Source organism: Protomyctophum bolini (genome assembly GCF_963924005.1).
Source record: "Protomyctophum bolini genome assembly, chromosome: 4".
Taxonomy (NCBI): Eukaryota; Metazoa; Chordata; class Actinopteri; order Myctophiformes; family Myctophidae; genus Protomyctophum; species Protomyctophum bolini.
In genome coordinates this window covers 45,438,161-45,582,339 of record NC_137865.1, presented here as the reverse complement: position 1 = coordinate 45,582,339, position 144,179 = coordinate 45,438,161, and the positions used below count along the sequence as shown (strand labels likewise).

The 144,179-nt window shown below is 40.6% G+C and overlaps 2 protein-coding genes across 2 annotated transcripts; both read right to left on the bottom strand.

Annotated features, from left to right (window-relative positions):
* Positions 1 to 74,697: 74,697 nt before the first annotated feature.
* On the bottom strand, positions 74,698 to 127,301 carry LOC308314626 (uncharacterized protein; the record flags this gene model as incomplete). The annotated part of the gene is made up of 18 exons (XM_080762258.1): positions 74,698 to 74,933; positions 76,008 to 76,047; positions 76,375 to 76,433; positions 78,513 to 78,637; positions 79,007 to 79,051; positions 79,700 to 79,827; positions 83,627 to 83,811; positions 86,594 to 86,701; positions 110,232 to 110,344; positions 117,291 to 117,408; positions 117,725 to 117,839; positions 119,553 to 119,616; positions 121,065 to 121,188; positions 122,737 to 122,862; positions 123,379 to 123,571; positions 124,092 to 124,199; positions 125,795 to 125,882; positions 127,156 to 127,301. 18 exons carry the CDS (start codon positions 127,299 to 127,301, stop codon positions 74,698 to 74,700), a joined length of 2,121 nt encoding a protein of 706 aa, XP_080618384.1.
* Positions 127,302 to 128,505: 1,204 nt separating this feature from the next.
* Positions 128,506 to 132,725, bottom strand: olfml1 (olfactomedin-like 1). Its single transcript, XM_080761039.1, has 8 exons — positions 132,100 to 132,725; positions 131,402 to 131,505; positions 131,026 to 131,216; positions 130,633 to 130,736; positions 130,322 to 130,507; positions 129,631 to 129,811; positions 129,153 to 129,312; positions 128,506 to 128,756 (listed from the first exon to the last, which is right to left on the bottom strand). Exons 1-8 carry the CDS (start codon positions 132,226 to 132,228, stop codon positions 128,594 to 128,596), a joined length of 1,218 nt encoding a protein of 405 aa, XP_080617165.1. The 5' UTR covers positions 132,229 to 132,725; the 3' UTR covers positions 128,506 to 128,593.
* Between the last annotated feature and the right edge of the window lie 11,454 nt (positions 132,726 to 144,179).

Sequence of the window (144,179 nt, the reverse complement as noted above, 5' to 3'; positions counted from 1 at the left end):
CATGGGCTATAGCCCATATCGTACGGCATACTATAGCGCGCCGTTTTTCATCATTTTTAAAGATTTGAAAAAAATTACGAAATGACAAAAACGATGGGTTATAGCCCATGTTTTTTGAAATTTTGAAAAAAAAAGTTAGCCTCGTTTCTCATCATTTTGGACCATGGGCTATAGCCCATATCGTACGGCATACTATAGCGCGCCGTTTTTCATCATTTTTGAAGATTTGAAAAAAATGACGAAATGACAAAAACGAAAGGTTATAGCCCATGTTTTTTGAAATTTTGAAAAAAAAAGTTAGCCTCGTTTCTCATCATTTTGGACCGTGGGCTATAGCCCATATCGTACGGCATACTATAGCGTGCCGTTTTTCATCATTTTTGAAGATTTGAAAAAAATGACGAAATGACAAAAACGATGGGTTATAGCCCATGTTTTTTGAAATTTTGAAAAAAAAGGTTAGCCTCGTTTCTCATCATTTTGGACCGTGGGCTATAGCCCATATCGTACGGCATACTATAGCGCGCAGTTTTTCATCATTTTTGAAGATTTGAAAAAAATGACGAAATGACAAAAACGATGGGTTATAGCCCATGTTTTTTGAAATTTTGGAAAAAAAAGTTAGCCTCGTTTCTCATCATTTTGGACCGTGGGCTATAGCCCATATCGTACGGCATACTATAGCGCGCAGTTTTTCATCATTTTTGAAGATTTGAAAAAAATGACGAAATGACAAAAACGATGGGTTATAGCCCATGTTTTTTGAAATTTCGAAAAAAAAAGTTAGCCTCGTTTCTCATCATTTTGGACCGTGGGCTATAGCCCATATCGTACGGCATACTATAGCGCGCAGTTTTTCATCATTTTTGAAGATTTGAAAAAAATGACGAAAACGATGGGTTATAGCCCATGTTTTTTGAAATTTTGGGAAAAAAAGTTAGCCTCGTTTCTCATCATTTTGGACCGTGGGCTATAGCCCATATCGTACGGCATACTATAGCGCGCAGTTTTTCATCATTTTTGAAGATTTGAAAAAAATGACGAAATGACAAAAACGATGGGTTATAGCCCATGTTTTTTTTTATTTTGAAAAAAAATGTTAGCCTCGTTTCTCATCATTTTGGACCATGGGCTATAGCCCATATCGTACGGCATACTATAGCGCACAGTTTTTCATCATTTTTGAAGATTTGAAAAAAATGACGAAATGACAAAAACGATGGGTTATAGCCCATGTTTTTTGAAAAAAAAAGTTAGCCTCGTTTCTCATCATTTTGGACCGTGGGCTATAGCCCATATCGTACGGCATTCTATAGCGCGCCGTTTTCATCATTTTTAAAGATTTGAAAAAAATTACGAAATGACAAAAACGAAAGGTTATAGCCCATGTTTTTTGAAATTTTGAAAAAAAAAGTTAGCCTCGTTTCTCATCATTTTGGACCATGGGCTATAGCCCATATCGTACGGCATACTATAGCGCGCCGTTTTTCATCATTTTTAAAGATTTGAAAAAAATTACGAAATGACAAAAACGATGGGTTATAGCCCATGTTTTTTGAAATTTTGAAAAAAAAAGTTAGCCTCGTTTCTCATCATTTTGGACCATGGGCTATAGCCCATATCGTACGGCATACTATAGCGCGCCGTTTTTCATCATTTTTGAAGATTTGAAAAAAATGACGAAATGACAAAAACGATGGGTTATAGCCCATGTTTTTTGAAATTTTGAAAAAAAAAGTTAGCCTCGTTTCTCATCATTTTGGACCATGGGCTATAGCCCATATCGTACGGCATACTATAGCGCGCCGTTTTTCATCATTTTTGAAGATTTGAAAAAAATGACGAAATGACAAAAACGAAAGGTTATAGCCCATGTTTTTTGAAATTTTGAAAAAAAAAGTTAGCCTCGTTTCTCATCATTTTGGACCATGGGCTATAGCCCATATCGTACGGCATACTATAGCGCGCCGTTTTTCATCATTTTTAAAGATTTGAAAAAAATTACGAAATGACAAAAACGATGGGTTATAGCCCATGTTTTTTTTAATTTTGAAAAAAAAAGTTAGCCTCGTTTCTCATCATTTTGGACCATGGGCTATAGCCCATATCGTACGGCATACTATAGCGCGCCGTTTTTCATCATTTTTGAAGATTTGAAAAAAATGACGAAATGACAAAAACGAAAGGTTATAGCCCATGTTTTTTGAAATTTTGAAAAAAAAAGTTAGCCTCGTTTCTCATCATTTTGGAAAAAAGATTTGAAAAAAATGACGAAATGACAAAAACGAAAGGTTATAGCCCATGTTTTTTGAAATTTTGAAAAAAAAAGTTAGCCTCGTTTCTCATCATTTTGGACCATGGGCTATAGCCCATATCGTACGGCATACTATAGCGCGCCGTTTTTCATCATTTTTAAAGATTTGAAAAAAATGACGAAATGACAAAAACGATGGGTTATAGCCCATGTTTTTTGAAATTTTGAAAAAAAAAGTTAGCCTCGTTTCTCATCATTTTGGACCATGGGCTATAGCCCATATCGTACGGCATACTATAGCGCGCCGTTTTTCATCATTTTTGAAGATTTGAAAAAAATGACAAAATGACAAAAACGAAAGGTTATAGCCCATGTTTTTTGAAATTTTGAAAAAAAAAGTTAGCCTCGTTTCTCATCATTTTGGACCATGGGCTATAGCCCATATCGTACGGCATACTATAGCGCGCCGTTTTTCATCATTTTTGAAGATTTGAAAAAAATGACGAAATGACAAAAACGAAAGGTTATAGCCCATGTTTTTTGAAATTTTGAAAAAAAAAGTTAGCCTCGTTTCTCATCATTTTGGACCATGGGCTATAGCCCATTATCGTACGGCATACTATAGCGCGCCGTTTTTCATCATTTGTAAAGATTTGAAAAAAATTACGAAATGACAAAAACGATGGGTTATAGCCCATGTTTTTTGAAATTTTGAAAAAAAAAGTTAGCCTCGTTTCTCATCATTTTGGACCATGGGCTATAGCCCATATCGTACGGCATACTATAGCGCGCCGTTTTTCATCATTTTTGAAGATTTGAAAAAAATGACAAAATGACAAAAACGATGGGTTATAGCCCATGTTTTTTGAAATTTTGAAAAAAAAAGTTAGCCTCGTTTCTCATCATTTTGGACGATGGGCTATAGCCCATATCGTACGTCATACTATAGCGCGCCGTTTTTCATCATTTTTGAAGATTTGAAAAAAATGACGAAATGACAAAAACGATGGGTTATAGCCCATGTTTTTTGAAATTTTGAAAAAAAAAGTTAGCCTCGTTTCTCATCATTTTGGACCATGGGCTATAGCCCATATCGTACGGCATACTATAGCGCGCAGTTTTTCATCATTTTTGAAGATTTGAAAAAAATGACAAAATGACAAAAACGAAAGGTTATAGCCCATGTTTTTTGAAATTTTGAAAAAAAAAGTTAGCCTCGTTTCTCATCATTTTGGACCATGGGCTATAGCCCATTATCGTACGGCATACTATAGCGCGCCGTTTTTCATCATTTGTAAAGATTTGAAAAAAATTACGAAATGACAAAAACGATGGGTTATAGCCCATGTTTTTTGAAATTTTGAAAAAAAAAGTTAGCCTCGTTTCTCATCATTTTGGACCATGGGCTATAGCCCATATCGTACGGCATACTATAGCGCGCCGTTTTTCATCATTTTTGAAGATTTGAAAAAAATGACGAAATGACAAAAACGATGGGTTATAGCCCATGTTTTTTGAAATTTTGAAAAAAAAAGTTAGCCTCGTTTCTCATCATTTTGGACCATGGGCTATAGCCCATATCGTACGGCATACTATAGCGCGACGTTTTTCATCATTTTTAAAGATTTGAAAAAAATGACGAAATGACAAAAACGATGGGTTATAGCCCATGTTTTTTGAAATTTTGAAAAAAAAAGTTAGCCTCGTTTCTCATCATTTTGGACCATGGGCTATAGCCCATATCGTACGGCATACTATAGCGCGCCGTTTTTCATCATTTTTAAAGATTTGAAAAAAATTACGAAATGACAAAAACGATGGGTTATAGCCCATGTTTTTTGAAATTTTGAAAAAAAAAGTTAGCCTCGTTTCTCATCATTTTGGACCATGGGCTATAGCCCATATCGTACGGCATACTATAGCGCGCCGTTTTTCATCATTTTTGAAGATTTGAAAAAAATGACGAAATGACAAAAACGAAAGGTTATAGCCCATGTTTTTTGAAATTTTGAAAAAAAAAGTTAGCCTCGTTTCTCATCATTTTGGACCGTGGGCTATAGCCCATATCGTACGGCATACTATAGCGTGCCGTTTTTCATCATTTTTGAAGATTTGAAAAAAATGACGAAATGACAAAAACGATGGGTTATAGCCCATGTTTTTTGAAATTTTGAAAAAAAAGGTTAGCCTCGTTTCTCATCATTTTGGACCGTGGGCTATAGCCCATATCGTACGGCATACTATAGCGCGCAGTTTTTCATCATTTTTGAAGATTTGAAAAAAATGACGAAATGACAAAAACGATGGGTTATAGCCCATGTTTTTTGAAATTTTGGAAAAAAAAGTTAGCCTCGTTTCTCATCATTTTGGACCGTGGGCTATAGCCCATATCGTACGGCATACTATAGCGCGCAGTTTTTCATCATTTTTGAAGATTTGAAAAAAATGACGAAATGACAAAAACGATGGGTTATAGCCCATGTTTTTTGAAATTTCGAAAAAAAAAGTTAGCCTCGTTTCTCATCATTTTGGACCGTGGGCTATAGCCCATATCGTACGGCATACTATAGCGCGCAGTTTTTCATCATTTTTGAAGATTTGAAAAAAATGACGAAAACGATGGGTTATAGCCCATGTTTTTTGAAATTTTGGGAAAAAAAGTTAGCCTCGTTTCTCATCATTTTGGACCGTGGGCTATAGCCCATATCGTACGGCATACTATAGCGCGCAGTTTTTCATCATTTTTGAAGATTTGAAAAAAATGACGAAATGACAAAAACGATGGGTTATAGCCCATGTTTTTTTTTATTTTGAAAAAAAATGTTAGCCTCGTTTCTCATCATTTTGGACCATGGGCTATAGCCCATATCGTACGGCATACTATAGCGCACAGTTTTTCATCATTTTTGAAGATTTGAAAAAAATGACGAAATGACAAAAACGATGGGTTATAGCCCATGTTTTTTGAAAAAAAAAGTTAGCCTCGTTTCTCATCATTTTGGACCGTGGGCTATAGCCCATATCGTACGGCATTCTATAGCGCGCCGTTTTCATCATTTTTAAAGATTTGAAAAAAATTACGAAATGACAAAAACGAAAGGTTATAGCCCATGTTTTTTGAAATTTTGAAAAAAAAAGTTAGCCTCGTTTCTCATCATTTTGGACCATGGGCTATAGCCCATATCGTACGGCATACTATAGCGCGCCGTTTTTCATCATTTTTAAAGATTTGAAAAAAATTACGAAATGACAAAAACGATGGGTTATAGCCCATGTTTTTTGAAATTTTGAAAAAAAAAGTTAGCCTCGTTTCTCATCATTTTGGACCATGGGCTATAGCCCATATCGTACGGCATACTATAGCGCGCCGTTTTTCATCATTTTTGAAGATTTGAAAAAAATGACGAAATGACAAAAACGATGGGTTATAGCCCATGTTTTTTGAAATTTTGAAAAAAAAAGTTAGCCTCGTTTCTCATCATTTTGGACCATGGGCTATAGCCCATATCGTACGGCATACTATAGCGCGCCGTTTTTCATCATTTTTGAAGATTTGAAAAAAATGACGAAATGACAAAAACGAAAGGTTATAGCCCATGTTTTTTGAAATTTTGAAAAAAAAAGTTAGCCTCGTTTCTCATCATTTTGGACCATGGGCTATAGCCCATATCGTACGGCATACTATAGCGCGCCGTTTTTCATCATTTTTAAAGATTTGAAAAAAATTACGAAATGACAAAAACGATGGGTTATAGCCCATGTTTTTTTTAATTTTGAAAAAAAAAGTTAGCCTCGTTTCTCATCATTTTGGACCATGGGCTATAGCCCATATCGTACGGCATACTATAGCGCGCCGTTTTTCATCATTTTTGAAGATTTGAAAAAAATGACGAAATGACAAAAACGAAAGGTTATAGCCCATGTTTTTTGAAATTTTGAAAAAAAAAGTTAGCCTCGTTTCTCATCATTTTGGAAAAAAGATTTGAAAAAAATGACGAAATGACAAAAACGAAAGGTTATAGCCCATGTTTTTTGAAATTTTGAAAAAAAAAGTTAGCCTCGTTTCTCATCATTTTGGACCATGGGCTATAGCCCATATCGTACGGCATACTATAGCGCGCCGTTTTTCATCATTTTTAAAGATTTGAAAAAAATGACGAAATGACAAAAACGATGGGTTATAGCCCATGTTTTTTGAAATTTTGAAAAAAAAAGTTAGCCTCGTTTCTCATCATTTTGGACCATGGGCTATAGCCCATATCGTACGGCATACTATAGCGCGCCGTTTTTCATCATTTTTGAAGATTTGAAAAAAATGACAAAATGACAAAAACGAAAGGTTATAGCCCATGTTTTTTGAAATTTTGAAAAAAAAAGTTAGCCTCGTTTCTCATCATTTTGGACCATGGGCTATAGCCCATATCGTACGGCATACTATAGCGCGCCGTTTTTCATCATTTTTGAAGATTTGAAAAAAATGACGAAATGACAAAAACGAAAGGTTATAGCCCATGTTTTTTGAAATTTTGAAAAAAAAAGTTAGCCTCGTTTCTCATCATTTTGGACCATGGGCTATAGCCCATTATCGTACGGCATACTATAGCGCGCCGTTTTTCATCATTTGTAAAGATTTGAAAAAAATTACGAAATGACAAAAACGATGGGTTATAGCCCATGTTTTTTGAAATTTTGAAAAAAAAAGTTAGCCTCGTTTCTCATCATTTTGGACCATGGGCTATAGCCCATATCGTACGGCATACTATAGCGCGCCGTTTTTCATCATTTTTGAAGATTTGAAAAAAATGACGAAATGACAAAAACGAAAGGTTATAGCCCATGTTTTTTGAAATTTTGAAAAAAAAAGTTAGACTCGTTTCTCATCATTTTGGACCATGGGCTATAGCCCATATCGTACGGCATACTATAGCGCGCCGTTTTTCATCATTTTTAAAGATTTGAAAAAAATGACGAAATGACAAAAACGATGGGTTATAGCCCATGTTTTTTGAAATTTTGGAAAAAAAAGTTAGCCTCGTTTCTCATCATTTTGGACCATGGGCTATAGCCCATATCGTACGGCATACTATAGCGCGCCGTTTTTCATCATTTTTGAACATTTGAAAAAAATGACGAAATGACAAAAACGAAAGGTTATAGCCCATGTTTTTTGAAATTTTGAAAAAAAAAGTTAGCCTCGTTTCTCATCATTTTGGACCATGGGCTATAGCCCATATCGTACGGCATACTATAGCGCGCCGTTTTTCATAATTTTAAAAGATTTGAAAAAAATGACGAAATGACAAAAACGAAAGGTTATATCCCATGTTTTTTGAAATTTTGAAAAAAAAAGTTAGCCTCGTTTCTCATCATTTTGGACCATGGGCTATAGCCCATATCGTACGGCATACTATAGCGCGCCGTTTTTCATCATTTTTGAAGATTTGAAAAAAATGACAAAATGACAAAAACGAAAGGTTATAGCCCATGTTTTTTGAAATTTTGAAAAAAAAAGTTAGCCTCGTTTCTCATCATTTTGGACCATGGGCTATAGCCCATATCGTACGGCATACTATAGCGCGCCGTTTTTCATCATTTTTGAAGATTTGAAAAAAATGACGAAATGACAAAAACGAAAGGTTATAGCCCATGTTTTTTGAAATTTTGAAAAAAAAAGTTAGCCTCGTTTCTCATCATTTTGGACCATGGGCTATAGCCCATATCGTACGGCATACTATAGCGCGCCGTTTTTCATCATTTGTAAAGATTTGAAAAAAATTACGAAATGACAAAAACGATGGGTTATAGCCCATGTTTTTTGAAATTTTGAAAAAAAAAGTTAGCCTCGTTTCTCATCATTTTGGACCATGGGCTATAGCCCATATCGTACGGCATACTATAGCGCGCCGTTTTTCATCATTTTTGAAGATTTGAAAAAAATGACGAAATGACAAAAACGATGGGTTATAGCCCATGTTTTTTGAAATTTTGAAAAAAAAAGTTAGCCTCGTTTCTCATCATTTTGGACCATGGGCTATAGCCCATTATCGTACGGCATACTATAGCGCGCCGTTTTTCATCATTTTTGAAGATTTGAAAAAAATGACGAAATGACAAAAACGAAAGGTTATAGCCCATGTTTTTTGAAATTTTGAAAAAAAAAGTTAGCCTCGTTTCTCATCATTTTGGACCATGGGCTATAGCCCATATCGTACGGCATACTATAGCGCGCCGTTTTTCATCATTTTTGAAGATTTGAAAAAAATGACGAAATGACAAAAACGATGGGTTATAGCCCATGTTTTTTGAAATTTTGAAAAAAAAAGTTAGCCTCGTTTCTCATCATTTTGGACCATGGGCTATAGCCCATATCGTACGGCATTCTATAGCGCGCCGTTTTTCATCATTTTTGAAGATTTGAAAAAAATGACGAAATGACAAAAACGAAAGGTTATAGCCCATGTTTTTTGAAATTTTGAAAAAAAAAGTTAGCCTCGTTTCTCATCATTTTGGACCATGGGCTATAGCCCATATCGTACGGCATACTATAGCGCGCCGTTTTTCATCATTTTTGAAGATTTTAAAAAAATGACGAAATGACAAAAACGAAAGGTTATAGCCCATGTTTTTTGAAATTTTGAAAAAAAAAGTTAGCCTCGTTTCTCATCATTTTGGACCATGGGCTATAGCCCATATCGTACGGCATACTATAGCGCGCCGTTTTTCATCATTTTTAAAGATTTGAAAAAAATTACGAAATGACAAAAACGATGGGTTATAGCCCATGTTTTTTGAAATTTTGAAAAAAAAAGTTAGCCTCGTTTCTCATCATTTTGGACCATGGGCTATAGCCCATATCGTACGGCATACTATAGCGCGCCGTTTTTCATCATTTTTGAAGATTTGAAAAAAATGACGAAATGACAAAAACGAAAGGTTATAGCCCATGTTTTTTGAAATTTTGAAAAAAAAAGTTAGACTCGTTTCTCATCATTTTGGACCATGGGCTATAGCCCATATCGTACGGCATACTATAGCGGGACGTTTTTCATCATTTTTAAAGATTTGAAAAAAATGACGAAATGACAAAAACGATGGGTTATAGCCCATGTTTTTTGAAATTTTGAAAAAAAAAGTTAGCCTCGTTTCTCATCATTTTGGACCATGGGCTATAGCCCATATCGTACGGCATACTATAGCGCGCCGTTTTTCATCATTTTTGAAGATTTGAAAAAAATGACGAAATGACAAAAACGATGGGTTATAGCCCATGTTTTTTGAAATTTTGAAAAAAAAAGTTAGCCTCGTTTCTCATCATTTTGGACCATGGGCTATAGCCCATATCGTACGGCATACTATAGCGCGCCGTTTTTCATCATTTTTGAAGATTTGAAAAAAATGACAAAATGACAAAAACGATGGGTTATAGCCCATGTTTTTTTAAATTTTGAAAAAAAAAGTTAGCCTCGTTTCTCATCATTTTGGACCATGGGCTATAGCCCATATCGTACGGCATACTATAGCGCACCGTTTTTCATCATTTTTGAAGATTTGAAAAAAATGACAAAATGACAAAAACGAAAGGTTATAGCCCATGTTTTTTGAAATTTTGAAAAAAAAAGTTAGCCTCGTTTCTCATCATTTTGGACGATGGGCTATAGCCCATATCGTACGGCATACTATAGCGCGCCGTTTTTCATCATTTTTGAAGATTTGAAAAAAATGACGAAATGACAAAAACGAAAGGTTATAGCCCATGTTTTTTTAATTTAAAAAAAAAAAAGTTAGCCTCGTTTCTCATCATTTTGGACCATGGGCTATAGCCCATATCGTACGGCATACTATAGCGCGCCGTTTTTCATCATTTTTAAAGATTTGAAAAAAATGACGAAATGACAAAAACGATGGGTTATAGCCCATGTTTTTTGAAATTTTGAAAAAAAAAGTTAGCCTCGTTTCTCATCATTTTGGACCATGGGCTATAGCCCATATCGTACGGCATACTATAGCGCGCCGTTTTTCATCATTTTTGAAGATTTGAAAAAAATGACGAAATGACAAAAACGAAAGGTTATAGCCCATGTTTTTTGAAATTTTGAAAAAAAAAGTTAGCCTCGTTTCTCATCATTTTGGACCATGGGCTATAGCCCATATCGTACGGCATACTATAGCGCGCCGTTTTTCATCATTTTTGAAGATTTGAAAAAAATGACGAAATGACAAAAACGAAAGGTTATAGCCCATGTTTTTTGAAATTTTGAAAAAAAAAGTTAGCCTCGTTTCTCATCATTTTGGACGATGGGCTATAGCCCATATCGTACGGCATACTATAGCGCGCCGTTTTTCATCATTTTTGAAGATTTGAAAAAAATGACGAAATGACAAAAACGAAAGGTTATAGCCCATGTTTTTTGAATTAAAAAAAAAAAAAGTTAGCCTCGTTTCTCATCATTTTGGACCATGGGTTATAGTCCATATCGTACGGCATACTATAGCGCGCCGTTTTTCATCATTTTTAAAGATTTGAAAAAAATGACGAAATGACAAAAACGATGGGTTATAGCCCATGTTTTTTGAAATTTTGAAAAAAAAAGTTAGCCTCGTTTCTCATCATTTTGGACCATGGGCTATAGCCCATATCGTACGGCATACTATAGCGCGCCGTTTTTCATCTTTTTTGAAGATTTGAAAAAAATGACGAAATGACAAAAACGAAAGGTTATAGCCCATGTTTTTTGAAATTTTGAAAAAAAAAGTTAGCCTCGTTTCTCATCATTTTGGACCATGGGCTATAGCCCATATCGTACGGCATACTATAGCGCGCCGTTTTTCATCATTTTTGAAGATTTGAAAAAAATGACGAAATGACAAAAACGAAAGGTTATAGCCCATGTTTTTTGAAATTTTGAAAAAAAAAGTTAGCCTCGTTTCTCATCATTTTGGACCATGGGCTATAGCCCATATCGTACGGCATACTATAGCGCGCCGTTTTTCATCATTTTTGAAGAATTGAAAAAAATGACGAAATGACAAAAACGATGGGTTATAGCCCATGTTTTTTGAAATTTTGAAAAAAAAAGTTAGCCTCGTTTCTCATCATTTTGGACCATGGGCTATAGCCCATATCGTACGGCATACTATAGCGCGCCGTTTTTCATCATTTTTGAAGATTTGAAAAAAATGACGAAATGACAAAAACGATGGGTTATAGCCCATGTTTTTTGAAATTTTGAAAAAAAAACTTAGCCTCGTTTCTCATCATTTTGGACCATGGGCTATAGCCCATATCGTACGGCATACTATAGCGCGCCGTTTTTCATCATTTTTGAAGATTTGAAAAAAATGACAAAATGACAAAAACGAAAGGTTATAGCCCATGTTTTTTGAAATTTTGAAAAAAAAAGTTAGCCTCGTTTCTCATCATTTTGGACCATGGGCTATAGCCCATATCGTACGGCATACTATAGCGCGCCGTTTTTCATCATTTTTGAAGATTTGAAAAAAATGACGAAATGACAAAAACGAAAGGTTATAGCCCATGTTTTTTGAAATTTTGAAAAAAAAAGTTAGCCTCGTTTCTCATCATTTTGGACCATGGGCTATAGCCCATATCGTACGGCATACTATAGCGCGCCGTTTTTCATCATTTTTGAAGATTTGAAAAAAATGACGAAATGACAAAAACGAAAGGTTATAGCCCATGTTTTTTGAAATTTTGAAAAAAAAAGTTAGACTCGTTTCTCATCATTTTGGACCATGGGCTATAGCCCATATCGTACGGCATACTATAGCGCGACGTTTTTCATCATTTTTAAAGATTTGAAAAAAATGACGAAATGACAAAAACGATGGGTTATAGCCCATGTTTTTTGAAATTTTGAAAAAAAAAGTTAGCCTCGTTTCTCATCATTTTGGACCATGGGCTATAGCCCATATCGTACGGCATACTATAGCGCGCCGTTTTTCATCATTTTTGAAGATTTGAAAAAAATGACGAAATGACAAAAACGATGGGTTATAGCCCATGTTTTTTGAAATTTTGAAAAAAAAAGTTAGCCTCGTTTCTCATCATTTTGGACCATGGGCTATAGCCCATATCGTACGGCATACTATAGCGCGCCGTTTTTCATCATTTTTGAAGATTTGAAAAAAATGACAAAATGACAAAAACGATGGGTTATAGCCCATGTTTTTTTAAATTTTGAAAAAAAAAGTTAGCCTCGTTTCTCATCATTTTGGACCATGGGCTATAGCCCATATCGTACGGCATACTATAGCGCGCCGTTTTTCATCATTTTTGAAGATTTGAAAAAAATGACAAAATGACAAAAACGAAAGGTTATAGCCCATGTTTTTTGAAATTTTGAAAAAAAAAGTTAGCCTCGTTTCTCATCATTTTGGACGATGGGCTATAGCCCATATCGTACGGCATACTATAGCGCGCCGTTTTTCATCATTTTTGAAGATTTGAAAAAAATGACGAAATGACAAAAACGAAAGGTTATAGCCCATGTTTTTTTAATTTAAAAAAAAAAAAGTTAGCCTCGTTTCTCATCATTTTGGACCATGGGCTATAGCCCATATCGTACGGCATACTATAGCGCGCCGTTTTTCGTCATTTTTAAAGATTTGAAAAAAATGACGAAATGACAAAAACGATGGGTTATAGCCCATGTTTTTTGAAATTTTGAAAAAAAAAGTTAGCCTCGTTTCTCATCATTTTGGACCATGGGCTATAGCCCATATCGTACGGCATACTATAGCGCGCCGTTTTTCATCATTTTTGAAGATTTGAAAAAAATGACGAAATGACAAAAACGAAAGGTTATAGCCCATGTTTTTTGAAATTTTGAAAAAAAAGTTAGCCTCGTTTCTCATCATTTTGGACCATGGGCTATAGCCCATATCGTACGGCATACTATAGCGCGCCGTTTTTCATCATTTTTGAAGATTTGAAAAAAATGACGAAATGACAAAAACGAAAGGTTATAGCCCATGTTTTTTGAAATTTTGAAAAAAAAAGTTAGCCTCGTTTCTCATCATTTTGGACGATGGGCTATAGCCCATATCGTACGGCATACTATAGCGCGCCGTTTTTCATCATTTTTGAAGATTTGAAAAAAATGACGAAATGACAAAAACGAAAGGTTATAGCCCATGTTTTTTGAATTAAAAAAAAAAAAAGTTAGCCTCGTTTCTCATCATTTTGGACCATGGGTTATAGTCCATATCGTACGGCATACTATAGCGCGCCGTTTTTCATCATTTTTAAAGATTTGAAAAAAATGACGAAATGACAAAAACGATGGGTTATAGCCCATGTTTTTTGAAATTTTGAAAAAAAAAGTTAGCCTCGTTTCTCATCATTTTGGACCATGGGCTATAGCCCATATCGTACGGCATACTATAGCGTGCCGTTTTTCATCTTTTTTGAAGATTTGAAAAAAATGACGAAATGACAAAAAAGAAAGGTTATAGCCCATGTTTTTTTAATTTAAAAAAAAAAAAGTTAGCCTCGTTTCTCATCATTTTGGACCATGGGCTATAGCCCATATCGTACGGCATACTATAGCGCGCCGTTTTTCGTCATTTTTAAAGATTTGAAAAAAATGACGAAATGACAAAAACGATGGGTTATAGCCCATGTTTTTTGAAATTTTGAAAAAAAAAGTTAGCCTCGTTTCTCATCATTTTGGACCATGGGCTATAGCCCATATCGTACGGCATACTATAGCGCGCCGTTTTTCATCATTTTTGAAGATTTGAAAAAAATGACGAAATGACAAAAACGAAAGGTTATAGCCCATGTTTTTTGAAATTTTGAAAAAAAAAGTTAGCCTCGTTTCTCATCATTTTGGACCATGGGCTATAGCCCATATCATACGGCATACTATAGCGCGCCGTTTTTCATCATTTTTGAAGATTTGAAAAAAATGACGAAATGACAAAAACGAAAGGTTATAGCCCATGTTTTTTGAAATTTTGAAAAAAAAAGTTAGCCTCGTTTCTCATCATTTTGGACGATGGGCTATAGCCCATATCGTACGGCATACTATAGCGCGCCGTTTTTCATCATTTTTGAAGATTTGAAAAAAATGACGAAATGACAAAAACGAAAGGTTATAGCCCATGTTTTTTGAATTAAAAAAAAAAAAAGTTAGCCTCGTTTCTCATCATTTTGGACCATGGGTTATAGTCCATATCGTACGGCATACTATAGCGCGCCGTTTTTCATCATTTTTAAAGATTTGAAAAAAATGACGAAATGACAAAAACGATGGGTTATAGCCCATGTTTTTTGAAATTTTGAAAAAAAAAGTTAGCCTCGTTTCTCATCATTTTGGACCATGGGCTATAGCCCATATCGTACGGCATACTATAGCGCGCCGTTTTTCATAATTTTAAAAGATTTGAAAAAAATGACGAAATGACAAAAACGAAAGGTTATAGCCCATGTTTTTTGAAATTTTGAAAAAAAAAGTTAGCCTCGTTTCTCATCATTTTGGACCATGGGCTATAGCCCATATCGTACGGCATACTATAGCGCGCCGTTTTTCATCATTTTTGAAGATTTGAAAAAAATGACAAAATGACAAAAACGAAAGGTTATAGCCCATGTTTTTTGAAATTTTGAAAAAAAAAGTTAGCCTCGTTTCTCATCATTTTGGACCATGGGCTATAGCCCATATCGTACGGCATACTATAGCGCGCCGTTTTTCATCATTTTTGAAGATTTGAAAAAAATGACGAAATGACAAAAACGAAAGGTTATAGCCCATGTTTTTTGAAATTTTGAAAAAAAAAGTTAGCCTCGTTTCTCATCATTTTGGACCATGGGCTATAGCCCATTATCGTACGGCATACTATAGCGCGCCGTTTTTCATCATTTGTAAAGATTTGAAAAAAATTACGAAATGACAAAAACGATGGGTAATAGCCCATGTTTTTTGAAATTTTGAAAAAAAAAGTTAGCCTCGTTTCTCATCATTTTGGACCATGGGCTATAGCCCATTATCGTACGGCATACTATAGCGCGCCGTTTTTCATCATTTTTGAAGATTTGAAAAAAATGACGAAATGACAAAAACGAAAGGTTATAGCCCATGTTTTTTGAAATTTTGAAAAAAAAAGTTAGCCTCGTTTCTCATCATTTTGGACCATGGGCTATAGCCCATATCGTACGGCATACTATAGCGCGCCGTTTTTCATCATTTTTGAAGATTTGAAAAAAATGACGAAATGACAAAAACGATGGGTTATAGCCCATGTTTTTTGAAATTTTGAAAAAAAAAGTTAGCCTCGTTTCTCATCATTTTGGACCATGGGCTATAGCCCATATCGTACGGCATTCTATAGCGCGCCGTTTTTCATCATTTTTGAAGATTTGAAAAAAATGACGAAATGACAAAAACGAAAGGTTATAGCCCATGTTTTTTGAAATTTTGAAAAAAAAAGTTAGCCTCGTTTCTCATCATTTTGGACCATGGGCTATAGCCCATATCGTACGGCATACTATAGCGCGCCGTTTTTCATCATTTTTGAAGATTTTAAAAAAATGACGAAATGACAAAAACGAAAGGTTATAGCCCATGTTTTTTGAAATTTTGAAAAAAAAAGTTAGCCTCGTTTCTCATCATTTTGGACCATGGGCTATAGCCCATATCGTACGGCATACTATAGCGCGCCGTTTTTCATCATTTTTAAAGATTTGAAAAAAATTACGAAATGACAAAAACGATGGGTTATAGCCCATGTTTTTTGAAATTTTGAAAAAAAAAGTTAGCCTCGTTTCTCATCATTTTGGACCATGGGCTATAGCCCATATCGTACGGCATACTATAGCGCGCCGTTTTTCATCATTTTTGAAGATTTGAAAAAAATGACGAAATGACAAAAACGAAAGGTTATAGCCCATGTTTTTTGAAATTTTGAAAAAAAAAGTTAGACTCGTTTCTCATCATTTTGGACCATGGGCTATAGCCCATATCGTACGGCATACTATAGCGCGCCGTTTTTCATCATTTTTGAAGATTTGAAAAAAATGACGAAATGACAAAAACGAAAGGTTATAGCCCATGTTTTTTGAAATTTTGAAAAAAAAAGTTAGACTCGTTTCTCATCATTTTGGACCATGGGCTATAGCCCATATCGTACGGCATACTATAGCGCGCCGTTTTTCATCATTTTTGAAGATTTGAAAAAAATTACGAAATGACAAAAACGATGGGTTATAGCCCATGTTTTTTGAAATTTTGAAAAAAAAAGTTAGCCTCGTTTCTCATCATTTTGGACCATGGGCTATAGCCCATATCGTACGGCATACTATAGCGCGCCGTTTTTCATCATTTTTGAAGATTTGAAAAAAATGACGAAATGACAAAAACGAAAGGTTATAGCCCATGTTTTTTTAATTTAAAAAAAAAAAGTTAGCCTCGTTTCTCATCATTTTGGACCATGGGCTATAGCCCATATCGTACGGCATACTATAGCGCGCCGTTTTTCATCATTTTTAAAGATTTGAAAAAAATGACGAAATGACAAAAACGATGGGTTATAGCCCATGTTTTTTGAAATTTTGAAAAAAAAAGTTAGCCTCGTTTCTCATCATTTTGGACCATGGGCTATAGCCCATATCGTACGGCATACTATAGCGCGCCGTTTTTCATCATTTTTGAAGATTTGAAAAAAATGACGAAATGACAAAAACGAAAGGTTATAGCCCATGTTTTTTGAAATTTTGAAAAAAAAAGTTAGCCTCGTTTCTCATCATTTTGGACCATGGGCTATAGCCCATATCGTACGGCATACTATAGCGCGCCGTTTTTCATCATTTTTGAAGATTTGAAAAAAATGACGAAATGACAAAAACGAAAGGTTATAGCCCATGTTTTTTGAAATTTTGAAAAAAAAAGTTAGCCTCGTTTCTCATCATTTTGGACGATGGGCTATAGCCCATATCGTACGGCATACTATAGCGCGCCGTTTTTCATCATTTTTGAAGATTTGAAAAAAATGACGAAATGACAAAAACGAAAGGTTATAGCCCATGTTTTTTGAATTAAAAAAAAAAAAAGTTAGCCTCGTTTCTCATCATTTTGGACCATGGGTTATAGTCCATATCGTACGGCATACTATAGCGCGCCGTTTTTCATCATTTTTAAAGATTTGAAAAAAATGACGAAATGACAAAAACGATGGGTTATAGCCCATGTTTTTTGAAATTTTGAAAAAAAAAGTTAGCCTCGTTTCTCATCATTTTGGACCATGGGCTATAGCCCATATCGTACGGCATACTATAGCGCGCCGTTTTTCATCTTTTTTGAAGATTTGAAAAAAATGACGAAATGACAAAAACGAAAGGTTATAGCCCATGTTTTTTGAAATTTTGAAAAAAAAAGTTAGCCTCGTTTCTCATCATTTTGGACCATGGGCTATAGCCCATATCGTACGGCATACTATAGCGCGCCGTTTTTCATCATTTTTGAAGATTTGAAAAAAATGACGAAATGACAAAAACGAAAGGTTATAGCCCATGTTTTTTGAAATTTTGAAAAAAAAAGTTAGCCTCGTTTCTCATCATTTTGGACCATGGGCTATAGCCCATATCGTACGGCATACTATAGCGCGCCGTTTTTCATCATTTTTGAAGAATTGAAAAAAATGACGAAATGACAAAAACGATGGGTTATAGCCCATGTTTTTTGAAATTTTGAAAAAAAAAGTTAGCCTCGTTTCTCATCATTTTGGACCATGGGCTATAGCCCATATCGTACGGCATACTATAGCGCGCCGTTTTTCATCATTTTTGAAGATTTGAAAAAAATGACGAAATGACAAAAACGATGGGTTATAGCCCATGTTTTTTGAAATTTTGAAAAAAAAACTTAGCCTCGTTTCTCATCATTTTGGACCATGGGCTATAGCCCATATCGTACGGCATACTATAGCGCGCCGTTTTTCATCATTTTTGAAGATTTGAAAAAAATGACAAAATGACAAAAACGAAAGGTTATAGCCCATGTTTTTTGAAATTTTGAAAAAAAAAGTTAGCCTCGTTTCTCATCATTTTGGACCATGGGCTATAGCCCATATCGTACGGCATACTATAGCGCGCCGTTTTTCATCATTTTTGAAGATTTGAAAAAAATGACGAAATGACAAAAACGAAAGGTTATAGCCCATGTTTTTTGAAATTTTGAAAAAAAAAGTTAGCCTCGTTTCTCATCATTTTGGACCATGGGCTATAGCCCATATCGTACGGCATACTATAGCGCGCCGTTTTTCATCATTTTTGAAGATTTGAAAAAAATGACGAAATGACAAAAACGAAAGGTTATAGCCCATGTTTTTTGAAATTTTGAAAAAAAAAGTTAGACTCGTTTCTCATCATTTTGGACCATGGGCTATAGCCCATATCGTACGGCATACTATAGCGCGACGTTTTTCATCATTTTTAAAGATTTGAAAAAAATGACGAAATGACAAAAACGATGGGTTATAGCCCATGTTTTTTGAAATTTTGAAAAAAAAAGTTAGCCTCGTTTCTCATCATTTTGGACCATGGGCTATAGCCCATATCGTACGGCATACTATAGCGCGCCGTTTTTCATCATTTTTGAAGATTTGAAAAAAATGACGAAATGACAAAAACGATGGGTTATAGCCCATGTTTTTTGAAATTTTGAAAAAAAAAGTTAGCCTCGTTTCTCATCATTTTGGACCATGGGCTATAGCCCATATCGTACGGCATACTATAGCGCGCCGTTTTTCATCATTTTTGAAGATTTGAAAAAAATGACAAAATGACAAAAACGATGGGTTATAGCCCATGTTTTTTTAAATTTTGAAAAAAAAGTTAGCCTCGTTTCTCATCATTTTGGACCATGGGCTATAGCCCATATCGTACGGCATACTATAGCGCGCCGTTTTTCATCATTTTTGAAGATTTGAAAAAAATGACAAAATGACAAAAACGAAAGGTTATAGCCCATGTTTTTTGAAATTTTGAAAAAAAAAGTTAGCCTCGTTTCTCATCATTTTGGACGATGGGCTATAGCCCATATCGTACGGCATACTATAGCGCGCCGTTTTTCATCATTTTTGAAGATTTGAAAAAAATGACGAAATGACAAAAACGAAAGGTTATAGCCCATGTTTTTTTAATTTAAAAAAAAAAAAGTTAGCCTCGTTTCTCATCATTTTGGACCATGGGCTATAGCCCATATCGTACGGCATACTATAGCGCGCCGTTTTTCGTCATTTTTAAAGATTTGAAAAAAATGACGAAATGACAAAAACGATGGGTTATAGCCCATGTTTTTTGAAATTTTGAAAAAAAAAGTTAGCCTCGTTTCTCATCATTTTGGACCATGGGCTATAGCCCATATCGTACGGCATACTATAGCGCGCCGTTTTTCATCATTTTTGAAGATTTGAAAAAAATGACGAAATGACAAAAACGAAAGGTTATAGCCCATGTTTTTTGAAATTTTGAAAAAAAAGTTAGCCTCGTTTCTCATCATTTTGGACCATGGGCTATAGCCCATATCGTACGGCATACTATAGCGCGCCGTTTTTCATCATTTTTGAAGATTTGAAAAAAATGACGAAATGACAAAAACGAAAGGTTATAGCCCATGTTTTTTGAAATTTTGAAAAAAAAAGTTAGCCTCGTTTCTCATCATTTTGGACGATGGGCTATAGCCCATATCGTACGGCATACTATAGCGCGCCGTTTTTCATCATTTTTGAAGATTTGAAAAAAATGACGAAATGACAAAAACGAAAGGTTATAGCCCATGTTTTTTGAATTAAAAAAAAAAAAAGTTAGCCTCGTTTCTCATCATTTTGGACCATGGGTTATAGTCCATATCGTACGGCATACTATAGCGCGCCGTTTTTCATCATTTTTAAAGATTTGAAAAAAATGACGAAATGACAAAAACGATGGGTTATAGCCCATGTTTTTTGAAATTTTGAAAAAAAAAGTTAGCCTCGTTTCTCATCATTTTGGACCATGGGCTATAGCCCATATCGTACGGCATACTATAGCGTGCCGTTTTTCATCTTTTTTGAAGATTTGAAAAAAATGACGAAATGACAAAAAAGAAAGGTTATAGCCCATGTTTTTTTAATTAAAAAAAAAAAAAGTTAGCCTCGTTTCTCATCATTTTGGACCATGGGCTATAGCCCATATCGTACGGCATACTATAGCGCGCCGTTTTTCGTCATTTTTAAAGATTTGAAAAAAATGACGAAATGACAAAAACGATGGGTTATAGCCCATGTTTTTTGAAATTTTGAAAAAAAAAGTTAGCCTCGTTTCTCATCATTTTGGACCATGGGCTATAGCCCATATCGTACGGCATACTATAGCGCGCCGTTTTTCATCATTTTTGAAGATTTGAAAAAAATGACGAAATGACAAAAACGAAAGGTTATAGCCCATGTTTTTTGAAATTTTGAAAAAAAAAGTTAGCCTCGTTTCTCATCATTTTGGACCATGGGCTATAGCCCATATCGTACGGCATACTATAGCGCGCCGTTTTTCATCATTTTTGAAGATTTGAAAAAAATGACGAAATGACAAAAACGAAAGGTTATAGCCCATGTTTTTTGAAATTTTGAAAAAAAAAGTTAGCCTCGTTTCTCATCATTTTGGACGATGGGCTATAGCCCATATCGTACGGCATACTATAGCGCGCCGTTTTTCATCATTTTTGAAGATTTGAAAAAAATGACGAAATGACAAAAACGAAAGGTTATAGCCCATGTTTTTTGAATTAAAAAAAAAAAAAGTTAGCCTCGTTTCTCATCATTTTGGACCATGGGTTATAGTCCATATCGTACGGCATACTATAGCGCGCCGTTTTTCATCATTTTTAAAGATTTGAAAAAAATGACGAAATGACAAAAACGATGGGTTATAGCCCATGTTTTTTGAAATTTTGAAAAAAAAAGTTAGCCTCGTTTCTCATCATTTTGGACCATGGGCTATAGCCCATATCGTACGGCATACTATAGCGCGCCGTTTTTCATAATTTTAAAAGATTTGAAAAAAATGACGAAATGACAAAAACGAAAGGTTATAGCCCATGTTTTTTGAAATTTTGAAAAAAAAAGTTAGCCTCGTTTCTCATCATTTTGGACCATGGGCTATAGCCCATATCGTACGGCATACTATAGCGCGCCGTTTTTCATCATTTTTGAAGATTTGAAAAAAATGACAAAATGACAAAAACGAAAGGTTATAGCCCATGTTTTTTGAAATTTTGAAAAAAAAAGTTAGCCTCGTTTCTCATCATTTTGGACCATGGGCTATAGCCCATATCGTACGGCATACTATAGCGCGCCGTTTTTCATCATTTTTGAAGATTTGAAAAAAATGACGAAATGACAAAAACGAAAGGTTATAGCCCATGTTTTTTGAAATTTTGAAAAAAAAAGTTAGCCTCGTTTCTCATCATTTTGGACCATGGGCTATAGCCCATTATCGTACGGCATACTATAGCGCGCCGTTTTTCATCATTTGTAAAGATTTGAAAAAAATTACGAAATGACAAAAACGATGGGTTATAGCCCATGTTTTTTGAAATTTTGAAAAAAAAAGTTAGCCTCGTTTCTCATCATTTTGGACCATGGGCTATAGCCCATTATCGTACGGCATACTATAGCGCGCCGTTTTTCATCATTTTTGAAGATTTGAAAAAAATGACGAAATGACAAAAACGAAAGGTTATAGCCCATGTTTTTTGAAATTTTGAAAAAAAAAGTTAGCCTCGTTTCTCATCATTTTGGACCATGGGCTATAGCCCATATCGTACGGCATACTATAGCGCGCCGTTTTTCATCATTTTTGAAGATTTGAAAAAAATGACGAAATGACAAAAACGATGGGTTATAGCCCATGTTTTTTGAAATTTTGAAAAAAAAAGTTAGCCTCGTTTCTCATCATTTTGGACCATGGGCTATAGCCCATATCGTACGGCATTCTATAGCGCGCCGTTTTTCATCATTTTTGAAGATTTGAAAAAAATGACGAAATGACAAAAACGAAAGGTTATAGCCCATGTTTTTTGAAATTTTGAAAAAAAAAGTTAGCCTCGTTTCTCATCATTTTGGACCATGGGCTATAGCCCATATCGTACGGCATACTATAGCGCGCCGTTTTTCATCATTTTTGAAGATTTTAAAAAAATGACGAAATGACAAAAACGAAAGGTTATAGCCCATGTTTTTTGAAATTTTGAAAAAAAAAGTTAGCCTCGTTTCTCATCATTTTGGACCATGGGCTATAGCCCATATCGTACGGCATACTATAGCGCGCCGTTTTTCATCATTTTTAAAGATTTGAAAAAAATTACGAAATGACAAAAACGATGGGTTATAGCCCATGTTTTTTGAAATTTTGAAAAAAAAAGTTAGCCTCGTTTCTCATCATTTTGGACCATGGGCTATAGCCCATATCGTACGGCATACTATAGCGCGCCGTTTTTCATCATTTTTGAAGATTTGAAAAAAATGACGAAATGACAAAAACGAAAGGTTATAGCCCATGTTTTTTGAAATTTTGAAAAAAAAAGTTAGACTCGTTTCTCATCATTTTGGACCATGGGCTATAGCCCATATCGTACGGCATACTATAGCGGGACGTTTTTCATCATTTTTAAAGATTTGAAAAAAATGACGAAATGACAAAAACGATGGGTTATAGCCCATGTTTTTTGAAATTTTGAAAAAAAAAGTTAGCCTCGTTTCTCATCATTTTGGACCATGGGCTATAGCCCATATCGTACGGCATACTATAGCGCGCCGTTTTTCATCATTTTTGAAGATTTGAAAAAAATGACGAAATGACAAAAACGATGGGTTATAGCCCATGTTTTTTGAAATTTTGAAAAAAAAAGTTAGCCTCGTTTCTCATCATTTTGGACCATGGGCTATAGCCCATATCGTACGGCATACTATAGTGCGCCGTTTTTCATCATTTTTGAAGATTTGAAAAAAATGACAAAATGACAAAAACGATGGGTTATAGCCCATGTTTTTTTAAATTTTGAAAAAAAAAGTTAGCCTCGTTTCTCATCATTTTGGACCATGGGCTATAGCCCATATCGTACGGCATACTATAGCGCACCGTTTTTCATCATTTTTGAAGATTTGAAAAAAATGACAAAATGACAAAAACGAAAGGTTATAGCCCATGTTTTTTGAAATTTTGAAAAAAAAAGTTAGCCTCGTTTCTCATCATTTTGGACGATGGGCTATAGCCCATATCGTACGGCATACTATAGCGCGCCGTTTTTCATCATTTTTGAAGATTTGAAAAAAATGACGAAATGACAAAAACGAAAGGTTATAGCCCATGTTTTTTTAATTTAAAAAAAAAAAGTTAGCCTCGTTTCTCATCATTTTGGACCATGGGCTATAGCCCATATCGTACGGCATACTATAGCGCGCCGTTTTTCATCATTTTTAAAGATTTGAAAAAAATGACGAAATGACAAAAACGATGGGTTATAGCCCATGTTTTTTGAAATTTTGAAAAAAAAAGTTAGCCTCGTTTCTCATCATTTTGGACCATGGGCTATAGCCCATATCGTACGGCATACTATAGCGCGCCGTTTTTCATCATTTTTGAAGATTTGAAAAAAATGACGAAATGACAAAAACGAAAGGTTATAGCCCATGTTTTTTGAAATTTTGAAAAAAAAAGTTAGCCTCGTTTCTCATCATTTTGGACCATGGGCTATAGCCCATATCGTACGGCATACTATAGCGCGCCGTTTTTCATCATTTTTGAAGATTTGAAAAAAATGACGAAATGACAAAAACGAAAGGTTATAGCCCATGTTTTTTGAAATTTTGAAAAAAAAAGTTAGCCTCGTTTCTCATCATTTTGGACGATGGGCTATAGCCCATATCGTACGGCATACTATAGCGCGCCGTTTTTCATCATTTTTGAAGATTTGAAAAAAATGACGAAATGACAAAAACGAAAGGTTATAGCCCATGTTTTTTTAATTAAAAAAAAAAAAGTTAGCCTCGTTTCTCATCATTTTGGACCATGGGTTATAGTCCATATCGTACGGCATACTATAGCGCGCCGTTTTTCATCATTTTTAAAGATTTGAAAAAAATGACGAAATGACAAAAACGATGGGTTATAGCCCATGTTTTTTGAAATTTTGGAAAAAAAAGTTAGCCTCGTTTCTCATCATTTTGGACCATGGGCTATAGCCCATATCGTACGGCATACTATAGCGCGCCGTTTTTCATCATTTTTGAAGATTTGAAAAAAATGACGAAATGACAAAAACGAAAGGTTATAGCCCATGTTTTTTGAAATTTTGAAAAAATAAGTTAGCCTCGTTTCTCATCATTTTGGACCATGGGCTATAGCCCATATCGTACGGCATACTATAGCGCGCCGTTTTTCATCATTTTTGAAGAATTGAAAAAAATGACGAAATGACAAAAACGATGGGTTATAGCCCATGTTTTTTGAAATTTTGAAAAAAAAAGTTAGCCTCGTTTCTCATCATTTTGGACCATGGGCTATAGCCCATATCGTACGGCATACTATAGCGCGCCGTTTTTCATCATTTTTGAAGATTTGAAAAAAATGACGAAATGACAAAAACGATGGGTTATAGCCCATGTTTTTTGAAATTTTGAAAAAAAAACTTAGCCTCGTTTCTCATCATTTTGGACCATGGGCTATAGCCCATATCGTACGGCATACTATAGCGCGCCGTTTTTCATCATTTTTGAAGATTTGAAAAAAATGACAAAATGACAAAAACGAAAGGTTATAGCCCATGTTTTTTGAAATTTTGAAAAAAAAAGTTAGCCTCGTTTCTCATCATTTTGGACCATGGGCTATAGCCCATATCGTACGGCATACTATAGCGCGCCGTTTTTCATCATTTTTGAAGATTTGAAAAAAATGACGAAATGACAAAAACGAAAGGTTATAGCCCATGTTTTTTGAAATTTTGAAAAAAAAAGTTAGCCTCGTTTCTCATCATTTTGGACCATGGGCTATAGCCCATATCGTACGGCATACTATAGCGCGCCGTTTTTCATCATTTTTGAAGATTTGAAAAAAATGACGAAATGACAAAAACGAAAGGTTATAGCCCATGTTTTTTGAAATTTTGAAAAAAAAAGTTAGACTCGTTTCTCATCATTTTGGACCATGGGCTATAGCCCATATCGTACGGCATACTATAGCGCGACGTTTTTCATCATTTTTAAAGATTTGAAAAAAATGACGAAATGACAAAAACGATGGGTTATAGCCCATGTTTTTTGAAATTTTGAAAAAAAAAGTTAGCCTCGTTTCTCATCATTTTGGACCATGGGCTATAGCCCATATCGTACGGCATACTATAGCGCGCCGTTTTTCATCATTTTTGAAGATTTGAAAAAAATGACGAAATGACAAAAACGATGGGTTATAGCCCATGTTTTTTGAAATTTTGAAAAAAAAAGTTAGCCTCGTTTCTCATCATTTTGGACCATGGGCTATAGCCCATATCGTACGGCATACTATAGCGCGCCGTTTTTCATCATTTTTGAAGATTTGAAAAAAATGACAAAATGACAAAAACGATGGGTTATAGCCCATGTTTTTTTAAATTTTGAAAAAAAAAGTTAGCCTCGTTTCTCATCATTTTGGACCATGGGCTATAGCCCATATCGTACGGCATACTATAGCGCGCCGTTTTTCATCATTTTTGAAGATTTGAAAAAAATGACAAAATGACAAAAACGAAAGGTTATAGCCCATGTTTTTTGAAATTTTGAAAAAAAAAGTTAGCCTCGTTTCTCATCATTTTGGACGATGGGCTATAGCCCATATCGTACGGCATACTATAGCGCGCCGTTTTTCATCATTTTTGAAGATTTGAAAAAAATGACGAAATGACAAAAACGAAAGGTTATAGCCCATGTTTTTTTAATTTAAAAAAAAAAAAGTTAGCCTCGTTTCTCATCATTTTGGACCATGGGCTATAGCCCATATCGTACGGCATACTATAGCGCGCCGTTTTTCGTCATTTTTAAAGATTTGAAAAAAATGACGAAATGACAAAAACGATGGGTTATAGCCCATGTTTTTTGAAATTTTGAAAAAAAAAGTTAGCCTCGTTTCTCATCATTTTGGACCATGGGCTATAGCCCATATCGTACGGCATACTATAGCGCGCCGTTTTTCATCATTTTTGAAGATTTGAAAAAAATGACGAAATGACAAAAACGAAAGGTTATAGCCCATGTTTTTTGAAATTTTGAAAAAAAAGTTAGCCTCGTTTCTCATCATTTTGGACCATGGGCTATAGCCCATATCGTACGGCATACTATAGCGCGCCGTTTTTCATCATTTTTGAAGATTTGAAAAAAATGACGAAATGACAAAAACGAAAGGTTATAGCCCATGTTTTTTGAAATTTTGAAAAAAAAAGTTAGCCTCGTTTCTCATCATTTTGGACGATGGGCTATAGCCCATATCGTACGGCATACTATAGCGCGCCGTTTTTCATCATTTTTGAAGATTTGAAAAAAATGACGAAATGACAAAAACGAAAGGTTATAGCCCATGTTTTTTGAATTAAAAAAAAAAAAGTTAGCCTCGTTTCTCATCATTTTGGACCATGGGTTATAGTCCATATCGTACGGCATACTATAGCGCGCCGTTTTTCATCATTTTTAAAGATTTGAAAAAAATGACGAAATGACAAAAACGATGGGTTATAGCCCATGTTTTTTGAAATTTTGAAAAAAAAAGTTAGCCTCGTTTCTCATCATTTTGGACCATGGGCTATAGCCCATATCGTACGGCATACTATAGCGTGCCGTTTTTCATCTTTTTTGAAGATTTGAAAAAAATGACGAAATGACAAAAAAGAAAGGTTATAGCCCATGTTTTTTTAATTTAAAAAAAAAAAAGTTAGCCTCGTTTCTCATCATTTTGGACCATGGGCTATAGCCCATATCGTACGGCATACTATAGCGCGCCGTTTTTCGTCATTTTTAAAGATTTGAAAAAAATGACGAAATGACAAAAACGATGGGTTATAGCCCATGTTTTTTGAAATTTTGAAAAAAAAAGTTAGCCTCGTTTCTCATCATTTTGGACCATGGGCTATAGCCCATATCGTACGGCATACTATAGCGCGCCGTTTTTCATCATTTTTGAAGATTTGAAAAAAATGACGAAATGACAAAAACGAAAGGTTATAGCCCATGTTTTTTGAAATTTTGAAAAAAAAAGTTAGCCTCGTTTCTCATCATTTTGGACCATGGGCTATAGCCCATATCGTACGGCATACTATAGCGCGCCGTTTTTCATCATTTTTGAAGATTTGAAAAAAATGACGAAATGACAAAAACGAAAGGTTATAGCCCATGTTTTTTGAAATTTTGAAAAAAAAAGTTAGCCTCGTTTCTCATCATTTTGGACGATGGGCTATAGCCCATATCGTACGGCATACTATAGCGCGCCGTTTTTCATCATTTTTGAAGATTTGAAAAAAATGACGAAATGACAAAAACGAAAGGTTATAGCCCATGTTTTTTGAATTAAAAAAAAAAAAAGTTAGCCTCGTTTCTCATCATTTTGGACCATGGGTTATAGTCCATATCGTACGGCATACTATAGCGCGCCGTTTTTCATCATTTTTAAAGATTTGAAAAAAATTACGAAATGACAAAAACGATGGGTTATAGCCCATGTTTTTTGAAATTTTGAAAAAAAAAGTTAGCCTCGTTTCTCATCATTTTGGACCATGGGCTATAGCCCATATCGTACGGCATACTATAGCGCGCCGTTTTTCATCTTTTTTGAAGATTTGAAAAAAATGACGAAATGACAAAAACGAAAGGTTATAGCCCATGTTTTTTGAAATTTTGAAAAAAAAAGTTAGCCTCGTTTCTCATCATTTTGGACCATGGGCTATAGCCCATATCGTACGGCATACTATAGCGCGCCGTTTTTCATCATTTTTGAAGATTTGAAAAAAATGACGAAATGACAAAAACGAAAGGTTATAGCCCATGTTTTTTGAAATTTTGAAAAAAAAAGTTAGACTCGTTTCTCATCATTTTGGACCATGGGCTATAGCCCATATCGTACGGCATACTATAGCGCGACGTTTTTCATCATTTTTAAAGATTTGAAAAAAATGACGAAATGACAAAAACGATGGGTTATAGCCCATGTTTTTTGAAATTTTGAAAAAAAAAGTTAGCCTCGTTTCTCATCATTTTGGACCATGGGCTATAGCCCATATCGTACGGCATACTATAGCGCGCCGTTTTTCATCATTTTTGAAGATTTGAAAAAAATGACGAAATGACAAAAACGATGGGTTATAGCCCATGTTTTTTGAAATTTTGAAAAAAAAAGTTAGCCTCGTTTCTCATCATTTTGGACCATGGGCTATAGCCCATATCGTACGGCATACTATAGCGCGCCGTTTTTCATCATTTTTGAAGATTTGAAAAAAATGACAAAATGACAAAAACGATGGGTTATAGCCCATGTTTTTTTAAATTTTGAAAAAAAAAGTTAGCCTCGTTTCTCATCATTTTGGACCATGGGCTATAGCCCATATCGTACGGCATACTATAGCGCGCCGTTTTTCATCATTTTTGAAGATTTGAAAAAAATGACAAAATGACAAAAACGAAAGGTTATAGCCCATGTTTTTTGAAATTTTGAAAAAAAAAGTTAGCCTCGTTTCTCATCATTTTGGACGATGGGCTATAGCCCATATCGTACGGCATACTATAGCGCGCCGTTTTTCATCATTTTTGAAGATTTGAAAAAAATGACGAAATGACAAAAACGAAAGGTTATAGCCCATGTTTTTTTAATTTAAAAAAAAAAAAGTTAGCCTCGTTTCTCATCATTTTGGACCATGGGCTATAGCCCATATCGTACGGCATACTATAGCGCGCCGTTTTTCGTCATTTTTAAAGATTTGAAAAAAATGACGAAATGACAAAAACGATGGGTTATAGCCCATGTTTTTTGAAATTTTGAAAAAAAAAGTTAGCCTCGTTTCTCATCATTTTGGACCATGGGCTATAGCCCATATCGTACGGCATACTATAGCGCGCCGTTTTTCATCATTTTTGAAGATTTGAAAAAAATGACGAAATGACAAAAACGAAAGGTTATAGCCCATGTTTTTTGAAATTTTGAAAAAAAAGTTAGCCTCGTTTCTCATCATTTTGGACCATGGGCTATAGCCCATATCGTACGGCATACTATAGCGCGCCGTTTTTCATCATTTTTGAAGATTTGAAAAAAATGACGAAATGACAAAAACGAAAGGTTATAGCCCATGTTTTTTGAAATTTTGAAAAAAAAAGTTAGCCTCGTTTCTCATCATTTTGGACGATGGGCTATAGCCCATATCGTACGGCATACTATAGCGCGCCGTTTTTCATCATTTTTGAAGATTTGAAAAAAATGACGAAATGACAAAAACGAAAGGTTATAGCCCATGTTTTTTGAAAAAAAAAAAAAAAAGTTAGCCTCGTTTCTCATCATTTTGGACCATGGGTTATAGTCCATATCGTACGGCATACTATAGCGCGCCGTTTTTCATCATTTTTAAAGATTTGAAAAAAATGACGAAATGACAAAAACGATGGGTTATAGCCCATGTTTTTTGAAATTTTGAAAAAAAAAGTTAGCCTCGTTTCTCATCATTTTGGACCATGGGCTATAGCCCATATCGTACGGCATACTATAGCGTGCCGTTTTTCATCTTTTTTGAAGATTTGAAAAAAATGACGAAATGACAAAAAAGAAAGGTTATAGCCCATGTTTTTTTAATAAAAAAAAAAAAAAGTTAGCCTCGTTTCTCATCATTTTGGACCATGGGCTATAGCCCATATCGTACGGCATACTATAGCGCGCCGTTTTTCGTCATTTTTAAAGATTTGAAAAAAATGACGAAATGACAAAAACGATGGGTTATAGCCCATGTTTTTTGAAATTTTGAAAAAAAAAGTTAGCCTCGTTTCTCATCATTTTGGACCATGGGCTATAGCCCATATCGTACGGCATACTATAGCGCGCCGTTTTTCATCATTTTTGAAGATTTGAAAAAAATGACGAAATGACAAAAACGAAAGGTTATAGCCCATGTTTTTTGAAATTTTGAAAAAAAAAGTTAGCCTCGTTTCTCATCATTTTGGACCATGGGCTATAGCCCATATCGTACGGCATACTATAGCGCGCCGTTTTTCATCATTTTTGAAGATTTGAAAAAAATGACGAAATGACAAAAACGAAAGGTTATAGCCCATGTTTTTTGAAATTTTGAAAAAAAAAGTTAGCCTCGTTTCTCATCATTTTGGACGATGGGCTATAGCCCATATCGTACGGCATACTATAGCGCGCCGTTTTTCATCATTTTTGAAGATTTGAAAAAAATGACAAAATGACAAAAACGAAAGGTTATAGCCCATGTTTTTTGAATTAAAAAAAAAAAAAGTTAGCCTCGTTTCTCATCATTTTGGACCATGGGTTATAGTCCATATCGTACGGCATACTATAGCGCGCCGTTTTTCATCATTTTTAAAGATTTGAAAAAAATGACGAAATGACAAAAACGATGGGTTATAGCCCATGTTTTTTGAAATTTTGAAAAAAAAAGTTAGCCTCGTTTCTCATCATTTTGGACCATGGGCTATAGCCCATATCGTACGGCATACTATAGCGCGCCGTTTTTCATCTTTTTTGAAGATTTGAAAAAAATGACGAAATGACAAAAACGAAAGGTTATAGCCCATGTTTTTTGAAATTTTGAAAAAAAAAGTTAGCCTCGTTTCTCATCATTTTGGACCATGGGCTATAGCCCATATCGTACGGCATACTATAGCGCGCCGTTTTTCATCATTTTTGAAGATTTGAAAAAAATGACGAAATGACAAAAACGAAAGGTTATAGCCCATGTTTTTTGAAATTTTGAAAAAAAAAGTTAGCCTCGTTTCTCATCATTTTGGACCATGGGCTATAGCCCATATCGTACGGCATACTATAGCGCGCCGTTTTTCATCATTTTTGAAGAATTGAAAAAAATGACGAAATGACAAAAACGATGGGTTATAGCCCATGTTTTTTGAAATTTTGAAAAAAAAAGTTAGCCTCGTTTCTCATCATTTTGGACCATGGGCTATAGCCCATATCGTACGGCATACTATAGCGCGCCGTTTTTCATCATTTTTGAAGATTTGAAAAAAATGACAAAATGACAAAAACGAAAGGTTATAGCCCATGTTTTTTGAAATTTTGAAAAAAAAAGTTAGCCTCGTTTCTCATCATTTTGGACCATGGGCTATAGCCCATATCGTACGGCATACTATAGCGCGCCGTTTTTCATCATTTTTGAAGATTTGAAAAAAATGACAAAATGACAAAAACAAAAGGTTATAGCCCATGTTTTTTGAAATTTTGAAAAAAAAAGTTAGCCTCGTTTCTCATCATTTTGGACCATGGGCTATAGCCCATATCGTACGGCATACTATAGCGCGCCGTTTTTCATCATTTTTAAAGATTTGAAAAAATGACGAAATGACAACGATGGGTTATAGCCCATGTTTTTTGAAATTTTGAAAAAAAAAGTTAGCCTCGTTTCTCATCATTTTGGACCATGGGCTATAGCCCATATCGTACGGCATACTATAGCGCGCCGTTTTTCATCATTTTTAAAGATTTGAAAAAAATTACGAAATGACAAAAACGATGGGTTATAGCCCATGTTTTTTGAAATTTTGAAAAAAAAAGTTAGCCTCGTTTCTCATCATTTTGGACCATGGGCTATAGCCCATATCGTACGGCATACTATAGCGCGCCGTTTTTCATCATTTTTTAAGATTTGAAAAAAATGACGAAATGACAAAAACGATGGGTTATAGCCCATGTTTTTTGAAATTTTGAAAAAAAAAGTTAGCCTCGTTTCTCATCATTTTGGACCATGGGCTATAGCCCATATCGTACGGCATACTATAGCGCGCCGTTTTTCATCATTTTTGAGGATTTGAAAAAAAAAAGACGAAATGACAAATTTGAAAAAAATGAAAAAATGGAAAAGAAAATCCGCAATTTCCGAAATCACAAGTATTTTTTCCTCTGAGACTGTAAGCACTATAGTTACAAAACTTGGAGGAATATTTCCTAATTATCACTAAAATTAATTAAAAATATATTTTTTTAGGTCGGCCTCATGGTGGCGCTATAACAGCCCACTTTACCTTTTGGCTCATAACTCTTGAACCGTATGTCGTAAAATCAAAATTATTTTTTCCCTGGATTCCCATATAGGCCACGCCCATTTCCGCCATGATGGATTTTCCGCCATTTTGAATTTTGTCCAAAACACACTTTTTGCTTTTCCTCCTGCAGATTGTCCAAATCTCACAAAAATCTGTACACGTGATCTCTGGACCCATCCGATTAAAACACCAACTGCAGATTTTCGGTAGTGCGTATCGTTCGGCCGTAATCGTCTTCCGAAGTCAGTAGGAGGGGCCTATATCACGAAAAATGCCATAAATCACGAACGGAATGTCCAATCCATCCAAAATTTGAATCACATGTCCGGGGTGGTTCGTTCAACCGAGTTCCAAAAGCAATTCCATTTTCATCCATAGGGGGCGCCGCAAACGCCATAAATGTAACAGTTTGTCGGAAAACCAGAATTTCGGGGGTTAAATCCCCTCCGAATTACTTACACACGATCTAAGGTGTGACTCTAAGGTGTGACCCAATATCAGTGGGAGGGGTATATATATGTAAGCCACTGCGGCAACCACACTCTGCAATTAAAATTGCGACCTCTACGAGGTTGTCTAGTTTCCTTTGTTTTTGGTCAGTCACGGTGCTCAGGTATTCTGCCACTGTGTATTCTGTTTAGGGCCAGATAGCATTCTAGTTTACTCTGCTTTTGTGTTGCTTCTTTCCAATGTGTCAGATAGTTTCCTTTTTATAATTTGGTTTAGTCTAACTTTAACTCTAAACCCAAATACCATATGAACAACAGATACATCAATTTGAAGCTATGATTCACAGCTTTCATAAGACATGAAAAAGCAAAAAGAATCCAATGGCAGTCAGTCAAATTTGGTCACATATCTTTTCGTGAAAACCGACAGTTCAGCCAGAACTGGCATTTTTGGTGGAAGGAGAAGAGAAAAATAAGGGACCAAGAGTCCATTTGGTCTTGGTCCCTAAATGGACTTGTAACCCAACTGTAGAGAGTACAAACACAGTAAAGAACCTGGGGGTTATCATCTATGCAAAGGAAACACAATGAGCAGAAAATGAACCATGTAAATACAACAAATTGAGGGCACCGCAGGGAGTTGAACCCCATTCTGGTAAACCAGTAGTACCACACCAGTGCCTTAGTTGGTTTTGTTGTAATTTACATGTCCAAAAGCAATCATTCATAACAATTTGATTCATAACAGACTATAAATGATAGCCATGATTATGTCTTTATACAATTGAAATCGAGAAGAAGAAGACTCACTCCACAAATACCTTAAAGAAAACTCCTGACATAAACTAAGAAAATCTTTATTTTTCCATGCTCATAAAGTGCTCCAAAGTGCTAAAAGTGAAAGTGCAGCAGAAAACCTTTGGGTCATAGGCCCATCGTCAATGCCTCGCCTACTGACCGGCATGAATGAAGTTTTAGCTGCAAATGGCAGCATAAATAAATCACATCAATACACACCACATAATGTGATCTGAACTGACGCGATTACGCTTCACTCGCACATTATAAAAGACATACATCACATACCTAACACTACCCTAACCCTAAGTTCATTATGTGATGTGGGGATGACGTGATGAAGCCTTACTCACCAATGTGAAATGATACGAGACATAAACACACATCACATACCGGGCATGTGATGTGGGCTTACTTGATGAAGCTTTACTCACAAATTAGATCTGATAATATAGCACCAACAATGGTCTTATGACCTAGAGGTTTGCTGCTGGACTTTCACTTAAAGCACTTGGAGCTCTTTATGAACATGAACAAAACAAAAAGATTCTTGGTCTCCGCCCAAGCAGTTGGCCGTAGGTTTTCGTGGTGCAAGATTTTCTAGCCAGTTGTCCCTTGTTTCCTACATTTTTATTTTTTATATTTAGTGTTTTCAAAATAATTGCCTACATTTAAAAAATATATATTACAATTTATGCCATTTGTGGACGTTTGACATAAATTATACGAGGTGCAAATTATGCAATGGCAGCAGCATTCTTTGGACCCCAGTATTTGTCAGCAATACAGCAACACTATGAACATGAGAACACAACAACACTACGGATGACATTAGAACACAACAACACTACGAATGACATTAGAACACAACATACAACACTACGAATGACATTAGAACACAACAACACTACGAATGACATTAGAACACAACAGCATTGAACAAAATTCGTATGGCGTGCGACGACACCGACGAGCTATCCGCAATTACTGTGAAAATAAATCACAAAAAAAATCACATAAATGCACATCACATACAGGGTGTGTTCATATCTGATGTGAACTGACGTGATGGCGCTTTACCGGCAAATGACGCAAACGCAAATGACGTGAAACGACATACAGCTCCAATCAATGATTAGAAACTGTACGCGAGACACGACTCACGCACCACATACACTAGTGAAGAACTAGCAATAGATAGGAAAGAAAGAAAGAAATTACTTTAAAATATGAAGCAAAATGCGATTAAAAACTCTGAGACCAGAAAAACCAATAACTTTATTAAAGCAAAGAATAGAAGAGGAGATGAAAGGTCGGGTAGAAACCGTGCATGTCCAAAACAGTTACTGGACAAAAAAAACCTGTGATACGATTATATTTATTATTAATATAATGATCTGTGTTCCAATGTTTAGTCACAAGCTTTTGTTTATACTTAAATGGTTCGATACATACAAAAATAGGTTATATTCAATAATGGATGATCTTTGCATCCTGAGCCATTTGCTACTTTAGTGTGTGACACTGTAGCATGACCAAGTAAGGAAATTAATTTACAAAACTATGGAGATACAAGGTTTCTGCCCGACAGCCAAAGATAATAAACTACGCTCACTTACCTTCACTATCAGCACTAAACAAAACACACTAACGAAGGAAGAAAATCTGCCATAATTTTCTTCCTGTTAGTGTGGACAGATCTACAGCATAGAAGGCTGTAAACAGTGTTAAGCAGGCTACATGCTACCGGACATAAGTCACATACCGTCACATCACATTTGTACAGTCCACTAGTGAAGAACTAGGGCGATAGATAGGCAAGGAGGAAGAAATAAAAAGTGTTTTTTTTTTTCCTGAGACAACCAAAACAAATAACTTTATTAAAAGCAAAAAAGAGAAAGGAGAAACTAGAACAGAACATACATATGTGATGTGACGTGAAAGCTTTACCCGTAAATTATGTTAAACGATAAATAAATCACATGCCTACACAAACATCACATAGCGGCATGTGATGTAGAGTGGCATTATACACAAATGATGTGAAACGATACACGGTGCGAATGACAACCTACGGTAGCCTACGGTAGCATGTAGCCCACTTACACAAGCAGCAGGAATCAAAAGGTTCATTACCAACCTCCACTGCTAACAGCACCCAGCAGCGGCAACAGCATAGAGTTTGTACCTTCAATACAGACGTCGCCCAGCTTCACGTTCTGAAATGACAGGGAAAATAGGAAACATTAGTTGTCTGCCTACAGGATGACATTTTGGAAATCATAACAGTCACTGAAAGCTGTGTCACCATCCTTTTACTGTATTAACAACAGTCACTGACAGGGCTACATGCGTCACCAATATTTTACTTTAATATAGTGTCAAAAGTGTGATTAAAGCAGCTATAAGCAATAATGTCAATTATAATGATTTTTATTTCATTCAGACAGCCAGCAATGAGTAAAACACTACCACAAATGATTTAGTCTCTGTGACACATCTAGGGGACATAATCTGCAGTCAAAGATGTTCCTAGAAGCTTTGTCATTGGTCGAAGAAAAATAAAACCCGGTCGAAATGACTAACCAATCAGGAAGTAGACAGGCAAATCGACCAATGACAAATCTAGGAAAATCTTTGAATGCAAATTGTGGCCCCTAGATGTGTCAGAGACAAAATTGTGTTTTAGTTTTACCCATTGCTGTCTGAATACCAAAAAATAAAATTACATTTGACATGTTGCTTATAGCAGCTTTAACGATTCAACCCATTAAAGGGAGACTTCACCCCTTTTGCAAACAGAGCTTATTTCAATTATGTTTTGGAGACAAGAAACACTTTCCTGGGTTTTTTATGTGGGCAATAATTATTTTACAAAAGTGTCCATGGGCTCCATGACATGTCATGGACACTGGGCTCACTTCCTTCCTGGACTACATGTTGTCTCAGTAAGACAGCCCTCACCCTATCCACAAGGATCAGTGCACCAAAGCATTATGGGAATTGTAGTCTGGGTAGGAAGTGTCCATGACATAATGGACACTTTGAAATACTAAAGACGCATTAAAAACCTCAGTAAAGTGTTTATCTCCCAAAAATAATTAAAATAAGATTTGACACAGCCATAGTTTCTACTACAGCCACATGCAATCCCGGTACGTACCATGGGGGGGCTTCCGTCGCTCGGTTGAAGATAGCCGGTATTAATAGAGCCGCGAAGGTTGTATGGCACAATACGTCCCGATCGTCACCGTTCGCCTCGTAATCTCAGGAAGAGCGTTCGTTGACACCGTTAGAAGTTTCAGCTCAACCGAGTAGACACTCTATTACCAATACCAGCCATCTCCTGATGACCCCATCCAAGGTCACACATGACACCAAGGTCACATGATTAACCTGTAAGACACATAAAAAAAAAAAACATTAGACTCTTTATCCAGATTTCATACATTGTAAAATTAATATAATAAAGGGATACTTCACTTTATCCTCTACTGAGGCCTTTTGAAAATAACAGATCTAAAAGCTCACAATGTGTCACATCACAATGCATTGTGAGCTTGTAGATCAGCCAAATGGCCAAAATATGGCTGTAGTGGTAAATGAACAATGTAGGCTAGTACGTTTAGTAATAATACAAATCTACAAAGTAACTAGTAGTTAAACATTTCCAAATAGAGTATATTTTCTACACTACACTTGAGTAAAGGTATAATGATTTAATTTCCACCACTGTTGGGAACCATGGTTTGTTTGTTTGCGATTGTTCCTTCTCTAAGGCCTCGATCATCAATGCTTTTCACATGGTTTGAGCAAACATTTGTTTGATGGCTGTGTCTGTCCCCCTCCCCTCCAGCAAACAAATGTTTGGTCAAACCGTGTGACTTCCATTGGAAAAGCATTGAGGCGGCCATTAAAAACAGACGAGACAAATGTTTCACACAAACGTATGTTCTGTGCTCTGCCTGTGTTTGATGGCCACTTCAATGCTTTGCCAATGGGAGGCACATGGTTTGACCAAACATTTGTGTTTCATGGAGGGGAGGGGGACAGAACACTACTATCAAACACAAATGTTTGGTCAAACCATGTGCCTCCCATTGGAAATGCATTGGGTCGGCCATTAAACACAGACAAGACACAAGACAAATGTTTTTTTTTGTGAGATAGAGGCCCAATGCCTCATTCACACAACACGTGCTCTGCATGTGTTTGATGGCCACCTCAATGCTTTGCCAATGGAAGTCACATGGTTTGACCAAACATTTGTGTTTGATGGAGGGGGGCAAAGAAACACGTGTTCGGACAAACCATGTTCCTCCCATTGAAAAAGCTTTGAGGCAGCCATCAAACACAGACAGTGTTGTTTGTATGAAAAAGGACAAATATTCCTGACATTGTCCATTTAGTGTCACAATATACAGTCCTATAAATCCTCTAATGTCTATACAACAGTGTTCAATCCTCTAATGTTTATACAACAGTGTTCAATGATAAAACAGTGTTTCTCAAACAAACGCTCCTTACCTTGGAACAAACAGCATGGCTCCCAGACAGCAACAGCATGCAGCCTGGCTCAGTGGCTCCCAAACCAAACTGCATGCTGGGAAACAACATGGCCGCTCCTATTTAAATCCAAAGCCACGCCCACTGGATCCGGTCACCTGTTCAACTAGTCCATTCATCATTGGTCCGTTGGTCAGAGTGATAGGTGATTGGATCATCCACTGTTGATCATCACAGCTGTGTGCACCCCACACACACACACACACACACACACACACACACACACAGAGGTAGTCTATTAATAGTTGTGGAGAGGGATGTAGATGGAAAGTCTAGAGATATAGGAGTCATTTTAATTAACATTATCCTATGGAATATGCAATGAAATGTTGGTATAGCGAAGAGGGATAAGGTAACTGATATACTTCCAGTAATAAAACAATCTAATGGCCCATAATAGCCTTATATGTAACCTGGCAAATAGGGCACAGGACACAGACATATATTGGGGTAGCCGCAATTTGCAACTCTAGATTTTTTTTACAATTGGTTGAAATCTAGAGTTGCAATAACCTCCATCGACTTCCTATGCATTGTTTTGGTTTTGCATTGGTTTGTGACCTCCTGGTCTTAAATTACGTTAAACTCACCAACATTGCAGCTGTAGTCCAAGCTTGAATTATCCTCTTTCGATCTGGTGTCGCTTGTTTATCATAAAAGTCCCCCGTAAAGATGTTATGAGCTACTTTCTGTCCAAAATATTCCAAGAGTGACAATATCGAGCTGCCATTTTGATTTTTGCAACGTGCCATAAAACAAGATGTGAGGGGGAGTGCTTGTTTAATAGCGTCCCTCCCTCCCTAGGGCGTCGGCCTCTTCTTTGGGTGTCTTACCTGCGCAGGTAAGATTCTATTAAACAAGCGCTCCCCCTCACATCTTGTTTTATGGCACGTTGCAAAAATCAAAATGGCGGCTCGATATTGACACTCTTGGAATATTTTGGACAGAAAGTAGCTCATAACATCTTTACGGGGGACTTTTATGATAAACAAGCGACACCAGATCGAAAGAGGATAATTCAAGCAGCTGCAGTGTTGGTGAGTTTAACGTAATTTAAGACCAGGAGGTCACAAACCAATGCAAAACCAAAACAATGCATAGGAAGTCGATGGAGGTTATTGCAACTCTAGATTCAGCCAATTGTAAAAAAAATCTAGAGTTGCAAATTGCGGCTAATATTGGGGTTCTTTATTTCCCCAAGAAGTTGGTATTGGTGTATCTTATTTGTGTAAAGAATGCCACAGTTTGGCAAATATGGCATGCAAGCCTGTAACAAAAAATAAACCTAAACTAAATACGGTAGTGGCTCTATCACAAACAGTGTGAACTGTGAGGAACGGCCAACTCACACACTGAGCAAACACTGGTCCACCAAGCTTCACCCCTTTCCAAGACAGTACAAAGACACAGAAACTCAACCAAGTTGAGTTACTAGTAGTTACCAGTTCAGCTTTCACCTCTTGTTAGTACTGCTGCGGACACGACGACGTGTAGACGTGGCACTTCTCAAACAAACACTGATCAAACCTTAGAGTATATGTATATATACTCTAAGGATCAAACCCGATCCAAGCGTCTCTTCCGTATTTAAGGGGGGCGTCACTTTCTTCCGGTGTGAGGCCACGCCCGCGAGGTTTTGCCACGATTTTCTTGTAGACGTGGAGCCAGCGTGGAGCTTCCTTGAGATCCGGAAGTGGCTCTTCCGGGTACGTCACGGTTAAAATAGTCAATACAGACACGGGTCCCCTTACGCCAGGGCTCCACTGGGCGCGTCTGCGTCGCGTCAGCGTCACCGTCACAGAATGTTCTCTTTTTAATCAATGAAGGGTGGCTCCACTGCCCGCGACGCCCCGCGTTGCGTCGCGTCTCCGTCACCATTAAAATTGAACCGGTTCGTTTTTTGACGCACGCGACGGAGACGCAACGCGACGCAGACGCGCCCAGTGGAGCCCTGGCGTTACTGGACGAGCGGGTTACGTCACAGCTTAAATAGTCAATAGAGAAATCAGTCCCACTCCATGTAGCGTTCTCAGTGGTCTAGCGGTCTTGACACCCGACTTTGACTACGAACTTTACATAACTTCAAGGGTTCAAACCCCTCTGTTTTTTCTCAATCATTGATTCACAATACCAGAATGCACGTTTAATCATAAATTTAATACATAAAGAAGACAGACCTGTGATTAAACCTTCAGCATTACACTGTAACCACACTGTGGCTACCTTTCTATTCGTGGTAAATTTCCTACACCACGGACTAGGCCTACTTGTTTTTGTGAGGTTATGTTTAGGGCTAGTTTGACATGCATTAGACTGCGGACCCCCATTTAGTGGCATTTCTATCTCTGGGACCCCCAGCCAGTAGCCTAACGGGGGTCCCCGGACCCCAGCAATTAACTGACAGGTAGGTAGGCCTACTGGGGGTCCCCGGACCCCAGCAACTGACAGGTATGTACTGCATGGGGTTCCCCGCCCGGATCCCCCAGTCTGTGACTCACTGTGCTATTGTAGCCTATAGGCCTATTATTGTTGTTATTATAGGTCAGTCCGTAAACACTGAAGTTGGTGCTTTGCATGAAAGTAAGGATAGCACTCAATTAATTGATTCACAATACACTTCTAATTATATTACATGAAGCAGACAGCCCTGTGATACTGTGATTAAACCTTTAGCATTACACTGCAACCACACTGTGTTTAATAATACGTTTTTATTCACAGTGGAATGTTATTGTATTCCTAATATATCATGGAGGTGTGGTCAGCACAGTAGATTCATATTTCAATCGATCTGGGACATTAAAATTGTGCAAAACTCTGTTCAATGAATCGCCTCTTCTGCTACATTAAACATTACTAAACATTAAACGTTACTATACCTGTTATTGAGACTCCTATAGAGCTTGTTGACATGGATAGCTTGGTTAGTATAGTATCTCTGTTAGTTAATGCAGTTTGATTGATTAAATGAATAGCCTATTTTGCACACACACACACACACACACACACACACACACACACACACACACTCCTTGTTTGAACCCAGAAAAAACGTGCATGCGTGTCTAATATGATTGTCAGAATCGCAGAAGGATTTGAATTAGGGATGTTAATAGTTAATCGCCGTTAAAAAATGTCGATTAAACTTAACAGTTAATAAGTAATCAAATGAATCGAAAAGTCTCTGCTTTTGCATGTGATGTGACAGACAAGACAGCTAGTGCACTTTTGATTTGATTAATTTTTTCATACAAAGATGCCATTGCCTGTCCCTGTATCGTCAATGGTCAAATATTCAATGTATGTATACATACAATACATGCATTCAACAAAGTTCTCTCCTTAGTTCTCTGCTTAATCTAATAGTATAGTATAGTAGTTTATTCATTTACACTGACTGAATAGAAGAACACAAGTCGGTTTAGATGCAAGATCAATAGAACATATATAAATTCTTGATTGGATTGACCACTGTCCACTGATTATTGCTGTTGACTGTAAGCTTCTTGTCGCGTCTTCCAGAGTCGAGGAGCCTACGGTCACACTTTCTTTGTCTTCAGCCTACAGGAATTAACAGAATGTTCTTGCCGGATCGAGGGAACAAAAGTAAAATCTTGAAATAGTAATGTTCTTCTTCCTAACTATGGTTACACAGTCAAATTGTCTCTGGCTTGAGAAGTCCAGCATTATTATAATTTTTTGTCAATTTCCAAATAGATGATTGTATTATGTGTAAAGAGAGTGGTGTTTGAGCAGTGATTGGGGCTGGGGGCTTCAATGGCTGATGATGTTGGTGATGTTGTGTTCCGCCCAGGGCAGTAACATAACCTTTGGTTTAAACATCTACCAGGAGTCAGAACACACTGCCTGACGCTGCCTCGACCTCACGTTCCTCACTCATGTCAAAGGCAAACAGACCTGTGTGTGTGTGTGTGTGAGTGTGTGTGTGTGTGTGTGTGTGTTTCCGTGTCGGTATTTAAACAGTCAAGGACACAACGTTTACCACGCTTGTGTGACTACAGTAAGTGTGTGCAGTGGCGTGCACAGGCATTTAGAGGAGCAGGTGCTCCTTGTGAAAAAAGGGCACCTTGTGCAGCGCCTGGAACCGGCCGGTTGCCCTAATAGTGTGAGATTTATAGATTTCGGGGCATAAATAATATATTAGAAGATTTTTATCAAGAATTGATCAATGTCACCATGGTCCACCATACGTATACAGTGTATACTGTAGCAAAGGGCAGGTGCTCTAGCACCACCTAGTGTCTATCTGTGCACGCCACTGAGTGTGTGAGAGAGAAACAGAGAGGAAAACATTGATTTACAAACACAAGACATGCGGGAGATTAGCTGTAGGCCTACCTGTAGGGTATAGATGCTGTTTGAACAAACTTTGGAAACATTACCAGCAGCAACAAGAGCACTGACAGATTGCAGCAAGGTGTGTGTGCACGTGCATGCGCGCGCGCGTGCGCGTGTGTGCGTGTGTGTGTGTGTGTGTGTGTGTGTGTGTTTGGAGAACAACTCTTGGCACTTAAACAAGTTCTCACAGGTGGGAGTCACAGCTTTTAGACCACATACGGAACCAGAGCCTGGCAACAAACACTTATCAAGCACTATAGGGCCTTGTAAGGTAATGATACCTTTAACTCACATGCAAACACAGAGGCACGATTCACCATTGTGTCACCTCACAAGAATCACCACACACACAAGAATAGCCCAGTGAAGTTTTGCGTTACGTAAAAACAACACACTGAAACGGTACATCATTTCAATCTTCACTCAGAGTGACAAAATAAGTCTGTTTTTTTATTTCTCCATATGCCTTACTAGAGTGGTTTCAGTGTTTGATGGATTGCCACAGCTGTTAATTGCGTCATTGCAGGCAGCTAAATTATTGATTGTAGATAGATTTAAGAAAAAAATAATTTTTCAATAAGAAGTCAGCCAGAATAAAATAAAAACAGTACGATAGTCATTGAATTGTTATGGTAAGCCTACATGCAGTGGCTGCCAAAGAACACAATTACCTAATTCATGTATAAATGGAAAGACATGATCTTACGGATATGAAAGTAACCCCCACTAGCTTTTCCTGATATGATTCCCCTCTCAAGAAATGGATGATTACCAGTTAATTTCAACCATTATTGTATTCTGACTATTTGTCTACAATTCCCTCTTATTGTTTGCATTTGGCTCATTGCCAGCTTTCAACAAAGCTGGCAACAAAGCCACAAGGAGAAAAGCTGTGTAGTTTAGAATTGTTGCCAAAACACCTCTTCATGCCAGCAAACAAAAGGTGCGGAGTGAAGAAGAGGGACTATTTATTTATTTTAGAGAAAAGTTACGATAGTAGTACTATGTAGCACTATAGTATAGCACTATGTATTTGGAGAAAAACAAACTGCAGTGCCTTCAAGGTGTTTATTGTCTCCACCAGCCAAAGGCATGGGGAGAGTATGTTTTGCACTCCGTACGTGTGTGTCCGTCTGTCTGTGCAGGACAGCTAATCTCTGGCACTGTTGGCTTGATCGCAGCCAAACTCTGCACACAAATTCCTTGGATGCCAGAGCTGAATATTTGCAAAACACATTTTTTGACATTACACATACAGATTTTGTCATCATGCAAATTGGTACACAGTCTCTCTATAGCCATTCAACAAAACTGGTCTTTCAGAAGAACACTGGAAAGAGACATGGAAAGCTGAGGAGGTTCTCAGAGGGCATGCATGGGGGCTCTCTGTGATAAGCTGCTGTCTATGTGAGCCACAGGTCATGGGTTCAAGTCCAGCCCATGTCCTTATGCTCGACACATGTTTTAAAGAGTGACATCCAGAAGAACACCCTAACACTGTGGTAGGTTACAGAGAACATGGTGGCTCCCTTTGTTAAGACACTGTGTATATGATCCTCAGGTTGTGGGTTCAAATCCAGACAAGGCTGTTCTATCTGAATCATGGGGGTCTATGGTCCGTCTCACACACACACACACACACACACACACACACACACACACACACACACACACACCATTTCTGGCAATTCATCAACTTGGACAAACAAAACGACTCATGCCATCAAAACAAGCCCACCCATTTACCATCTGACCTAGCAGGGTGAAGTCCTGAAGAGGAGTGTCAGGGTGGGGTTGTGTACCATTTTACAGTCTTTACTGGGCAGTTACGTTTACATAATTAATCATGTAGACAGGGAACAAATGAATGACAGTGTGTGTGGGGGGGCCTGGGGGGGTATCACACTTGCAATAGCAGCATGGTTTGGGACATAAAAGGTCCCTAAGATAGACCCTAAGTCTGCTGTAAACAACAACATGTTGCATGGAGCTACAGCACTTTGTACTCTCAAACCAAACATGATAGAATGCCATCTTTGCATTGGACTTGTTGAGCCTGAGGAAATCAAAACCTTTGTCATGCATTGTAATCTTACTAGAATATTGCGCGCCTGCAGTGCACCACAGACAGTCTGTGAATATCGTCCCTGTTGATCCGGGTTGTTGATTTTTCTCAGTGAATAAGAGAGAGAGAGAGAGAGAGAGAGAGAGAGAGAGATGAAGTAGAGCAGACAGCAATGTGTCTTTGGCCACTGACCGTGTTGTATCTGTGTTGTTGTTTCTCCGTGAAGTGGTGTGTCTGCTGTCCGTATAGCAGCTGTGGAGCACGGGCGTAGGAGGTACTTCCGCATGCTCCACACGGTCTATGACTTGCCGGATGAAGTGTGCGCTCACAATCTTAACCGTCCTGGCGTCCCAATTGTAATAACTAGACCTGTACGTGCCTGTTGGCCACCGGCCTACTTGAGAGCGATGCAACTTTGGAACCTAATAATACAATAATACTTGTCATAGCACCCGTTTTAACTATCCGTCTGTCTGTGTCCCACATGGAGATCTCTGTATTTGTCTGTCTGCCTGTGTGTGAAGAGTGCAAACTGACTGTGAAAAGTGGAGTGGTTAAGCAATCAATTTGCAGGTGTGGGGTTGCCATGGCAATCAATTGGCTGAGGCAGAGGCTGGAAATTGCACAGGTGAGGGGATTCAGGCTGATTAGGCCCACTGGCAGAGCCTGACCAGAGCCTTTTGGGGTGGTTCTGGAGAACCGTGGGTCCGACCGCCTCGATACTGGACACTGCACTCCCTGCGAGGGCGTGGAACACGTGTCAAATGTGAAGGTGGGGCAAACGGTTCTCGAGTTACGTGCATTACAACCGTACACACGCGCACGCAGGCAGGCAGGCAGGCACGCACGCAAGTATGTACGATGCTCTGGTCCAGATGTGATGTTTCCAAACAAAATGCATGCGTTTGTTCCACCCCAACACCCTGAATGTGTGGCATTACATTGTGCTTTGATACAAAGTAATCACACACACACACAGCAAGTCTGCACATCAGGTACTGAGACACTGAGTGTGATATGAGGTGAGAGCGAAAGATGGCCCTTATGTTGGACAATAAGTAAGTCGACCAGGCGATTATTATCACCATCATAGACAAGAGATGAATAGTAGGAAACAGATGCTACATCTCTCCATCCTGTCGGACACTTCCCATTATATTACCTCTGCAGAATGTACTGTATTTGCATTTGTCGGTGGTCTGCACCTCGAAATTCTGAGTGCTAATTTAAGCACATGAATCCCTATTCTGGGGCAAAATGGCAGAGCTCACGACTGTGATGCATTGTGAGCTTGTAGATCAGCTATTTTCTGTGAGGAGATTTAACCCATTCAGGACGGGAACCCCTTTTGGTGTTTTAAGCATTATGTTATACTTTAGCTATTGAAATATATATAAAAATAGCAGATCTACAAGCTCTACGAGCTTATAGATCTGCAATCTTTTGAAAAATCGTGAAAATGTTTTGGAATTTCTCCCCCATACTCCATCTATCATTGCCAAAATACTAAGCTCATTTGGTGACCTTTACCACTCTCTTAGCTAGGCGTCTAATTCTGATGAAATGGAAGTCCTCTGCTCCCCCAACCCATCTTCACTGGATTAGAGATGTACTCCACTTTTATTAAATTAGAACAAATTAGATGTACCCCGAGAGGCTCGGTATCCACATTTGAGGACACATACCTCGCACTGGTAAATGACTTGCAGTTCCAAGCTATTCCAGATTGAATGAGTTTAAACCTGAAGCATGCTAGACGTGATCTCCGACGCAGCTGGGTTGTTCAGTATATTTATTATTAGGAACCATGTGTGGGTGCACTGCCACGTCCATTATGTTCTGGAGGAGTGACCAATTATGACCATGCCATGTTTTGTCTTGTCGTGTGTTTTGTCTTGTTTTTGTTTCAAAACTTGATTCAGGTTATGTGGTTTGTAACTGTCAGTGTCACTTCCCTGTTAGTATAGGACTATACAATGTCCTTTTCTTTTATGCTACCACAATATTTTGCATATGGTGGTTATGACATTTGTGTAGAGGGGGGGAAAAGAGAAGAACATAGGGACTCCAGTCAAAGAATATAGGCTCCAATTGGTTAAATAAACTCTTAGGACTTTACAGTGAACTGTATATGAGAGACTGCCTCTTCCTCCCCCCCACCGCTCAGTTTGTCAGCACAGCTGGTAATGTGTGTTTGTACGCGATGTTTGTGTATGGAAATAGAAATAATGTATCATCTTCCCATTTCTGCTCTATAATGCATATCACTACAGCTAAGAGAGCGTCCGTTAGTTCATGTGTGAATATTTAGATTTGGCTGGCGAAATGCTCCCATCTTTTTTTTCTGAAACTAGGTCACCCATGATGTGCCACACTTTCACACAAACAAATAGCAGCACTATTTCTACATGGCTACCTTTTTACAAAACCCACAATGATATTTACGGTTGCTGACCTTAGGCTACTCTAAAAATGACTATAAAACCCAGACTGACTCATCTGTTAGACATGCGGAATGATGTGGTTTAATGGGCAGGCAACCATTTATGCATATACCGTAATCTGAATAGCCTCTGTGCAGTCAATTTTAAAATATATTTAAATATATATATTTTAAGATTATATATTTTTCTTTCTGTCCATTTAATGGGGAGGGGGAGAGGGGAGTGACACAGCAAGCAAAGGTCGTCGGGATCGGGAGTCGAACCCATGACACGCTGTCAGGGTGCATCAGGAGCTTAAGTGCCTAAGTGACCACCACACCGGCCGTCCGGGCCTCGAAAACATATTTTAAAAATACATATTCGTGAACACCGCGCCATGATTCTGTATAGAAGATGACAGATTCCTGTGTTTGACTTTTACGAGGCGTAGATTTAGTTATTTAGAACCAGCATTCAAAGAGTCAGGCTTTAGAGACTACACACAAACCAGACAGACACCCCGTCACACTCAGTACTGGGAGGTCAGGTTCAGAGACACATGCCCCGCCTGGTTCCGTTGTGGAATGAAGGAATGTGATTATAGATTAGCTAAACAGGGAGTATGTTGGGAAAGAAGAGACAATCATTAACCTGGAGTTGCACTTATGTTCCTTTCTCCATCCATCCCTCTCTAATATTTTATTTTCCTCATCACCATCTGTCTGTATTTTTACATTTTTTGACACCATCTGTTACCTTTCTCTCAAATTTCTAATGAGAACTACATGTTTACTTATAGTCTTGCTTTGCCTGGCATTGCTGTCACTCTCTCTCTCTCTCACTGCATCTTTTGTAGCATATGGTAGTTTATAGTAGCCTATCATACAGATAAAATGGTAAATGGTGCATTTATATAGCGTCTTTATCCAAGGTGCTTTACATAGATTGTGCATTACATTCACCCATTCACACACACATTCATTCATACAACGATGGTGGCGGAAACCATGCAAGGCACCAACCAGCACATCAGGAGCAATTAGGGGTTCAGTGTCTTGCTCAAGGACACTTCGACACGAACTCTGGGGGAGCCCGGGTTCGAATGCATGCATGTATGTACACACAGTGTGACAAAAGAGCAATGCATTTCATTTCTCTCCCTTTCCCTTTTTTACTTTTATCATCTCTCAAGACAGGCCCAAACTACTGTATATGAAAATGGCCTGGCATTGATTTATCTCGCTGCCTCCCACACATGAGCTGAGGCAAGGCCAAGTAGAACATGACCTGCCCGATGTTCAAGTGCCTCTGAGACCTTAGCGTCAACCCCTGAGCCCTCTCCTCCGTGAGTCATTCCTAGTGCTAGTTGGGGCAATCATTTTGATGTTAAGTTGTGACTCTCACAGATGTCTCTCACATGCTCCTGTGAAAGAGACTCAACAGGTGAACCCAAGTGAAAGCTGTTGATGTTTTCCACTTCATGCATGGCAGACACATAATGAACTATGAAGGGGAGGAAGAAGGCAAGGATGAGTCTTTCTAAACCTTAGGATATTGTGTGAAAGTATTAGTATGGTGGTGGTCTACATGTTTTGTACACTGTGTACAGTGGAAATGATACGTTACATGGCTTCACTTCGTGAGCAACTAGGACATCCAAAACAACAATTTTCTTCATCCCATATGTGGAAAAAAGAAAAGTATAAGAATGAAAGAAAGGGGGAAAACAGTGACATATAGCTTATTGACGTACGGTATGCCTGTCCTCTTTAAAAATAATAACGTACGGTATAATATAATACTATATTTTTAAACTTGTAGCCTGTTATATGTATAATGTAGCAACATTTCCTTAAAATCCACGTTACAAATTACATAATAGTATAACTACAAAAAAAGACATCATGTTCTAAGACCACCCCAAGTAAAAACAAAGGGCCACGGTAGGATTGAATATTTAAGAGATTAAGAGAATTTAAAAGGTAAGTGAATATATCATTTAAACACTGGACCCATTCCCTTGCTTCTTTGTTTTTAATTGCAGGTTCTGTGTAGTATAACGTAAAGGTATGTACAGGTATCTCTCCTTTGGGGATCATTAAAGTAGGCCGATATCCTATATTAATGTTTGGTTAAAAATACTTAAGTTTAGACTAAACCTTGAGGTAAAACAAATTAATTTAACGTCATTCAACTTCTCAGAATATAAAGTGACAAAATGGACTTTATGCAACAGCTTTAATTTACTTTGTTAGAATAATGTAATAATGTCACGTTTGTTCCTTAGATGCTTAACATTGTAAGGGGATTTCAAATTAAAGCGCCTATACTGACCCCAAGCACAGTAAGTAAACAGGAGGGGATAATTTGTCAAGTAACATTAACACACACTAACATCCCACTAGCTCGTGTGTGAATGTACACTCTCACACACACACACACACACACACACACACAACTGAACTACCGGGTCAAAGAATTACAAGGTCAGAGGGGCCGCTCTGCAAATTCCATTGCTTTTAATAGGTCACTACCTTAATAGATCACCAAGAAAGAAACAGAGAGACAGAGAGAAAGAAAGAGGGAGTACGAAAAGAAAGTAGATAAGGGGAAGATGGACGTGTATTAGGGCAGCAGTCGAATGTAACTTAATTGGACGGAGAAAGAGGGATTGGAGAAAACAGATGGCGGGATAAGGGACGTGCTAGTCCCTGGCTGAAACGGTGCCAGACAGTAGTAATAAATCTTGGTACACACAGGGAGTCATCTACCAGTTACTAATTAATACTGTAGCTTTGGAGGGATATGGGGATGTTGGTAACGAGCAGGAGCAGGAAGAATATATTATGACTCCAGTCAGTCTGTCTCAGTTATGTTTCACTCTCGCTCTCTTGTCATCTGGCCAGCTGATTGTGCAACTCTCCCCTCTTCTGTTTTCCTATGTTTTATATGATCACTCCTGAGGGATTTGTGTGTGCGCGCCATAGCCGCTAAGCCAAGTATCTGTGTCGAATCAAAACAGTTGCTTCAGCCCACCCTCACAGCCACTTAAGTCTGACGCCACCAAAAGTAGACGATCTACAAGCGTATGGCTTGTGAGCCTGTAGATCAGATTATTATTTAATTATGACAAATGGATGGGTTTTAGCAAAGTGACGTGCTGAGAAGGATCTCAGCGCCAATAAGTTAGACTACTATCATTACACAATGGTGCTGGTCCGCTGGAAAACATTGGGTTAAGCTGAAAGGAAGCACGGTCACTAAATATTTCTACAATTCATTCAAAGTATCACAACATTTTTTTTAGAAGATAAGTAAAGTAAAAGTGAAAACAATGTACCAACTTGTCAGTTCAAACTCAGCTATGCTCAGGTATGCTTAAAACCATACCTGAGCTGACATAAGCATAACAGCTGCAAGATAAATATTATTTTAAACAGTCGTGAGATCGTGAGAACTGAACAAAATAAGTGGGCCAGGAAATGTTATTCAACAGAATTATGATAACAATAAGCTGTACTATTAAAGGAGAATTCCATGCTAGAAGGCTTTCTTACCTTTATGTGTAGTCGTTACGACCCCCCCGCCCCCAAAATACTCCTTTAGTGAATAAAATGCTATTTTATCCAATCTGCATGGAGTATACAGTTACAGTATAAATATGCATTTGGGATTGTGGACCTGAAGGTCAAAATTCAGGTTCTTGACCCAGCAGGCAGGCTATATTAGCTCAGTGGTAAGAATCTGGGGTAGCCTACAACAGGAAAGTCACATACTGTAGTGCAGCTTTGTCACAGTATTTGCAATTCTTTACTTGCAAGTGTTGATGCTATAAAGCTACAGCTCAGAACATGTTCTCCAAGAGGATAATTACAAGATGAAAATTGTGGGTTTGGGAGGAGACATGATGACAGATGCACTAATATGTACACACACATTCACATATAGTCCCAATTTAAGCACAGCAGTGTTCCCAGTACACACACACACACACACACACACACACACACACACACCCCGGTGTGTTGAGCAGACGTGACTCATAAATAAATAAGTCACCATTAGAGAGCATTGTCAATATTTTATTAGTTCAAACTGTATAAAAACACACAATAAAAAGACAGATATTGTACAATATTGGAGCAACGTCAGCACAAAACAGAGGAAAGTAGTGTTAAAATGTATGCACACACACACACACACACACACACACACACACACACACACACACAACCCCCACACAAACACATGCTCACATGCAATATTAATGACACAGTATACATAATTTAAAAAAAACCTGTATGCTTTGTCATACAATGAAAATTGTTACAGCTTTGCATTGAGCCACACCCTCTGCGGTGAAGCATACCAAATCCTCCTCAAGCTGTTTACTGCCTGGTGTCATCATAAAGTATGCCTTGGGACCCTAAATGGATCATGGTGCAATTGCACGCAGGAAACTCCTCTGTGCTCATTCAACTAGGAAAGTGTACAAATGTTACATTTTGTAGAACTCTTGAGTTCACAAATGGGAAAAATCAACACTAAGGATTTAACGGTGTATGGTACGTATGGGTGACTGGTCCCCACTTTAGCTGTCAGAGTAAAGAATATGTTGGCAGGAGATAAAATGTTATGTGATTTACAGTATTGGTATAAAAACTTGGGTTCTTAAACCTCAGATGAGCTTAGACTCTCTGGGATTCCTGAAGATCACACCACTCTGATGTCTGGATGACAACTCCCTAAAAAGAAGGGAGTGGAGAGAGAGAGAGAGAGAGAGCGAGAGAGAGAGAGATATCTGACATTAACAGAACAACAAACTTAACATTTCAGCAGTAATAGAGCACCGAAGTCTATCGTACATATGGGTAGAGGGCACTAAATCCACGGGTCAGATAGCCTCATATAAGAACTGTGATTAATTGAAAAATAAGCAAATCATCTCGGCCGTTTCACTCATATGGATATGAAGAATCAACTGACATGAGACGATTTTAAGACGACCCCATGTTATTCTCCATAGAGGAAAACGTCCATGAACCAGGGGATGAGCGAGTGACGTCAGGACTTCGGCGCTCTATGGTGATTGGTGACAGTAACAACACTGATTTATTTTGATGGCATGGGTCTGCATGAGGTCACTGCTCTATAAGAGGGTCTCTCTGTCTGTGTGTGTCCGTAATCTCTCAGGACAGATTCAGCAAACGGCAGAGGTTGTGCACTTAGAGGCAAAAACTAAGAAAACATATATTTTTTTTTCACCAAATGGGTTCCCAGGCTGGTGTGTCCGGAGCTAATCTAGTTGAAAGTAGCCTGGGCACCATTTCATTTAGGGTATATGATCCTTTGTTTTGTAGTCGACAGGCAGGAACAACGGGGCGGCAACTTCCTTTTCCCTCTCAATAAAAGCTACAGGCTACGAGAGCTTTTATTGAGAAAAATCGGTTTGAGGGAAAAGAAAGTTGCCACCTGTTGTTCCTGCCTGTCGACTACAAAACAATACTACAACATGACGTAACGATATCATACGCTCCTGACCGGATCATACAGACTTTTGAAACAGAGACCAGACACGCGGCACGCCATCAGCAGCCTAGGTGCAAAGACGGTTGTATTGAGCCGTCAATGGGTATTCTGATCAGACTAAAACCTTGCCCAAACTTTGAGTTATACATCATAGACGACCAATGTCGTAGATCACTGATGTCACAGGCTGTGCCTCCGAGGTCTGCATTGGAGCCATGCTTCTATGTGATTACATTTCTGAGGGTTGCTATCCCCTCCGACGTCTGGCTTTCACAAATTACATCATGTGGCAGCCAAGTCTATGTACCAGTAAGACGCGCAAACGCGGGAAGCGAACGCAGCTCGTACATATTTGGGTTTTTTTAAGATGTATTTTTAAGTTATTATTAAGTTAAGTTATTTTTAAGTTATTATCCATAACCATATAAGGAGTCCCCAAAGCAGCTATACGTCCAAATATGGAGTGTGTTGCATCAATCACAAACAAATCACTCAGCTCCATATATGGGCACAAAGGTGGGACACACACACACACACACACACACACACACACACACACACACACACACACACACACACACACACACACACACACACACACACATGATCTGCTAGGTCTCATAGTAAGTGCTCACTGCATTTGCAACTAAATAAAAAGAAAAAACGGCACCAGAGAAAAATGAAATAATAATAATAAATAAATAAACAGGACCCCACTCGTGATGTCATGTGGCAGCCTCAGTGGGCGTCCCTCACTTCACACAAACTTCACACAAATACCTTTTATCAACTGCACCGGGCGTACAGCCAGCGGAACTGCTCAGCCTGCTATTCCTAAAGTAACCCAAGTAAATTATGCTTAAGAACGGTTAAACCTAACCTTATTCATAACCTTAACCTCAGTAAAACGGTGTCAAAATAAACATAACCCTATTCCTAAACTTAACCCCCAGTAAAATTATGCCTAACCCTAAACTTATTTCTAACCTTATTCTCAGTAAAACAAAATAAAGAATACAAGAACCGCCGTGAGGTCGGAGAGAAAAAAAGAAAAGAAAAGAGGGCGAGATGGATTATGGGTGACGGTACCCGTTATCCTTCACACGAGTGAGATTTTGAAAGACATACTGTACACTACAGTATATGACAGTTTAGACAGTAGACACTATACCCAACATTCCTAACAGCAGTTTGTTGAATATGTGCACTTTAAACGTTGTTATTATTTACTACTTACTTGTAGAAACCAATACAAAAAGATGAGATGTGTGCTTGTTAAGATGCCAATTGTTTCTAAAGGCCTTACAAACCTCCCCGTGGAGAGCGAGAATGGGGGAGAGGGCAGCACCCAAAACTCAAGAGAAAAGACCTCAGTGAAGACTGCATTCTTTTGCTCCATGTTCCCTCTCATTCAAATCGCCTCCTCCATGGGCTCTTTACATTTGTGACTAAAAAAAAAACACTTCATAGCTGAATAGTGTTGATGCCTGGATACTGGCCCTCCAAGCTGTCTCCAAAACAATTCACATTCTGACAGATGGGGAAGACAAACAACCACGTCTTCCAGACCAAACGCAAATATCGCACTTTACGTCTAAAACCTGCATTGATAAGGAATGTGTGCAGATCCTTGTGTGCACATACATACGCGTATGTGCAAGGCGCCCCCTCGTCCTGGCCTGCTCGCCTTGGAAATATGCTCAGATTCTATATACTATAGTGGAGAAATGACACTTATACGACAGCTCTACTGACCACATCTTCAGGATTACCTCTTTAGTGCCAAATCCGTTTCACTATGCTCTGTCAAGCACCGGCCCACAGTGCAGACTGCATTGTGTCCTTTTTAGTTCCCTGGATTAAAATGTCTGGACTTGTACAAATGTGTGTAAAGAGTGCATAAGTGCAAATGTATGCAACAGAGTGTATACGTGTGTTGTATGTGTGTGTGAGTGAGCTGTTATAGTTAAGTCCCTTTCAACATTTCCATTGCGGCACCTTCCATGGCATGCGCGCGCACGTGCGTGCGTGTGTGTGTGTGTGTGTGTGTGTGTGTGTGTGTGGCGGGCTGTGTGTGAGTAGCGATTACCCTGAGCAGGTTAGCTATGGTGGATTTAGCCGTGTGTGGTTGGAGACGGACCCAACATGATGCTAAACAGCCATTCAATCTGTCTGGCTCTCAGTCTGCTCTTTGCACAATACAAAGTCTAAAGAGGTAATTCAATGGAAGAATTAACAATATGGTAATGGTGGTCTGGTCCTCATACAATGCAAGCCTATGGCCGAGTCACTGAGTCCAACCATTTCACCTTATCTGGGCCCTATTATAAAGCTAGCATAGGGAGGGAAATGAATGAGCCGTGCCCTGCTCATTTCAATACATCTCAAACTTCATACCCTGAGGAAGGCTTTTTTTTTTGTCGAAACGTTGATAATCTTAAAATAAAGTATTTGCATTGTGACTATGGGTGTTGCAACCTCTTTCCTTTTCCGTTCAAGTTTATCTCCCGTGGTCATCACCTCCCCATGATTGCAAGGAATTTAGAAACACATTTTCATTTCAAATGTTAATCTTTATATTTCATTTCAGAAATAGCTTGATCTACAAGTCTACAAAGCTTTTACTCTCTCATACACAGTATGACAATCTGTCAAAACGTTTACCTGTAGTAATCTGGCCTGTGAAAATTCCTCAGATAAAAATAAATTGTGTTCCCTGCATCCTGTACAGAGAAAGCAGGAATACAGACAAAATACAGCTTGATAAGAGATGACTGTAGATTCTGGGCCACTATGACACAACATGATAACAATCGTACACTAGAGATATGGTTCAGCTTTACAATACACCTACTGAGCTCAGATTCATATTTCATATCTAGTCCACATCTTGTAAAAACATCCTCCATATCTGATACCTTATACTGAGGACAATGCTGTATATTGTTCATAGATATACAATATACCAGTTATCTCCATTTTCTTTCTCTCAAAATTGTTATCCCGCGATTTTTGTAACCCATTGTGTGCGCCTAAACTGCAATCCTGTGCGCTACTCTTCCTCTGCCAACCTGGGGAGAGCCCCGAACTGCGCTCACGCTTCCTTCAATGTATGAGTGAGGCGAGCAGGTCGCTTCTTATCACTTGACGGGAGGAGTTTAACTCAGAGCGAACGTTTAACTCAAATCTAAAGGGTGTTCAATAGCACTGATTTATGCAAAAACATAAAAGATCTGACCTGTCTGAAGTGAGTGGTGCGGTGTACTGTACTGTGCTCATCCATGGCCTCTGTGTGTGTGCTCTACGGGCCACTTTAGGTGTTGAAGCATGGACACGTACATACACGTACGTACTACATACGATGGTCATATACTGTACAGTATGTGGCTAGCACCACTCAAAAACTAAAAAATGTAGTTAGGTGGTTTCCTCCCGACAGCAACGGCTGTATGGGCATATCAGTCGGACTCGGATCGCTTTCATTATAAACATACTGTATTAATAATTACTAGCCCGTTGGCCACCGGCCTACTTGGGAACGATGCAACTTAATATTATCTGTTGTCATTGCACCCAGTTTAACTGTCTGTCTGTGTCCCACATGGAGATATCTGTACTGTATGTGCCTGTGTAATTAATTAGGCCCACTGGCAGAGCCTGACCAGAGCCTTTTGTGGTGTTTCTGGACAACGGTGTAATGCCACCAACTCGAGGCCGGGCACTGCACGCCCTGTGGGGGTGTGGAACGCGTGTGTCGAATTTGAAGTCGGTGGGCAAACAGTTCTCGAGTTACGTGCATTACAACCGTACAACCGTACAACCACACACACACACACAGACGTGGCACATTCATAGGATAAAGAAAACATGAGAAGAACCATTAGTACCTCCATAGTCCATACTCATGTATGGAATGGATATTAGGTATCTAGGTGGTTCTGTGTCCTACTGGCAGTGTTCACAAGATTTGCGAGATTAGCTCTGGACACGCACGGCTAGACTCCTGCAGAGCAGAGATGCACCGTAATATGAACCCATCCCATAACTCATTTTGGGCCTGGCTGTAAAACTCTGTCATTTGTATATTCCACTGTAGTGCAGCTTAGTTCAGGCAGCAGATATAGTTTCCATTCAGAGTCACAAAGGAATTGCTGAAACATTTACACATTGGTGTTGTTATGCATGTTGGAAACATGCTGCATAAACTACTGTAACGCTCTGAGAATAATGAGTTAGTACAGTAATATTGTCACTGTCAGACGGAAGCCTCCAATACAGTTATTATTAGTTACATTTCAGGGTATGGGGAAATAAAAGCACCTTTTGAACCAAATCAAAACAAAATTATAATTATTAAGTGACAAGCTCTTTCATTCATTTTCATTGGTTAAATATTTATGAAAGCACACAGACTTCACTTCCACTTTCAAAATAGCAAAACTAGGCAATTTGCAAGCTCACAATGCACCATGGCCTGACATGTTGCGAGCTTGTACGAAGATCAGCAATTTTCTCACGTATTGCATTGTATGACGAGGTGGGGAAACAAGTTGAAATATGGAGAGGTACAAGGTTTCTGCCCAACAGCGACACATTTGCTGGCCAGGTAACATCAGTCAGGTGAGCTGATCTCAGGTTGCTACTGTTTCCCAAGGCTATGTGAGAACCAACACCCACCCACCGACCCACGCATACACACACACAAGGCTACAAAGAATGTACACAAGCACAACCAAGCTCAAATTTGCACAATGCACGCTAAACCCACACACAACAACACACCGCTGGACAAAAGGAGAGATTATTACCTCTCTGCCTCAGCAGACACATAGCATGCATAATTTAAATTCAATTACACACACAGTAAGGACAAGGATGAAACTGGAGAGAGAGAGACGAGTTGAGAAGAGCAGCCGGGGGTGGACGACACCAGTAAAACCATGTCCTCAAACTGTCCCACAAACTGGATTCAATTTCCAAGAACCATATTAAAATTAAGAACCATATTGAAAGCCAAGATGCAGATAAATTACTCCATTAACGCAGATCATAGTGCTAAGATGTTTACAGAAATCTGTAACGATCTGTCTCAGGCCAATTGACACAGCTAGGAGTATAGACACAATACATATACAGTATGTAAGTGCTTTATTTATAGAGATAGTTTACACTGCCATTTTAGTCTCTGCCAGGCCGAAGGCGTGGCTGTCTGAGAGCATGTTTTCACCCCTGTATGTCCGTCTGTGTGTATCATGAACACAGTGTTAGATCATACAGTAATTCTGATTGACTACGCCTGCCTTCAAAAGTTTGTGGGGATGGCCACTTTGCACAAAATGCCACACATGAATACAGCGCCTAATTGCTGTGAAACTTTGCACGCACATTCCCACTAAGCCGAGGAAGAACCTCCATTCCACATTTTTTTAAATCTCCACATGGTGGCGCTACAACAACCAACTTCACGCTTTCACCTATAACACTTCACCAATAAACATCTTTTCACCTCTGTGATTCCTTGGATCAATCACTTCTTTGCAACTACTTCTACATATTCAGGCATGCAAACAGGCCCAAGGTGAAAAAGGTGACAGTGTGCGGGGCCAACGCTGTGCCGCGGGCAAAACCGCGGCGCAAATCTTTTAAGCGTTTATCGGTACTAAACCCACTTTGGGGGGGGGGGGGGGGGGTGTCATGGGGGACAGTATATACTACACTGTACTGTACTAGCCCTCCTCCCGGCCTGTGTGTCTGTGTGTTAGGCTGTGCAACAGTGACACTTGGTGGTGAACAAATGCTATAACGCTATGTTTCGTGCTCGGACACAGCCAGGGACCCAGGGACACAGCCAGGGACAGACCCAGTGACACAGGGGCAGCCAGGGACAGACCCAGTGACACAGGGACAGCCAGGGACAGACCCAGTGACACAGGGACACAGCCAGGGACACATCCAGGGACAGACCCAGTGACACAGGGACAGCCAGGGACAGACCCAGTGACACAGGGACAGCCAGGGACAGACCCAGTGACACAGCCAGGGACACATCCAGGGACAGACCCAGTGACACAGGGACAGCCAGGGACAGACCCAGTGACACAGGGACAGCCAGGGACAGACCCAGTGACACAGGGACACAGCCAGGGACACAGCCAGGGACAGCCAGGGACAGACCCAGTGACACAGGGACACAGCCAGGGACAGACCCAGTGACACAGGGACAGCCAGGGACAGACCCAGTGACACAGGGACACAGCCAGGGACACAGCCAGGGACAGCCAGGGACAGACCCAGTGACACAGGGACACAGCCAGGGACAGACCCAGTGACACAGGGACAGCGAGGGACAGACCCAGTGACACAGGGACAGCCAGGGACACAGCCAGGGACACAGCCAGGGACAGACCCAGTGACACAGGGACACAGCCAGGGACACAGCCAGGGACAGCCAGGGACAGACCCAGTGACACAGGGACAGCCAGGGACAGACCTAGTGACACAGGGACAGCCAGGGACAGACCTAGTGACACAGGCACACAGCCAGGAACAGACCCAGTGACACAGGGACACAGGGACACCGCCAGGGACACAGGGACCCAGCCAGGGACAGACACAGGGACACATACTGTAGCTGTCTATAGTGTGGTTGAGTGGCTGCACCACTCAAAAATGACAGATGATTATTTACTAAATCAGTACAAATCTAGTCAGTATTGAGCAAGATGTTAACATTCATGTCCTGATAGTCATAGAACAATTAATTTACTCCAACAGGAGCACTAGCCCCTCGAGGAGCACTAGCCCCTCCTATATTCAGTAGATTTGTGTCCTAAATGCCATTGACAATGAATGAATTGTCATATATCGGCTATTTTTGTCCTACACAATCCTACACATTCATTGTCACAAAAATGACAATGAATGGATGATGTATGATGATAAGGGTCACTTCACACAGGTGTGATTTAAAGAAAGAAACTGGTCCAGCACTCACACTCCCATCTCAAAATCCCTTACAGTTACACTCTTCACATCATGTAAAATAGAAAATTATATTCACTGGCAAAATAATGAATTATAATACAAATAAAATGTTTTGGGATGGTTTAGTCAACAGGGTCAGTTTACTTCATTATTTTAGCCTTAGTCAATTTAAGACATGTAGAGTAACATCCTCTCCTTATTCAACAGTTGAGCTGCATGTTTTCGTTTTTAATATATCCATTTAGTATAAGCCCTGGCTGGCACGCACGCACGCACGCACACACACACACACACACACACACACACACGCGTGCTTTATTTATTTACTCATACGCATGCATGCACACACACGAGCACACAGACAGACACACACACACACACACACAGCGAGAGAAACTGACGCCGGCGCGTCCACACCACAGACAGTATAACGCAAAGTGCTAACGTTGCTAATGCTAACTGTAGCAGCTAAACTAATGGATCGACTGGCGAGTCACAGACAGTGTGTCAAAATTCATGCCGAGTCCACACAAACAGGTTTTTTTTCCGCGGAGCGACCAGCGGCTGCGCACATCATGCCGCCCAGATGCAAGCAGAAATATCGCTCAGAATCATTAGTGACTCACGAGAGTAGTCTGTCAGATAATTCTCCGGGCAGCGAGCTCGGGCTCCACAGACCCCCTCACCCCCCCCAAACATTTTTTTAACGGATTTGCATGAATCACACAGGTCCTATATTTGGGATAAAAACGGCGATTTTCGCCGAAAAGCTACACTTTTGCATGTCTGCATATTTTGTCCAAAACGATTAAGATGTATAGTTCGATTTTTCAGATCGCATTCCAAGTGGCTATGTACGCATGACCAAAGTTTTTGCCCTGGCAAGGCAACCCTGCCTGGTGGAGATCTGTGCTCTGAGGAGCACACTTTTCAAATTCTCTCAGTTTAATATGAAATGCATTAACTGTTCAATTGCTCAATTTGTTCAAAAGTAAATGCTTTAATGGAAATGGTATACAGTGTTTGGCAGCTAAGCAAGAATTTTAAAGCGGGTTAAGATTTGCAAAAAGAACATTTTCCAGTTTACCGTATTTGAACTAAACCAGAAACTGCTTTGTTACAAAAGCTTTCCCGTCATTATTATCTTATTCACATGACGATAGAGTGACAGATTCAGCCTTTTTACAACATCAGTCTACAGGTGGACGTGTGATTTACTGGCTTGAACAGCCGTCCTCCCTCATCAACCCTCAGCAGAGCAGGTGAGGGGCCAGGTGTTCTGCACTGAAGCCAGAACAGCGATATTAGACAGGATCTTAAGATAAGATCTTTGTCGAGTGCTGGGAAGTTAGTTAGCCCCGTACAGTATACGCTTCACTTGCTACAAAGGTAAACCAGTATAAAAATCCCCTTTTCAACCATGTGCTCCAAAACCTTTGCATGCCTTTTTCCCCCTATTCCACTGCAAAGACTGTTTACTTCTACAATGCTCTCAGGACACAAAAGCCCTTTTATCATGTCGTTAACCCATTCTGACCTGAGATCAGATTCATACGAGGTTTCCACGGGACACAAACTGGTTTGATTAACCCATTCTGGCCTGAGATCAGATTCTAAAAATGTCAGTCGTTCTTCGAATTTTTCAAAAATAGCAGATCTACAAGCTCATAGCGCGCCACTCGGTGGCGCGCTATGAGCTTGTAGATCTGCTATTTTTCAATAGCTAAAGCATAACATGATGCTAACACCAAAATGGCTTCCCGTTCAGAATGGGTTAATTGCAAGGTGTGGACATCAGAAGTCAATGTAAGTTATCCTTTACCGCCGTTACATCTGACAACCATAGGGAAAAAAAAGCCTTTCATCAAAGTCTAAGAAAGAAAATGAAAATAAATAAGGTGACGTCACATGGGTATCATATTTGCATTCATACCGTACGTACTAACATAGGAGTCATAGGAGAGAGACCTGTGATTTTGTTCCTGGATAATCAATGGGGAGAATTCAACCACCCTGTTGTTGGTCGACTAGGCTTCATGCCACTTACTCTGACTGTACTGGTGAGAGTCCCTTTTTATGTTCAATCAGAATTTGAGCGCATAAACAACTGTCTCGTTCCAAATTAAAGTTGTGGTCATATGACAATTGTATGTCCCAAACTCTTCTCCCTTCTGGCTCCAAAACTGTGGAATGCACTTCCCATTGCAGTCAGAACTGCAGCATCACTCCCAATCTTCCGCCGTAGTCTGAAAACCCACCTTTTCAGACTCCATCATGGCCCATAGCACTTACCCCACCCCCTTAGATAGCAATTCTGTAGACTTAGATAGAATTTGATACAGACTTATAGCATGTTATGTAGACAGCATAAGTGCATTGTATGTGCTATTGTCATAGCACGTCATAGTACATATGTATAGCATAGTAGTATAGATGTATAGCTTATATGTATAGTTTCATTATAGATATTCCACTGTTACTTTCTTAGCTTACGCATGTTTCATGATAAATGTTTTTATGTGATGTATACCCATGCTTTTTTGTTCTTGCTTAATGTAAGTCGCTCTGGATTAGGAGCGTCTGCTAAATGCCTAAATTGTAAATTGTAAATTGTATGTCGTTTGTGAGGGGAATGCATTAAGTTTCACAAACAATGTCTACATTTATGGTATAGATTTAGTATTTTAACGCTGTAATCAACTCTCTCATAGTAGCACATCAACTGTTAAATGTGCAATTCCATCAGTGTCAAGCACTTGGCAGGGCTAAAAGAAGAAGCTATAATTGGGTTTCAGTTTCACCCAGCCTATGGCTGCTCAGAGACACTCGTGGGGTAACACTTCCGACTCATATAGAGCACCGAAGTCTGACGTCAATATCGGTAGAGGGCGCAAATGCACAGGTTCATGTACTTTTTATTTGCATTATAATCCCCATAGGGGGATTTTAGATCGCCTCATATAAGAATTGTGTTTGAAAAATAAACAGGTCATCCCGGCCGCTTCACTCATATGGATATGAAGAATCAACTGACTGAGAGAAAACGCTAATGTTACTGCTACTGAATTAGTTACATTTTTGCTAGAAGCAGACTGTATCATATATGAGTGACTGACTGTCGCAAACGATACAGACACACCTCCCTGACAATAACGCCGAGACAGCTTGTTTATTTTTGGACCACAACACTTCTAGTAGACGATATTAAGATCACCCCATGTTATTTTCCATAGAGAAATTACTTCCACGAACCAGGGGAATCGAAGGGATGAGCGAGTTACGTCAGGACTTCGGTGCTCTGATTACAAGACAGCCTCTCCATCCACTTCCGACCCAATTAGCTCCATGCAGTGCTCCACTACATTTTGTGGGCTAGTAGCTACGGTATGCTAGCTCACAAGACTAATAATTTACTGCAACTTGCAGCATTTCTTTTTGACAGCTTACCATGACCATTATTTATTTTGCTACTCAGTCTGAGTTCCAGTTGTACTTTTGACCTGAGGTAGAATACATAGTTAACCTTGAAAGCTTTGCAAAGCCTGACAGATATTAACTTTGACCTCACCATGATGCAAACAGTCAAGGCATCAAATACTTTGATCACGTTCTTAGACAAACAACACTTACTGTACTTAGGCCATTTCCTATTCAAACTCTCACCATGTTTATCTTTGAATCAGAACCATTTAATGACACAAGTTATGATGGGCCTCCCTCTTGAGAATAATTCACCTAAAAAGAGCCATTCACATACTGTACATTTTCCAATCAGTCATAGCTAATCTCTGGGGCCAGCTTCTTAGAAAAACAAAGAGTGTCATGGAACTGTTACGGTCGTTTTGTATTTATAGTTTCCTCTCCAGCGTGGGTGATTCCCACTCCGTTTGGTCCTTGGGAAAACAACGAGGTGTGGTCCATTCATGGTTCACCACTTTTAAATGTGTAACCCCTCGTTCACCTTCTTGCATAAACAGTAAGGTGTGGACCTGAGCCTCCAATCGAACTTACATAACAAAATGGGTACATTTTTACACCAATACACTGAATTAAATTAACGCTACTAATATTACTATGCAGTCAAGAGGCTTGAGGCTGTCCCTCGTCACATGCAGGGGGGGGGGGGGGGGGGGGGGAAGTACATTTACTCAAGTACAATTTTGAGGAATTTGTACTTTGTACAACTAACTTTAGTTACTTTGTAGATTTTGATTATTATTACAAAACATACATTAACCACTTCAGCCCTATACATTTAGATCGGCTGTATTCAAAAGGTTCTTTATACATTTTGAACTTGTGAAACGGGACATTCTGCACAATGAGTACTTCTACTTTTGGCACTTCAAGTATTTTTTGATACCAATACTTTTTTTACTTTTACTCAAGTAAATGTTTAATTCCAGACTTTTACTTGTAACAGAGTATTTCTATATTGCACTATTGATACTTTTACTTAAGTAAAACATGAGAGTACTTTTTCCACCACTGTGTGTACTGTACTGTAGGTATGATGTATGGCCAGGCGTTGTTCACACAACAAGTAAACTGTGAATGACAAGAGGTTCTAAGTCAACATGGCATCAGGAGGCTTAAGAGCCACAAGACATTTTTAAATGACGGACGTGGTGGCATTGTGCTCTTACAGGACTGCTGGTTTACAGTAGTCTTAGTTTTTGAATTCGTCATAAAATATAGACGTGCTACAGCTCAAACAAATACAAGTTTTTAAGACACATGTGCGGCTGCATGAGGCGAAGCGTAGAGGGTGAATTAAGTTCAGTCAGAGTACGAATGGGTTAATGCGCAGCTACTATTTCGCTCTCACATCTCGTGGTGGCATCAGGGTGAGACTTCCCTCCAGAGACGGCGAGGTGTGTGCATGTACCGTATGCGTAGTAGTACGCGCCTCAGAAACCCTTCACTTTCGCCAGTTCGCCTTTGCTGAGAGAGGCCTGAGGCTGAGAGGCCTTTGATCAGCAGAGCACCAGGGTGTGGGATATCTGTATCAGTCGTCCGCGCATGGCTTGTTTTCTCCACTCACGTGTGACCTGAACAATGCTGTTCTTCACATGGGCAGAGTGTGCTACTATTGCCATTTACTTTCTCACACACGCACACACGCACGCACACCCCAACAGCCGGACATTGTTGGGAACTTTGCTGTGTTGTCATTAATGATTGAGGTTAGCGTATTATATCAGGGGAACAACGCTACATCAATAGCTCGCAAAAGCATACTTGGCGAGCACACACACACACACACACACACACACACACACACACACACACACACACACAATAGAAGTGTGGCCAAAATTCTTCTGCTCTAGTGCTCATGCCCTCGGGCTGTCACTGCCAGTGAACTCTGAAAAAATAGTTCAAAGCTTTTTGATCCTTGGAATCCGTCCTGAACCCTTGGGTAAGGTATGATGTTCTAACTTCTCCCCCCTTTGATATTTAGTCTCCTGATGAGTTCTGTGGCCCGTTGGGCCAGTGTGATGGTTTGAGTGTGGGTCGTCTGTGTGACAGTGTCGTTTATTGCATGTAATGTCTATTGTTAATATTTTTGGTCTATATTTGACTAGGGGTGGAAGATATGGTGATAAATATTGTACCGTGATAAAACGTCTCCACCGTATGCCTTGTCAGAGATATCGTATCGTGATACAGTAAATCAGCATTCTATATTTGCAGTACTATACCTTCATTTATGCTATCGTAGAATGACGGTTTCGTTAATTAATTATGAATGAAGAATTGATTAAAAAAGTATTTTGGTCTTAAATGTTCCGTTAATCCTTTTTCTTTTAGTCGTTAGGTGGTTGTACTGTTAAGTAACTTGAACAACGCTAAAAGCCGCATGAAAAACTATCATGATATTATCATGTATCGTGATACTGCTGTGATATTAAATTTTTCCATATCGCCCACCCCTATATTTGACCTCCCTCCCTCCACCACATCTCTTTGCAGAAACATGTGAGCTTGTAGATGAATATTTTTTGATGAATGTTGTTCCGAATTGAAAATGGAGAACCCCAATATAAACTAGCCATTGTGCTTAATTTCTGGGTATTTCAATCCTCTTAGCGGACACCTTGTATTGACCTGTGCTTACTCTACAAACTGTTAATATTTAAATCAATTAATTTCCCATTTTTGACAATATTGCTGCACATCAAGTGAAACAACAAATGCCACATTGAGTGACGAGATTTACTTTGTGATTAATGGTGTCATGTTAAACCATGTCTAAAATTCCTTTGATAACAAAAGGGAGCAACTGATAAGGAAGTTGCTACATTCACTGCTTTGGATGCCATTTTCCTCTTGTTAAGTTTCAACAAACACCAATTCAAACAGAGCATCACTGTTGGGAACCAACACACAGGCATCGATCGAGAGGACGTCCCACACCTACAGTACCTACGTGGACGTACCAAAGAAAGATGCTGGTGCAGAAAGCACAAATGAGCTGGCCAGATGTATGGAGAACCGAGATGACTGGAGACGCCGATGGAGGGCTGGTCTGAGGACGACGTAGAGAGAGACTGTTCCTCTGTTGCTCTAAATAGACTGAGCTACAGCTCTGATCACTGACCTGTGTCCTTACAACCGGGACCCTGTTACACAACCTCACTACACCTGCATCTTCATTCCTTCAACAACTAAACATCATTATGTGCTTGTGTGCGTGCATGTGTGTGATTGACCCCACAATTTTCCTACGTAAATGTGCATATGGATTTATAATTTCTTTTGCCTTTTATGTTCTATTACACCTGGCACGCACAACTCAAACACGCAACACACACGCGCGTCGCGCACACACACAATCAGGTTACACCACGCTCAAAATGTCATCACATACCTACTGTTGCTAAACCTAATCTGGTCCCAGTGGATGGATGTGCACGCATGTGCGACGTGCGCGCACACACACACACACACACACACACACACACACACACACACACACACCCCCACGAGATGATAGGTGAGTACAAGACAGGAGAGTGGCTCCCACACCACTGAACATACAGCATACAACACTAGAGTATCAGGTGACACGCTTCAGCCCTGTCCCCCAACCCATTACAATTATCAAACATGGGCGCGCACACGCACACACACACACACACACACACACACACACACACACACACACAGAGCAGAGCACAGACTGAAAGAACTGTCCTCTTCGTTTCATACAACAGTGTTCTCTTATGCCTAAAAATGACATCATGATCTCATCTTTGGAGTTGGGATGTCCTTGTAGCCAAGTCAGATCTTCCTTACACGCACACTGCGCGAGCGCACACACACACTCGCGCACACACACACACACACACACACACACACACACACACACACACACGCACGCGAGCACGCACGCGATCAGTATGTCACCAGTCCCTGTAGCTAACAGGAAGAACTACATGTCAAATCATCCTACAACAACTTTGTATTGTAAAAAGCCAAGAGGTTTTGAGCTTGTCATGCATAACCACAAACACACTACAAACAATACACCGCTGGCAGAGGTGCACACAGTCACAGACACTGGAATGCACGCACACACACACACCCGCACACCAAAGACAAAAGGCAAAACATCTATATAAATAACTGACGTAGTCTCAGTGAAAAACTAAACAACCTCTTCTGCCATGTAAAACAGGCCAAAAAGAAGGTGGTTTTGGAACCAATGCCAAACGTTCTTTGAAGCGCTATTGAAACCTGTCCAACGATTCTTTCGCCAGGTGCTTTTCAGCACACAGAATTATCAAAGCCAACAAGTCAAACTATGAAGTCTCTCGGGTATCCCTGCCGTGTCATTGTGCAACACAAAGGCTTAGAATAACAACACCTTGCAGTACCCAGCAAAAGCCCTTATGGGTCATTTTCTTGCACTTTCAGAGTTAACTGAGTTCACACTAGGTTTAAATCAAGGAAACACCTGCACCCCATTGTGACCTGAACGTTACAGTTATCAGTGACAGACTGACCCAGTGTTGTGCGTGTGTGTGTGTGCATTGGGCAAGTGTTATTATGTAAGACGGAGCAACTCAGGTGTATTTAAGTGGAAGTGTTTTTTTACAAGTACAAGATGAAGTACATGGTGTGTCTACGTGAAGACAGGTTGAGCTGGTTAGCAGCACGCAACTCTTCCATGTAGACAGCGTGTCCCTGGCACCTTGTGAAGTGTAATTATTACTGCCATCGTCATCATATGGTAAACATGTTTACCCGAGTCTATCAGAAACAGACGGCGGGTTACGCATGCGATGGCGATGGCAGGCCATTAAAAGCTCTTCACGGAGATATGGCAGAAACAACATTGCTGCAATGCATGTCATAATAGAGCTACGTGCTCTGATGTGAGGAGATCAAACAAATAGTGTGGCAAAACAAAACCACGTAGACCTGATGTTGTGGAGATGACACCCGTGACGTCACGTCTCACAACGTCAAGGTTTTGTGGAGAGAAACACAGAAGGTTTTCGGGTATTCTTTTGTCAACCAATGTTACTGACTCTTGAAAGCGTAACATTAAACCAAATGGACCCTCATTGTACGTCCTCAAGAGTTAAACTATTGTTAAACACCTGCATCGCTTTCTAAGTTAGGGGTCTGAGAAGCTAAATCTCATCAAAAACGCTGAAATGCCAAAAAATAACTAAGGGACTTCGACATGAAACAGGTCGAAAACCCACTGGATTAAAGCCAAAAGGCGAGCCGAGGATTTTACTGTGTCGAATCTTTTGAATGAGTGTCAAAAGGAAAGGTTGTGGGAAAAGCACAGCCAGGCACCCGCTGTCATAAATCCATCTACAATACAGTATATAGAGTCTGTTAGTCTCTGACTGAAAGAGGTTTCCTTCCCCTCATAGATGGAGGTCACATAGGAGGAAAGCTGCAGGGTTGGCAGGGCTTAGTGTTCAGACCATAGACTGTAAAAAATATGGACAAAGCGTTCCCCGGGTCTAACATGAACGTAAAATGAAGCCTGTCAGTCCTTGCAATGGAAGTTGCCATCTTTCTATATCCGTTTTGGCCCAGCTGGCCATTGGCTGGGCCAGACAATTCGAGGCGGGACTTCCCCCCTTCTTCCCCGTTGGTTTTTATTTTGACTCGAGTTGGAGGGGAATCCCTATCATAGACTGTAACGGTAGCCACGCCCCTCAGAACATACGCGACTTTATGGTCATTTTCTTAATTAATGGGACCATAATTTTCCAAAAAGAATATTATGACATTAGAAATGAGACTTTAAACTAGTGACTGGAAGAAGAAAGTATTCATGACCATGTTTATTAAGGTAATACAGTCTAGGTGAAGTTGGGCCCAAATACATGGACTTCTATGGGGCTATGGGTTTTTCTGGGTCCAATGACAGCGCCACAACAGGCCATTATATGAACTTTCATTTCCTTAGTGGCTTCACAAAATATCTGTCTGACTGCCCCCTTTGTTCAGACAGGGACAAGACAGGGACCTCTTTTCCACCGCCTAACATTGAACCATGAGTTCAGAGTGTTTCCACTGTAAATTGATTGGTTCAGAACCCTAAAAGTTGGTTCGGAACTGGAACAAAAAAAAAAAAAAAAAGGCCACCGGTTGCGTGAAAACACCAAGGTTGCGAAAATCTAGAACGGAAGCAATTCTAGAACCAAAGTTCTTTTGGTGGAAAAGGGTCCTGAAAGACAGTCAGGAGGGCAGCAGAGCTTAGCTCATCTTCCTGTACACGTCAACTGCACTTCCTTTCCAACGCAGTTCTCACACACACACACACACACACACACACACACACGAGTACGTAAAAGGAAAGGATTCTCTCTAGGTGAGGTGTCCCGCCTCCTGCGGATTCAGGGGAAGGACAGAGAAGGTGCACAACATGCAGAACAGGAAGCATACGGCTCTATTTTAGGTCTAATGAGGGTCCCCACCCAGCCCTGCTGCACAATGGCATGGAAACAAAGAGGAGGAGCTCACACACACACACACACACACACACACAGTCTCACACACACACACACACACACACACACACACACACACACACACACACACACACACACACACACACACACACACACACACACACACACACACACACACACACACACACACACACACACACACACACACACACACACACACAGTAAACCCATTAGTTGGACCATAAACACGTCAGTGTGATATTCACCACCCATTCATACACACAGATGTTTACACACCCGAGCATCAATCACGCAACATAGGACAGTAATCATGTCGCTCTAAAGGATCCATGCTGTGGGAAGGGCAGAGCATGCACTGGCTTACACACCAACAACTACACACTAACCCCCAGATGGAGAGCACGTTTAACTTACACACTAACCCCCAGCTGGAGCAGCACATTTAACTTACACACTAACCCCCAGCTGGAGCAGCACGTTTAACTTACACACTAACCCCCAGATGGAGCATCACGTTTAACTTACACACTAACTCCCAGCTGGAGCAGCACATTTAACATTTAAAGGGACACTTCACCCTTTTTGCAAAAAAATATATGTTAATAACGTTTAGAAGCTTTAGATCACTTTCCTGGGGGTATTTATGTGTGTAATATGTGGTTTTAGATATTTTAGATTGTAGCAGTGAGCCTGTTGTCTCTGATGTCATGGACACTGGTCTCACTACCTTCCTGGACTACAATTCCCATAATTCTTTGGTGCACTGCTCCTCCTTGTGGATAGGGGGGAGAGCTGTCTTACTGAGACAACATGTAGTCCAGGAAGGAAGTGAGCCCAGTGTCCATGACATCAGAGACAACAGGCTACAATCTAAAATATCTAAAACCACATATTACACACATAAAGACCCCCAGGAAAGTGTTCTAAAGCTCCTAAACGTCATCAACATATATTTTTTTGCAAAAAGGGTGAAGTGTCCCTTTAACTATTAGAGTTTAGAAGTGGAACGTTAAACTCTCACAGATGCCAAATGTACATTTGGACTGTTTTATTTTATTTTATTGGATGTATATTGTATTTTGTGTTTTGTATGTTTCTCTATGGACCCAGAGTCTGCAATAAAGGCATTCATTCACTCATTATCATAGTTCCAAATACATTAATACAGAGGATTTTACTGCACAGGGAGAAGGCAAGACACGGGTACAAGAATATAGTACAGTCAGTGCTTCCAACGGGACAAGGGTGACATATTACTGTCAGCATAAATCTGGTAGGATTATTACAGGATGATAAAACTGATAGACATTGTCTTGTCCCATTATTTCATGTCAACCTCTGATGAAAGATGGCTTCCTGCATTTTAAGCAGTTTGGGCACAATTAAGCCCAATTCATACCGTGTGAGCCACACAGTGGTGGAAATAGTATCAATACTGCAATATAGAGAAAAAAAGGTCTCAAAATAATTCAACATTTAATGTCTGATTTAAAGTTTTCAAATAGCCGATCTAAAGGTCCCCTTAGCATCAAGTAAAAAAGCAATCACACGACGCTGGTACCAACAGGACCCACCAACGAAAGATCAATGGATGGACATTATTGAGGAACTGTATTCTATGGAAAAACTAACATTCATACTGAGACTACAAGAGGATCAATTCTATAAAAAATGGGAAAAGTGGAATCTCTTCTCTCAGCCTAGCGATATTGCAATAGGATTTCATTGAATGTTTATTGTAATATGAAAAATGCAGCCTTTTTTCTTTTACTTTTTGTCCTTTTTCTTTCCCGTATTGTCTTGTTAGTTGAGTTTTTGTTTGTGTCTGTTCTTCCTTCAATAAAAATTAAGTGAAAAAAAATAAAAAAGATATAGCACTAAGTAGAATAGGGTTTCAAAAATGTATCATTTGGAGATATGGTTTTCCTCCAGCATCCACTGGTTTACAGTACTTAATAAAAATTGAACTGAACTGAACTCTTAGTTGTCGAAACTTCCCCGCAATATGAATCACGCGTCAATCATCGGTCTGTTCATTCCAGACGACGATATAATAATTATCATGTTGTCATGTTACTAAACACGCTATAAAACTGCAGCCAGCAACAGACAAGCCAAAACAGCCGCCAAGACAAACACACACGGGGTCGGATTACAGACACCGGCATACGAGGTGTGATACAAAATGTAATGTTTGATGTGGTCTCACCGTTCTGTATAATATTCCACCCTGAGCTTTGCTTCACAAATTGCTACATGATATATTTCTGCGGACATGTGATGAACGTGTATCTCGCTGAGATGTGATATTCCACAGCGACGATAACTGGATTTAAAAGTTTGTGGGAGGGGCTTCAATTACATAATTAAATGGCAATAATCATGATGATCGACCCCACATTTGAAATCAGATATTGAGGGTCCTTTAAATACAATGCAGAGCCAACACGCAATTTGACGTAGACCCATATAGGGGGTGCCACAAAACGTATTTTCTTTTTATTTTACCGATTGGCTGTAAAGGGGTTCCAAAATGTGTGAGGGGCCTGCGATGCGAGAGTGCAGACTATAGACCGATTCACAGAGGGGTGCCCTGGGCGCGGCCATTACTGAGGTGTAATCCATGGAGCAGGTGCTCCGTAGGCCAGGTGTAGCTAATCAGTGCTGTTGCGCTTAATGGTACACCTCAGTAATGGCCGCACCCAGGAAACCCTCTGTGAATCGGTCTATAGGCAACACCAACTCTGGACTCCTGACCTGAACCGCTGCCTGTTTCTTACAATAAATGCCATAGATCATAGATCCATAGATCATGAGCACAAACTGCATTCACATTCAATCCAGGCCTCTATAGAGTCAGTGCACCCCAAAAAAAAACACGTTCACTTCAGCTGATAAGTGCCGTCAGAAATGCTAAAACGTTCCACTGTACTGTACGTCATTCCCCCCCCCACCGTGGATTCCACGAGTCCCGACAGCTGGAACCCACAACGACATACAGTACACGGGTCTAGGAAGGAAGTCCACCTGGTCTGAGCAGAGATTTAAGCCCAACACACGCCGTCTGTGAAGCGGGTGTACGCACTATGCAGCGACGCGACACAGTATTGCCGCGCGTCACGGCAACACCCACAGGACGCGGCGCGCTAGCGCACTACCCACGGATTCCCGGATGGAGGCCGCACGGCAACGCCTGGAAAATAGAACAGCGGCGTATCGGAGCGTCAGGCGAGGCGTGAACGCGCGCCAGACTTTTCTCAGACTCAGAAAGCAGCAGAGGAACTATTATTTGTGCACTAGTATAGTCAAATGTTAAGTAAAAGTATCAATACTGCAATGTAGAAATACTCTGTTACAAGTGAAAGTCCAGAATTCAAGATGTACTTGAGTAAAAGCACAAAAGTAAAAGTACTCATTATGCCGAATGTCCCGTTTCAAGTTTTCAAATGTATAAAAATAAAAATACTTTGAAAATAGCAGATCTACAAGCTCACAATGCATCACATCATGACGCATTGTGAGCTTGTAGATCGGCTATATTCAAATGGCCGAAATGTAAATAGGGCAGACGCAAATACTCCAGTAAAGTAAAAGTACCTTAAAATTGTACTTAAGTACAGTACTTAGTAAATGTACTTGACATGCAACTTCAAACATTTGCCAGTGTCACATAAATCCCATTCATTGGAGACAAAAAAAACAAAAAAAAACAAACAGATTAGATTCCGTTTCAAAATATGTTAATCCTACTGTACAGTTATATCCCAGGACAGTAGTTTGCTCTGCATTAGTGACATCTCACCACAATGGGCCAGAAGCAACACCACTTAGAGATCACTTAATCCGCAACGTGACCTCAGTGCACGGCGAAGTGTTTGGTAATAATAAGTAGTTTAAAAAAATGCAGCGAGTGCTTTTATGGGCTTACGTACTTGATGAGAGCTGCCCTGCAGGCTGGGGCCACGCAGCAGGGGTCCTCCTGCTGCTGCTTCGGCTGGGCCACGCTGGGGGCGGCAGAGGACTCACAGTCCTGGGACGGCTGGGCCACGCTGGGGGCAGCAGAGGATCCACAGTCCTGGGACGGTGGCAGCGTGGAGGAATCACGGGCAGAGGAGGAGGGAGGAATTAGGGATGAGGGGAGGAGGATGGGTGAAGTGGACTGGGAACTCTGGGCTTCCTGGGATGATGGCTTCCTGCTTTTCCACAGCAGGCGAAGGGACTTGACACCGAGCGGCTGGAACTGGCTGGTGTTGCTACGACGGCGGGCCGCCTTGCCAAGAGGCCCTGTGCCTTTCCTCCTGAAGGCTGGATGTGGCGGTCTGGGAAGACAACGATTGAATCATGTAAAACAAAAACTAAAAAGTATAATAGATCTCACCCATGCCCGTCGGGCACCGGCCTACTTGGTTGGGAACGATGAATGTTGGAAACAATGAAAATAGGGACTACATAGTACCCATCCTAGTATGCAATAACCGTTATATCCGTTGTCATGTCATAGCCATGGCAACGGATATAACAGCTATCCTGATGAATGTTATAGCTGAAGGTTTTTGAAACGTGGTGAAATAGCTACAATCTGTGTCACATTGGGAGTTTGTGTAAAGTATAAAATAGGGATGAAGTGGTTAACAAAAAAACAACATTTGTGGTATAATGACAGTAAAGTACTTTAAAATACATCTTTGCCTGTAATAAGCAAATTAAGGGTGCAGAACATTGTTTTGATAGATTGAATACTTCATTAGTCAGAAATGTAAAACAGCACAAGGTACAGTCAGACATTTAGGCTCAAACAATAACACCGGGGCTTGTTTCCACTGTGGTCCTAACATGACATATTGCATCATTGTAACGCAGAGGTCAAGATGTCAATAGTCACCATGACGTCACCTCAGTGAAAGGTTATGAAGAGGACAGTTTGGTCAGTGCATGTCTGCTCCAAGCCACAATCTCCTCGCTCTGTTTCCCACGAAAGCAAACAAACAAAATATAACACATAGGTTCTCTTCTAGTCTTTCTTCTCGTCCTCTTCGCTCTCTTTCAGCTGTGATAACAACTCCATTGCCACTGTATTTTCCTCCACAGATGGAGGCCTATCAATCCGTCCACACAGGAAACACCTGCGTTGTGAGCTGAGGGGAGGGATGAAGCCGGGGGTGAGGCGTAGTGGCATGTTGGGAGGTTTTGCGGCAGGAAATACGGGACGATCTATTTTCTTTTGTGTACCAGTCTGTTTACCGAGCACTACACCACACCATACCGCCTCAGGGGATGGCACACGTCCAGCACTACACCACACACCGTCTCATAGTCATTAACACACCCATGAACACATGCAGCTCCAACACGTGCAATGCTGACACGCTACTCATTACCCAGAGCTCAACTTCAAAACCAAAAGCGCTTTAGAGTTAAATGAGTCACAACGTTGTTGTTGTTGCAATACTGTATTAGCTGCCAAATGGTAATAAAACCATCGCAAATTAAAAAAACGCAGGAAGGAGCGCGCAGGATCCGTTTACAAACACAGCAAACCGAGAGGAATCCTTTAATTAGAGAGCTAACTGTATAAGCACTACAAATTAGTAGGCCAGTAGAAGTCAAAATGAGGAAGCTTGGAATTATATTTCAGTCTTCTTTTTCCTTTCTTTCACTTTTCAGATTTCTCTTTTGCTACTATTAATATATATATAAATCCACGGTCGACGGTCTGATGCTTAGAGTAGTTGATTGACGGCTCTGTACTTGGTCCCCTCTTTTTCCCCCCCTCTATACCAAATAAGATTTAGGCATTTAGCAGACGCTCTTAATCCAGAGCGATTTACAATAAGCAAGAACAAAAAACATGGCAATACATCATATACATAAAAAAGTAGTTATCATGAATCATACGTAAGGTAAGAACGTAACAGTGGAATATCTATATTGAAATATATACTTTATAGTGCTATATCTACATATGTAGAACCAAGTCTACATAAAATGCTATCTAAGTTACATATGCCTTTGCATACGCCTGTAAGGTCGTCAGGGAGCAGTTTGAGGAAGCAGTTTGAGGGATCGGATATTTTCAGAAAATGTTCCCCCGAGAATAGGAATACCGAGAGGGTAAATATTCAGGTATAAATGGCAGCAATCAGTTGAGAAAGTAATTTAGTTCCTTGGACCGAAAAGGAGATGAGCCTGAGGTACACGAACACTCCTTATATGATCCCTGACCCCCACAGTTCAACGAATACAGATTGAATGTATCAACTCGAGTCTAAACGGTGTTGACAAAACCTGCTGGGGCGGGCGTTGCATTGCAGCAGGACATACCTTCACATGAGGCTGCGTATGTGTTCAAGGAGGGGGAGCCCTGAGAGACAAATGCCACGACTCAACAGAGCATTCCTGCTATTGTCTGAGTGCTCCGCGCCGGTACCGCTTCCTCAGTTCTCTAACTCCTGGAATCCTCCCAAATTCAATATTCCTGTGAGGATTCCCTGGAGGAAGAGATAAACATGGGCCATGTACAGTAACCGACATGTCACACGGTCATGGCATAATGTGAAGCGTTTGTGGCATTCTAATGGGATGACCCCTTTGGGGCTTCAGAATGGCACCCAACTCTGAACTTTGACCCCTCTACAATACAAGTCAGGACTTCTGACCTTTGGACAAGCAGTCCTGACCACAACAGTACGTTAGATTGACAGTCGGTGGCCGGCACAGTTTCCAGTGGCAGCCACAAATGTGACGTGACTAAAATACATGACATTTGTAATTACACAAAGCCTCATTCAACAGCTGACTAAATAATTTGTCTCGTCTGCCAAGCGTCATCTTCTTATGCCAGAAGAATTATTACAGTGGCATTTCAGCTTGTTCAAATCCTCTTGGATGAGAAAAGCTTGCAGACAAACCTAACTGTAGTTTTCGTTAACCACGTGAAGTCTATCCCTATTATGGTGAGAACCTCTGACAAACATAGCCAATCTACAAGCTCACAATGATGTGTTGTGAGCTTGTAGATTGGCTATATTGACCAGGGTCCTTGGAAGACCCTGGTCAACAAGTCTATACTAGGGTTTACGTGGTTAAGGTTGAAGAAAGATTACTTCTTTCATTGAGGATTCTTTCTCTCATCTCTCTCTCTAATTCTAGATCATCGCTACTTCTGTTTCTCAGTGTTTCGATAACACCCTTCAAAGACAAAGATAACAGAGAAACAGACATCTTCTATAACTTTGGTGCTGAGCCAAACTGCGAAAGGCAGCTAAATAATAGACGAAAAAAGGTGATGACATGTACGCCTGCCGTGTTTTAGTCATGTCAGCCAGACGTGAGTTTTCAACACCTAGCAGAGAGCATCGGGCCAATCCTCACTCCTTTACTGCTAATCTGCCGTCCAATTACAATAATCCTTTCATTGACCCTGGACGACACCTAGCGACCTGCACCTCTACCCGTGCAACTTCAGCCACTTGACACAAAGACAAGAGCCGCGCGGAATGACAAGTATGCTTGAATTATATGTGCATGCATGCGCACGCACGTTCACACACAAGCATATAACACAAGTGTGACAGCCCTTTGTTATCAGCATGGTGATGGTCTGTAGAACAAACAACATGAGGATTAGAACACTATTGTGTAGTTTGAAATGCCCCTGGAAGTAAGAGACCAACTTGTTTAGAAAGGGATGCATTGAAACATATTGAAGGGAAATGGTACCTGAGGGCATAAGGGTATGGTATATCTTAAGGCTATAACATTATTCAAATACAAAACTACTAATGTATAAAGCACGGTAAAAATAAAGCGGTCCAGGGATTACGCGTTTTTTGTTGGTGGAAAGAGTAAATTAGCACCTTTCTTGTGGCCTATGAGATTTTGGAAATAGGATTTAGATCATTGATCAAAACTAGCTCTGTGGTAAATTAGGTTCAAGATAGTTACATGTTTTATTTAGCAATATAAAATCTTTACAAATAAACGCCACTTTCATAATTTATGGAGTGTAAATGCAATCGCCCAAAGTAAAAAGCTTTAAAAAGGTGGATGACCTCAACATCACCGCCACGAAAGCTTTGGGCTTGATGTGTATTGTCCCCAAAAACCTCTGTAGTCTCATTGAGACATTTATGTTGTTAGACACATAAAAGCTTAAAAATGTACAGTAATTGCTGGTGAATGTGATCATTATGATAGAATAAAACATGAAGTTCTTGTTCTTGTACTTGTTCCAGACGTCGAGATGAGGATACCATAAATGTAAAACTTGTTCCTAGGTTTTATGACTACAAACTTTGGCACTATATAACACATAGTAATTAAGTATGTATTCATAGTGCACGCACACACACACACACACTAAAGGGCGAGGTCGCAAGCACGCATCCACCTGGGTGACGGCAGACTGCTGGGCGAGCACTGGCGCTTTGGCATGGGGGGGGGGGGGGGGTCAGGGTTTGATGTATGGTCAGATCAACATATGGAATGTCAGAACAGGTCAGCTCCATATATGGAGATCTAAGGGTTTGAGGTCAGATGTAGAGTTGCTGGCTGGCTCCATATACATATGCAGATCTAGGTGATGATCCAGTCTTCTCCATGTATGGTTATCCAGGGTTAGATGAGGTCAGTGTCGTGATCTTCATATATGGAGATGACCATACGGTGGCGTGACGTGTTACGAGGCACCATATATGGAGATCTAAGCCTTCATGATGTCACGTAATGCCACGAGGCGTGACCATATATGGAGACATGACATGATATATCGAGGCATAGGATGATGAAGGACGGAAGAGGCCGGTTTTCATAGTAAATGCGACCTACAGTCGCAACAACAGTCCACATCGATGGTGGACGTCACAAACGTAACATGCGCTGCTGTGAGACAATAGAAACTGCTGCCAAACAACGCAGATTTGAGCATGTGTCCGGGCTGTTGACGAGGCACACTGTAACATATTAAGTTATATTATAGATTATACAACAACAAAAGTTATATGTGTTAAAGGGCAGGTTTTTATGACCTGGTCTTTCCAGAAGTATCTCTTCAAAAACACGTGTGCACACGTGTGAATTTGTGTGTATTTGAGTATGCGAGTGCAAACCCAGATACTCTAGTCTACAGGTATGGGAAAATCCTGCAGTTGCCAAAAGAACGAAAAGAAGAACACTAAAAACTGTGTTTATGATCGCATTGGCACGTGAGTGGATCCAACCAGAAAATCCTCTGGCGTCCTCTGGAGTGTTAAGTGACGAAAGGCCCAAGGACACAACAATAACCTCAGCTTGCAATTTGTTATCAAATAACAGTAACTGACTCTCCCGAGTCGCTTTGGGGGCGAATGTTGAGGAATCGGATGACTCTGGGAATCAGAGTCTCATAAAAGAATTGAGTGCTTTTTAAGCCAGTACAGACGTGAGATGTGGACGATATGGAGAGAAGGGAGGGCAACAGCTAGGGGGGGTTAAACCACAAGCACACACCCAACCCACAGACACACTGGATACCATACTTCAGCTTCATGGGCAGAAAGACAAAAATAAATAAAATAAAAAAGCCCCCAAAGAATCTTAAAATAAAGAAAAGAAAGACAAAATCCCCTCTCTAGGCTCCATCAAGAATACGTGTGTGGGTGAGTAGGGATGTTTTAGTTGAGTGAGTAACCATTAAATCTCTCCCTGGCACGGCCAGAGAGTCTACAAAGAATGGTGAAAAGCGTTTTATCAGTAGGCACTTTGTTGCTACCTTTTCATCCTTGGTCCGAAGGACAGCCAAAATATACTGTATATAGTATATGTTTCTTTCTACAAAGTATACATTTAAACCATTATGGGCCCATTTCATTCCGTTTGTAAACTCTTGCGAGTTACAGACCTTTCAGGGTCCATTTGGTTCCTATCCATCATTTAGCTGGGGAGTCCCTGGAACCCCCACAAGGACCCGCGGTCCCCCAGATCCCATCCAGTATTTTAGTTAGTCAGGTGATGCCGTGTTTAACCTTCGACCTCACCTCTCGTCATCCTTGCCGCCTCCGCCGCCGGATGTGTCCGCCACGGCACAGACATCCCCGCTGGCTCCTCCTCCCACAGCGGGTTGGCAGGGAAGGCCTCTCTGCTGGCTCCGCTTCCTGGATCTGATCTGGAGGAGGAACGGTTGGGTTGATGGATGGATGGAGGAGGACAGAGCAGGGTTGAGTGACAGCAGGGTGTTGGAATGGGTTAGAAGTTAGAACAGGCAGGGGTGCCCACACTCTTTTGACTTGAGTGCTACTTTCAAAATGACCAGCTCAACAAGATATTATACCAATGCTGGCAATGGTTAAACTTTTACCTGAGGCAGCTTTGGGTTTATGTAATGCTGGCGTTACATATAAGACACCCTCTTGGAATGGGAGGTGTGGAATTGGAATTGGTATGGTTTTAATATACAACTTTGTAATGCTACTGGTTGTGAGCACTCTTGAAAACAAAGTATTGCATTGTGGGTTTGAGCCGACAGGTCCTTTCAAGTGGCATATTTGAAACATATTTTAGGGGAATGTGATGTGGTCTTTGTGATCTTTGGACACCCCTGGGTTAGAATGTTGGGTGAGATGGGGAGGAAAGTCACCATGTACACAGGTCTAAAGAAGAGAATTGCATAGTGAAATCAGTGTTAATTCAACTAGGGCTGGGTAATATTATGGATATTATATCGATATCGTGTTATTGTGTTGTCTTTTCCTTGTTTAAATAATTTTTTGTTCTTCAAAAATAGCAATTATTTCTTAATCTTTCAAAACTTCAAAAGTATATTTAAAATATGATATTGTCACTATGATATATTATTGTCTCAATTTCAATATTGAGGTATTTGGCCAAAAACATTGTGATATTCAATTTTGTCCAAACTGTATTTTGTACCCTCTCATACGTAGATGAACAATGAGTAGCTGGAGGTTAAGAGGATTAATAATAAAGAGAATTGAAGATAACCATGGTAAACTGGGACAAACGGATGAAAAGGAGTTAGAGCTTCACATAATCTAAACCTAATGTAGGTTTGTTGAGATTCAAGATATCCAGCAAAAATGAATGGACATATAGAGGTGAAAAGGGCAGAGGAGTTAAGTGCACAATTTATTATTTACACGAGAACCAATCATTGAGGGCTATCAAATATTGAATATTTTAAGTCTTCCAGATAAGACCGAAAGCTATGCCACTCTTACCCAAGAGGAAGATATACACTCAGTCAAGCAGTTTCTAATTGATACCTCTGGGAGCTGTACATTAAAATAAAACAAATTAAAAAGATGAGATAATTAAGGATTTCCGACTGTTTTCCAATACAACCTTTAGAATTCTAGGCGACATTCTTAGCCTTAGGCCAGCACCTCACCAACACTGGTGTGCGCCCTTTCCTGTTTTGTCGACACGATGAGTTATATAGATATAGAGTTCTGCAGCATTCTCCAAATGAACTCTTGGGAAAGAAAGGGAAACTCTTAATTTAATACTTCCGAGTCTAATAATAGGCTACAGTCTGTCTTTCTGCTCTACACTTACTATACTAGCTGTAATATGTTCCCGTGTTGGTCCATGTGGGAAAACGGTCATGCCCGTGAGAAAAACAAAGGTCACATTAGAGCTGTAACAATTAATATTATAGTGCCTCCGTGTACAGGGTTATTGTCTCACAAGGTGCTTTTACAGCAAAAACAAAAACCCAGCTCATCCACACATAATTAGAATTAACATCAACTAATTTACATTAAACAGTCCAACTGTACTGTAAATACATGTACATGTGCAGCGCCAATGGATACATCAACATACTGTAGATGATCTTTTCCATATATCTTTGCCAAATTATAATTCGTTTTATTAGATGAGAAACTTTGCTGGAAAAAAAACACATCAATCTAATTTCCAACAAGGTTTCTAGGTCACTCGGTGTCGTCAGGAAAATGTGTAGTCTGGTAAACCAGAAATGTCTGCTTACATTATACTATAGCTTGATTCATCCACATCCAACATACTGCAATATTGTCTGGGCCAGTATACACGTTTCATACCTCCACAGTATATATCTGCTACAGAAGAGATTTGTTAGAACTGTTACCTTTCCAAACGCTCCACTCTTCAAAAAAAGCTAAATTGACTTACTGTCTTCCAGATCAACAGTGATAAAATATGCATCTTTATTTATAAACTCAAACACACTCCCGACTCTATTCCCAAACCTTTTAACAATTTCTTTCAAACAAATTCTCAAATTCACAAACACGACACTAGACAGGTTACTCACCTCCATCCTCCTCTTTATCGTACCAGTCATAGTCAGTTTCCCATCAAATACAGATGTACTACACTATACGACAAATACTTGAATTTATTATAATTATTACATAATAATATAGAAGCATGTTGCATCTATTTTCAATATTCATGTTGCAGATAATCAAGTCTCGTGTTTTGTTCTAGACTATACTTCTGTATACTATGCAATCATGTTATCTGTTAATAATTGTATATTGCATTCAAATTATGTTATTAAATGTTTGGTTCTTGTACACAGGTTTAGGCCTCGTATAAGCCCTTTTGGCTTCTTGCCCATTGTTTTTATACTGTGCTAAATTAATCAAATCAAATCATGGTGGTGAGATAAAGAAATTACTACTGCTGCTCTGCACGAATGGAAGGATTCATAATGCTGCAGCCAACTTAAATAAACAGGACACTGCAGAACTGGACTGCATGAGCAGGTACAGACGCTACAGATAGATCTACTCTTAAAAGGAGGCCGTTACTGCCATTAGCAGTGAATTATTATTTAGCGAGTATTCTACTGCATGTGACAGTTTGGACCCACATTATGCTTAAGGCCTCTAGGTATGCAATGAAATGGAAAACAAATAGAACTGGATTAACATTACAATGTACTTCCCGTCAACAAATTAAATAAACCTTGTGACAAACTACAAATGTGCTTTACGTCAACATCAGATGCCAGTCTTGTTAGCCACGTTGGTGGCTAACAAGAAGGAATTGGAAATCTAAACGTTGTCAAGACTGAGGCTGTTGATACTTGGCTTGTTGGACACTTGACCCTTTGTTAGGGGCTTTCAAACCCTTGGCTATCTGTGAAATCTACTTACGGTACTCTAATTGCTAAAGAAATCCCTGCATTGTTAAAGACAGAGATAGAGAGAGAGTTGCCAGATGGGAGTATCAGATTGACAAATCACTTTACTGAGTGTGAGTCAGCCGGGGACGCACAATTTATTGTGGGGCTCGCTCTGTTGGGCTCCCATGGACAGTAACAAGAATATATAAGCATGTTTCTGTTACAGACAACTGAGACTAGCATCAAATCCTTTTTTACCCGTTCACTTGTTTACCTGAGCCATGACCCCACTGTTGTAGCTTTCATCTTACTGCAAATGTATCTTACAAAAACAAATCACACCTATGTGAAGTGAGGGGCACACTCTTAACATGCATCATCATCATCTCATTCTGGCCAATGAGAATTTGCGTCCTCGGCTGTTTGTGTTTACACAAACACTCAAAACTGGCCATTCATTGTCAATGGCATTCAATGTTTGTGTTAGGACAAACTCAAAACTGGCCATTCATTGTCAATGGCATTCAATGTTTGTGTTAGGACATACACTCAAAACTGGCCATTCATTGTCAATGGCATTCAATGTTTGTGTTTACACAAACCCTCAAAGCTGGACAACCCTCGGAAACACCACCACAGCAGTGTAATCATAGTCGGCGGACCAGATGGGATTTCTGTCATTCCCATTCTTGTAGTTGTGAAATCTAGATTATTGAGCTGTGTGTTAACAATTCATGTATGCGTCTTGCTAAAGATGGTAGGCTGTAGTACAGATGAACAGTGTGGGATCATACATCGTTATCACTAGAACAACGCAGTACAACAGTACCTGAGCTTGGCTGAGTGAAGCATTGGCATGGCTCTTAGAGAATCTTCCGGGTGCAGAGCTGTTCGGTCTGGGACTGGCCTGTGTCCGCGAACCCTTCTCGTCCCCTCTCTGAACCATTGGGTTCAACAGATATTGTTGTACCAAGTTAAACACACGGACCAGCACACTTGTTTTAGCACCCGTATCTGAAGAGGAAAGAAACACTGTGCTCAATCTCAAATTGTATGAAATATCCGTTATTAAGGACCACTTTTTCAACATGTCTTAATATCATCATACTATAATCATATCATCATACTATAAATGGAGGACCTTGAACTAAAGGCTCACATCTAACGCCACCATACAGGTATACTGCATGCCCCAGCCTGGTCCGTTTATCATATCATGATGACGGTGCGTTAGTGTAACAACAATAAGCAGTCATTCCACTATCCCTAGTGAATTGTGTGCCTCTATGTGGGAGAGAGTTAGAGAGAGAGAGAGAGAGGGAGAGTGTGTGTCCTTGTCCCACACATGTGAATGTTATCAGTAGCTCGCCATATTTACTCAGGGGGCCAAAATCGGCCTGCTTAGGCAGGCTGAGAACACAAAGAACCGCTAATGCACTGCACTGTCCACATGTTTGAGTAGCAAGCATACACATGCATAGAGAGAGACACACACACACACACACACACACACACACACACACACACACACACACACACACACACACACACACACACACGTGCACAAACATGTACGCCCGAGCACAAAGATAGACAGCAAGTGTATTTTACTCGTGTCGTGATGTGTATCGAGAGAGAGATACAGCGATTATCTCACATCTCATTTATCAAAGAAATGTTAGCTGGTACGTATCACCTGATGTTTATAACGCATTTCTTTTCTAGAGATAACTGGATTGTGATTTACATTTAGAAATCTAAAACTCAGTTCCTTAATTTCAGTTCCATAATTGTATTTATTAATACAGTTGCTTATTTGGCACGTTTACTTTCATGAATAAAACTGTAAAATATGATTGATACCATAGAACATGCAACAGGTTATATGCCAGCAAATGGTTGCTCATAAAACATACAGTACATACATTATAGACAGCAAAGCCAAAGGTGTGATGTTCAGATCAGTGGTTCCCAATGTGGGGTCCGGGGACCCCTAGGGGCCCTTGAGGGAATTCCAGGGGTCACGAGCTAAATGATAGTTTGGATTGGAACCAAATAGACCCTTATGGGTCTGTAACTCAGAGTGTACAAATGGAACCTAATGGCATTTTGTACTCTCTCAGAGACTTTGATTTTACAATATACATTGGGGTCCCAGAGATAGAAATGCCATTAAATGGGGGTCCGTAGACTAACGCATGTCAAACTGGGGGTCCTTGAAATTGGCATATTTTAAAATGGGGGTCCACAGGCAAATTAGTGTCAATTTGGGTGTCCTTGACATGAAAAGGTTTGGGAACCACTGGTTCAGATACTTCTCCTTGTTTTAGTCTGATGGGACATTTCTACACAAGCACACCGATCGATATTCATTGCAAAATTTGTTCATGAATAAACCATATGTTATGCTCCAAGTAGCTTGGAAAAGACTAACCTATATTTGCCATTTAATTTCGATTTGATGGCAAAATAAATAGATAAATAATGAACAAATAACAACTAGACATTATTTTATTCTGGCAAAAAGTGCCTTGGTTTTGAATTAGCTGCAATATTGTTGAAGGTACAGGTCTACTGGGGGTGGATATTGTTGAAGGTACAGGTCTACTGGGGGTGGATATTGTTGAAGGTACAGGTCTACTGGGGGTGGATATTGTTGAAGGTACAGGTTTACTGGGGGTGGATATTGTTGAAGGTACAGGTCTACTGGGGGTGGATATTGTTGAAGGTACAGGTCTACTGGGGGTGGATATTGTTGAAGGTACAGGTCTACTGGGGGTGGATATTGTTGAAGGTACAGGTCTACTGGGGGTGGATAGCAGCAAGTGGCAGTTGTAACCCGGTGGGCCTTTTACTATTACCATACTGCCAAAGGATTTCCTATGCATCTTCAAGGTCAGCAGTGACAAGCACAGTATGCATTCAACTACACTGTATTCCACTTGTCTCAGACATAATTTAGTTGCGATTTAATAACACTATTAGGCAGGCTTTGTCTTGTCACAGAGTCAGCCTTCAGCATACATTAATAACAGCCTGCTCCAGTGTTCCACTCTGTCCTTTTGAATTGAGGAGTGATTTAGTACTATTGACATCCTCCTCTTCTCTCCATATAGCAGAGTTCAGCAGTCACTCTGTGACGGCTCAGATATATGGAAGGAAGGAATGTCTAGACCTGTTCATTATAAAGGCCCCTCACAGACCTGTCTTGTGCTGACATCGCCCGACAATGTCTGTAGATCATATTGGGAGACGTCAGGTTTAATGTCGCTCCAAAAACACACAGCACAGACTATGCAGCCGACAATGGCACAGTTCTGCGCCTCTGCGCGAGAGGACATAAACCTACCATATTGGCAAATAAACAAATTAATTAATGTAATAATGTGTTATGCTCCACACAAAAAGGCAACTGAAGCTATAAGGAATACAGCGCTTTGAGCTGTTGAAATAAGTCATTGTCAATACACTCCTGCTGTGGGGTGGTTGGGGTTTTACAAGTGCGTTTGTCATGTTCGCAGCATTGACAGTAAACCTGGCTGTGTGCCCTCTTTTGTATCATCAACATCTCTTTTAGCAATTTTTTAATATCACATAAAGCCAAGAGATTGGTGAGAAATCGGACACAAATTTAGAATATTAAATAACATAAATACAAATACAAAAAAACACTACTAAAACATTATGTTTTCAGACCCCTTTAATTTGCAAAGGGCAATGGGAGTGAAAAGAGAAAGGATGAGAAATGGAAACAAATGCATACCTACTGTACTAATGGACATGTACATCCACTCACCCTTTTCAGGCTTATTGTCCTCCTCCAAAGGTGTTGAAACATCTCGTTCTGTGTCCTTCTCCTCGCTGGCTTGGCTGGACTGCAGAACCTTCTGCCCTTCAAGTTGCTCTGCAAAAAACAATGTGCAAGTTAAAGACATCTATTCACCTGCTTTCTGCCACGATGCTTCAAGATTATTGTATTTTTGAGGGTCGGTGTCCAGTTTTTAGTGCGTGTGTAAAAACAAACTTTGTCCTAACACAAACATTAAATGCCATTGACAATGAATGAAAATCTTTGAGTGTTTGTGTAAACACAAAGATTTCATAACGGCAGCGGCAGCCGGCAGGTCAGGGGTAGAGTGGCCGGAAGGTAACCGCAAGGTCGCCAGCTCGAACCCGGGCTAGCCCAGAGTTGGTGGTGTCGAAGTGTCCTTGAGCAAGACACTGAACCCCTAATTGCTCATGATGTGATGGCTGGTGCCTACTGCCTTGCATGGTTTCTGTCGCCATTGGTGTATGAATGTGTGTGTGAATGGGTGAATGTAATGCACAATCTCTGTAAAGCGCCTTGGATAAAAATTCCAACACTCATTCCATCTATAAGAAAGGTCAGCAGAGGCTGCATTTTATGCGCAGACTGAGACAGTATAACGTGGGAAAAAAATATTATGGCACTTTTTCATCGATCCTTTGTGGAGAGTGCATTGACATTTGGTTTTGTTTCATGGTATGGCTCATTATTAATAAGATTAAGTTAATAAGAACAACGTGTCCAGCAAAATAGCCGGGGTACGATTTGAGAGTATGACCTCAATGTAGGGGCCCCGGGTACTCGGGAAGGGGAAAGCTATTACTAGGGACAACACACACCCGTTACACAGCCAATACCATCTTTTACCATCAGGGCGACGGTACATGGTACCTTCCCTGCAGGCTAGGGCCTCAAGATCCGAAAGGACAAATAAAGTATCTATCTATCCATCTACCATTTACAGTAGATGACACAAACATTGAAGACGAAGGTGAGGATGCAAATCCTGATTGGCCGGAATGAGATGTATGATTGATGATGTACGATGTTAAGAGCGCCCCTCACTTCACACGGGTGTGATTTTTTAAATATACAGTATACAAGCAATAGTAACACTGATTAGATACAGGTTTGATTGGAATAGTGTGTGTGTGGTATAGAGAGTAGGTGTGATATAGAGTCTTTAATTTGTATCGATGCATCAGTGGTTTAGCTCAAGTTTCAAGGATAAGGCTTCTGCCAAACAGGAAGAAACGATGATATAGTACAGTAGTCCCCTGGACTAATGTGAGGTCTTGGCAGCATGCAGTGTACAGCTATCTTTGAAGTCAGAACAACTCCATTTCCCAGACACACCCTCTTCCCCTCCCATAGCCCATGGCTCTCCCTCTCCCTGCCCAACCATCCATCTCAATCACTGCCAGACGTACTGTATGGGTTAGGACTGGAGAGGTTCCCGTTCTCCACCAACAGCCAACATGAAAACACCGGCGTGTAGCGGCATGCCTCCCGTTAGCCACCCCAAGCCAAAGTGGATGAGAACTTACCATTAGCATGTCAGCTTTTTACTTTTTAATAATACCGTGCTGCAATCAAATCCTTGTTTACTTTGTACAGGTCAAAAGTCATTGAGCTTAATGACATTCTATTCTGAGGTGAAGAGATTTAGTGTAGAGGGGGGAAAATGGAGGGGGCTATGGGGGACAGTAGGGTTTAAACACAGATTCTAGATCACTATTGTCTTGGCGGGGACGCAAAGACCATTCTTTGGCCCCTGTCCGTGTACAGTAGCCTATGCATGTATGCGTGTACTGTAGATTGAAAGAGTCACTTTAGTCACTGTTCCTCCTAATTGGGCAGGTTTTGTGACTGAATAAGTTTCATAGACACGGATCATAGATATTTTTCTCTTGCTAAAAACAAACAAACAGAGGTAAATCTTTTATATTATATATATAATATATTTATATTCAACTGCCAATATCTAAAGAACGGAGCATCGCAGTGACACTTTTCCCCCTCCTCGATATCAAACGCGGTCAATGGCTGCAATGTAAAGACTCTTGCAACAACAATCTATAGAAAGTAGCAATTTACAGATGTGTCTCTCACACACACACACACACACACACACACACACACACACACACGTCAGAATTGGTGAGCTCAACTGCAGGGTTTCTGTGTGACTCAGGGTTGTAATGAGTAGGTCCGGATGACAGCATGTGTGTTTTATTGCTGGTACACACACACAGCATCAGCACTTTACCCACCGGACCACCCCACTTAACCTGGACAATGCACGCCTGACCACTCCACCTGGAGCAGAGATTCTCAACCTGTGGGCCGGAGCCCACTGGTGGGATGTGAGGATATTGCAACTTGGCCCTCAAATAACTGCAAAAACAAAGATTTTAAGGATAATATAATATTAAATAATGTTAAGTGGCGAGATGGGTGGGCCGCAAACACTAAAGATGTCCAAGTGGACCTGATCAATGCAACATAACAATACTGTAGGCAATGTAGTGCGTTCAGCAGCTGATCCCATCTTGCATACATACAGTACCATTAATGTGTATACAGTATACCCTGTATACAGCTATAATTACAATTATAATTGAATAACCTTTGAAAAAACTGCTGTCAATCAGGCTCAACCTAAACCTTCAATTATGTAAATGTAAAGTTTCCTCCTAAGCTTACTGTATTCCTTTTAGCCAGCCACCATAAGACAGCTAAGGCTACTAATACTATATTTAAATGTGCAACAGATTGATAACCAATTCAAATTGTAATTGAAGAATAAGCAACATATTTTCTGGTTGAAGTTGGGCACAGCTGTGAGAAGCACACAGCGCTGTTGCTGTCTCAGATCAGCTAGTTAAGTTAGCAGGATGCTGAGTCAAGATATTACTTAATGTTATTGCAACAGCAGGTCACATACTGTATACTATGAAATCTAAAAATGTTGTCCGTCACACAAAATCCCCATACATGGGATTTTTTGTCCGTCAATCAAAATCCCCATACATGGGACAGCCCCCATATAATGTTGCCCAGGTCATCATGCGACATCATCAGGGATGGAGATCCCTGATGTCATAATGTGACCTGCTGTCGTAATAAGATACGGTAGCAGTGGTGGTTCAGTAGTGGTTCAAAGGGCATTTCTCTCTCACGTTGTGCTCAGGCGTGTTCCTCTCTGCCTGCTGCAGCATCTGCTGGAGCAGGTTCCACTGCACGTCACGTCAGCTGAACTCCAAGTGAGAAAGAAACGCGGGAGGCCCTTGGCGTCCATCGTGTCCAGCAACTCAGAGCGTCGTGCACATTTCCACGCGGCTGTGCCGCGCAGTTGGGAGCCGCTTACAGGTGGCCGTGTCACTGGACTATAGGAGGTTGCGGAGCTCCTCCAGCGTCATGTCGGCCTGCCCGTTTGCATGGTTGACAAAGACCTCTCCGGTCAATTCCATATGTTGATCCTTCCACCATCCATCCTTCCTCTTCGATGTCTCCATTTCAACTTATACCTATCCATTCAAAATCTAGACGGGCCTGCCCAAAAGTCATTAGTGCAGGCGCGCCCGGCAGCCGGCGAAAACTAGAGTTCTCAACAGGCCCAAAAATTAAGGCCCGGCCCTACCTGGGCCCTCATCAAACCCTGTACATTCAAAAGAATGTCCCCCTACCACCCTTAGATCTCCATATAGAGTATGGAGCTGACCTGTTCTGACATTCCATATGTTGATCTGACCTCATCAAACCCGGCTGTACACTCAATACATGCTCCTTATATAGCCAATAGAGAATTCATTCCATGTTGATCTGACCCCCATGCCAAAGCACCAGCGCTCACCCAGCAGTCTGCCGTCAACGAGGCGGATGCGTGCACGCAACCTCATGGTTTTCCAATGGTGTGTAACTCCCATTGGAAAAGCATTGAGGTGGCAATCAAACACAGAGAGAACACAGAACATGCGTTCCGTATGTGTGTATGAGGGCTCAGCCTACTGCTATGATGGCACACACATTTTTGTGTGTGCGCGCAGCCGCGCACACAGACACACGTCACACACACAAAATAAATATCCAATCACCAGCACAGTTTCATACCCACAATCGCATGTACTTACATGTGTAATTGTGTAGTCATTCTCACATGTGTACAAAGACTCATTAACATGCACAGTTGCACACACACTGCAAGGTTGATTGATGTGCAGTGTGAGGGTCTGGTTGGTGTCAGACAGTTAATCTTCACTCTGTCATTATAGGGAGAGGAGACCTCCTGTTGCACCCCCCCCCCCCCCCCCCCCCTCCTACGTCTGCTCCACACACACACACACACACACACACACATTACGTAGACGCAAAAGTCAATGACAGCACTCACACTGTAAATGTTATTAAACAGAAAGGAACCGCTTACAGAAACAATTGTTGGATGTGTCATTATCGGTGAGCTCAGCTCCGGGGGCTTCTCTCTACGACTACATTTTAATACCGATACTTCTACTTCTATTCGAGACTCTTACTTGTAACAGAGTATTTCTACATTGCAGTATTGATGCTTTTACTTAAGTAAACATTTTTGAGTACTCTTTCCAGCACCGATAAGGGATTGCGTAGACACAAAAGTCAATGACACAGCACTCGCACACCGTAAATGTCAAATTATTAAACAGAAAGGAACCGCTTATACAGAAACAATTGTTGGATGTGTCATTATCGGTGAGCTCAGCTCCGGGGGCTTCTCTCTATGACTAAGGGATATAATGAGAAGGTCTGAACTCTGAATGACAAACGTGTGTGTTTTACTGCCAGGATGAGAGCACGCACACAGTTTCTCTCTCTCTCAGATGACAGTGCTCTGCTGATTCCTCAGTGTCCAGGAATTAGGCCTGATGACACAGACACTTTTGAAGGTTGTGTTTTGGAGGGTGCGTCTGACTGAAACGCCTGCCCCCGTCCTTTGTGGGGTCGGGCAGGGCCAGAAGAACACCTGTAGTCCCAGACAGTGTCGAATAAGCTCTAGAGACATCTGGACTCAGCACATCTCACATCACGGGGATCTCACTGACACCACCCAATGGCAATGTTTTAAACGCTGATCGATTGTTTTTTTTAAAAAGAAGAGAGAAATGGGATGAAAATGCAGACGGCATTGCTGACTGAAGGACAAATTGAATTGGGGGTAGGTGCGTGTGTGTGTGTGTGTGGGGGGGGGGGGGGGTTAAAGGGAGAGAGTCAGTGAGAGAGAGAGAGAGAGAGAGAGAGAGAAAGAGCAGAGATGCATGTAAGCCTATACAATCCATAACACAGGATCCGAGATCTCCTCAGGTGTTTGTATAACTGACTCTTAACTGATCAGCCCTTGGACCCATTCTAGCCCTCTATTTCTATCTGCCGTGGCATCACGCCGTTATCCGTCGTCGTGGCAACAACTCTTATCTGCGTACACACATACTGACACGCTGGACACACCCGACCCGCGGCCATCAACTACGTCCCATGCACAATGATACGACATGTTATTGTTTTCCTAAACCCATTCTGTACTTTTCCATATTTTCTGGTCAGGACAGCACAGCGTCCAGTAGAGAATTAATTCTCTACTGAATGTATTCTCTACTGGACTGGAAAGTTTAATAAACTTTAGAACTCGTGTGATACCGACTGGTGTCTTGTTCTCGTTGCTCAACTGAACCATCACTCAGTCACCACCTTTAGAGGACCACATGGTGGGTTAACTAAATTCACAATAACTAATAATTCAAAATAACCAAAGTATGCTTTGCTGCAATTTTGTGAGAAACGTTCTCCGCATTTGCATCGAAACACGTACACATACGAATCTCCTGGACGATTCACGTCACAGAACAATGGCCGACAGTGAGAGGCCGGCTCTGTTCTTGTTATTCTAGCTTATACTGGACATGATCCTGGTTGTTTTGTCCTTGTTATTTTAGCCTGCTGGACATGGACCAGATGACCCTTGAGCCTCAGGCCTTATCCTCTGTCTCCTTATTGGCTCGAGCCATGAGACAACAAAGCCTTTCACTGCCGTCTGCGGTCAGACACACAAAGGGCTCGGGGAGGAAGAGGAGAGAGCTTCTGTAGGAAGGCAGGAGAACGCTGAAAGGAAAGGAAATGAGAGGGAGAAGAAACAGGGGAGAGGGGGAGAGATCAGTGGTGGTGGGTGTACACCGTGCATGTCCGTGCACGTGTGCACATCAGGCAGTGTGTGTGCAGTGTTTCAGCGATTGTCAAAAAAAAGAAAGGAACAGAGAAGATTAGCGGGACCGGGATAAAAATATATATAGGATAAACACATAGAGTATACACAGATAAACACAAATTAATTAAAGCTACCATCCATCAATAGTGACAAAATTAATAAATAGTAAAAATGTAAATGAAGGATATAAAACCGTTAAGCTTAACCTAATTTGTCCCCAAAAATAAATTGACTGTCGTTAGACTAGCGATGTTGTAATGTCAAGCTACAACGTTCTGAAAGCCTTACTTTCGATGCATCACACATTCACACACGTGAATGGAAAATTCATGTGGTCCAAGAAGTTCTGGTGGACCGTAAACACAGCTGAGAGTCTTTAGGGTGAGCTTGTACTTCAATTACAAGGAGAGAGGATAACGTTGTGTATTTGTTCCTTGTCAGTGGGTCTTAGTTTACACACACACATACACACAGGATGTGGACATGCAGTGGACTTATCAGCTGAGCTCATCACAACATCAAAGATGCTTCTAAGTTCAAAGCGTGGTGAAACCCTCCTCTGATTCCTCCTGTGTCGTAGAGAGGACAAGTTAATGAAGGGGTATTGTTCATGTGAGTGAATTAACCTGCATGCAGTAGAGAGCAGCTTTTTGTCTCCACCAGGCCGAAGGATGGGGTTGAGAGTAAAGTTCTCAAACTCTGCCCGAAGTACCCGACCTGGCCCGGTCGGTACCGAAACCGACCCGACGTTATCGGGCCGAGCCGGGCCCAACAATTATGCTAATTAGTCGGGCCGACTTGCTTGCTACCGCAGGATTCCCTCTGGTTTGCACACCAAAAGAGCTACTATAACCACCAGTTAACTTGCCAAGTTGCCAAATGTTTTATAAAATCAATTGGATTATCAAACGATATAAGCTGAACGAAGCGACAGGGTTTCGTCATGTTGCACCGAGTCTCGTTAACCCAGCTGGCTGCGATGAATGAAACCTAATTATTAATCAACGTCACCAAACGATCCATGGTGATATAACTTAAACACTACACGTAAAGCAACTTCACTTCAGAGGAAATTAAAGGGAGGGAGCTGCAGTCACCACCACCACTGTATGGAATCCATTAGAATGATTGGAAATGGAACATTAATAGCCTATTCTAACGTGAGTTACGGTACATACATCCTTTGATCTCCGTTCTCACTTTCACATTGAAACACGGCGCACTATGTCTATCTCTATAGTCATGTGTTCAAAACGGATCTGTCCCATACTTCATATTCCATCCTAATTGGCCAACGTTGGCTTTCAAAGTAGGCAGGATTGGCCCGTTTTTGAACAAAAAGCGTCAAATCATGAACGCAGCGTGCAATTTACGTGAAATCTTTCATATGTCTGTCATTATTCAAACTTCTCAATTTCATAGATATTATTAAAGGGGCATTCCACTCAATTGTGAAAAAAAAATCATTAACATGGTGAAACACGTGTTCTAAGGTATATTAAGGACATAGTAAAATGTTGAAAATGAGTGGAATGCCCCTTTAACGTCTACGTGAAAGTCAGATAAAATACCGTACTGGGTAGTTAATGCCGAGTACACATAGTTTACTTCCCACAAATTAGAGGCGATAGTGTTGCAATTCTGTCGAAAAAAGGATGGGAACTGTAGAGTAGAGATCAGGCATCGTTAAGGTAATTCCGAAATAACTCGCTTGTAAAGACGGGAAGGATGTACTTCATGTTAAATCAACAATGGAAAGCCTTGTGGTGTGTGACACTGTGTGTGTGTGTGTGTGTGTGTGTGTGTGTGTGTGTGTGAGAGAGAGACACGAGAAGACAGACAGTGAGAATTGTATTTCTTATTCTCTGTGGCTCACTAAGAGAGGAGTGTGTGCAGTGTGCACGTGCATGTATACTCAATAGTCGAAGGTTAGTGTTCAAAAAGGGGTGAGAGGTCAGCAGAGGGAGGAAAACAGATAAAGGTTAGCGCGCGCACGCACACAGTGGCACACACACACACACACACACACACACACACACACAGGAACCTGCTGGGTCAACTGTAGATAGAGAGAGAACAATGCTCAGCAGTTACCTGGCAACTGTTGCTTGCCCAGCAGTACACTTGTTTTCTTTAGATTCTGTCCCATGCAGGGGTGCCAACAGTAGCCTACATACGACATTTGGTTCACTACGTATTTCTGTTATGAAGCCACACAGGTTCATATTTTTTTCCGGTATGGTGAAAACATTTTATAAATACAATACCGCTGCAAAACAAGCGTTCCTATTCCCCAACAATCCCCTGAACATGGGAGTGTTTTTTTGTGAATGGGTATTGTGCATAATATGTCGGTTAGGAAACTGTATTTCTGTTACGCACCCCCCCCCCCGTCCCAAAATAAATAAATAATTGGGGCACTCATTTGGTACAACAAACAAGTGCCCAGCAACAAAGTTGTGAACGAAGTAGAACACCCCACCTGTGTAGGCGTAACTTAAAAGTTTTATTCAATTTCTTATAATTGTCAGTTGAACTTATCACAGTTGTCAAATATCATCTTCCACAACATTGCTCTATTGTAACTATTGTTTAAGTTGGAATGCCTCATTGAGCTTGGTGAACTCCAGTCACTGGCTGATTAAGAGTAGGGTATTATAGGGAATCCAAAGCACTCCAAGGTCAACCGTCCAAAATCCATGTATCACTGTTTACCAGCAGTCTTTGGGGATAATTCTCAACCCACTGCTAACAAAGAGTCATCAACTCTGGAAAAAGCACTTCTGTGGCTTACTGTACATGCCATGGCAAGATTGTTCTTGTGTGGCCATCAATACACAATGCTGATGGAGCATAAAGATCAAATCATGTGCATCTTGGTATCCTTCCCCAAAAGGAACAGGGTCAGGGCAAAATACAAATGTCCATTTTGTTTTTGTCTGTTTTGTTTTGTTACTCCTCCCATGTCCCCTTTCCACCAAAAGGACCACAACGGAAACAAGCCTAACGGCTTTCTTGTGTCTGTATCCTTTTGAATACATTTTCAATAAAGTTTTCAATCAATCAATTAACCCATTCTGAACGGGAAGCCGTTTTGGTGTTAGCATCATGTTATGCTTTAGCTATTTAAAAATAGCAGATCTACAAGCTCATAGCGCGCCACCGAGTGGCGCGCTACGAGCTTGTAGGTCTGCTATTTTAGAAAAATCGAAGAACGACTTGACATTTTTTTAATCTGATCTCAGGTCAGAATGGGTTAATCAGACCAGTGTGTGTCCAGTGGAAACCTATGAATCTGATCTCAGGTCAGAATGGGTTAATCCACATGGGTATGGCGGGGCGCCAAGGTGGATCTCTGACTTCATGTAGCAAACCTGATCAGTCTGGTTATGCAATACCCACTGCACCCCTTGTCAGAATACCCATTAACATAGAGAATGGATGCCAGGCTATGATGTCATTATTGATGCCTGGCATCCTGGCATCCATGCAGATCTGATCGACTTCCAGTTCCAACTCAGCACAAAACACACCCTCCTCTGTAATACACACGCCAAGTTTGATGTAGATCGGTTACATATGTGGGGGACAGACAGACAGACAGGCACACCCAGAGACAGACAGATATCCCATGCAGTTATAGATACATTGATATAGATCTACTTTGTGTGTCTGTCCGTTTGACCCGGTGTGTGTACGTCCAGCTACCCAGACATGTAAAGCTCAGCTTCTTCTCTGCGACCAGTGTCTGTTTGCCTATAATTATGATGCCTGCCCAACAGTAGTCCCTGGATGGGTGGTACTACACCAGAACACTACATGCAGTACGGGTACATCAACCAGGATGAACAGGTTTCCAACAAGCCTTTGTATGGGGGGGGGGGGGGCACCAGAGGCGAGGGAGAAGATGAGGCAGCCAGGAAAATGAGGCTGACCAGCCACCGCGGGCATCCATCACAAGGGCATCCCACAACCACACGGTGGAAGTGCTAAAGAAAGATGCAAGGGTGGAAAGATGCAAGGCAGGGTGAAAAAAAATGAAAGGCAGGGTGAAAAATTGCTCGCGAGCTAGCAATTTTTTTACATTAATGTGAAGATGCCCCAAGCGACACATGGTTCATTGTGCATTTCCTGAGTTATACAACACAGTTCTGGACTAGAGATACAGGAAATAGTTTGTCTCTTGTAAGTAAGCACATGTGCATGATGGTTATTACCATACAGTATATTGGCAATGCTGGTGCAAACAATAAATCACAAAATAAGGTTAGATGGACACGGTTCCCTTACTGTACTTAAAGGACAACTTTAGTTTTTTTCAACCAAGGTTCATGTTTTAGTTTGTTATTAGATAAAGTAAAAGATGAGTGTTAATCTTTTTTCATTTGCTGCTTTCTTTCGTTTTAGGGTATAGCTGTTTTTGACAGGGGGGCGGGGGCATTCGAGCATGGGTCTAAATATGTATTTTTTAACACAATTTTATTGTGATTTCTTTTTTTATGGTTTACTATAGTCCTAATAAACGTCAGGAAATTACATCTGGCCAAAGAAGATCACAGGATCTACTGAATGTGAAGGTAGCCTACTGGGGGAAGGCTTATACTGTGTGTATAGGCTCAATATGTAAGTTTGTCACATTCAATAGATCCTGTGATCTTTTGTGGCCAGATGTAATTTCCTGGCGTTTATTAGGACTATAGTAAACCATAAAAAAATAAATCACCATAAAATTGTGTTAAAAATACATATTTAGCCCCATGCTCGAATGCCCCCGCCCCCCTGTCAAAAACTGCTAAAATCCCTAAAACGAAAGAAAGCAGCAAATGAAAGAAAATTAACACTCACCTTTTAGTTTCTCTAATAACAACCTAAAACATGAACCTTGGTTGAAAAAAACTAAAGTTGTCCTTTAAAGTAATGTGATTATTGCGATTGGCTCTGGTCTGACTGCACCTTTAGGTGGGATCACACAGGCATTCTGAAGAGGTAACAAATTTGGTTGCATGAGTCAGACACTGAGAACTTTGAATAAATGCATGATAGGGTGTGTGTGTGTGTGTGTGTGCGTGCGTGCGTGCGTGCGTGCGTGCGTGCGTGCGTGCGTGCGTGCGTGTGTGTGTGCCCGTGCCGTGGGCTATGCAACAGGTGTGAACACTAAAGTGTAGATCTGAATTCACACTCCAATCAATAATTACCCCATCCTACTGCAATCTCCACCCAGGTATTAGAAATGACTGTACCTGTAATTGTAGACCTGGCCTTTAGCTGAACTGCAGCTGGGGAAAGCCTTGCGCACATGCATTGCACGCACACACACTCTTTAAAGCAATCAAAAACGTTGGCACTTGCCAACTAATTCCAGCTTGAGAACTTAATGAGAGAACCATAACATAAGTACTTGGTGAATGAGAGACATCCATCATTTAGTACTCAAAACAAATACCTAAAACAGGGCCTGGCACTGCCTGCCATGTGTTCTCTTTTCACCACTAGATACAAATGTAATAAAAAATAAATCTTTAAATCTGGGTCACACCACAATCCTAAATCTAGCCTGAGCCTTAAGGCTGTTCAAAATGTAGCCTCAAAACATTGGTGCTTTAAATATCCTTACAATAACTAATCTGTGCCTAAGGGTATCTGGAAGCAGCCTGTCACCCGTCATTCTCATGTTACACTATTCAAAAACCACATCTCGTTCAATCCTCGAGTAAATATTTAAAGATATGTCCTTGGGTAGCCGTCCTTCATAGAAGACACGGTAGTACACAAACAGACACACTTGCAATAACGAGACAAAAGAAAAGATGTGCATTCACCGTGCACACACCGAAATATTGCATACACAAGCATGCATGAAACGGACACAAATTGTAATAACACGAACACGCACACACGCGCACACACACACACACACACACACACACACACACACACACACACACACACACACACACACACACACACACGCACACACGCAGTTCTTATACTTCAATACCCAGGGGGCTCAACATCTTATCTCATGGATCAACTCTCATTAATCAGATAGCTGGCAGCAACTACAGTGGGATTTTTCTTCTGCACGTGTGTGTCAGTCACAATCTGTGATGGGCAGGAAACACTCCCACAAGACGAGCATGCTGGGAAAAGACATGCAACAGTTAACAAGGGTCTGATGACAATTAACAGAAAAATAAACACCACACAGACTTACAGAGGCATGCAGTATAAGCATGTACACTGTACAGCTGAGCGACGTGTACATGCTTGGCGAAAGGGCCTTTCTGTGTGGAGTTTGCGTGTTCTCTCTCTGTGTCTCATAGGGTAGTAACCTCACAAAAAGCATGCAGTAATCCTGGTTTCTATTAGGGATAGACAGATTATCGGCGCCGATATCACGGATATCGCAGATATCGGGCAAAAAATGATTTTGACCGATATTTTGGAAAAAGGGCTTTGTGATGCCCTGCATACAGTAACATGATGGTCGATGTGTCTGTATGCAAAACGCAATGGAAGTTATTGGTGCCATGGGTTGGTAATTTCTGCTTTACAACCTGGTGTTCCTCAATTGAAGAGACCAGCTTGATTAATTTGATTTGATTATTACATTTCATTATAATTTTTACAGAGAAGAATTGGCTTTGGGGAACTGTTCGTTATCGGCCATGAAAAACCCATATCGGTCGATCTCTAGCTAGTCTCTATACTGGGATGCTTGGAATAACGTGTTCTTTACACCCGCTATGTCCTACCGGGGAAACTCCCCCCCCTGTCAAGTGATAAGAAGCAACCTGCACTCGCAGTGGCGAAAATATTGACAGTGCAACCGGTACAATGCATCAGGGCCCATGAAGGGGGAAGAAGAAGAGAAAAAGAAAGAGTCAGGACGACGGTGAAATTAAGCCTGGTTTCAGGGGCTATCGGTCGCAGGAAGAGTAACACCAAGGATTCGTCAGTGATGTCACCGACTGACTGGTTTATAAACAGCTATACTACTTCTGTGTTGCATAGCGGTGACATAACTGTCCACTCCTTCTTGGTATCTTTACCACCTTGTTTCAACGTGTGTTACTGTGTTCATGCCAACAAGCTCAGCTGTAGACTATTCTGTCACGCTAATGAGACACTATAGATGGGATTATTATGTCATGTCAGCACTATCAGAAGATGTAACCCAGGTAAAGTAATCTGTCACTCTGCAAGTTTAACTAATGTTTTTTTTCCCATCTGTTCAAAGTCATTTCTGATAGCCTGCAGGCTGCAGCCCTGCAGTCAAACTTTTTGATTGAAAATGAAACATGCAAATTGATTGAATATTTATTCAGATCGCTTAGGTACAGTTCAGAGACATATTTGGTACAATGAAGCGTGACTCATCGCATCGCATCGCATCCCCCCCCCCCGCGCAGCCCCAATATTTGCACTGGGGCCCATTCGCCCCTGCATGTGCATGAATTTTAAGAAGCGTGTTCGGGGCTCTCCCCAGGGTGGCAGAGGGAGAGTAGAGTAGTGCCCAGGATTACAGCTTTGGCAAATGGCACAGAGTTAAAAAAATGGGTTAAAGAATCGTGGGATAAAAAAATAAAATAGCATGTGCACGCACGCACGCGCAGAGATGTGAAAAGTCTCTTTAGTGTTGGCATGTTTTAGAGGTCACTACAGGGCATCGCAGGGACAATGGAGGAGGGAGTCAGGGAGGGGGTGGATAGAGTTTGGGGGTGGTTGAAGGGAGGGAGGGAGAAGCAATGAGGTTACCAACCCAGAATATGGATAAAAATATAGAGTGACAAAAGCAGAAAAGGAAGGAGAGCAACAGGCGGCATAAGGAACGAGAGAGAGAGAGGGGGGGGGTAGATAGATCTTTACTGAACCCTGTGGGTAAATTCAGATGTCATAGCGTCTAGCATCAAGCATTTCCGGTGCGTGCATCATTTTAGTGCGAGTGTCAGAGGTAGACACTCGCAAATAAAGTGTTTAGAGAAGTTGTCAAAACACACATTTGTGTGGAATGGTTATTGTAAAACATAATGTAGGGATAATTGTGTATAATTACTGTAAAACTGTGTTCGTTTCAGTCCAATGAAACATATTTCTAATTTAGAGAACATTCTTTCTAATTGCGCCTTATTACGTCTCGTATACCGTAAATTAGGCTGCGACCGCTTTAAAGCCTAGAAAACCACTCGTGCTTTGACTGTCTGAGTTATAATGTATAAACAATTAAAAACGTAAAGGCTGACTGTCTGAGTTATAATGGATAAACAATTAAAAACGTAAAGGCTGAAATACTTTTATCGACTTCCAATTCTGGTTTTGGTTCCATAATGTTGAAGAGGTGTGGAAAAAAGGTTTAAATCAAAATGTATACATTTATAATCAACTAAACACAATTGTCCCTGTAAACTAATTTGCAGGGACAAGCTTGTTGCACGCTTTAGGAACTACTGGGCCCTACTGGGCCCTTAAATGATTAGGATTTCGTCAATTCTGACTCCTACTTGGAGCCAAATTTCAATGCCCTTCCCTAGATACATGGATATATGGTACTATGAATACGGTATATTCCAATTAATTGAATATTAACGACCCCAATGGAAACAAACCATAGTGCTTTCTTGGGGTTTAAATCTTCTTAGCAGACTGTATTGAACTGTACTTTCCTGTGCTTTTTCTGCAAACTGTTAATAAAGTTCAATAGAATTCAATCAATCGGCATATGTACGCACTATCATCAATAAAGATACAAGCATAGTAGTTAAGATAAGGCGAAAGAGACAACCATCGATGAGGAGGGGATAGTGGGAGGGAGTAAGAACGGATCACCCCCTGATCCCCGGTGACCTTTGGGTTTTGACCCTCACCACACCCTGTCATTCAGAGCCGGGCTCCTAATGGGCCTTAAGGCCTACTGCAAGGCTAAAGTTCAACCTCTGGGGGGGGCAAAGGTCAAACAAGAGGACTCAGGGTCCGGGGAGGGTATTAAGGAGTACTACGTACTCACTTGAGGAGGAAACACGCAGATACAGGGACTGCAGAGATGGGGTGGGGGCATAGCGCAGGAGGAGAGAGAGAGAGGGAATGGGAAGAGAGGAGAGCAGCTAAAGGAGCCATTCCTCCGCTCTCTCCATACTGTAATTATAGCTGTCAAAACTAGAATGATGAGCAATCTAAACAGGGAGTCAGGCAGGGGCCTCTAATTTAAACTCTTTACCATTTTAATATTTATTTCCGTGTCATTATATGGTGATGGCAAAACATGGGAGAATGAAACGGGCTCTTTTGCTTCTCTGATCTCCCCATCTCCCCAGAAAGCCCTCCAATTACTCTTGTGTGTGCGTGCACGTGAGCATGCACGTACGCGCGGGTGTGTGTCCATGCGTGTTTTGTGAAATGGTGTCTATACAAACATGTGGGTGATTTGTATTGTTGTCTAACTGCTGTTTGAGTGTCTGTGTGTGTACATACTAACTATGCATGTGTTGTGTGAGTGAACAGCACTAAGCCGTCTGCCAGTGTGTGGTACTGTATTTACATTGTGTTGCCAGTGCTTGCTACAGTTACAGGCCTTACAGTATAATAGTAATAAGAGCAGCCTGTAATCATATGGTTCATGTCATCCTCCCAATGTCAGATAAGGAGGATCGCTATCGCGTATTCTTTCCGACATCTCGTACGTGAGCCATCACCAACAGCTTCCAACCATCCACCTCTGGATTTTATTTGACTTTCCCTTTCTCTCCATGTATACTATCTTCCACCCCTCCAAGGCTTAAGCTCACTCTACTAAATACACAATTTATGTCTTGCCTCAGATTTCCTAATATTCCCCTTGGACTATTCTATCAGCTTTAGAGACATGTATGACAATCCATGCCAACATATTTTCAGTGTTACTAACTAAACACTAACTTAATAATAATAATCAATCTGAATTATTAATGTTTTTGGTAGGCACTAGTTAGCTGCTAAAGAACTGGTTTTCCATATAACCACATGCACCCACACGCCACACCAAGGTTACATACCATACAGAAGGTTCAGGAAAGCAGTTTTACAGTTTATAGCCCGATACGATCTGATCTAATATTAGCGGACCATGTACTGTATGTCATTGTAGATTTATAGCCTCACTTTTCTACAATACGTCACATATTGGCACGATAAATGGCACAGAATAAATTATGGAAACCTATTTTCAATTCAAAAGACAACAGACAAATACTTATTCAATTCATAATATTGAATTGAAGCATTTAGTGTTATTTAAGATTTAAATATGAACACAAAACAATCTCTAAAGTTGCTCTAAAGTTGCTCACAAACAGAGCAGATGTAGGAAGGAGAAGACCAAAAACTTAAATGTATGCACATCAACTTAACCTCGTTCACAAATGATGCCCCAGATTTTCAACAGAATACATCGTTATTAGGAGAATGTATTAATTATTAACATCTCCACCCTCTTGTTTGAGATAATATCTAATTCAGAACACACACAAAGTTGTAGACACTCCGTGGATAACCCAGAGTCTAAGTCTATGGGGGTAGATACAACTACGTACCACACACACAGACCTGGAGGGTTTCAGCAGCAGGCAGGAAGGGCTCGGGGAGATCTGAACTACTTCTCTCAGCTCCTCTAAAAACATTTGTTTTTTTAGGGTTCTTATTACACTCTAATCTCCTCTCCTTTGCACCTGCAGCATTTCATCCCATCTTCCACATATATCTTTCCATAACTAATTAATTGTTTTTGAGAATTTGATTGAACTATTTAAGGGCCACGTGAGTCTCTAGAACACCATCTCTAGTGGCTGCCATGTTCCAATTCATTGAGCCGTTCTCATTCGAGATTGAGACCCAAACCCTAAATCATCACACAACATTGTCGCTCGCGGGAAAATATCCAACTTCTAGCTTTTTGGCAAGCAACACTGGTGCTTAGAGATGGATCGATAAGATTGATGTGTATGTATAAAATAAAGGAATTAGTGCTCAAATGTGAACTGAGATCACGATCTTCACATCATTTTTTTCCATGAAAATATTTATATTAAAAAAAAATTGAGAATGCCGAGTGTCTGAATCTAGATCTCGATCTTTTTTCGATTAATTGTGCAGCACTAAAAAGGAATGTGATTTTCTTTTTTTCCCCATTTTTTTTTAAATGAAATGTTGTGTGACGCAGTTTACTTTAGGCTCAAGGCTGAGGAAAAGTTCTTCCGTACAGATGGTATAGAGAACAACAAAGTGAGGTCAACATCAAGCATCCTACTCAAAAAGGAGTGTCTCATAAGTGAGCCTATAGGGCTGATTTAGCACACTTATCCCGGTCAGACAGGTGAGGTGGTCTCTAGTGGACCAGCGCTGGGAGGCATACTATGATCCGACGGAGCATTGGTCCGAGGTGGGGGTCGGGAGAGGGTTGGGGTTAGGTTTAGGTGTGCTGCCCCGGGGGAGGTTAGGGTTAGCGTTTGAGGTAGGTTGTCTTTCGGACCAATGCTCCGTCAGACCAAACACATGAACCCCCAGCGCCGAGCCCCTCTAGAAAGCAGAGGGGTCATTCTTGGGCCAAGTGCCCTGAGCTATGAAGCCTTATCCACGTTACAAAGGTAGCATTCTTGTGGTACTAATTGGTGGAATCCAACACTCTTTGCCCTCCACCGTCTACAATAACGGAGGCCCAGATCTCTCTACCGCTGCGTACCACTTCACCTAATTCCTGAGAGAGCAACAATTTCTTTAACTGTCAAGAGAGATAAGTTATATTAATAAATGCTGCGAAGTCAGCATAATCCCAAAATAGCGAGACGCTGCCTTGCCCATTGAGAATACAACAAAAGAACAGCCCAGCTGAAAACACAGGCTCAATTTACGAGCGGATATGATATATATCTGCGGTCAACATAATATCGTCCAAGGTGACTCCCGCTGTTAGTCAGATCAATAATGCATGCATATGGTCACTATTCAAGGTTGACTGATCCTTCCAATCTAGACACATAGATTTAAGAATGTGTATATTGTTCAAATTGAACAATACACAATCTTTTATAAGAAAGACTAACAGAAGGTAGGGAGGTCATAAAGTATGTTACGGCTAATATAGAGCCCGCTGTTACATAACATTTTCTTTTATATGTACTTTAGAAAAGGTAATATGATGATAAGCTGTGAAATTCAACCGAGGTCATACAGGCACCTGTGACCTGTGTTTGTGTTCATGACCCCCAAGACCCCTAAGACCCGCCCTGAGGGTCGTTGACATCATGTCTGGACAATGACAAGTCAGACAAGAAACCTCTACACGGTAACATTCTTAGTGTTCATTTAACTTCAAAGAGTCAGTGTCACACAATGCATCAATACAAATGGAATCAAGAGAATAAGGGATAGGCGTCATGAGGCATCTTGTGGCATGGAGTGCAAGTTGCAAGTTTACTTATTTTCCTGTGGAACGTGTTCACCTAGTTTCGGTAGAGATTTGGTGTAGAGGGGGAAAAAAGGAGTGGGCCAAGAATAAAGCTCTGGGGTACTCCGTTATACTATAGTGGGGTACCACTTACACTATATTCTTTGTTGAATAAAAGAACTGCAGCGGAACTTGTGAAGCAGGACAGAGGTCAGGTATGGTATGGCCAGAAATAGAATAAGGACTTAAAGTAACTGAGGAAAGGAGACAGAGTCAGGGAGGTCAGTAATAAAACAAGTCAAGTCTACTCTGGACTTGACCTGGCAAGGCTGAAAGCCAAGTTTGAAAAAGAAGCACTTTAGTACCTCCCCCCTTTCAATTTTTAAAGAGGCACATAAAAAAGGAAATGATTTTCTTTGTATACTATAAATTATATGATACTGTTCCACAATCTGCGAATGCTATATAGTCTGGAACTACATCTCCCGAAATCTGAGTACTCAATATATAAATATATTTTAAATGATCTTTAGAGCTTATTTTTGTAATTCCTTTTCTGCTAAGCAGTAAGCTATATATGCTTAGATGATTTATAATTATATTAGGATAAATTTGTGAGACTGTAAAGATGAAACAGAAGTGGGGAGAAGGCTCCACTTCTGCTTTAAAATGTACTCATGATAGCTCTTCCGTTGCTCCAGACTAACTGTATGATGGAAGCATTTGAAAATTGCGAGAGGCAACTGTCTGGCAACGCGAGACTACTGTCTAACTAACAAACAATTAACTAGGAAAGTATGTGGCTCTCCGATTGGGTTTGACAGTGACTTAAATTATGTCTCTGGGGATTCATGGAATATGGCTTTGGGACATCCCCAAATGTACTGGAGATAAATCAATGAACAAAAACAACAACTTTGAATTCAATACAGGGTTCTGGCAGCTGAAATCATTTTGAAAACCGCGAAATGACTACTTTCCCTCCGTTTAATTATTCTGCAATGCAGAAATTGAAAAGAAAAATATGAACAGCACGTGTAAGCAGAACTGAACGAACTGGAGGTTGTTGAGGGGCGGAGAGAGCAAAGTGATTGCTGAGTCACTGCATCGGGCTCGAACAGCAAGCAGACGGGAAGACTTTAGACAAGAGCGCCTGTTCCATGGGACCCCGCTGAGGAGGACGGGACAGGACACTGGCATCCGCTACGCTACCGGAGGCAAGCGGGTGGAGGCACGGTAGACAAGACACATGGCTGGGGCCGTGGGTGGTGGGCAAAGACAACTAAAAGCGGAGTTATGTGCAAATAGCTGAACTACAAGGTAACAATGTGACATGCCGCTACACGTTGTGAGCTTGTAGGTCTGCCATTTATTGTACACGACAACTAAATCAGGCTTAAGGAGAGGGGCGAAAAGGAGAGTGGAGGACAATAATAGATGAGAGGAAATGCAAACAGGAGGCGAGAAAAGAAATGACACGGAAAAGGTAGAGAGAGGGAAGACACGGAAGGTCTGTGTGGAATGTGAGAGCGGCAAGGCGAGATAAATAAATTGAATATGGCCGTAGGAGAGTCGAGAGTGTTGGGGTGGATGCGAGGGGAAGGGTATATACTAGCTATTGCACTCTACCAACGAGTTGGTAGAGTGCAATAGCTGCAGAGTTTGAATAAGTGGAACCTGCTGAGAGGAGAGAAGAGGAGAGGGACACGAGAACAGAGGAGGGAAGACCGAGCCACTGAAAACTACCACAGACTCTCAGCCTGACTCTGCATAAACAGCTACCCGTGAATATGTAGCGCTGACTCATCTCAACTGGGCCACGCACGCGCTCCCGGTCAGACCCCAGGGACCATGATGTCACAGCTGCAACCTATTAATATGACAGCATCATCAACAACTTTCCTACTACTGTAGAGAATAAAATACAGTGCGATTAGTAGCTGTGGTAGAGCAAAGTGAGCAAAAAGGAAGGATGAGGATAAATTCTGACTCAAGGACCTGAGCTATATCATCCCTATACTCAAACCTGTGTTCCTCTTTCCTGCCTCACTTCACTTTCTGCTGAAAATGTAAAAAAAAAACTCAACATAATGTAGAGCAGGGGTGCCCAAAAGGTAGATCGTGATCTACCGGTAGATCTGTGCAGGTAGACCACATGGCATGCCCCTAAAATATATAAATATAATTTTAAAAATAATTGGCATCCGACACTTGAATTAAGGTGACTTGATTCATGATCGACATCAAAAAGGGCCTGTCAGCTCAAACCCACAATGCAATACTTTGTTAAGAGTGTTGAGCACAGACGTCAGTTGCATTATCAAGTTAGTTACATGTAAAAAAAAAAAACCTACTAATTCCATTTCCTCCCCTCTATTTCCCATCCCAAATGCGCCGCTATACATTTTCAACAAGGGAGATATCACCTTTTTTTAGTGGGTAGATCTTGTTGAGGTGGTCATTTTGAAAGTTGCTCGCAAATCAAAAACGTGTGGGCACCCCTGATGTAGAGCCTAATAAGAACATAGACATCCCTGATGTAGAGCCTAATAAGAACATAGACATCCCTGTCCAAACTTTAACTATCGACAGTAAATCACGATGCAACGTTCAGTGGTGCAGCTGCACTATACAGGAAAGATTCCCATTGGCGTCGTCCCCACTCTGATGAACAGACTTCATTTACATCTAAGATAAGCAGCTAGCGGCATCACTTTACATAAAGGTTCAGGTCTATAATGCATTATAATCCCAATTATTATGCATTAAAATTAGCTGATTAGCTTCATAACACTTGTTATACATTATAACTACCATAACTTGGTCAGTTAACCCATTCTGACCTGAGATCAGATTCTAAAAATGTCTTCTTCATCCTGACAGTTTTCTGAAAAAGCCTATGTTTCTATCTCAGTTTCAATTTCGATTTTTCAAAAATAGCAGACCTACAAGCTCGTAGCGCGCCACTCGGTGGCGCGCTATGAGCTTGTAGATCTGCTATTTTTCAATAGCTAAAGCATAACAATGCTTACACCAAAAGGGGTGCCCGCCCAGAATGGGTTAAAAGCATTATAAGTTATAATAATTCAAAGTGGGTGCCGTGGCCCCGTAGGCTGCCTTGACGCAGGTCCAGGGGTGCCTCAGAAGAATACTTACTGATAATACCCATATATTGTTTTGTAGTGGCGTAGTGATACTACTAATTAAATAAGTCCTGTCACTCTACTGCAATACTGTAGAGTTAACAGACACATTGACATAATATTCTAGAGTGACAGAACTTGTACTATAGTTAGTTAGTAGTTAAAGATCACATTAGAACATTGAAGTTTAAGATCACATTACAACATTGACGTCATAAGATTTATTTTAAACCATACATTATGTTAAATTGAAGAATTATAATATAGAAACTTAATAGAGCATGAATATTGTAAAGGCCTCCTGGATGGTAGGGAGAGGAAGTGCAGTGAATCACCTCCTGCCCCCCCACCCCCCACCCCCACCCCCCCAGGGCTAGACTGTCAGACAGACTGGAGTGACTCATCCTGACTCTCTACCGCTCTGACACAAACAAGATGAGCGCTGCATATACAAAAACACGGCGGTTGGCTTTTAAAAGTCTCACTGCTGTATCGTAGGCATCTGTGGTAACCAATTAACGATTCTACAAATGTCTTCTAAATCCTAACAGTTTCCTTGAAAACCCCATATTTCTATGTCAGTGGTTAACGTTCGCTGTGAAAGAATATATTCAAACGTTTGGGCCACATTTTCACAATTTTTCAAAAATAGCAGACCTACAAGCTCGTAGCTCGCCACCGAGTGGAGCGCTACGAGCTTGTAGATCAGCTATTTTTCAATAGCTAAAGTATAACATAATGCTTAACTCCAGTTACCACGGGAGGAAGACCTGATGGGGCTCACATTCTTCTCCCCCTTTTAACACTAACACACACACACACACGTCTCGGCTCCCTTTCTCTCTCTCTCAACACAAACAGCCCTGAGGCCACCGACCTGTGATTCATCCCGACACACACACACACACACACACCCAATCCTCAGTGTTTAACACCGAGAGTGTAGAATGGACACTTCTGGGTGCGTATTCTACACCGCCCGAGTTAAATGAATACCGAGGACTTCACTGTGTTTGCATTCCTTATCCGACTGTCCTGTGACGAGACCCCGGTGGTGGTGAGGGGGTTTCACACACCTCATAGGGCTGAAGGGAAAGGACTTTCACGAGATAAATTCTCCTTTGATCAGTCACACACACACACACACACACACACACACATAGATAGACAGTCATGTAATGGGTCCTTTCAACTCCCTCTGGGAGATTGTCAACTGATGCCATCCATCCACATTAAGAGGTTGCTTCTTAAAAGCTCGGTCACTGTGGTGGGAGCCAGAATGATAATGACGAACTCAGCTACATACAGTAACTATAAACCAGCACTCCCGGTGGCCGGTGTGTTCACCTGCACCCCAATATTGACTGCGAAATTATGAAACGCTAAAATGCAGAAATTTGCAACGTATGAATGTTCATTACAATTTAGGCATTTAGCAGACACTCTTAATCCATTATAGTACATTATCCTAGTGATTTATCCTTTTCGTAAGCTGATTCTTTAAAAGAAAAGTAAAAGAGAGAGGACTGAAACGGTAGAAGCAACAGGCCCTTTTAGGACAAGCAAAGAATGAGAGCGTCTGTTCCTCCAATTTGTGACAGGGTATGGTTTGACAATACATGGTCAGGACGACTGGATGTGCGTGTGTGTGTGTGTGTGTGTGTGTGTGTGTGTGAGAGAGGGAAGAGGTTAAGTGGAGTACAGTTACCTGAGATACAGCCTACTGTCTGCTGAGTGGTCCCGCAGTGTCATTTTACCCACCCCTCTGTAACATCTATTTTACTGTGAGTGTACTGTGCGTGTACTGTGCTGTGCGTGCGTGCGTCTCACCGCTGTGCGCCTCATCATTCGTCTCATCCAGCACCAGGCTGTTCATACACTTAATCTCCCAGTCTTGAACCTCGGTATCCCACAGAGCTGGCACCAACACAGTGTACTGGGCCCTGCAGGAGAGATGGAGGGGAAAGAGTATAATGAGATGTAAATAATTATGCACGTTCCATGAACCTACAAACTGCACCACTGACTGAGTAACCAAGTACACTTGGCCCTGCAGGGGAGCGAGAGATGGGGGGGGGGAAAGGAGGAGAGTGCCGGAGGGAGGCCAGAAGACGGAAGAAAAGATGTAAGACGAATGAGAGAGCTATAGAGGCATGTTTAAGGAGAGTCTGTGGAAGAAAAGATGTAAGACGAATGAGAGAGCTATAGAGGCATGTTTAAGGAGAGTCTGTGGAAGAAAAGGATGAGCGATTGAGTTCGACGTCAGAGTTAAATCGATTTGAACGATGGCTAGAAAGAGAGGGGAATGATGGAGAAAATAAAGAAGGTATAATAGAGACATTTGGGGATGAGGTAGAATGAATAATGACTAAGTAATGGCCCACAATACAACCTTGCTGTCATTGTACTCCATTCAGCTACATTATGTGAGGGAAGAAGAACAGAGAGTCCCCAACTCCCCTATGTGATTATGGGAGTCAGGTGTACAGAAATCTACACGATTTCAGGGTAAAACATATTACGCAGTATAATTTCCCTCATTTAGTCTCGGAGAAGAACAACCAACCTACCTGAATTACATAATTTGTTGCTGGATACGTCATAGGGGATGTAATTTATTCTCAAACCGTTTCAGTTAGAATTTGGTTTCTTAAATCACATCACGAAAATGTTAAAGGACAATTCACCAATGCATCATAAATTGGCAGGCAAACAGACACTGTGTAAATACAAGCCTTTTCTTCCCGATTGTAAAATCGAGGGAAGAAAAAAGTAGAAACTTCCCTCTAAATAAGACATTGGGTGGTTATAAAAGTGCGATGGCTCGATGGTAATTTGAGAAGAAAAAAAATTGGAGACATTATTGAAGCCAGCCTCGTCAGTGACAAGTAAACAAATGATGTGTTGAGCCCTCTAGCAGAATGAGCGTGTCAGTGGGGATAAATGAATGAATGGCCGACAGAGGAGGGGGCAGAAAAGAGACAGAGCGAGAGAGAGAAAGAGGGAGGAAGAGAGAGGCATGGCATCACAGCCTAGGGAGTTGTATGCGAATTGAGTATTGAGGAGGAGTGGGCATTGAAGAGCGAGAGAGAAAGATTGACAGAGGAGTGATAGAGGGTTACTGAGGGCATACATTGATGTATACAATGAGGAGGAGGAAGGACAGAGGTCTACGCAATAGAAGGGCAGGGGGTATAGGGACGCTAAAGCCAAGACGATAGAAACGGCACAGAAAAGAACAAACATACAATGGGAATATTGTTCAGTCTAAAGCTAATACAATTCTATTCATGTTATGTCTTTAAGTTATTCTTTACCCTGTTGGCTGCTAGATGTGTTAAACATGTATAAAAACAGTATTCCTTGACTGTCGTCTCTCTGGCACACAGGGTCCGAAGTGATTTTTTTGTATTGGGCAATCAGTCGATCGACATCCAGAAAAACGCAGACCCGAACTTCATTCGATTGCAAATATGACCCACAGTCGCAAGCAAATGGTGGATGGACATTTTGGAGCAGACATGCAAGAAATAACAGAAGCATGCTATAGTCATAAAAGTTCATCATCCCAGTTTTTCATGCGTATAAAACAGACAATGTTCAAAGGTCGTACTGTCCGATCCAGATGGTATAGCAAGCTGATAAACAGTGACCTTTTAGTCTTATAGATGCTATAGCCGATAGGAACTGAAACCCATGCTGAATATACACAGTATAAATGTATATTAACTGGGCTAGCTTGTCAAGCTCATTTAATCTGGGAATGATTCCAACTTCCAAGCTTATTTACACAATAAGAACTGTGTGGATTCGTGGGGCTGCCTATCAAACTCACTATGAGCCTTGTAACTTGTAATAAAGATAAGATTCATACTATCGAGATTCGAGGAAATCCAATTATCTATACGTCTATCAGAGTGTGGCGACAGATTACCACCTATGTAGGTGGAGGACACCTAAAGGTCACTGCTGCCAACACCCATTTTTAGTAATCATGAATTAGGCCCAGGGTCCAGCTCGGCTATATCTTTGAGACCTGGCATTCTCAAGGGCTTAGATTGCTGGGTGATTTATTTAGAGATGGTGTTTGGATATCGTTCCAGCAGCTACAATACACAATTTAATCTCCCAAAGGAACATGTCTTTGGTTTCCTGCAAGTACTGTACGTCACTTTATTAATTCACTTAATTTGCCACTGCCACTTGGCTCCTTTTATAGTAATGTCACATTACACATTTAAAGATGGTGTGAATTATGTCTTGTTGAATTCTCTTGACTGCCTGAATGTACACTCCTTCCGCAAGTGGTAGAAGGATTTTAATAATGAATACATCAAGGACAACTGGCAAGAGGTCATAGACTTGGTTATAAATATTTTCACATTTTACAAACTAAGATAAACACAATATACAATTCTTCACAGACTGCATATTACACCTGTGTCTCCAAAATGGACCACTCAATAGCTTCCGAGAGCCGATTCATACTCCTATTTTACCGCTGTTTCGGCGCTGTATGGCCGAAATGATTTCGGCTCGTCAGAAATTTTCAGTAGCACCGAAGAGCCGACTTTATTACGGTACCCCCCCCCCCCCCCCCCGAACCTCAAATGACGTCACATTGTAGGCTCTACAGAGCCGAACCCACTTTTATTCGGCTCTAAAATAGGAGTATGAATCGGCCCTTACTCTAACCGCGACCAGTTTACTATGAAAACCTGAATTCCATGTCATATATATATGGCCGTCTCCATATATGAAGATCACGACACTGACCTCATCAAACCCTGGATATCCATACATGGAGAAGACTGGATCATCAACTAGATCTGCATATATGGAGCCGGCCAGCAACCCTACATCTGACCTCATGGACACCATGTTGATCTGACCTCATCAAACCCTTAGATCTCCATTTATGGAGCTGACCTGTTCTGACATTCCATATGTTGATCCCTCCCCACCCGTCCTTCCTCTTCGATGTCTCCCTTTTGACTGATACATGTCCATTCAAACTTCTAGACGGGCCCGCCCCAAAGTTATTAGCGCAGAGTTCTCAGCAGGCCCGAAAATTAAGGCCCAAACCTACCTGGGCTGACCAGAGGCGTCAATAATAAGGAGGGAAAAAAGTCCATATATGGGCATTCCCAGACCTGTTGTTTCAGCGCGATCTTCTCTTACTGGTGTGCTGTATGGAGTCATTGGAGAGTAGTGGCATACTGTGTTTTATGTTATTGTTAACATAATATACTGAAATACTGATGGTGCTATATTATTTGTTCAGGATATTTTTTATGTAACTTCCAATTAATTTCTGATGGGAAACTATACAGTTTTACTTACTTCAGGTATTACTACTGAAAATGTAATAAAGATATATTGCCGTTTGATGTGTAAGATGGGAATGACACGAGGGTGCAGACAGGGAAGTGGCTCAGACAGTGTATGAGACAGCATAATACAGTATAGGGGTACAGTAATGAAGGTGAACAATGAGAAATAATACAAGCATACTGAAAAAAACGAAATGGAGACAGAGTGATACAGCATCGGTCCCAAATGTTCCGTTCTATTCTCGTCAGTGCTATTGCTGCTTAGATGAGTAGGAGAGACGGGGGTGGGAGGGGGGGGCAGATGAGGAGATTGATTCTCAGAGCTCAAGGTTGTGATGTTGGGGTGTTGTTGTGCAGTGTGTTGTGTGGGGTCATTGTTGTGGGCCTGGGCCCAGTCTGGTGGCCACCGATTGACAGCTTTGTGTAGACGTGGGACAGAGTCGGGCTAGATGGATGAGCCTCTCAACCAATCATTAATCAGAATGGCCTATACAGGGGCATGACAAGTCCCATTTACGTCAGTCAGTCAGTAGTCACAGTGAGTACGAGACCACAGAGGCTACAGAGAGAAAGTAAGAGAGACTGAGAATGTTCCTCAACTCAATTCCCTCTTCCTTCCTTCATATACTGTACACTACAGTACACTATGTTGCTGTTCTTCACTGCATTTACCACATTAAGCCTGGCATCCCCATTTGCCATTATAGAGAGAAATCTTGCGGAATGATTAAATAGTGGTTAAAAATCACACCCGTGTGAAGTGAGTGGTGCAACTTCACGTGGGGGTCCACGGAACATCCCAAACCCCATGAACACGCCCAGGGGGCCGGTTCCGGCGAGCCGCCCTGCGTCCGAAACGGTTGAGAAATGACAGAGTTCATTCTCTCTCTAGGGACAGAGTTAACCTGTCCCTAGAGCAAGGAACTGTCCCCTTAGTCATGAAACATGCTAAGAGTAAAGACAATCCCTCTTTTTAAGAAGGGAAATAGGTCTGACCCTGGAAATTACAGACCCATCTCCATACTCAGTGTCTCTTCCAAGGTACTGGAGAAAGTAATTCATGAACAACTTTATGGGTACATGTTTCAGGAAGTCCCACTCAATTACTGACTCATGTCTTCTCTATTAGCTTACTGATTTTATCAGATCTGAAATAGAAGCTGGCAAGCTAAATGGAATGATCCGAATTGATCTCCAAAAAGCTTTTGACACAGTACACCACAGCTTACTTTTTAACAAACTTTCAGCCTTAGGCCTAAACTCTTCCAGCTTAAATTGGTTCATGTTGTTTCTTTCAGACAGGGACCAAATCAGACTTTCAAGGCCATCTCTCTGCCTGTGACTTGCGGCGTGCCACAAGAGAGTCGTGTCTTAGGCCCCCTGTTGTTTCAAACTTTTATAAACAACCCCCAAGCTGCTTGCTCTGTTAACCTGTTCTTGTACGAAGACGATGGCTGACAAAAGATTACATCATAATGGCCCTAAACAAACATTAAAGTCCATAGACGTGGCTAAAAAGCCATGCTTTGCCCCTCAAAAATGGCATGTTATAATGAATGATTATATGGTTGTTACAGTAACTGAAACTCTTTCAAACAAAGAAAGAAATGTTGGAATACCCAGGCTGCATTATTGTTATAAAACAGATATTAAACGGAAGAGGGAATAACCAACAGCAAAGCTGACCCGTTTGGTTCAGGTGAACCTGCAGGTCAGTTTTAAAAATATTATCCGTTTACTCAGCCACGTGTAACAAGCTTGAAGATTCGTATAGTGTATCACTTTAACAAAACGGGAGCAATTAAGTCATTTAAATAACATTTATAGAAACAACTGGTTACTGGATATCATTTCTTGGCTGCTGATGCATTAAATGGCACAGATCATTCACCCAACCTCACTCACGTATTCCCCTTCACTGACCCCCTCAATTATCTTTCCTTCTCTCCCTTCCCAAGCTCTCTTTGTTTCTCTTTCTCTCCTTCATCAGTATCTTCCCAGTGTAAGAGGATCTAGCCCTGAGAGAAAGAGAGACCACTTAGTGTTGACTCCGTGACCAGACTGTCAGAGTGATGCCAAGTGGGCAACAAGGACCTCTTAATGTGGCACGATGGCACGTCGCCCGACTGGAAACCACAGATGGAACACAATGCGATTGTCAATGCTGAACTGTCAAGGCCTTCGATGTTTGAGTATGTGTAAATGGAAACAAATCTAATTGCATTGTCTTTACTGAGAAACCAAAGAGTTTTCAAAGCAAGAGGAGGGGTTGCTAGGGGTATAAATTACATATTGTGCAGTTATTTTTGTTCCATTTCTACAACCTCTATAAATCTGCATTCTGACAGGTCAGCAAAGTATCCACATCGATTTCGGATGTCCTTACCGTGTCCTTCTTAATCCACTTTTAATCATTGTTACAACTACAGCTCAATTCTTTCAGTGCTTTATCACCGACAAGACCCGGCCATGTCAATAGAAACTACTAAAACCTCCCTTTTATCCTGAGTCTATTTTACAGAACTCTGTCCAAAGTCAACAAGCCGAGGTCCAACAGTGGGACCTTTTCTACAAAAGGAGCGTAGGCATGAGTGTGAAATTAAAGTACTCGGGCCAGAGTTTAGCTATTAAAACAAATATGATAAACTGGATTTTAATAAGCGCCGTGCACCGGCCTGTCACGGACACACTGGGTGTATAAACAAACGCAGTGACCCTGCTGAGTTGCTATAACGACAGCTCTGCGTCAACCAAACATCTCCGGCGGCATGATGTGATGTTCATATTCAACAGAGTGAGAGAGACTGAAATGAATGCCGCATGGGCTGCCATTGAAGCAGCTCATTTACCATAAACCATGTTTAATCCAAACATGTCTACGAACAACTATAAAACAAAACAAAGAAACTTAAGGCCAACTGTCAAAACACGTCCAGTTTGCACAGGCTGAGGAGCGGATTGATATTCATGAGTGGCCCGGGGTGCTATTATATTGAAGGCCCCGGGCCTGAAATGCTGAGCTCCGCTCTTGAAGCGGTCTGCTGTTGCACTTTTCCCTCAAAAAGGATCAGTCGCTTTCAAACAAATCCATGACAAATCCATGTCTTCTGTTACTTTTCAATATGGATTATAAGCTGCACGTGTCTTTTAAAAGAATCTTCCATTGTTTGTTTTGCTTTTATTCTTCTAACAGTACTTAATGAATCAAAGACAGTTTATTTTAGATGAATGAAACCCCCTTTTGTGTGTCATTTTTATGTTGGTTGACTTGTTTGTTTTTCCAGTACTGTGGTGTGTGTGGAGACCCCAGATTGTGAACATTAAATGGTATTTTTGAGGGTTACTAGCCCGTCCAACGTCTGACTTTAAGTCAAATGACGTCATGTGACAGCCAGCTCCATGTATGCATGGACTTATGTTTCTTATTCCAATGTCTGACTTTCAGACATGACGTCACGGTTCAATCAAGTGTATGGACTTTTAATGTAATTAATATGTTTGTCTTATTCATGATCCCCAGAAAATCATCAAGATGTCTTTATACCAGACTACTTACACATCAACAGGTACCCTCAGTAGCAGCGGCAACACTGATCCCTCATCAGTCACGTTCATCAGACGGGATTCCAAGAGTTGAACAATGGTCAGACCAGCACGAAACACTGCCGACAGGCCTACAGAGAGAGATAGATGGTCTGATTGTCATGTCCATAGAGTCCAGGCAGAATCTGTCAGAGTGATGTGTGGCTCTCATAAGGGGCATCGTGCATGCACGTTCACTTTAGTGTCCAGGTGGTGCAGGACCAACAGAAAATCGACAAAAATAATGTGATCAAATCCACACACTAGTCATATATGCTCCCACTTGCTTATTTCAGATTCAATGAATCAAGAAGCCATTATTTGTCAGTGTCACCCACTTAATACTTAAGCAGCAAAATGTTGTGCTAACATTCCACATACATCATATGTGTGTGTGTGTGCATGTACCATGCAGTATGATCAAGTCCCAGATAGCTAGAACCGAGTCCCAGCATGGCAGAGAGGTGAAGAGGGTAAGGAACCATGGCATCACAAAGTGAACTGACGACACTCCCACTGACTCCTAGAGAGGCAGAACACAAACAAAATAATGCATTTGGAAAGATTGTCCAGCCAACTTATTCCACTAAAACTTACCAAATACCTTTGCACACTATACATGCACCTTAAGCGTTATCCTTAACCAACAGACAAACTTATTTTCCTTAATACTGCTGCCATCCTTTTTTTCCCTCGTTTTATATACCGGTACCTTTATTAATAATACATATTTTTGATGCAGCTGCAACATCTGAGGAAACGGAACAAACGTGTAGATGAAACAAGGAAACCTTGAACATAGCTTTGAAAATGGACTGGGCTTTTTGTTTTTGCACATACATATCCGTCAGGTTTAGTTACAGCGAAGTAACTAAATGTTTCCAGCATGCCCAGAGAAGCATTTACACCGTTCCACTGAACAGCTCAATTACAAATAGCTTATCATTAGGGAAAACGCTAACCTCTGATTATCATTAGTAGGGAAAACGCTAACCTCTGATCTTCACAAATAGGCTTTTTCGGCATGGGCGGAAAATTAAGCAGCATGCACCCCAGTGCATTCAATAAGCGTGTGTGTGTGTGTGTGTGTGTGTGTGTGTGTGTGTGTGTGCATGCATTTTGGATCTAAAAGGGCAGCTTTTCTCACAGAACTGCTGAGTCGACGTGGAGTACCACAATCCCTTCAAAGACACTCAAGCAGCACAATTGCAAGAGATGTGTGTTTGAGTGTGCACTGTGCACAGTCACACGCACGCTTGTGTGGGGTTTAGTGTGCAGGGAGGGAGCCGAGGCTGGCTGATGAGAAAGGATGATTGTGTGTGTGTGTGTGTGTGTGTGTGTGTGTGTGTAAAAGAGACTGAATGACAGCAGAATGGGGCCTATCTGGTGATGGATGCGCTACTGTGGCCTCTCATGAGCAGATCAACTTCTCATCACTTGGCCATAACTGGCCTGACACACACACACATATATTCATCATTCTGGACTCTACGGGTGACTTTTAATCTGACGCAATCCAAATAATTCCACACAAAAACTTCCAAATTGTTTATTTTTGCATAAATATGAAAGGATTCATTGGTTTTCTTTCCAATTCCAAGTCCTGTGAGCATAATTTCTGAACCGGTCCAGTTTCATAGAGACAAAACGTTGAACAAAGTTTGCAAAACATTTAGAGCTCCTACAGTACTCCCAGTTCTATCCAAACCTTCTCTTAACCACACACTAGCCCATTCAGAGTTCAGACATGGAACACATCGTTATATCTTTCAACACCAGTCTGGGAACAGAGTGTTTCAGAAAACTTAGGTCAGGATTTAGATGCCATTTATAGAATCGGCCTCGGGTCTAAATGGGATAGGTAAACATTCTTAAAAATAGTAGATCTGATCTACAGGCTCACAGCCCATAGATAGAAAAAATAGATGATGTTACACACACATGGAAGCTTGGAAAACTTCCGCTATGCTTCGCAAGGAATCTCTGGAAAATGTTGCCCCAGAGCCGGAAGAGGCGTCTACCTTGTTTATACGTCTATGGCATAGCCTACAGAAGCATTGTGACGTGTTGCGAGTTCGATTGACGATTTGGGGGAAAGAGATGTGTAGAGGGAAACATGTATGGGGCCAAAGATTTACCCCTGGGGCACCCTGGTCAACAGGATTTACCCCTGGGGCAAGCTTGAAAAAAGTAAATGGCTTAAGTGGTTGAGTAACGACACCTTGGCACTACTTACCATGTGCTGAGAGAGCTCTGGCTTCCGGTGTCTCAAGAACTGATCAAACACCTGATGCTGGACCCTGAATGGAAAGAATACAGAAGAGCCCTCTTGGAGTTAGGAATGGGCAATATATCAGATTATATTGCGGGCATATTTTGTTGTCTTTTCCTGGTTTTAATAACTTAAGCCTTATTTTATACTTTGAAAGAAACTGTCTAACAATTACAATAGCCGATCTACATGTCACGCATTGTGAGCTTGTAGATTTGCTATTTTTTTAAATGTTTGAAAAAAAAAACATATTATCGTCATAGTACAATATCATGGTCACAATATTTGGTCAAAATATTTGACTGTGGTGATATGGCCCAGCTTTACTAGATGTGATGTGATTGTGTCATATCACCGGCACCTACTGTACCCATCAAGTCACTGTTAGACCCTTTGAACTTTGGTTTTGCATAACGTATACTATAGCTACAACCCACTGTCATTGTATGCATGTAGAAAAATAACAACCAAATGCTAACAACATGTGGATTCTGCCAATATAGACAAAAGGTTTGTCGTGATAGACAGTACTTAATTTTGGGGGAAATTAAATTGCTGTATTAATGTTAGCTTTGATGGAAGTTCTCCTGCAAAACAACGATCAATATCAATGTAATACAAGCAATGCTGCTGATGATGCCAGAGTAAAAGAAAGGCTGGAAAAAAAACTGTCAGGACTTGTTTAATTATATTGGCATTATCTGCTTTGCATTCATTTATGTACTAAATTGTATCCGTCTATATAATATGATCACGATACAGTGAGAAGGAAAGGAGCACAGTAGCATCAGATAAAGTTGACAGACTATAGAGAGTATGCACATGCATGATTTTCCCATCAGGACACGCCCCCCTCTTCTAGACTGAGTGGCAAAACATTGAGCAGCATGTTGGAGTGTTGGAGTTTGGAAGTGCTCGTTGGAAATCACTCAACCGTCCTCCGTACCAGTGTACCACCCGTTTCTAAATGTCACATAATGCAGGAGGCAGCAAAATGTTGCGTTATTGAAAACAAGCACTTCCAAACTCTGACACTTAATGTGCCACTTAATTCCATGCATAATCAAATGCAGGGCATTTCTTGACAGAATGTAGCTCATAACATTTCTATGGTGGATTTTTATGAAACAAATACTTTGCAGATAGAAAGAGGATAATTCAAGCTTTTCGTACAGCTGCAATGTTGGTGACTCGGTGAGTTTAACATTGTTTAATGCAATCAGACAGGACTTTTCTGTTTGGATGAATGGGCTGTCAACTTGTGTCAAGGCCCAGAAAGTAGTTTTCAGTGGGCGTCCTCGCATAACTTCCAAGTATGATGATGTCACGCGCATACCCCTCAGTTGGTCTCGCATGCATCAAGGCCACATAACTACCAAAGTTAAACTTTCAACAGCACGTTATTTTTTTAGTATAAATGTTTTTATATATTATTGTATACTGGGTTAATGGGTTGAGTCCAATGTGCATACTTACTGACTGAGTTTCAGGTCAAATAGTTGTGCCAGATATTTGGCTTTGTCCAACAAGGCCACCAGAGCCCAAAAGGCCTCCTCTTCTCCCAACTGCATCAGCAGCACCGCAGCTATGTACGACATGCCTACAACACAGACGCACATGATCAAAAAAGATAATTAAACATTTGCTCCGTGCACTCCGAGGAACAACACCATGTGGTTGGTTTTCATGTTGCCAATGTAAAGTAAAGGATCTGTGTTTGGGATGGTCAGGGTGAACGCTGTTGTGAATTGTGATTATTAACGGGCCTATGCTGCCCCCAAGTGGTCAATGTTTGTACAGTACATTTAACGTCACCTAGCTGTGCGCTTGTAGATGTGCTAAAACAGGGGTTTCAAAACTCTTTCATGTCAAGGACCCCCAAATTGACACTAATCAGCCCGCGGACCCCCATTTTAAGAGATAATGTCAGGGACCCCCATAAGAGAATCCCCTATTTAATGGCATTTATATCTCTGGGAGCCCCAATTAATATTGTAAATTCAATGTTAATTTAACTCTGAGAGTGTACACAGAGTTACAGCCCCCCATAAGGGTCCATTTTGTTCCTAACTATCATTTAGCTGGGACCCCCTGGAACTCCCTCAAGGACCCCTGGGGTCCCCGTACCCCACATTGGGAACCACTGTGCTAAAATACAGTACAATACCACGTCGGAACTCTTTTTTTGGTTTTTTAAATGTATAAAAGGACACACACACACACACACACACACACACACACACACACACACACACACACACACACACACACACACACACACACACACACACACACACACACACACACACACACACACACACACACACACACACACACACACACACACAGCGAGCCTTATCGAACAAAATGAAGAGTGTAAATGAATGCCCTCATCACACAAGAAGGTCACGCAAAATTATAGTTAAAATAGACAGCACCAACTCTCTCTCTCCCACACAGTTTTCTTAACATTCGCTAGTCCACACACTTCCTCACTGTGATGATATAATATATTTAACAGATCAAGTCTAAAGTTGAATGTATTTGTACAGTATTGCTACACTCTAGTCTGTACACATATCTAGTTTTGTTTGGCACATACCAGTTAATGGCCAAATACAGGCGATGTAGAAAAAGAAGGCTGTCAATGCCTTGTGGGTCAGTTTTGGCACATGCCAAGGTTTGGAAAATAAATTACATTCATTTGAAAAAGCAGGAAGTGGAGATGACAGCACATGGCTCTAGGCTGCCAGTGTTGAGGCCATCACAGATGTTTCTGTGAGCTGACCTGTGCCTCCTCTCTCAGAAGGCCAAGCTATTGACAGAGCAAGGCCAAGGTTGAGAGGGGGGGGAGGCTTGCATATACTCTCGCACTATAGCGTAACCACAATGGCTATAAGGAAGCCATTAGGCTTAAGATAGTGCAAATCTGAGATTAGTTGTGCTAAAATAAAAATACACACCAGCTAACTTGATGATTCAACTATAGAAATATTGAAGTAGATTACATTTGACCGTACTTTTGTCTGAGATATTTGGGACAAATTTGACCCATCAGGCACTAGGGCTAGGGGCATGGCATCAGTCTGCTTAAACTGTATTAAGACAGAAATCGTGATAGATACAAACAGCTAATAAACCACTCTACCTTGGCTATATCCCACGTCAGGGTTGTATTTGGCGTAGGCGATCAACACCCTGAAGAGTTTGGCCTGACCCTCAATGGCCTCCGGGGTGTCCCCCATCAGTGAGCGGTGTGTTGGGAAGGATCGTCCTGTGGCACAGCAACATTGAAATGAGTGATTTGTCCTGGGCCAAACAAACAATACACAGTAACATCGTCGTGTTCATTTAAGTCTCAGAATGTAAAGATTTAACCAAATTCCAGTGCATTTGGTTATATTTGTTAGAGGTGTGCATTGGCAATGCCCTCACGATTCATTTGATTCAATTACAATTCACCAGGTAACGATTAGATTCTACGATGCATCACAGTTTCACACTTTTCTATATTAGTGCACAACATATCATCACAACATTATCAGTCAATACAATGATCCAGATATAGCGTACTGAACATATTTTATTCATAATTATTATATACAGTATCATATATTATAATTATTTATATATAATATTATATTTAGGCTTATAGGCTATAATCGATTATGTCACGTTGCTGCATCGATGCAGAATCGTGCACAGCCAAATTGTGATGCCGTGCTGAATCGATTATGGTATCTTTGACACCACTAAGGATTTTACACTAAATTCTCCCTGTAAAACTCACGTAGGTCCAGGGCAATCTGGTGGAAGAGCGTGACGTCGTCTCTGGAGTAGGCGGGGTCAGAGCAGCTGAATGACTGCCGATTGGTCGAACCCATGTCGTTCTGCGTGTCACTCAGGGTCGTTATGGCGGAGAGGATTCCATACTCGCTGACCCCCAAATCAACCAGAGGGCCCCGCACCTCCGAGAGACACTTCTGTTGGCGAACACAGCGGTAACACTCCTTTGTCACAAGACAAACGACTAAAATATATAACTGTACTATTGACATTGCCTTGGACTTTGGACAGTCAGGGCTGTATTTTGCGTGTCTTAAGTACCAGGTCTTATTACCTAACTTGAGTAAACTAAAGACCTGGAGGCGTGATCAATGCTCTTTGGCCACTCAGAATAGCCAAATGGCATTGATCACGCCTCCAGGTCTTTAGTTTACTCAAGTTAGGTAATAAGACCTGATACTTAAGACATGCAAAATACAGCCCTCAGTCACATAATACTAAAGTGAAACTCTTGTGGCAGGCAGTGTGTGTCCAGGTTGCTAATGATGCCACATTCATAGTTAGTATCGGTCATAGAGAAAAGTTAAAAGAAAAATAGAAATAATGATCATTCTATCTCAAATGTATCTCAAATATATGACTGGCAACAAACACCCAGACGTGATCTGTTATTATACAGTGAATTAGTTCAAGTAGGCTACAGTTCTGTCCGTTTACCTGGTAGTTGAAGTCACTCGTGTCTCTCATATTGTCAACGTTGAGTAGACACTTCCATACTCTGCCTCGCAAGGATGGAGGAATGCCCATTCTTATGAATCGCTCAATCTGGAAACAAGACACACCAAGAAAAATATGAGTGATGTCCCAAAATGGATGAGTTTTGGAAAATGATACATGAGCAGATACAAAAGATATTGGGATATGAGGTGCCTATGAAGTGTGATGTTTTGTATTTAGGAAACCTGATGGGGGGTCAGATTCGAGGAGAGGATAGATATTTTGTAAACATTTTATTGGCGGCAGCAAAGAAAGCTATCACAAGAAAATGGGGACAGATGAAACCTCCAACACAGGGACAATGGGAGGACTTGATTCAGGAGATTAATTTTATGGAGAAACTAACACACCGTCTGAGGCTACAAGAAGAAAAAATGGAGGACAAATGGTATAAATGGACAATATTTAAGGGTATAGGGGAATGAGAGACAATTGTAAATTCCTAGAAAGATGTATGTAACATTTTGAAACGCAATGTCGATGCCTGTTGTATTTTTTATTTTTCTGTTTTTTATTTTTTGTACGTCTGTGATGTTACATGTATTGTAAGTTAGCTTTTTCTGTCTTGTCTTGAAAACCAATAAAAATGTAAGTTATAAAAATAAAAATATGAGTGTTAAATTTGTCAATTGACAAAATAAACATATAGTACACTACCACTGAGCCACGAAACAACAAAAACTAGAAGAAATTGAAAAGCCAGTCTACAACGCATCGTAGTGTGACGGGTTGTTGGACATTGCTATATTTTGAGTGTTTTATTTAGTTATTTTTCACCTACACCTACCAAAATCGGGATGCCAGGGTTAAAGTGGTTTACATAAAGATGTCAGCTTATATAGAATTCAATCCATTATATTTCATAATGAAAAAGAACACGACAATGGAACAGAACACAATTAGAATGAAACCGACTTGAGTTACAGCCCCCCATAAGGGTCCATTTTGTTCCCAACTATCATTTAGCTGGGACCCCCTGGAACTCCCTCAAGGACCCCTGGTGGTCCCCGGACCCCACTTTGGGAACCACTGTGCTAAAGTACAGTACAATAACGTCAGAACTCTTTTTTTGGTTTTTTAAATGTATAAAAGGACACACACACACACACACACACACACACACACACAGTCTAAATGAGTGTAAATGAATGCCCTCATCACACAAGAGGATCAAATTTGGCACATACCAGTTAATGGCCAAATATAGGTGAAAAAGAAGGCTGTCAATGCCTAGTGGGTCAGTTTTGGCACATGCCAAGGTAGGACTGGAAGCACTTTGGCGCCATGAAATGGTTTGGAAAATAAATTACATTCATTTGAAAAAGCAGGAAGTGGAGATGACAGCACATGGCTCTATCTAGGCTGCCAGTGTTGAGGCCATCACAGATGTTTCTGTGAGCTGACCTGTGCCTCCTCTCTCAGAAGGCCAAGCTATTGACAGAGCAAGGCCAAGGTTGAGAGGGGGGGAGGGTTGCATATACTCTCGCACTATAGCGTAACCACAATGGCTAGAAGGAAGCCATTAGGCTTAAGATAGTGCAATTCTGAGATTAGTTGTGCTAAAATAAAAATACACACCAGCTAACTCAATGATTCAATGACTCAATGAAACCGACTTGTAACAAAGAGTTTAAAAGCACAACCTGACTCCTGCAGATGAAGCTGGCTCCATTCCAGTAGCTGAGCAGCTCACAAAGCTCCTTGACCCTCGCTGAACTCATCTCGGGGTAACTGACAGAGAAGAGACAACCCAAACACAGATCAGACTCGAGTCACTACATCACAGAAAAACATGGACATTTACTCAGGTATGCATTTAAACTAGTAGTAGTCACAGTGATTGGTGACTGGTCAGTATAGGTTGCCATCAACCATCCCTTGAAATACGGAATAATCTCTTTTTGGAAACTAAAAGACAGAAGCATATTAAAAGGATCAACAAAAATAAGGAACAAAGTGAGTGTGTCCCTTATCAGTTCAATAAGGCACACTCACGTTGTTCCTTAGATTTGGGAATCAATGACACATCTAACAAGTTCAAACAACCTCATATCATATACATATTTGGCCCCTCTCGGGACCCCCTCGGTTGAGCTCTTTTCATCGTTCACCCGTAGGGTCCCTTAGCATTTCTTCCACTCTGTGCGTGTACGCTCCGTTCAGGCCGATCTGCACTCCGCTTAAGTGGTGGTGAGATGTTTCAAAGATGCATAAAACTGCAATTTCCACAACAACACAAATTCCCTAACACAAACATTGATAGGTTTAGGCTTTCAATTCTCAACTCTCAGTAACAAGTTGGCGATACACCGGGAAGATACATTTCATATCATAATAATTTTCTTTTAGTCCCAAATTGTGATTGGCCAGAATGAGATGATGTACGAGCGACCCCTCAATTCACATGGGTGTGATTCTTGTTCTTGGAAATCATTTAATTTATTAAAGGTAGTTGATACAGTATATTATCTACAAATACAACACAAAGACAGAGGGTGGGAAAATCAACTCACCAACCAGGCAATATCATTGCCAGTGCTGATGATTAGGCATATCACATTATCTTGCACTCTGGGTTTAAATGTGGGTCTATAAGGCATTCAAATGGAAGCCTACTAGCCCTTTAGGCTATATACATGATGAGCAAGAAGCTCAGAGGATGACGAATAACTGACTAATCCATACGTTATTATGGAAGTAGCTCTACCACCGAGTCTCATGCTAAAAACAATGCATATTTCAAATATATTGGCTTATCAAAAGGGGGCTTTAAAGCTAAGGCACACTTTTCTGTTTGTAGTAGCCCAAAAGAGATTCACCTCTACGAGAATCTAAAATGTTGGGCTATGTTTGTACTAGTATTGTTGGTCAGTATAGTAGTCAGTCAGACAATGATGCATTCGTGATACTTTTAAAAAGACATGCTTTGTTTGTTTTCATTATACCCCAGTTTTGACACACCGTCACACGACACCCAAACTAAACTAAACACTAAATGTCGCACCTGTAATCGTGACATCGGTGATGAAGTGTTTGTTTTTGCTCCTTCCTTCCAATCAGAGCAAAGCCGAATTCGTCAAAGCGAATATTCTCACTTCGTCTTTTTGAACTTCTCCTAGTGGAACTGCCAGCACTGCTCCGTCTTCTCATTGTCAACTGATATATTACAACTTAAGAACAATTAAAGTTAACAACAGTGTGTGTGTGGCTACTGCAGGCTATACTTGTCGTCAGTTACTTTGTTTGTTCGGCTTTGTTTGACCGGCGCTGCATGTGTGCAGCTGCTGCTGTTGCGATATTCAAACATACCGCGCCCCTTTCTGTAGCGTCATTGTGTCAACTGAAAATAGGTGGAGTTTGTCACAGTTGGTCATCGGCGATGAATGGTCAATTTTGGTCACAGTCTGGACTCCGGAAGTGATTGTCGCCGCATGTGATTGGCTAGTTGGCTGTCAGGCTTTCAAGTGAGTAATCGGGATCGGATGAGAACATGCAGCAATACGCAATGAATTGATTATGAAGGACCGCAATGGTAACGAGCCAATAATAAAATGTGACATTTCGTGGGTTTAAATCCTCTTAAGACCTTGTATTGAAGTTGAACTGTATGTATTTTCTGTGCTTTTTTTTTCCTGAAAACTGTTAATAAAGTAATCAATCAATCAATGGGGGACCCTAAAATGGAAACAATTAAGGCAACCAGTGCTTTCTTGGTTTTCTTTTTAATCCTGCTAGACCTTGTATTGTACTTTCCTGTGCTTATTCTACAAACAACTATAATAACGTTTTTCAATCAAAAAGCACCCCGAGGTTCAGAGTAGGCTAATACACAAGCAAGCAGCCTGGGACAAGAAGACCGTTTACTGTAAATAGTGTGGTAGTGACTGTGTGTTACTTGAGTTGACTATGACAGGATGATGAGATCACTTTATTTCCCTAGTGGAAATTGGAATAGCCGGGTAGCCTAAATAACAAACGACAACCCCTATGTTTTTTTCCAGTACCGTTTTTTCCCCCAGTACAGTCTGTTCAAGTTCAAACATATTTAAATGTGTTTACTTTTTTTTTAACAGTGACAACAGCCAGTAAAACGTTACATAGAAACAAATGAAATAGGCCTAATTTGGAAAACAATGAGTCATTATTCTCTGGAAAGTATTCTGGTGACATCTAGTGGACATTTGGAGTATAACATGTCAATACACAACACATTTTAATTCACTTTATTGTGCCGTTAAATGTGTTTGGGATATATCATAATTTTGTGCCTTATGTTCGGGTGTGATTCATTCATTCCTCCTATCATAACAGCCACAAAGGCAGTGTTCTATACAACCAAAAATGGACAACACCATTTGACAATAGATTTAACTGTATTTTTCTTTTGTAAAGTATTTTACAGAATATTGCATTTCCAATTAAAGTAAAACACAGAGTTGCATTTAACCAGATGCAGCAGTGACTGTGTCCTTGGCATGCGTTTCTAGTTTGTATATGGTCTGGTATCCATCGTCCCAGGCATACAGCTGCTTGTCTTTGGGATGGTAGTGGAGGCTGCTGTGGCTGGTGTAGCGCTTAGGGAAGAACAGCACTGGGCTCTCCTCACTGCAGGCAGATAGGTTTGTTACGTTGAAAGAAAGAAAGAAAGAAAGAGAATGAATTGTCAAACGGTTTTGTCAAAATGATTTGGCAGAGAGTGTGAAATTAACTTTTTTTTAACTTCATTTAACTTATTAGTATTGCTCTACAAAAACAATGATTCAGGTCAATGACCCCTATGCATGATGCCACAGACCCCCATTTGACACAATTTGGTTTTAATTTCTGTTAACCCATTGTTAGTAAAAGTAAAACTGAGTGTAAAAATATAAAAGTATTGAGTTGTGGATGCCATATAGACAGTGCACAGTGGAGTGTCCTCCATAGTGATAGTTTTATACCACGTATAGAGGCCAGGGTGCCAGGGTCCCTATATATAAGATAGATAGCCCCACTGCCCACCTGTGTATGGAGTCGTGGATGTCATACAGACATTGCACAGTGGAACGTCCTCCGTAGTGAGAGTTGTAGACCACGTAGAGGGTCCCACACATCAGGAAGGCTCCTTCAGCGTCACGGCTCCTGCACAGCGTGTCCCAGGTGTATTCCACTGCCAGGCTGTCTGAGGAGTACGTTTTGAATATTTGAATTTCATGTGACTTTGTGTGGTAAAGGGTGCATTTGGGTCATTCTCACGAAACCAATGAAATACCATTTGTGTCCGTGAACGTTTCAATAACAAAGTCACAATTTTATAATTAAATTAAATTATCATTTTAAAGATAATAGTTTTCTCTTTCTTATACAGAGGTTTATTTAAATGTGAAAGTTCATTATTATTGATATTTTATTCATTTTTAACCCATTTATATCTTTAAAATCTCTCTCTCTCTCTCTCTCTCTCATATTACATCTGCCAGCCTTTTCACCCTTTCTCTACCTTTATCCAGTTTAGTGATGACCAGGTTCCCTCCATATTCAGCATCAGCATGGATGACCCAGAGGCCCAGCTCGTCCACAGCCAGGTCCAGGTAGGTGTTGGGGTTGAGGCTGTAGGATGGTAGACGGCCAGCCCCTGGAATCAGCATGGAGTCCGTCACTGTGCCGTTTGAGAGATGCACCTGTACGCAGTGGTGGAAAAAGTATACTCACATATTTTAATCAAGTAAATGTATCACTACTGCAATATAGAAATACTAGAAGTATGGAAGTAAAAGTCTGGAATTCAAAAAGTATTGTTATCGAAGTCTAATTAAAGTACAAAAGTAGAAATGCAGAATGTCCCATTTCAGTTTTTAAATGTATAAAATATGCCAGTATAAAAAAATATTTTGAAAATAGCAGATCCACAAGTTCACAATGCGTTGCATCGCATCGTGACGCATATTTTCAAATGTCCAACATGTATAGTAACTAGTAACTATAGTAACTAAAGTTTTAAAATAAATATAGCCGAGTAAAAGTATAATACATGTCTCCGAGATGTAGTGGAGTAGAAGTAACAGTATTGGAAATTGGAAATACACAAGTAAAGTACGTATACAAAATTGTACTTTAGTACTGTATTTGAGTAAATACTTTCCACCACAGTATATGTTCTGCAAGATTTATTGCCACATGCATAACCCAACCTTGAGTATCTGGTTGGGAGTGTCCGCCTTGTGATAGTAGAGGAAGCCATTGTAGACAATGTGACCAGTTCCCTGCCAATAGAAGGGCAGCTGAAACACCTTGGCCAGCTGAGAGCCCTGTGTGAAGCTTTTCACAGAGACGTATTCCAGCAGCGTATTGTTTCTAAACCCACTGAGAAAGTAGACCTGCAAGAAAACAGATTCAACAGTTGATTTGAACCCCTATAGCTTCCACGGTATAGTGAACAGGAACTTCACCCCTGCACCAGCCAGATTCTGTTTATAGAAAAAGTTTAAGATCGTATTTGAACCTTAGCTGATCCTTTGGAGGGGTCCCTGAACCAGGAACCACTGGAGTCTCCCGCCTTCTTTACAATCTTCAGAGACTTGACTGCACTTAGGGCTGTGTTACAGTCTGCCGATTGTAGACGTGAATGGGTTATAGAGGGATTGTGTGTTAAAGAGATTGAATATCACTCTCCCCCTTGTCTCTTTTATTAATCTCTAGATCTTTTTCTATGTGTTCTTTTCCCGTTAGTTCTTTATCCGTCTTTCTTTTTCTCATACTATTTAATTGGCACCATACATCACCAACTCTATTGTCATCATCAGTAGCATCAGCATCATACAGTATGACACACACACACACACACACACACACACACACACACACTGTATATACTATGCATGCATAGAGTACGCACCATTCTCCAGTTTGAGCTTCGCTTTCTTCTTCAGCTGGTCTACTTGTGCATCATTCACCTGTTGTTCCAGCAGGGCTTCCTCTATCTCAATGTTAGACTGAGTAGGGATCTTATTTTCTAGATACTCCAACTCTCTCTCCACCCGGTCTACACGCGTGGACACACTGTCCATCTGCACCTTCACCTCTGATCTATACCAATGGGAAGACAAACAAGGCAGCAAAAATATATTAAACGTATCTGTCATTAATTATCCAGTGCAACTGCAACTGCTTAGCACTATGATATGATTTTAATTGATGATTTCTTTCAGTCATTTATTTTGTTCATTCATTTAACCTAAAGGTTGCTTCGGAGACCACAGGCGTTAAGGTACCTTAGAACATTGACAATGGACAGTTGACCCCTGACCTCAGAGGAGAGGTCATACATCCTCTGAGTGACTGAGGCTGTATTCTGCTCGCACTGAATCAGGCGTTCCTGGTGAGATAACAATACGTTAAAAAGGGTTAGGCCTCTTGCTGTTACACACATGCTGATAAACAGTACTGTAGGCCTACATAGACATAGACACCAAATAAAGGCTGGGATCTTCCAGGTGACATACAGTATCATTGTAGTAAAAATGCACTTCAGTATCAAGTATCAAGGAATCAATGTTTTTGTTTGTTGATTGTCCATGTATTCTCAATCCACAACATTGTATAGATTGTGACATAAGACATAATAAAAGGGCACAATATCAAGCCATCTTTGTAGATTTAATTCACCTGGTTCACTGTGAGTGTTACGCCAACAATGTCACAAATAGTGTACTGCAGTTAGTTGACATATAGCAGTGGTTCCCAAGCTTTTTAGCTCAAGAGCCAAAAAGAAAAAAAAATAATAATAATAATTAAAAATAGAATGTAGAAAAACAAAAAATATAGTGACCAAAAATAAAATAAATAAAGGTTCCGCAACCCACATATGGGTGCCGACCCAATGTTTGGGAACCAGTGCTGAGTCTACAGTAATACTGACTGTATGTATACAGAGTACTAAGAGTAGCCTATATTAGGAATGGCCACGTACCTCCATCTGTGCTAGTCTTCTCTCCAAGTATTGGATCAGGAAGGTATCCTGTGTGGATCCCTGGCTCCGTACTGAGACCAGGACCAGGGCCAAAGATAAGAGAGCGGGGATCACCCTGCCCGACATCATTAGCGCCACAGCAGATGACACAGTGCTGCTGCCACAGACAGTACCAATGGCCCTGCTGCCTGCCCTGCAGCTGCTTCTTACAACTATGTCTGTGTTTGAGACGCCCTAACCTGGCTTTAATATCTAACCAGGCCTTTTCCTTTAGGCTGCAGAACAAACAAAACAAAAAACTTTCCGATGATGCTGTTTAAGACTGTTCCCACAGAAATGGAATCCACACTCAAGTATAGCCAACAAAACTAGAGCACTGTGTGACTTGGATCAGACTTTGTAATAAAGGCTCATGCAGCTCTCTGGGAAGGTATGTCCTCAATGTCTTTCTCCTCTTGAATTCTGCAAATGTGGGGTGCAGCGACCCAGCCACTGTCCCACCTCTAGTACCAGAACTTTCTACTGCTTTGTTGTTCTAAACAGTTTCTGTTCCAATAGGTCTGGCTGAACCCCCACCCAGTCCCCCTGCTTCTCTCTCTGTCTGTGTTAATGTGCATGAGAAATGACAGATAAAAAAGAGATAAGTTCCAAGGGAATGAAAGAGAGAGAGACAGAAACATAGAGACAGCGAGACAGACAGACCCAGAGAGAGAGAGAGAGAGAAATAGAGAGAGGTTTATAAACAACAAAGAAAGTTCAGAGACCATGTGGCTGCAGTGCAAACATAGTGCATTTCATTCTAATACTATCCAGATGGTGCAGTACACTGACACGTCTTCAGTTCTGAGACAGGCCAGCAGCCGTGCAACACAAGGCATTGAGTTACTGTAGCTGTTAGTCAGTACAACACTGTCTTACACCATGCAGAGACACCTTAATTCACTGTCAAACTAATGGCATTTAAGTCATGCAACTCTCTCTCCCCTCTTGTACAGCACACAAATGCACTCAAAGGCATATGTATACTAGTAGGACAGGGGTCTTCAAAGTTTTTTAGGTCAAGGAGGACACCTAGCTGAAAGATAGATGAAGCAAGGACCCACACTGAAGATTAAACAAACAAACAAGCAAGCAAGCAAGCACACAACCAAACAAACAAGCAGCAACAACAACAAACAACAACACAAGCTAGTGGAATTGTAGCTACGTTCATAGCTTTTCATTCTGTAATGTCTGCTCAACACAACATAAAAGACAATCAGACATGAAGGCATTGTTAGTTACTTTTGTAGCTTTCATGTTGTAATTTCGGCTTAACAGTCAACACAACATAACAGCCATGAAGGTCCCATTTCCATGTGTGATTGGGTCTTAATCTTTCTGCAGCAGTAACAATGTTCTGCCAGCAGATGGGGCCATAACAGAAATGTACTATCCAGAATAAAGGAGGTTGTAGCCTATTTGTCACTAGCAAATCTGACTGAGAAGTGAGAACCCATCGTCCAAAAAATAAGGAAAAACAGCTCCCTCTTTTCCTTTGAATTGACTGAATTGAGTCAACAGTCTGTCTCTAGAGACTAGTCACTAGCTACAAGTAGCCTACAAGCAGCTAAATGTAGCTGGGACTTTTTAAAACTGAAATAATTGAGGTTGCATTTTTAAATGTTAAAGGTATTAAAAGTATTTCAATTTGTATTTCATGCATGCAAGCACACACAAGCACACGTGCAAGCGTGCACAGACTGCGTGTGCACATGCGCACGCACATACACACACACACGCAGAAAGAGAGAGTGGTCTCCTGGGGCTTGGTCAGATGTCTTGCTGAGACTATGGATATTTAATAGGTCTCCTCCACGAATCTTAGTGAATTTTTCATGAGGTTACAACAGTGTGTGTGTGTGTGTGTGTGTGTGTGTGTGTGTGTGTGTGTGTGTGTGTGTGTGTGTGTGTGTGTGGCGTGGTGCGTGTGTGTATGATAGTATCCTGCCACCACATGGTCTCTTGACCTTAACTGTCTTTCTGTTTGGCAGGTGCATGATGTTTTAATAGCACAGCACACAGACACTGTTGTACAATGTTGAGGTATTTGTAGACAATTTACTTCCAATACTTTTACTTCTACTCCACTACATCTCAGATCCAAATATTGTACTTTTACTCCGCCACATTTATATGAAAACGAATTACTAATTACTAATGTATTTGAAAACGAGTTACTAACAGACAGACAGGTATGATGTAGATAGACTTTCTATCTACATCATACCTGTCTGTCTGTATACTACAGCATTAAATTACTACCACCTGTCTATCAACGTACCTGTCTGTCTGTATACTACGGCATTAAATTACCACCACCTGTCTATCATAGACAGGTGGTGGTAATTTAATGCCGTAGTCTACAGACAGACAGGTATGATGTAGATAGACAGGTGGCGGTAATTTAATGCCGCAGTGCACAGACAGACAGGTACCATGATGTAATTAAGGTAAATGGTGCATTTATAAAGCGCTTTCATCCAACACGCTTTACATAGATTGTGCATTATATTCACCCATTCACACACATTGATTGATTGATTGATTGATAAAGCATTACACTTGTTTATAATAGGGTCCACCCTTTTCAATTTATACACCGATGGTGGTCCTATATGCAACGCACCAATAACCTGCACATACACAATAACCTATTTTTCAAAAGAATTTCATGAATAAATAAATAGATGAATAAATCTAAGAGATTTCATGAATTAGAAAACAAACGTTTAAGAAGTAGCTCACAACACGGCACGAAGCATCGCATTGTGAGCTTGTAGATCTGCTATTTTCACTACTTTGGCTCTTTTGGGGCTTGAGCTAATCATACATACAGCTTGTAGCCCATAAGCTATTTTTTTATTGACTGATAATCTGATTGTTGTGGGTGTTGCTTTTGTTATTGAATTATAAATCATGCTTTGGAAAATAAATGACATCCTATTTACTGTTTCCCTTCAGCCACTTGACCAGAGTCCAGCGGAAGCAAAACCTTGTCATCAATAAAACATGCCGACTTGAATTTCATTATGGAGGCAGACAGGACCTCATGTAGATTTGACAGCTGACATTTGAATTAAATTCCAGTGCAGACAAGTAAAAATCCGGAATTGAGTGAAAGCAGTGGCATTAAAAATGTATAAAGTACCAAAAGTAAAAGTAGGCTATACTCATTATACAGAAGGTCCCATTTCAAGTTTTCAAATCTATATCTATCTTTTGAAAATATATCAGATCTACAAGCTCACAATCTGCCGCATTGCAACACACTGTGAGCTTGTAGATCGGCTATTTTCAAATGCCCAAAATGTAGTGCTGAAGTGGTTAATGTATGTTTTGTAATAATAATCTGAATCTACAAAGTAACTATAGTTACTAAAGTTTTCAAATATAGTGAGGAAAAGTACAACTTTTGGATCTGTAAATGTACTATAGTTACTTTCCACCACTGATAGAGGCAGACAGGACCCTGTGGTATTTGAAAAGCTGACATTTGAATTAAATTCCCATGCAGACAGAGTATAGACATTCCTGGGTAGACCCTCAGATTGATGGTCGGTAAACAATGGTAACAATGAACAATGGTAACTGTACCGTATTTATTATTGTTTTATTGAGAAAATAAAATGATTCATAACTGGTGCCTTCATGGACATGTTTACTGTATGAAATACAGTACACTGCAGATGTACCCTGACAAGCAAACATATTGTTTAATAACCAATGCCTTTGTTTGATTTTTGATTTTTTTCTTTTCTTATTTTTAATATTCACAGCACAGTTGTCCCAGGTAGGTAGTGGGAAATGAAGGCATGGATCATACAGTAGATCTAATTCATTTGTGTCTTGTTAATGGCATGATGCTGACAGGATCATTTGTCAAAGCGGGCAATTATTTCCACAAAATCATCTGTTATGTGACTCTGACTTATGGCTATAGCACAGAAAGGAGTTACAGCACAAAGGCTTTCATGGCCACTATAGGTCATGTAATGCATTATGCATGCAATCAGTTCCCAAACATTTAGATGCCATTGGAACTTGGAATTTGTATTAAAAGTTTTCAAAGTCACAACGTGCTGACACATGTTCATAAATTCAATTTAAGATGCTAAACTTAGAATAGATGTAGACCTATTTGATAGTACAGAAACATAATTGCCCTCCTTGATGCATCAACAAGCGTCAACGACCATCAGCTGGTCACAGTCACAGACACTAAGGGCCGATTCATACTCCTATTTTAGAGCCGAATAAAAGTTGGTTCGGCGCTGTAGAGCCTACAATGTGACGTCATGACTCATTTGAGGTTCGGGGGGACGGGTACCGTCCTAAAGTCGGCTCTTTGGTGCTACTGAAATTTTCTGACAAGCCGAAATCATTTCAGCACTACAGCACCGAAACAGCGGTAAAATAGGAGTATGAATCGGCCCTAAGCCTCTGCAGTGCTCTAACTGAAAGTGGCTGGGATCTGTTTCATCCTGCTACCCTAATAGACAGCACAGCCGTTTATTTAAGCTGTTGAATGATGCAATATGGCCAAAGTACAAAGCAGCCAAAGTACAAAGCAGCAAAACAAATATAATAAATAAATACATGAATAAAAAAAAAGAATTGCTTAACTTTTGATCGGGCAGGTAAAAATGATCACTGGCTTTTCAAGGCGTAACAAAATCCAGGGAGCAGGGTCAGTCGAAGCTATAGCAACTTGTCTCAGAATAGAGTCTGAATATAAAATGATGTCTAGAATAATTTGTTGAGATGTGGCAAGGCAAGTGGGATGTCTTGTGTAGCATTGATTCAAGAGTAACTGGTTTTGATGTGTTTCTAATTATGGGTGTCTAAAAGATGTATTTTAGTGGGATCTTTCTTGAACAAGTGTAAACGGAGGTTAAATCTCTCTCCCTCTCTCTCTGGAGGGCATTGGATGCTGAGCTTTCTAACCAATGCTCTCTCAGTCCATTTGTCCATAGGTAATCTGTCGGCCTGAAGCAGCACCGCAGTCCAGGGATCTACAAAGAGTTCTCTTCAGAAGTAGGAGACATCAGACACACATTAAGAGTGACTACACGATTATCTCGCATATGCATTAATAATAATAATAATACAAATATTCACACAGCAGAGAATTGAAAAAAAAGTCTCTATAGATGCCATGTGCAAGTCTTGCAAGTATCGCATTTGTATCTAATGGTATAAAGACTTAATTATGCCAAAATAATATGTGGCTGGTTGGCATAGTCACGTGGGATGTGTCTTTGAGGGCTGCTAGCCCCTCCAATGCATGGCTTTTGAACATTACGTCATGTGGCAGCGATGTCTATGGACAGTATGACAGTGGAAATTATCCATAGGTTGTGAATATAGTGTGTGCGGGCGTGCGTGCCCCGTAGTGTCCCCGTAGTGTAAAAAGGACATTAGTTGCTATAGAAACAAACAGTGAGTGTGCAGCGCATGCGCACACACACACACACACACACACACACACACACACACACACACACACACACACACACACACCTTTTAATGAAGTTGTATATATGCTGCAAATATCTCACATGGGTCATTATCCCCTGCTTCCATAGTCAGGACAGCATGAGCCGACCTCTAACAAGGAACAGGAAAAGTTCCTCGCTGCCACCTGCTGCTCGCTGCAGCAGAGCACTGGCGTACATTCATTATGCAATTTAAAAGATTAACTTTCTTTCATCCTTATATTGGTCTGAGGACAGGCAGTCCCCTAACGGTTCAAAAGAGACAGACAGAAGAATCTACACAGCGACATACAATGTGATCAATTACGTTTCGAGCAAAGGCTCTTCATCTGGTCAAACTCAAGATGTCGCTAGTGATCCACCCACTTAAATAAACACCCATGGGTCACATTGCCCCCCCCGGGACACCCCCCCCCCCCCCCCCCCGGGACCCCCACACGGAGTTGCACCACTCACTTCACACAGGTGTGATTTTTAACTAAACATATCTCTTTCAGAACCTGCGTGATACCTTGTGTCTCATATCTTAGCTCTCCAGCCTCTGCCCTGCATCTTATCCTGTGTTCCAAGTTGTCTGAGCCCTGTCTCAGGCTCTATTTTCGTGTTATTTTGGAATGTTCTGCCTGTGGATTTGTTTGTCTCTTGAATCTTTCCCATCCAAAAGTCTTGTACCTCCTATGTTATTCATTACATTCATTGAATTGCACCTTCTCTGCCTCCGGTTGCGTCCTTCCCCTGTGGTTCTGTCTCACTGCTATCGTGTTAGCATTCCCCCTTGACGCGCCGTGACAAATACATTATATAACTTCACCAACTACACTCTCATCTTAGGCAAAATTATGCAGTCTGCTGGCTTAATTGGCTGAGTATAAGATACGCGCACGCACGCATGCAGACATGCACACACACACACACACACACACACACACACACACAATCTCAGAGTACAGAGCAATATTATGAAGTATACAGTAGTATGTGCTATCTCTGCCATCGTAGCACTCCCAGTTACAGTAAGTGCTAGCGTTGTAAAGAGTTCTTTCCCACAGTGGATTATAGAAGCATATGCAGGAAACCCCACCCTGCTAATGAGCTAATGCTCTAGCTCTGCCATTTAACGATGAACAACAAAACATACAAACAAACAGCAGACAATGTAACCTACACTACACAGCAGTGTACAAGTGGGTGTCTTGTCTAAATTAAGCTATGCATTTCGATCATTAGGTTATATAACCTGCAGCAACTATGTGCAGAGCACACAGATCCAACTGCCTTGCAGTATAGTTACAACTTACAAATACAAAGTGAAATCTTGAGTGAGAGTGTACAAATGCGCCCACAACGGTCTATTTTTAAACAAGCCGTTTAATGAACACTTTTTATTATTCGTGTGACCCCCACGTGTGAGATGCAGATATTCTTGGCAATACATTTCTGACTGTAACTCATATTTGAGTTTACTCCACAACCTGGAGCATAATATAGTGTAAAGACGAGCATTATTATGGGAGAGTAGGATGTGACTCAGGGATGGAATATTGTACATTTCTTGGCGGGTAAAGGTGGTCCCTTTTGGACAGGTTGAAACGTAGTGGTATGACATTCTGACATTTTGTTGAGGGGTGCTATCCCCTTATACAGGTTTAATGTTTGTTTTAAAAACGCCAGCCTGACGTGGCTAGGTGGTTCCACAGTTTAGGAGCAATGACTGAAAAGGCTCGGTGCCTTCTTCTCTTCTCTCACACCTTGCCTTAGGGATGACATGGGTGCATTTGATTGGCTGACCTCAAAGATCTAGAATTCTAGATGGAACATATAGGGTTTTAGGAGATCTGAAACACTGCACACGGGTGTGATTTTTGAGTGGTGCAACGGACCACTCCTACAACCAGCAATGTCCGTGTACACCTATCTATGTATGCATCAGTGGTCATGAGCACGAGTATGTGACTTATTAATACCAGTAGGGGGCGCCAGAAACAGAAAGATGGGTAGTGCTGTCACTGCTGTGCCTGCTGCCTGCTAATGAGAGAGAGAGAGAGAGAGGTGGTGGTGGGGGGGGGGGGGGGGGGGGGTAATTGCACCACTCAGTTCACACGGGTGTGATTTTTCATTTCATATGACGAATGAATGGGGTTCATTCCCCGGTTAAACATATATATTTTAGCAGAGTTATAGCGTAGGGAATTAACTGCGCAGTACAATGTGCACGCAGCCGTGGCTTAGTGAGCAGAAGGCAAAGCGGTGACATTCTGGTAATCAGAAAGTAATCGTTTCGCCTTCCGCACCGAACTACGTGTCGAAGTGTCCCTGAGCAGGAATCGATCAATCAACCACATTTTATTGTCAAGTCACATTAAAAAGTGAGGTGAAATTCTTATAGATGCAGCCCTAAACCTGAACAGTAGAACACGTTGTAGGACCTACTGCGACAACAAATGTCTGAACTCACACAAAGTCATTATTTCAGTTAATTGACAAAAGTTTCTCACAGAGAACTTACTGTAGCCTACCTTGAGAAACACCTATGAAACGGAACTTACGGTAAATAGTGGTAAATGGAGCATTTACATAGCGCTTTACAATGATTGTGCATTACATTCACACATTCACGGTGGCGGAAACCATGCAAGGCACCAACCTGCACATCGGGAGCAATTAAGGGTTCAGCGTCTTGTTCAAGGACACTTCAACGCTAACTCTGGGGGAGCCCCGGATCGAACTGGGAATGTTGTGTTCCCATCCGGCCTCTCTACAGGCCACTCTACAGCTGAGCCATGCCACCCCTGACTTGAGATCTCCTGCTTGGGGGTCGGGACAGTATTATAAATTACTGTATTATAACAAGCTGCTTGTCTGTATTCTTTTCCACATCATTGTAAGCTGAGCCTCTTGTTACATTATAGCTGTAATTAAATACAGTTAGAATAAGCAGATTATAATGCATTATAAATATGTTTATAATGCATAATAGACTTCTCTTAAATTAGCGCAATATCTTTTATGAATCAATAAATAAATAAATACTGATTAATATCGGGGTAGGATTGGCTTAATTTTACTTTTCCCCATAGCCATCATTTTAGACAAAATCCAGCGTAATACTTCAGGCTAATCTTTAGCTAAATGATTCACATGTTTTTTCCATTGGCAAATCACCAACATGTATGATATATTCAGATTATGGAGGTTAAGTGATTAAGTGGTTTGATATCAAGTTTAATACCCAACGGAGTGTATAGTCATCATGATTATGAAGGAGGAATCAGCCGTAAAAATGCACGGCCAAAGTTATTGGAATTTTGGACCAGAGTATAAAGATATACGAGTGGGAGTGGGTCAGTGGGATGATACATACAGCGAGAAACAAAATAAACAGAACAACATAATTCTATTATTGCAAGATGTGATTCTGAGGAGCAGATGTCTTGGCATGGTCAGAAGGGATAGTAGTCAAATTGAATTCAAATTCCCCCTATAATTACATTATCAATTTACTCAAGCCATAAACCTCCCCTTCAATTTGAGGGATGTGTTCAGACAACAGAAATGACATTACGGCTGGCCTGAGCTTTTCTATATATTAAAGTCTGTGATGAAGCAAGCATTCATATTTTTGTGTGTGGAATTAATTTTACAGTGAATGATATTGTACATACAGTATATACTGCATGTGCATATTAATATATTCATAATTACTTTTACCCTTTGTATGTTGTGCTATGTACAGCAATGAAATATTGATTTGACTTTACAAAGGGACCATAGCAGACGGCTGACAAATTCACAGATAATTTTTGTCCGCACACTCAGACTATGATCTTTCAGCTCAAACAGTTCTTTACATGCCATCTCTCATACATACATACACATAAATATATCTGTCCTTAAATATACACTTGAATGAGCTAAAGGCTGTCATTTCTGACACGTTAATCACACCTCACTGACACGGTGTGGCATGTCACAGAGTTCATGGTCTGTTCCCGTTTCTTTCTTCAAAGGCGGAATGAGAGGCAGAGTACATGAGACAAAGGGAGAAAAGATGACTATACGTTCTTTTCCTTTATTTCTTTACGCTGTATTGTATAGTACAATTATGGCTCTGTTATGTACTACTTTGGGGCCACAGTTGCCATAGACAACCAGTGGCTACTTTCAAACACAGCAGGGAGAGAATATCTTTCTTTATCACTCTCCGCTGTGTCACTTTGTGAGAAGCAGCCTTTGCTACACAGCGCGCACAACACTACATGTCCATCTGCAGACAAAGTCTGTCTTTTTGCAGGCAAAGTCTGTCTGTTTGCAGACAAAGTACAGTATGTCTGTTTGGAGACAAAGTCTGTCTGTTTGCAGACAAAGTCTGTCTTTTTGCAGGCAAAGTCTGTCTGTTTGCAAGCAAAGTCTGTCTGTTTGGTTTGCAGACAAAGTACCTACAGTATGTCTGTTTGGAGACAAAGTCTGTCTGTTTGCAGACAAAGTCTGTCTTTTTGAAGGCAAAGTCTGTCTGTTTGCAGGCAAAGTCTGTCTTTTTGCAAGCAAAGTCTGTCTGTTTACAGGCAAAATCTGTCTGTTTGCAGAGAAAGTCTGTCTGTTTGCAGAGAAAGTCTGTCTGTTTGCAGAGAAAGTCTGTCTGTTTGAAGAGAAAGTCTGTCTGTTTGCAGAGAAAGTCTGTCTGTTTGAAGAGAAAGTCTGTCTGTTTGCATCCATCTGCACATTCTGCAGTCTGTCCTTCTGTTGGCATACACACTCTGGGCACACAGGCAATCTCTGACAGCAGTGGAACAAAATGTCACCGATGCTTTTGTGAGGACCCTATGGCTTCATTTCTATACAGTACTTAAACCGCACGCACACACAGCACACGCACACGCACACGCACACGCACACACACACACACACACGCACAGCTCAGAGAATCTTTAACAACCCACGACTGACAGTTGATGTAGAAAAGGGCAAGAGTCCATGGTCACGGACCTCTCAGTCAGAATTCTGTTCTTTGACAGTACTGTACACTGTACATGTACTGTACATGTACCTTGTTTTGTCCACCACTCCCATTTCAAGTCATCTCTGATCAAATACGTGCCTGTCCTCCATTCTAGAGTGTGTGTATAGCCTACTGCAGTGGTTCACAATTTATTTAGCCCATGAAAAGACCCAAGAAAGAAATGCTCAAGACCCAAACTAGTGAAAGCTCACAATGTGTTAACCAAGGGCAGTTTCCAGAGTGAATGCACCTGCTTTCCTTTCTTTAACTAGTAACTAAAGTTTTCAAATACTTGTAGTGGAGTTAAAGTAATCTGAGATGTAGTGGAGTAAAATAAGTAAGGTAAAGATTCTACTTATAAGTACAGTACAGTACTTGAGTAGATTACTTTACTTACTTTACACCACTGATCAGTAGAGGCCTTCATAAAACACACCTGCCTGGGTCTCTGTGGAAGGGGAACAGATCACTGTGTGTTCTACCAGGCAGCTGTGCTGGCAAAGTCACAATGGAATCCTCATGGATAAAATGCTAATCCAAATTCACCCACACTGGAAAGACCTCCTGCGAGACAAACAAACACACAAACACGCACGCATGTTGTGGAACCTGAAAGCTCACAAATATTTGCTTGCTACAGAGATGTCACTTTCGGATTTGGACGGTTGGCTCCATTATCCATTAGCCAAATTAAATGTATAGTTTTAGCACCGTCTATGACCTCAACTTCATTGAGGTGGTTATCCTATATTGGATCAATCTGAGAACACATCGTCAATAAATAAAGGAAAAACGGGCCTCATCATTAAATTACCAAAGAAGGGAGATCTGTCTAATAACTAATTGCAACTGGAAGGGAATTATGTTGTTACCAATCACCAGCAAAATTCTCAGTCAAATTATTTTAAATAGAATAAGTGATGCAGTTGATCACCTTCTTTGAAAAGAACAGGCAGGGTTTCGAAAAGGAAGATCCTGTATGGACCATATAATTCACACTGCACGGCAGATAATGGAGCAGAGCAATGAATGGAACACTACCATCTATGCCAACTTCATTGACTTTGCTTCGACAGTGTTAATCGACCAGCACTATGGAGAATGCTCAGCCATTATGGGATTCCCGATCTATAATTTACGATCTATAATTAAGAAACTATATAGAGACTGTAGTGCTAGAGCTACCGGTATGTGGTTCCAGAGTCAAACAAGGCTGCCTGCTTACTTTTCTCGCTCTGCATAGACTGGCTTATGAAAGAAACCACACGAGAAAACAAAAGAGGAATAACACAGAACCTCTGTGAGTGTTTAGCCCATCGCCACCAGGACATTCAAAGTAAAACAGAAGACTTAGTAACATTTGGCAAACAGAACAGTCTCAAAATCAACACAGACAAAACTAAACTGATGAAGTTAAACCCCCAAACTGTCCAACCCCTCATCATTAACAACAATACTGTGGAGGAGGTCCAGGAATTCACCTATCTGGGTTGTAAGCTAACAACAGGGCAGATGTCCAGAGCAGGATCTCCAAGGCAAGGGTAGCC

Bases quoted from the DNA above. Each gene is read 5' to 3' on its own strand.
- olfml1 (XM_080761039.1), bottom strand. From the start codon at position 132,228: ATGATGTCGGGCAGGGTGATCCCCGCTCTCTTATCTTTGGCCCTGGTC. The intron at 131,217-131,401 runs GTACCTTAACGC...CCATTGGTATAG, and splicing joins TCCATTGTCAATGTTCTAAG to ATCAGAGGTGAAGGTGCAGA. The intron at 129,313-129,630 runs GTAGAGAAAGGG...CGTACTCCTCAG, and splicing joins CATCACTAAACTGGATAAAG to ACAGCCTGGCAGTGGAATAC.